We start from the raw sequence: 144,179 nt of genomic DNA, 5'->3' as shown, positions 1-144,179 counted from the left end.
GATGCTTCTGCACAAACAGAGTTGCTTCTTTCATTATTACACAGGAGGCAGAACAGTCAGATAGGTGAGAGTACAGTCCTCTAGGTTCAAATCCTGACCTTGCCACTTACAAGCTGTAACTATGAGCAAGGTTCTTCTGTGCCAAAGTTTCAGCTTCCTAATCTATAAATTGGATTATAATAGGCTTACGCTTAGGTCTTAAATTTGTCAGCTTTCTGTTGCTGTGACAAAACACTCAAGAAAGTCAACTTAAAAGAGGAAAGATTCATTTTGGCTCATAATTTCAGAAGTTTCAGGTCATAGACCCTTGGCTCCATTGCTTCTGGGCCATAGTGAGACAGAACACTATGGTGCAGAGCATATGGTGGGGCAAAGCTGCTTACCTCATGGTGGCCAGGAAGCAGAGGGGATAGGAGAAGAGTTCAGAGACAAAATATACCCATCAAGGGCACACCCCTGGTGACACATGTCTCCCAATAGGCTCTACCTCATAAAGTATCCAACACCTCCCAGTAGCACTACCAGCTGGGGGACCAAGCCTTCAACATATGAGCCTTTGGAGGATATTCCACATTCTAGATCTAAACTATAATAGGGCTCTTTGAAGTGAGAAATGGACGTGAACATAGGACATCTTTAGTAGAGTGCAGCACAGAAAATAAGTACTTGGTAATGTCACTTATTATTATCCAAAAAAGTAGCAGTCTCCTTTTGGTCACCCCCCTGCTTTCAGTCTTTGAGCAGGAACCTTCATGAGTGATGAACATTGAAGAGCCATCCACCTTCTGGTAGCACATTTGGCTAAACAATGGAGATCCAGAGTAAACTGATTGCTGGTCGGAACGGAAAAGGTACACTCTAGAAAACAGATAGGTACTTTGCATAAAAATTAAAACATGCAATTGACCCAAACAGCTGTACTCTTGAGCATTTGCTACAGAGAAATAAAAAAAAAAAAACTCTATATGATTGTTCATGGTAGCTTCATTTATAATAGAAAAAAATAGAGTCAGTTCAGATGTCTTTCAACAAATAACTGGTTAAACCAATTGCTGCATAGACATATCATGAAATCTCTTCAGCAATAAAAAGGATCAAGCTGTTCATATATGTAACAACTTGGGTGAATCTCCAGGGAATTATGCTGAGGTGGAAAAAATCTGATCTCAAACGTTAGATGCTGTATGAACTATTTACACAACATTATTGAAAAGGCAAGATTTTACAGAGAACAAGTGGTTGCTAAGTGTTGGGAATGGGGGAGGAGATAAGGGATGTGAGTGTGGTTATAAAGGGACAATATGAGGGATCATTATAGTGTTGGAACTATTCATTATCTTTACTGTGGTGTTGGACACACAACCTACACAGGTGAGAAGATTGTATATAACTTAGTTGGGCTTGATGGTGTCTACCTGTAATCCCAGTTACTCTAGAGACAGAGGCAGGAGGGTCATCAAGTTTAATGCCAGCATGGGTGACATAATGAGACTCCATTAAAAAGAAAAAAAAAAGTAAAGATGAAAATGTTTACCTCAATTCTTTCCCTGCCTCCTCAAACTAAGTGTCTTTCTCTACTTTTGTGGTCTCAACAGATTCGGGAGCAAAGAATTCTGTAATCTCTTAGAGGAAGGGAGAAAGTGTGATAATACAATTCTCCTGCTCCCTTGGTGTCTGTGGGGGACTGTTTCCAGGAACGCTCTCAGATACCAAAATCCACAGACGCTCAAGTCTCATATAAAGTGGTGTAATTCTTCTGTATTACTTACACACATCCTCTCTGAGACTTTAAGTCATTTCTATGTTATGTATAATACCTAATACAATGTAAGTGCTATGTAAATAGTTGGTATAGTGTGTTGCTTAGGAAATAAAGATGGGGGACAAAGGCTGTCCATGTTCAGTACAGACTCATTTTTTCCCAAGTATTTTTTGATCCGTGGGTGGTTGAATTCATGGATGCAGAACCCACAAACGTGAGAGCTAACTTCGTATTACATTCTAACAATCTTTCACCCCCGTGAGGTGAATAGGGGCTCTGGCAAAGGATGTTCCACCAACTGAAGGAGGAGGGAGCAAGAAGAGTCTCTGAACATATTTTGAGCTACAGAGTGATATGTTTGTGTCACAGGAAGAATTACCCTGATGAAATTGTGTTATATAAGTAGAGAAAATTGAATCAAGAAGTTTGAGATAGACTCAAAGCTTTGGATACCACTCCATGGTATGATTTGGATGGTGATAAATAGTTTCCTCAGTTTAACAGTCTCTGTCTTTGGTCTCAGAGTTTGAAATTTGCTCATCAGTCAATCCTTATATTAAGCTCTGGAATAGTGCATTTTACAAAGCACTTAATGTTATCCTGGGATTCTGACACATCTTGTTTTGAACTTCAGTTCATCTGGCTCAAGTTTATTCAGCTAGATTAAGATTGGAGAATAAAGGAATGGATAAGAGACTGAATACTAGTGGCTGAGGAGTGGCTCAGGGAATGACCAAGATATGTGAGCTGCCCAGGAGGACAGGTATGATGGGTTCTAGACCATCTGGGGAGCCACTTGAGGGCACTAGAGCACTAGGGGAGAGCTTGGGAAGTGCTCTGCATGCGCTTACTTTTTTTTTTTTTTTTTTCAAATACAAGGCCCTTTATCACTGAGCCACAACCCCAGCCCTTTTTATTTTTTATTTTGAGACAGGATCTAACTCAGTTGCTGAGGTTGGCCTGGAACTTGCACTTCTCATGCCTTAGCTTCCTGAGTCATTGGGATTATAGGTGTGCACCATGGCACTCGGCACATATTCTTTGCATATATTATTTCATTAGAATCACTCAGGGGCATTTAAAAAGCTGAGGCTTGGATAACTTAAGTAATTTATCCAATAGCACATAGTTAGAAGGTGGCAGTGCCGGATATGACTAAGGAACTTCTGAACACTAATCCAGGGCTTCCCAACCATATCATACTGGTGATCTTTTGTTGGGTAGTTTGGCTTTGCCAGAAATCTTACAGTTAGTGAAAATTAGTCCTATGGACAAATATATGCAAATCCTGCACATTTTGTAAATAGCAAAAAGTAACAAGCTGACTCCCCTCTCATGATTATTCGGTATCTCTTAGCTCCTTCTCTGCAAGGTTTTTGGAATCACCCTCATATTTGGCCACCCGTTCCCCACTTGCAGTTCACTCTTCAGCCCACTCCAATCCACTTTCAAGTGAAATCAATACTTTTCAACACTGGCCCGCACATTAGAATCACTCAGGGGCATTTAAAAAATGTTGACATCTGAGCCAAATTCTATGAAATTGTAGTTTAGTTGGTCTGGAGTGGGACTTCATCATAAGCACAGTGAGCAGTATCCTGGGGCTTTAAGTAGGAGAGGAACATTATCTGATTATAGTGACTTGAATTAGGATTATAGCATCTTAAATTAGGATTATAGCATTGGAACCCAGAGCCTCACACATGCTAGGCAAGCACTCTACCACAGAGCTATAACCCCCACTCTTTTTATATCATTTTAAGACAGTGTCTTGCTAAATTGCCTAGGCTGGCCTTGCACTTGCGACCCTCTTATCGCCAGAATAGAGAGTGTTGCCTCATGACATTCCGTGATTGATGCATCAGGGATGATTCCCATGTCTCTGGCATGTGTGATTGGGTAGTGGGTGGGTCATTTACTGATGCTGAGCTCTGGGGAGGGAACAGATAGGAGAAGAGGCAGATGGAGACCAGGAGCTCTGTGTCACCATGCTACCTGGCATGTCTGTGCCTATACTCAAGCAGAGGTTGAAGCACAGAGTTGGATATTGATTTGGAGCTCAGAAGGTGGTCAGAGTGGTCAGCATACAGATGTATATGAGGCCTTGGGTAGATGAAATAAAGAGAAGAGGGAACTGGAGCAGAGCCTGAAGGACTCCATCATGTGGCGATGAGTAGAAAAGACAAAAGGCATCCAAAGAAACCACAAAAAGAGGTGACTAGTGATTTGGAGGAGACATGGGTACATGGAAGCACAGAGACCAAGAGAAGAACCAGAGAAGCAAATGATCTGTGTAATGATTCTCAACTTGGCTGGACATAAGAATCAGATGGGCCCTTCCTTTCCCCCATCCTGGCCAACACTATTAATCCTTAGTGTCCTGGATTAAAGGCTGCCCTCTCCGAGCCTTCAATTTAACTATAGTCCTGTTTACTCTCTCATCCATCTATACTTTCTCATCTCAGTAAAACATGGGATTTATAGCAATAAATTTATATGGATGATACTTATTTAAAGACAGTTTCTCTGTTAGGCTATTAGCTCCACATGAAAGGGCAGGGACCACATTGTTTGGTTCATCTCTATATTCTCATGGCCTTACACATATCTTGTGTATAGTAGGTGCTTAATAAATACTTGTTAAATAAAGGCTTAGATGTGGCAAGCCAGCCATGGGCTGTGTGTGTGAGCTGTGAGCATTTTGAGTATACAAAGCAGACTGGATGCCACTCTGTCTGAGCTGTGCAGGTATGTGTCCCTTTTGTTTGCTCTGCCTTTGATCATCACATAGCACATGAGGTGGGCGTGACCTTCCAAGATGTCAGTCAATATGCTGACAGCAAGACATCAGGAAGCTAGACTCAACCCCTTGAAATCTGACCCTTTGTCTCTTTGAATGGCTTCTCCCCAATAAAACCTGGGTTCAAGGCATGCTTTTTCTCTTTCTTGCCTGCCTTACCCCCCTTGTGGGAGCTACGGCTGAGGAGCAGTCACTGAACCCAAATAAAAAGGTACTTTCTGTGTCTGTATCTTTATTTAGTCCCCAAATTCACTTGGAGTGACTTTGACTGGTTTAGTCATGTGTCACGACTCTTAGAAAAATTTTATTTAACTAATTCATGTATGTAATTAGAAAATTTTAGTTATGCCAAAAAATTGTAATCCAGATATCATTTAGTTTAATAATTTTTTCAAGTTTTTAAGCTTGTCTATAAGGTTTAGCATTTTTTTCTTTAGAGGAGAAAAAATATGTTTTCAAATGGCACTCCATTGTGTAGAGTGTGTGCAAAAATGTTGACATACACTGCTTATTTGCATAATTGACACTGCTTGAAGACATTTTATTAATAAAGTAAACAAATCCTGGAGGCTCAGTGTACACACTTGAGAACATCATTTTATTAGTGGAGAATCAGAGGTAGAAGATATAAATGGCATTTATTGTTCTTTACTATATACTAAGTGTCTTTCCTGTCTTATCTGGTTTATTCTTCTTGTTATGAAAGATCAGCATTATTATTCCCATTTATGGATGAGAAAACTTATGATCAAGTATGAACTAATTTTCTAAGGGCATGAGAAAAGGGTCAGGTTATCAAATTAGACTCTTATGTGCCAGCGAAGTTTGACACAGTAGCAAACTTCACTAATAGTTCCAAGGATGTTTACCCAGGAGGCACAGAGGGTACAGGGAGACGTCTGGGACCAGTATAGCTCCCCAACTCTCTTCTTGCAGTGTTAGGACCAGTTCTGGCTGAGACTAAAAATAGAGTCTCTGAATGGTGTTTTTTTAGTCCCATAATTGACATAGGAGAAAGCTGTTTCTTTCATGAAACATCCCATTCTATACTCTGCATAGATTATATGACATTGTTTAGGGAAACAAATTCAAAAAAATCCATAAATTTCAGATCTGAGTACCATAGTAATCAATCAGGTGTTTAGGTCATGAAGCCTCACTCTAATAAATGGATTAATGACAAAAAGGCAGGAGGCTGTGGAATTGGGTTCTTTCTCTTTGGCTCTTCTGCCATTTGAGGACACATTTTCTTTTTTCTTTCTTGTCCTTCTGTCTTCTGCCATGTGAGGATACAGCAAGAACTTCCTCAACAGATACCAGTGACTTAATTACAGTCTTATCTACCTCTGGAACTGTGAGAAAATACATTTTTAAAAATAAATTACCCAGTCTGTGTTATTCTGTTACAGCAGCACAAAATGTACCAAGACACACAATCATCCTTGAACTTAATTTTCAGGAAACAGCAGAAATTCAGCATACTTTATTGAGAGCACTGAGCTACAGATGGTTAGCACTAGCTTGTGAGAGCCAGTGATGTGACTCCCTTCCAATGACTTCACGCTGGCAGCTTGCAGCACAAAAGTCACCAAACACTATAGACCTGGGCCTTTTCTTCCCCGAAAGCTTGTTGTTGAATGTTTACCATTTTATCAATATTTGTAGAAAGTCTTTTCAATTCCTGTATTGAGGATTAATTTATTGCTAGAAATAAAAAGTCAAATAAAGCACCAACATAATAATTACCACAAATCATTAGAGTTTAAATGTACTGAATTTTCTGGGAGAAGTAATAAAAAAAATAATTCTCCTTTCTTCCCCTTCTGAGTTTGGAACCATCTGAATGATAGAAGATCAATAGCTACACTTAATTACTAGTAAACCTAATTAGAGGTCACAACATTGATCTGTGGCCAGATGCACTTCCTAATTCCTTGACCCTGAATGCAGTTCACACTGTGGTCATTAACAGGGCTGGACCATCACAGACTATAAATTTCCCTCATATATGTTTTTTTCCTGCATTTTGGGGGAGTGAATGTGTTTGTCCTTATGTTGGGCCATGCTGAGTGACAGAGGGACTGAAAGAAGGAGACCAAGAGACAGAGACTGCACCCTGCACCCTCAGTTCCTGCTTCATTGTCTCAATCATACTGATTGCATAGGTCATTTCTTTTTCCTGGAGCAAGGATGATAATCAAGTTGGGAGAGAGGAAGAAAGAAAGCTCATCTTCCAAACACTCAGTATAGGCAAAGTTTCTATTTTGTGGGTTAAGGTAGGAACTTAAGCTGTGGAAGTGAATGGTTTGCCCTACAATATATTGTTTTAATCTCCTTTCTTATTACTGAAAGAAGATTTTGATCATATAGTGACAGATCTTTTGCTCTATAATGTTGTAAATTAAACTGCTAAAGTGCAATGGTAGAAAAGATTTTAAATAATTTGGGAGGAAATGGTGGTGGTCGTGGTGGTTTATTTTACCTGAATAGGAATGCACAATAGGTACTAACTAGGCTATTTGGTTTCTTTTGATTCTTTTGAAAAATTTGTTCACCAAGTCTCTAACTTATACCTATCAATGTTAAAATATCAAACCCCTCTGAGCATTTTCATCAACCAGTTAATTCATTGAAAAGAGATAATCAGACCAAGCATTTAATTTAAATGACTTATTGTTTAGCTGAATTGGCTTGCTGCTTAAAAGAATTGACATCAGTTCTGTTGGGTTTGTTAATCCAGCAGCCCTGCAGAGCAGACAGCCTCTCTTTCTTTGTCCAGCCACAGCATAATAAATTTTTGTCCACATCTCCAATTTAATGTGGAAGTGTTTAGAAGTATGCACAACATATTTTTAAAAATTAACTATGACACATTATCCCTCGTACTGAGCATGGTATTTTCTTTGGGGTCTTATGATGATTTCAGGTTTTTACGTATCTCCTGGCATTTCTGTAAGGTCCAATCAGTTCAGAGTTTCCATGGAAAATCTTTATATTTCACTTATTTGAAAAACATGCCCTTCAAAGTATGGGTGTATTATTCTTTGAAAGGCTGATTTAGGGGGTCTCCAGATTATGTCAAAATCCAATCTAGGTTGGTGATGAGTCGATCAGTGACATCTATAGACTATTTTCTCGTCGACAGGAAGTGAGGTGGTCTTTCTCAGTGTTGCAGGCTTTCACAGCTGGTACCAAGTGGCACCATTGTTGGCAGACCCAGCAGGAGGCCAAGGAAAGGGTAGTCATTGCTATGCTTCCATCTCCGTGCCCGGGTGAGGAAACACTGGCATACCATTGTGAGGAGGCTTGTTGTCCTGTGCATGTGGCACCCAAGCAAACAGTACCAGGGCACCTCAGCTCTGTTGTGAACTGCCTTCCTGTTCACAGGCTCCAGCCCAGACATCACTTAGGAAGATCAGTGCATTCTGTTTTTTGTTTTTTTTGGAGAGACTTCATTTTAGGGAATGTCTCACTCCCCAATCCCATTGGAAAAGTATCATATTGATTATAAATTTGGGCAGAGATTATGATTACTATTGTTATTTTACTACAATAATCTTATTGTAGAAAGCACCTGAATAGGTTGTTTACTGGGAATAATAGTCTGTGGTCTGCATATATCTTGCACCAAATTTGCATGTCATTCATTTATGGTCCATAATCGTCAATGCCTCTTCCTACCATGATGGTTCTTCCCTTCAAAGCTCTTGAGTACTGCTTGCTGCTCTTCCTTTGGCTCTATATCTTCTGCACTTAAAAAAAAAGTCATTTGTTAAATGGGCTCTGATTGTATATTTAAAACACTGACATTTCACAGATGCTACAAAGATGAACAGACTATTTTTATTAGTCCATTTTCTGCTGTTAATATCACAATACCAAGACTGAATAAGTTATAAAGAACAAAGGTTTATTTTTGGCTCATTGTTCTGGTTCAAGTTTGAGGAGCCACATCTGGTGATAGCCTTCTTGCTGGTGGGATTCTGAGGCAGTACAGGCCATTATATGATGAGAGACAGGGAGTATGTGAGAGCCCTAGCTAAACTGGCTCTTATAGAAGTCCACTTCTATAAGTAACCCATTAGTCCATCAATCCAATAATCACACAAGTGAATTAACCCAATCATGAGGGCAGATTCCCAACTTCTATTTTTTTAAATTTTTTTTTTAGGTGTAGATTGACACAACACAATGCCTTTATTTTTATGTGGTGCTGAGGACCGAACCCGGGTCCCGCCCGTACTAGGCAAGCGCTCTACTGCTGAGCCCTGAGCCACAACCCCAGCCCAGATTCCCAACTTCTTAAAGTTCCTACCAGTTCCCACCTTTTAATATATCATAGTGGGGCTAATATTTTAGCATGAGTTTTAGAGGGAACAAGTCATAGTAAAACCATAGCACTACTGAAACCCGACATTTTGAAGAAGAGTTTCAGGTAGTATTGTTATTATTTATTGCATGTTTATTAAATAAGATTTATTTAGTTAATTGATCAGTTATTGTTCATGCTGTTGCAGATTGAATCCAGGGTTTCATACATACTAGGCAAGTGCTCTGCCACTAAGCTACATACTACCCCATTTCCCATTTTCTTTAGAAACAGGGTTTTGTTAAGTTGCCCAGCCTGGCCTGGAACTTGCCATCCTCCTGCCTCAGCCTCCCAAGTAGCTAGGACTAGAAGTATGTACCACCATGCCCAACTTATGAAGAAATTCTTAAATGGTTATTATGATTGTAAGTGAACTCTTTATCATTATCTAAATGATTGAAACTCTTATGTTATTTTGTAGATCTCTGGCACCATTTTGAATTCTCAATTGTCATTCATTCAACAAATATTTTATGGACACTTGTCATGTGCTTTGGGACCATGCTGGGTAATGAAAATACAATACTGGGTGACCAAGGGACTTGGCTTAGTCTCTTCTCTTGGAGCAGCTCACAGATGTGGAGAGAAACAAGTAAAATAGAAGCTGCAATACTGAACAGCAATGGTGGAATGGCCATTCCAAGTGGCCTGAAATTGAGGGTTGGTTGCATTTAAAGTATGAAACAAAACTATTTTCTTCTCAAGAATCTACTCTAGCCAATATAAAAGAGTGGAGAAGAACTCAGAAGTATGTTTAAAATTCAATATAGACATATTTGTATATATAGAACATCAAATGCTGGATTTTTTTATGTGTATGTGCATGTGCTACATTTGAAGTGTGTCAGGAGACATGATAGAAACCATGTTACAGGAGGTAGAATTTGGTATAATCTGCCAAATTTAGCAAAATTATAGAGGGATGAAGCAAAGTTTTATTATTTTTTATATATAAATTGGGGCAGTAGGCTCTGAATCTATTCAGTCTTTTCTAGCATCCTTGGATTTCTGTGTGTGAATGAAAATTCCTCTTTCCAGGGGAAACTGCTAAATAGTCTATGACAGAATGAAGTGCATATTCTTCACTTTTCACAAGATAGCAGAGATGTCAGAATGTGGAGAAGATGTCTAGCACCAATAGCCAGGGCAATGAGCCGTAATTTGCACCTCAATGGGGACAATGCATTGCTTGAAGTCAGGAGGGTTGTGATGTACCTGGCTTTGGTTGCTAGTAGCCAGTAGAGGTAACATTATGAAGTACCATAAAGTACCTTCTTCATGATTGCCACAGTCTGGCTGGGCACAAAATCACGAGCCACTCAAGCAGGAACAAATTTTATTTTTGAAACTGCCGCCAATGCCCCGTATGCTCCCGGGAAGATTGCTGACTGACCCACGCAGTGTTCTCCCGGACCCCAACAGGAAGTCCCTCCTCCGGAATTCCCTCCTACCGCACTTCCCCAACCAATGGGAACTCTCCAGGAGTCCTGTAGCAGGAGTCCAATATCCATATGAATGCAGATCTTAACATAATCATATCATCTCAATGGCTTGCTGGTGTCACCTTTCAACCAAAAATGCCATGCATCATATTACTTGGCTGTGGCTCCTAGCACATGATATCTCTCTAGTTTGCATCTCTGAACATTGTCTAAGATCCCTTAAAACACTTCAAAAAATGGCATCATAGAGGCCAGCCCAAACTGATCTAAGTGTGTGTAAACTAGGCGCAGTTGTACACATCTATAATCCCAGAGACTCAGAGATAGGAGGATCTTAAGTTCAAAGCCAGTCTCAACAACTTAATGAGCAATGTAGTGATATCCTGTCTAAAAAGAGAGAGAGAGAGAGAGAGAGAGAGAGAGAGAGAGAGAGAGAGAGAGAGAGAAGCATAGGGATGTGGCTCAGTGGTGTTTGTAAGACTCTCCTTGGGTACGCCAATGGCATTTTTTTTTTTTTTTGGTACTGAGGATTGAACCCAGAGGTGCACTCAATTACTGAGCCACATCCCCAGCCCGTTTTTTATATTTTATTTAGAGACAGGACCTTGCTGAGTTGCTAAGTGCCTTGTTAAGTTGCTGGGGCTGGCTTTGAACTCTCAATCCTCCTGCCTCAGCCTCTCGAGCCGCTGGGATTATGGGAACGCACGACTGCTCCTGTGGCACTTTTGCTGTTGTTGTTACTGGGTTTGGACCAAACCCGGGACCTGCACATGCTAAGTGCTTACTCTAACATTGAGCTCCACCTCCAGGGCCCCCTCCCATGGCACTTTGAGTTTCTTTATAAGTTTGTTTGGGCTTAGCACTATCAAATATGGCATGAATATTAATGAAAGGCCATTCTCAATCTACAAAGAACTCTTAAGCCTAAACCAAATCCTTGTTTTTGTTACCTTTCTTTCTCAGGTCATTCCAGATGTACCTACACGTCCTTCATACTGGATCCGTTAGTTGCTAGTTGTCTCTATTCTGTTTCACACTAGGATCCCGGATAAATAAAGCCAAGGATCATTTTCCTATAGTTCACCTATCATTGCCTGTAGAAAGCAAGGGGAAATAATGACAGTGACATTTTTAAAGGGGACCATCCTCAGCATATATCCCTGATATGAGATCAGAAGTCCTCTTCATTGTGTGAAGTAAGCACTTTTCTTTTCTAGGCTGCTTACCTCAGATAATATCTGACACATTCAATTATGGAAACAATTCCCCTGTCTAGGAACAGTACTTTGGAATTCAGTTTACTGTTAAATGAATGAATTGATCACTTAGAACAATGGGGGCAAAATAAAAGGAAAAGACTAAGATTCTAGATTTTAAAATGTTTTCTGGCTATGTGCAGTTGTGCATACCTTTAAGCAGGAGGATCATAAGTTCAAGGTCAGCCTCAGATGACCTTAGTGAGACCCTGTCTCAAAATAAATAAAAAGAGCTGAGGATGTAGCTCAGTGGTAGAGCTCCCCTAGATTTGATCCCCAGTAACAACCCCTAATTTTTTCCTCCACAATTACATGGTAGGTATTTTAATTTTAAGGATAATAAAAGGGTACCAAAGAGAAAGAAATATGCACACACCACAAATCAGTTTGTGTTTTGCCAGATATGAAGAAAACTATGAACTTAATGACACTACTTCAGTCATTTGTACACTTAATAACACTACTTCAGTAAGAGTCAATTACTCTATTTGAAAATTAGGTAAAATTTTCAAAATTGTCAGGATATTTAAAGGAATATGTTATTGCCTATTTAGATGTGTGTGTGTGTATGTGTTTTTTATTTTTATTTTTTGATACTGGGGATCAAATCCAGAGATATTTACCATTAAACTACATCCCTAGGTTTTTTTTAGTTTTTTAATTTTAAGACAGGATCTTGCTAAATTGTTTAAGTCCTCACAAAATTATTGAGGCTGGCCTTGAACTTGTGATCCTCCTGCTTCAGCTTCCCAAATTTCTTGGATTACAGTTGCACCACTGTGCCCAACTAGATGTAGGTGTGTTATTTAAAATTAAAAAAAAAAAAAGATCTAAACCAAATTTTCCTAATTCATTTTACCAACAATTATCACATGTGAGTAAATAGATGCAATGACAGTTCAGAAGTTCTCTGCCTAGTTAGGGTTACTGCTCCTTTTTCCACAATTAAACATCTACAGAGGTCTCTTTATTTAGAAGCTAAAATGCTCTGGATGAGAAAGCCCTTGCTTTTTGGTGTATGTGCCTCTATTCTTTAATCCTTTTGGCAATTTTAATCTAGGCTTTAAATTCTTTGACTTGCCTTTAATTTAGAGGGCATCTGTGTTCCCTCCTGCATCCACGGAGATTTGTGACTCCTCCACAAGCGGAGCAGCGTGTGTATAGTACTGTGTGATGTCGGTGTTAAGTCACAGTTACTAAGCAGCTTTTACCATGTCTTTTGGAGGCCTTAGCATCCATGTAAGAAGTTCCACTACCCTGTGACCACTGTGTAGGACAGGTGCCATGTAGGTGCTCTGGTAGGCAGTCCCAGCTGAGCCCAGCCTTCAAGACATTAAATGTGTAGGGTTAAATGTTGTCAAAATTGTCTTACTCATACTATACCTCTGTTACCTCATGCCTTAAACTGGCTTTGATTGGCTGTTCTGGAAACTTTATCACCAATAAGGAATCATGTGAGTTTGAGAACCTAAAAACTAACACATGAATTAATTTCTGGGGCTCAATATTTGTTAATTGGGAACTGTCTGTATTGAAATAAACAACTCCACAGGTCAGTGCTGTATTATATGAAGTGGGCATGGCTGCAGAGAGGTTGGCAAGGCAAATTCCATCAGCCCTTCTTCAGGGTTCTCACCTCCCACACCCTACTCTGTGTCAATGTGGGAGCCTCATGGGACCAGCCTCAGATGCTCAGTTTCTTCCAACGTGCTTGCCACACTTTGCCTTGAATCTTATTTGCCTTGAATCTTATTTATTTCTACTCTCTCTCTCTCTTTTTTGGTTTTTTTTTTTTTTTTGCTCTTCTACTAAATTATAAGCTCCTTGAAAGTGGGGCTTATATTTTTATTAATTTTCTGTCACTTGGCATGCTATCTTACAAGACAGAAGAATATTTGTTGACTAAAGGATGTTTCTTTTCTATCATGACTACAGTGGACAGTGGATAATGATTTGGCCCAAAATTGCCAGCCTGTGGAACTTCCCTTCTCCTTTTTCTTCAATACTTGGAATCATAGAATATTAGAGCTGGCTGGGAACTTAGAGATCATGTGCAGTTGGAAGAACTGAGAACAGGGTCTGCCTCATGAGTATGAAATCTGGGATAGGAATCAGGGTCTGCTGATGCCAGGACAGAGCTGCTTCCACCAAAATCAGTAGCTTCTTCACATCACTGATATACCTGTTACCTCCATTCCATCCAAGCCTCATTTTTTTCCACCATTGATTCTTGGAATAACTTTCAATTTATGTAGTTACAAGATTTTAACAACTCATTTCCAAATAAAGGCTTGAAGGAAGAATGCTTCCTCCAAAAAACTAGTATTTCCAAATTAAAAGAGCTTAAAAAGCTAATTTTTCTAATGTTTTTCAGTCCCATTTTATGCACATTCAGTGATTCAGAAGGTATTCATCATATGTTTAATATTAGTATTGCAAGAGATTGCTTCATGATTTTTTTTGCCATGTTAGCAATAATTTCCTTGTAATATATTTGATATTATCATTTGCTTTCATTCCTTACTTAAAACATTTACTGTTGTTTTGGATATGTCATTCATTCATTCACTCATTCAGCAAATACTTGTGGGGGCACATGTGTGTAATGTCCTAAGAGCTAGAAAGAAATAGGTGCTGAATGGGACAGGCATGGTGCTTGTCTTCACAGATAACCTTCTGTTGGTTATCTTGGTTTCACCTTTCCTTCTGCCCCATCTCTTTTCCCAACCTGAAGTTCCCTGGGATTTGGATCACTTTTTCCATTTCATCTCATTTTGCCTTAAGTCCCAGGACTCAGCCTTTGTTTCTATTTACAGTCAGTTCTTCTCCTTTCTCCTCCCATTCCCAGCACTCAGGGCTCTGCCACTCGCACACAGTGCTTGATCGTGTCCCTTTTTCTTCCTGCAAGGCCATTCCAAAACTCTGGAATTTCTCACCACTGGTTGTCAGAAAAACATCTACATAGCCCTCCAGGCCTCACCAAGATACTCCTTTCTGACAAAGCTTTCCATTCGTCAGCTACACTAGCCACCCTTCTAATGCTCAAAAGGAGTTGTCCAGAATACATGAAGGCAATTCCAATCAGAACATAAAAGGGTTATAAAAAAGAAAATTGAAAAGAGATTTTTTAAAAACAAAATGATAAATACACATGTTAGAAAATTCAGTTGTGTGAAATTCCAACTTGTTTCCCTCCATAGAGAAAATCGTGGTTGCAAGTCTGTTGTGATCTCTTTGGGTATCCATTCTGTGCTTGTATGAATAAGAATCCCATAAATTTTGTGGGAAAAAAGAGAAAAGAAAAGTAAAAGCCAAAGAGGAAAAAAAAAACCCAAACAAGAAAATCACACATAAGAATAATGAAAGGTGACACCCCTCTCCAGCCAACACTGACCTCACTTTGTGCCAGACAACTGTTCTGAACACTTTATGAAAATTAATCATTTAATCTTCGCAACAACCCCATGAGTTAAGTACTATTATTATCTCCTTTTTTTTTTTTTTTTTTTTTATAGATGAAGACATTGAAGTAACTTGACCAGGATTACAAAGTTGGTGAAATCTGATCTAAATCCTGACCTTCAGTTTCAAGAGCCCACATACTTAACCCCACTGCTGTCTGGTTTGAAATTCTTAAGACAGCCATAAAAGCTAGAGCAACAAAAAGTGTGATATCAACACAGGAATAGGTAAGTAGATCACTGGAGCAGAACAGAGTCTAGAAATGGATTCATGGCAGAAGGTGACATTGCAATTTAGGAGGAAAGCATGGGACATTTAATAAATGATGCCAGTATAACATGATAAGCCTTTAGAATAAATCAAAGTTAGATTATTTCCTGAGATCATATTTTTTAAAAATCTAGATGAATGAAAATTCTACAACCTAAAAAGAAAAAGAAAAAGAAAAGAAAATTAAGAGGAACTCCAACGTCACAAAGGAATATGGCAAGCTTATATGACAACACGAAAATGAAACAAAGTCAAAATCAAAAGAAAAATTATAGACTGAGAAAACTATTTGTATTACATGTAAGAAAAAAGAGACTTCTACAAAATGGTAAGACAAAGGTGTAAATAGGAAAATGAATAAAGTATATAAAGAGAAAATTCACAGAATAAGAATTCTAAATCCCCAATAAATATAAGAAAAGTTATTCAGCCTCCCAAGTAGCTAGGAAAAATTTAATCGTATCATTTTTCAGCCATCAGGTTTTTCACCGACTAGAGAGACAAATATATTTAATAAATAAATCTGACTAAGACATGGGTCCTCATGCAGTGGGGGTGTGTATGAATGACTAAAAGCTTTTTGAAAGAAAATTGATATCATCTATTAAGACTTAAAGTCCATTAGTGTTTGACTCAGCAAATCCATTCCATAAACACACACACACACCCACAAACAAAAGTTAGGATACACATGTATTCTATATCCTGAAATTAATGATTGTTTGTATTGGAAAGGGGGGGAAAAGAAAAGGAATGAAAACAAGCTGAATGTTTTATAACAGGGAAATGATTGAATTCAACAGTATGCAGTATTATGCAGTTATTTTAAAAATGTATCAGATCTGTATTCATTAACTAAAAGAGATAGCCTTGGGTAGATTGTTAAATAAAATTTAAAAAGAAAGTTGTAGAATAATGCAAATAGTATGTTTCCATATTTGCCAAAGTGAGGCAAACTAAAAGCAAGCAAGTAAAACTCTTGTCCCTGTGCTGTGTTTGATGGACAGCTTGTGAAAGGATACTGTTACCAAGAATACTTCCAGGAAGGGGCATGGAAGAATGAGTAGGGGAGAAGTTAATAGATACCTCAGCCTGTTTCATTAAATACTTTGGGTTGTGTAATACATTACAAGGAGGACACACTGCTTTTATAAGTTAATTTAAAAAAAAAAGCCTCTTACTTGAGCACTCCAAGCACACCATTATGTATATTCTTCATCTGACTTTCTTTTGTTATGCCTTGGAACACAACTTATGTTTTGTCATTATTCTCCTGTCTCCACTGACGACAAATATTTCCAAGTCTCCAGGCCCAGCTCAAGAGTTACCTCTTAGAAAGCTTTTTCTGACTTGCTCAGTAAGTAGTCTTTGTACCTGGATGATTTGTTGCTGTTAATATAGCACAATCAGAGTTAACTGTGTCATATGCTGACTTGTCTGCCTACCCTTTACAAGAAAGTAGACCTTTTAAGGGTAGAAACTGTTTCACCTATTTAGTAATTTCTGTGCCTGGCACAGACTCAATGCATAATAAATGTTTGGTGAGGGGAGAAGCTAAGTCTTGAAGGAGAGACTTACCTTGTATGGTGTAGTTCATGAGCCTATTTATGGTGTGTTCAGAAATATCATTGTTACAGTCAGCAACCTTTAAAAAAATATGATGATTAAGGAAATCATAAACACTTTTCTGCTGAATCTTAGTGGAAAAAAAAATCCTAGGATGGTTATATTTAAATTAGCCTTGAAAGGTTAAGTACTCATATCAAGTATTTACATTTGTAATAAAAATAAATCCCTCCCTCCCCCCAGTGCTGCATTCCCTCTTTTGCCCACCAATACATATAAACATTGCTGATCTAAAGGACAGGGATGGGGTGTGGCAGGAGATAATGTCGCACTCATCTTTTCAAGGTTTTGATTTTGCTAATGGAAGTAGCATTTTTTTGAAATGTTGTAAAAGTAATGCCTAATCATTGTAAAGAAAAACAAAGAATACAGAAATTCCTAAAAAAGAAAGTGAAAATCACTTGGAATCTTATTATCTCATAATCAACACAGTTAGCATTTGCCAAAGCATATTCTTTTAGTTTATTTTCTGTGTCCACACTCACAAATATTTTCACAATGCAGGTTCATATTAATCATGCTATTTTACAACCGGATTTTTTTCATTCAAAATAAATCTTGTGGTTTTCCACATTAATAAATCTGATAGATCTGCGTCAGAATTTGTTATGGTATTTCCTCTCAGGATGTACCATAAGTTATTAAACCAATTTTTTTTACCAATAGACATTTAAGTTACTTCTAATTTTTTGTTGGTATAAAAATGTGATGGAATTGCTATCTTGGATTTTTCATTTGACCAATTCTTTCCCCCTAGGAAAAATTCCTAATTGTGGAGTTGTTAGAAGAGCAGGATTAGAGTGCTTGGAATTAACGCAAGGGATCTTGACTATCTATGTTGGAATCCATGGTGGGCCTCTTAATAACTGTGTGATCCTGGGAAAACTTTAACTTCTCTGATCCTTGGTCCCCTGATCTATAAAAATGGGGGAAATTATAGTGCCTACTATGTGAGCCCTTTAGAGCAGTGCTGGTACACTCAGTTTTAGCTACCAGCTTAAGTAGTTGGAATAATAGTAGTAAAGAAGACAAGGTTACTAAATGAGCTGATTAGTAGCATATTCACAGATTAGAGAATTGGATCACAAAAGTCGCCATAGGAATCGATATAAAAGGATGTTTATCTGTAGTGTTCATTTGGCATAGTAGAAAAGCTCTGCCTTTGTTTTCCAGGAAACAGTTGTTCTTGGCTCCACTTTAGAGGATGCACATGGCTCAGTGCATGATGAGACTGATTTTGGCAAGTGAATGGAACACTGGAGTTTTCAGTCTTTGGGCCGATTTATGAAAAACAATGGCAGTAGGGTCATTGATTAAAACATCCTAATACAATACAAGAGAATGATTGTTGAGAGTGTTGAGTGTGATTTTTGACTCTTGAATACACTTTTTTGTTCCATTCATGAGAATAGCAAAAATTTTAACAAATATTATATAGTGTTTTCAACTTTTGAAGAGCTTAAGGTTTGCAGAATTTTATATACTGTTAAATAAACTATTAAACAGATCCACATTTGAGCCACATGTGTCTATGTATGCTACACTATTAGTGGTCCAAGGAATTTATGTAACAATGCTAACAATAATTTTGTATGCTTGTGTAATTCTTAAAATTGTTTTACCAAACTTTCAGTTTTTAGAGGAGCAGTTCTGTTTTGTTTTCCATCGTGTGCCTTGATTAATTACTTCTCTTGAGGGAAAAAAATTGTCAGAAATTGAAACATCAAACTTTTTTACATCAGGCTAAAGAAAAAAAATGTAGTTTTATTTTGGAGAAAATGTGTAGTCAGGAAAGAAATATAAAATTAATCCCTGTTGAAATATTAATTTTGCAATAACATGAGCCATAAAAGAAATCCTGGGAGCATTTGATACCATTAAAATCAGTCTGTTTTTGTAGGACACAAAGAATATGAATCTATTGCAGAAGAGGAGGGATATGATTCTTTTTAGCATGGAAAAAAAAAGTGCTGTCTGTGCATTATTTTTTATCTGTAAAACCTCTCAAGAAGACACAAATTCCTTTTCTACCACCTAAAACAAAAACCTCATAAATTTATTTACTGCACAAACCATAGGATTCCAGGTGGTGGTGCTATTTTCATGGAGGAAAACATTCTATAAATCTTTTTTTTAAGAAGTAAGTTATTATATTATAATTACTCTTTATCTGAAAATAAGCTGTTAATATGACAAAGCAATACAATACAATATCTATCAAACTTTTAAATATTGTTATTTTAAAATTTGGGATCTAAAAAAAATATTTTTTAGCAGTCAATGAACTTTATTTATTTATATGTGGTGCTGAGAATTGAACCCAGTGCTTCACACATGTTAGGCAAATTTTCTACCACTGAGCCACAACCCCAACCCTGGGGTTATTTTAATCTATAGTTATTTATCAGCAATGTAAAAAGATAGTTGTACATTTATTTATGGTGGGTAGTAATGCAAAAGTGTGCAGCACTGCCAGGAAATGTGGCATGCACCCATAATCCCAGATACACAGGAGACTGAGGCAGGAGGATCACAGGTTTGAGGCCAGCCTGGGCAATTTAATGAGAGCCTGTTTCAAAATAAAATAAAATATAATATAATTTTAAATATGGGTGGGGATGTAGCTCAGTGGTAGAGCATCCCTGGGTTCAATCCCCAGTGTAGGGGCAAAAAAAAAAAAGTGCAAGTCACCATTCTTTGTATTTGACAGCAAAATGTCCAGAGAATGCCCTTATTTTTGCAAAACACAGTGCTGTGTTTATGAAGGTATAAAAACATGTAGAAAAGGAGCAAAATTCAAAACAAACCATTACTAAGGTGGTTAAAATGGAAATACCGTTCAGATTCAAACAAGGAGCAAACCGCTAAGCCATGCCATATGTAAGCACCAGCAGATCTGCTTTTATTTTAAATAATATTTTGTTGTGGTTTTGTTTTTCTGGTTTGGTCTCCTTGGTGTGAAAGTTATAAACATAGAAAAGTAAATGCTTACATATTTTTATTCCCAGAAGTCACTTCCTAAGAGATAAAAGTTCTTTCTTTCTATAAAATTTCCTTTATAGAAATAATACCCAAATATCTACATGTGGCTCTCTGAGTACCTGTGGATGCTTAATAAGAAAATAAAATCACATATTTACTTAAATTAGATAAAAGCCACATGTTTCTGGTGAAAGGTCTGCAGTAGTCCTGTGAAGCTGGATAGGGGTTGTCTCTAATGTGGAAATATTTCCCCTGGCAGAAGCCTGCATGAAAATGATTGAATGAAACTCTCACTGTAGGAAAATCAGTCATTCCTTGTCTGAAGATTAGATACCCCATGTCATTTCTCCTCAATCAAAATGTCTGGAAAGGTTTTGAATTATCTCTTCTCAGGGGAATAGACAGCACCGTGGAATCAGAAAGAAACCCATAGACTGGGATTCTAGAATCAATCAACCACTCACTTTTGACCTTGAGCAAGGTGCTTTACTTTTCTAAGCTGTTCTTTATAAATAAACTGAAAGAGTTGAACTAGAATATAGATTACCTCTAAGGCCACATTCAAATATATAACCACAATTTTAAATCAAAGAAATTTATAAAGAGAGAAACACACACTAATGCATACATATATTTAAAGAGTAAGTATAACGCACTATCTCACAAAACAGGGGATAGCACAGTTTTGTGTTGGTTAATTAGCAGTCCAGTGACATCATTGAGGATGCTTATGTTTCAATTTCTCTGCTTTGTCATCTTCACCATCTTGAATTTTGTCCCTAGGTTTGTCCCCTTGTGGTTGCAAGATGACAGCTGCCATCTCTCATGTGACATTCTGGGTGACACATGTAGATGCAAGCACATCAAATTGAATAAAGAGGAGCCATTCCACTCTGTGGTCTCATGTTAATAAAAAAGGACATCTTTCCCTGAAGTGCTCCCACTTCTACCTCAGTAGACCCATTTTCATATATTACATATCATAAACGAGAATAAAACATCATATGACCCTGATTGTCTTAGACTAAGAAAAATTCATCCTCAGGAGTAGGAGGGATCTCTATACCCCTATCTCATTAAAATTTCAGTTCTTTTATCAAGAAAGAATGGGGGTGGGCAACTATTGAATAGGCAACCAAGAGTCTACACACTGCTAAAGAATAATTATTTGATATCATCATGCCCATAGGTTAGGATTCAAAATATATTACACAAGTGCTAACATCCTGTACTCATAATAGGTCTCATTAATCAATAATGGTTTGTCTCTGTCATGAGTCAGCTATTCAACATCACATGGGAGGAGACCTGAAGTGGTAAAGGGTGGAGAACTATATGTCGAGAACTAGCATATTTATATGTAGATGAATGTTTTTTCTTTCAGAGTAGTACTTTGCAAAAAGTAGACTCAGTAAATATTTGTTGAATAACATTGAACTTAGGGTACAACATGATGAGAAACACTTGGTAAACATCAAAGCAAAAGAAATAGAAATAGAAAAATTGTTGTAGTGGAATGACCAGCCAGATGGAATAGTAGATGTTTTTCTAAAGCAGAGTTATAAAACCAAAACTAAGGAATGATGTTACAGAAAGGATGAAGAGAATTGGGTACTTTTTTGCTTCCCTTGCTAATCAGTTTTGTCTCTTGGGAGGCTCTGAAGGTCACCCTGGACTGAATTCTGAATAACAGAAAATAATATATTTTGCTAAGGTGATATAGCAGGAACTTTATGGGAAAGAAGTTACATAGTGTCAAAGTTTTTATTACCAAATAAGAAATTGCTAAGAATTGTTACAATGCACATAAAGCTTGAAGAAAGATTTCAAAAGTTCAGAGCCCAAAATTAATCATCTAGCCAGGTGCAGTGGCTCATGCCTGTAATCCCAGTGGCTCGGGAAGCTGAGACAGGAGGATTTCCGAGTTCAAAGCCAGCCTCAGCAAAATCGAGGCACTAAGCAACTCAGTGAGACCCTGTTTCTAAGTAAAATACAAATAGGGCTGGGGATGTAGCTCAGTGGTCAAGTGCCCCTGAGTTCAATCCCTGGTAATACCTCCCCTCCAAAAAAATTAACCATCTAACATATGTCAAAAATATCTGATAAGGGGCTGGGGTTGAGGCTCAGTGGTAGAGCGCTTGCCTAGCATATATGAGGCACTGGGTTCAATTCTCAGCACCACATAAAAATAAATAAATAAAATAAAGGTCTTGTGTCCATCTACAAATTTAAAAAAAAAAATCTGATAATATGAAATGCTTTCCAGGAGTATTCAAACTTGAGTTTTACAGAAGGGTGTCAAACTGGTGCTTTATAGGAATATCAAGGCCAAATGATTGGGGTGGGTTAAGTGGAATCATCAAGTCCAGCAAAAGACATCCACAGGAGCAGGCTCCTCTCCAGCAACAGAGACTCATAGGAAAGAAGGTAACAGATAGCACACTTACGTCTCAGAGTCTAAGTGAAGTTAGATTTCACTTAGTCTATGTAGTCACAGAGTAAGATATGCACACAAAAAGAAAACTAAGTTTCTTTGAAGAGCAATACATCAGAGATGAAACCTTGATCAATTATAAGCCCTATTGGTCTGTAGAAAAGAATTAGCAAAACTTGGGCTTTAGAGTGATATCTGAGTTTGTTTCCCTCTCCCAATCCTAAAGCATTTTGACTTCTGTAGTGAGGCATTGTATAAAGAACCATGAAAACAAGGGTTGTTCCATAGTCATTACATAACTATCTTAGCAGCTTCCTCATCTTCCCAATTAAAGTGGGATGAAAACAAATAGGCCAGGCTAACTGGCGTCATGTTATCCTGGCAAAACCCAGCTGACCTCTTCCCCAATTTCCAAGTTGTTTGTGTGACAACACTTAAAATATAATCTGTAGTAGATCATAGTCCTAAATGTAAGAAAGAACCTGCTGAGGAAAGCAGCAGTCCATCTTGGGTTAGGTGATGATCTCTCACATTTGGCACCACCAGCAAAAGTGATAGAGAAGATTGATAAATTGAACTAAATTAAAAGTAAAAATGTTTGTGTTTCAAAGGACACCATTGGAATTGTGAAAAGACAATCTACAAAATGGGAGAAAATATTTGCAAATTACATATATGGTAAGACACTGGTATCATAAAGAACCCTTATAACTCAATAATTAAATAATCCAATTAAAAAGGATTTGAATAAACATTTCTCCAGAGAACATATATAAATGGCTAATAAGGACTTGGAGCAATCTCATCATCAGTCATGAGGGAAATGCAAATCAAAACTACCTTGAGATACCACTTCAAATCCATTCTTATGTAGAAAATTTGAACATAACAGCTGTTGGCTAAGACATGGAGAATTGGAACCCTCATACATCATTATTGGGAGTGTAAAAAGACACATCAACTTTGGAAAACAGTTTGCCAGTTCTTCAAATGATTAAACATAGAGTTCCCATATGAGTCAGTGGTTCCACTTCTAGGTATTATTCTCAAAGAAACAAAAGCACATGTCCTCACAAAGAATGTTGATGGCAGCATTTTCATAATTGTCCCAAAGTGGACACAATCCAAATGTCCATGCAATGTAAAATTATTTGGCTATGGAAGGAATGAAGTACTGGTGCAAGCTGTAAGATGGATGAACCTTGACAGCATCAACTTTCATTCATGCCAAGAGGAAGAAACCAGTCACAAAAGACCACACACTGTATGATAGCATTTATAGGAGATGTCCAGAATTGGCCAATTTTAAAAGACAGAATTATAAGTTGTGGTTGCTGAAGTCCAGAGAATGGGGTGGAAATTGACTGCTGATGGGTTCAAGGTTTCTTTGGGAGTTGATGAAATATTTTTAAATTAGATTATGGTAATGGTTGCACAACAACTTCACTAATTTAGTTACAATAAACACTATTTCCACTTTTGTTGTAGTTTTTCATACTTCCTTTTTTCTTTCAGAACTGTAATGGCTGCCCCATCATGCAGTTGGTTTTAATTTCCTTAAGAGAAAGGGGAAATGAGTAATGAGGGCTCTGCTACTCTTAGGTTGTCTGGAGGACTTTTGTTTTGTTTTGTAGTGCTGGGGATTGAACCCAGGACCTTAAGCATGCTAGGCAAGTGCTCTACCACTGAGTTACATCCACAGGCTTTTTAGTTTTAATTAATTTCCAATAAGTTGTTCAGGCTGACCTTGAACTTGTGATCCTTCTGCCTCATTCTCTCAAGATGCTGGAACTTCAGGTAAGCCCCACAATTCTGGCATTTTTTGTTTGTTTGTTTTAAACCATGTTTTAGGTACTCAGGGAACTATGAATCTTGAGAGGAAAAAAAGGAAAGTATGTTTAAATAAAAAATTTAGATCCTTGACTTAGTCTTTATACTACTAACTTTCGCTTCAAATGCTACTTAAAACACAGGATATGGGGCTGGTGATGTAGCTCAGGGGTAGAATGCTTAGCATGCTCAAGGGCCTGGGTCCAATCCCCAGTATGGGGGTAGGAAGGAAACTAGGATGTGAAACTAGGAAAACTAATACTGTATTCGAGTTCCAGTTCTACCACATTTTCTAGATGGTCTTTTTCATCTGAGAACCTCAATTTCTTCCCACCCACCGCCCCCCGGCCAAAAAAAAAAAGATCTAATATAGTATGAATGCTTGCCCTGTATGTTCTATAGTAATGAAGAATAACAGTATATCGAAAGTACTTGGTCAGTTAAAGAAGCACTAAGAGTTCGCTATTTATCTTAGTAATGTCTCCATCAGACCTTAGGTAGGGGGAATAAAATAGATAGCAGGAGAACATCAGAAAAGACAGAGGTGGGCTGGACATGGTGTCACATGCCTGTAATCCTTGCAAGTCCAAGGTCAGCTTCAACGGGACCCTACCTCAAAATAAAAAGGGCTGGGAATATAGTTCAATGGTAGAGCCCCACCCTGGGTTTAATCCCCAGTACCACACACACACAACTGAGGTCACCACCATGGAGAAAGAGGAGGTTGACACAAGCTCCTGTTCTAGACTTCTGTTTGAAAATCACTGCCCTCAATTCCTTAGAATTCCTAAAACCAAGATTTTTCTCCATGTCAAACTCTGCTTTGCTCTTAGTGTACAAGCTAGCCAAAAGAATCACCATGATGGTTCCCACTTTATATAATTGGTTATGGGGGCTGAGGGATGGCCATCGATTCTCAATACACAGGATTCTAAAACTATATTAATTTTCCATAGAAGTGCATCAAAGTGACAGTTTTATATGTATCTTCCCCTCTGTGTACAAGAACTTGGAGTTAATTAAATCCAAATTGAAAATATCTTCTTTGGGAGAGGGCTATGGAGTTTCTGCCCCTGCCCTCCAGTGATGAGAAACTGGATAGAATCATAAACCATTTCAAAGAATCTAAAATTCACCCAGGCTGGAGTCCTAACCAGAGTCCCCACCAGGATCACTCTCCTTAAAGGATTCTCATGCTCTTCTTTCCTCTAGGGAATAAAATTTCTCAGCCACTTCAGCCCAAGAGTGTTGTGGTTATACATGCTCACTTTGGGGCATCATGCTAAGAAGTCAAATTGTAATACCCACAAATACAGTGATAAAGAGACATTTCCTTCTGATGTGCTTTCACTTAGCTCATAACAGGTGGTCTTAGCTAAGATTAGAATTCTGTATTTTACTTCTTGGTTACAATAATTTTTTTTTTCCAAAATGATGCCTTCACACTGGTGAGATGAATCAAAACAGTGCTGCCTGCTTCCAGATTTTCTTTTCTTTTCTTTCTTTCTAATCTGGGCAATCATTGTGTTTTAGAGAGATGAGAGTATTTATTTTCCTCCTTCAGGGATTGTTCTGTTGCACAGAATTCAGCATAGTTTACCCAGCAGTCATTCACTATTCTTTGGTTCAAATAAAAGTGTTTGGTTCAGCCCTTCCTATATTTAAATGAAGGCATCTTGTGCTCGTCAGGATTTGAGAAGGGAGTGGACTTAATTAGACCAGGATAAGGGTAAGAGACTAGACACCATCTGGGACTATTTTCAGCTGGCTGAGCCAGATTGTTATTGACCTAAAGCCAATAGCTTTTCTGTGGCTGGGCAATGTGTCAGTTCTCAGCTGATAGGCTCTCATACTCTAGATGTACACCAGCAGTGGTTCCCAGATTTAGATTTCAAGAAGTATAATTAAAAATAAAAGAAGGGCTGGGGTTATAGCTCAGTGGTAGTGTGCCTACTTAGCCTGTACAAGGTCCTGGCTCCATCCCCAACATCACAGGGAAAGAAAGTATGGAGATAGATAAAAGCTTTAACAAATCTTAGAACAAAGGTCAACTTTTTTTTTTTTTAAAGAGAGAGAGAGAAAATTTTTTTTAAAGCAATTCATTCAAATCTAACCATCCATCAGTTTTTTTTAAGAGAGAGAGAAAGAGAGAGAGAGAGAGAAATTTTTAATATTTATTTTCTAGTTTTCGGCAGACACAACATCTTTGTTTGTATGTGGTGCTGAGGATTGAACCTGGGCCGCACGCAAGTCAGGCGAGCGCACTACCGCTTGAGCCACATCCCCAGCCCCCGAGAATTTTTTTAATATTTATTTTCCAGTTTTCTGGTGGACACAACATCTTTATTTTATTTTTATGTGGTGCTGAGGATCAAACCCAGGGCCCCACCCATGCCAGGAGAGCGAGCTACCGCTTGAGCCACATCCCCAGCCCAAGGTCAACTCTTTAAGTGGAATAACTTCAAATCCATGGGGGGAAAAAAACTTACTTCCATACCTTAATTTTCTCATATCCCCCCTGACAGATGAAAAGTATATTCTGGATCAGCACTAGACATAAATGTTTGAGAACTACTGTTCCCGGTCAGTGGTAGTCTGTAACTATTCAACCTTAAATCCTCATTGGACATTTATTTATTTATTTAGGGGGGGATGCAGGGGGGTGGGTTAAAAGGGATCAAACCCAGGGATGCTTTACCCCTGAACTATATCTCCAGCTCTTTTTGTTTTTTATTTTGAGACAGGGTCATATTGGTGACCAGGCTCACATTGAACTTGCAATCATCCTGTCTCAGACTTCCAAGTCCCTGAGAGGACAGGCATGTGCCACTGTAATGCCAGATTCGTGGGACCCCAATAGGCCACCAGGAGTCGAATCCGATGCAATCACACAAGAGTCTTTATTGCAGCCTCGAGCCTGGGCTCACAACCGTTTCCAATGCAGTGGTTCCAGGGAGTGAGCCCTGGTCCTTTGTTCAGAGAGATTTTATAGGTTTTGGGGGATACTCTATGTGTCACAACATCACACAGCAAATCATTTCACACCGCAGGAAAGTCAAACAATAACTCTTAACATTGATTAGCACATTCACTGGCGGGAACAAGTTGGGTAGGGGTGATTGGTTAGTACAAGAGGGGGATTTGTTTGAACTGATTGGTTTAAGCCACGAGGGGTGTACGTGCTAAACTACATGGTTTCCCAACATGTTATCAACCACCATAAACTACTGGGGGGTCATCTGGCATCCCAGGTATTTTCCCTGTCTCATGCTGATTGGTGGTTGCTAGGGGTTTGCTATGGGTCCTCACCTAGCCCAACTGAGTCAGGGACACCAGGCACCACAGATCTCTCCTATTATTTACAGACAAACAACTCAGCAGGGTGGATATGTGCCTAGGAAGGCTCTGTGGGTTTTTCCAAGGACAAGGGTCATGCCCCCTTCCTTGGACAGGCTTTGCTCTGAGGTAGAGACTGGTGTCTCAAAAATGGAGTCACATCAGTTTCTCACCACCATGCCCAGCCCCATTGGATATTTACAGAGTACCTACCATGTGGGAACACAAAAGTGAACAAAAGTTCTCTTTTTTAAATATTCTAGTATGATCAAATATTTAGAACAATTTACCTGTCTCACTTCAGTTTACTGTTCTGTCAATAATGTATGTAATTCTAATCATCCAAATAGCTATTTTTTGGTTTTTCTTTTCTCTCAAAAATCTAACCCTGTGATGAGTAAACAGGTGTCATGTAAATATCAAGAATGTTTTTGTATTTGAGCTAAATTTCCACCTGCTGAAAAATCAAGAAAGGTGAAGCATGAGAAAGAATATGTGGATCTTTGGTGTTATGTATGTGTAACTAAGAAGCCTGAATATAGATAAATGCATTGCGATCTGAGTAGCATGGTCCAGGAAAGCCAAGGCTTCCTATCCTTCCTCAGGACTGGAAGTATGCAAATTGATTGCCCAATTAAGGAAAGGTTGAAGGAAGGTGAGTAAGGTTTCAGTGTTCCTGCCATAATTGCTCAACCAGCTTGTTTAGCAGGCTAAATGGGAGCAGGGTGAGGGTGGCTGGGGGGCAAGAGACTGCTTCTCTCAAAGTATTATTGGACTGCTGCCAGGGACAGTTAAAAAAACAAAATAAAACTGCTCAGGCGTCTAACGACACGAAGAACAAGATTGACGTGTTGGAGCTCGCAGTTTTAGTTATAGCAAATTAGTTACGATATACATAATTTCTCGTTATGGTTAAGGGACCATTCATGCAGCACCTAGTACTTTTCATATTATCTCACTCCAGAATCTCTAAATTAATACAGGTAATTCATTATTATGGAGAAGGATTAAATGTGGTCATGATCTCAGGCACAGATGGAACCAGCTGCCCTGTAGCACATGTGGCTTTTCATGCTTCTTGGGGCCTGGTGTTCTTCATCTTCCACTAGTATTCATTTTTACTGGAGAGTTTTTGCCCTGTTGGCCTTGCTTATGAGGCTCAGCAGCCCACAGATCTGATGTCACGGCATAACACTTTCTGTTCTCTGCCAAAAGTCTTTGCTGTGAGTACACTTTCCTGATGAGAATCTACTGTGCTTTGACTCTTGACTGTATTCATCTCAAGCAGTTACCCATGTGAAAACAACTGCTTTTTAAAGCATGCAGTGTGTTTGGCTTTAAGATAATGGTTTAGTCACAAACTCTGTGGCGGCTCTACCTTGAGTAGCCCCTTTGGGAAGTAAGAAGAGCTAGGGTTGCATTTGGACTCTCTAACTACAACATTATTTTGGCTTTTATCCTGGCCTCAAAAAAACCTCTGGTCTAAACAAAGATTTTGTATTTGCTGAGTAGAGTTTTCTCACTACTTACTTCTATCAGCTCAAAAGAAACATGTGATATGGGTGCACAGATAAGATCACCATATGATAATAGGTGGCCTCTGTTGTAGGTTTATTATGTGACACATACTATGCTAAGCAATTTACAGTATTTTTCCTATTTAATTTATTCCTTACAAACACTCTATGGGGAGGCCATTTTTGCCATTATTTTTTTATGGTTGAGGAAACTGAGAATGAGAAAGATGAAGGAAACCTGCCCAATGTTACTTAGCTTTGTAAGTTGTAAGTGGCAGAGGCAGGATTCTAAGCAAGGTCAATCTGGGTCCAAATCCACATTTCTAACTCTTTACACTTTCTTCTAGACAAATCATTTGTCCTTTGTGCACAGGCATCACATGTGCACACACACACACACACACATACAGACCCCCATCCCTGAGTCTAGCTTTGCTCCCAATCATACTTGGGATTCATTCTTGTAGAGCCGACTGAGAAGTCTCTACCTCTCGAGGATGCCGCTCTCCAGAAGACAGTCCCTTCCTGAAGACTCACATGGTGGTGATGGGTCCTGATACATTGTTTTGTTCAGGCTGCTTGTTCACTCTGAGAATGGAGCTTTGCCTCTACCATGTCCACCCAAGGGCCACTCTTCAAAAGGGAGGCCTAAATCAGTTCACTAAAAGGCAAGGCCAGCTGGACATCTTCTTGGGCAAGCAATAAGAGCTGTTTCCCATCTTATTCCCATTTTATGTGGAGGTTTGATGAAAGGCCTGGCTTGGAGGCAGTTGCAGCACTGGTGTAAAGAGGAAACTGTCAATTAATGCTTCTACTCACTCACTTGCCATATAAGATGGACACTCCTTACCAAATTCCTTTCTGCAGAAAATAGTGTCATGAGATTCTAGAATAGATTTAATAAACTTCCAAAGTATTTTTCTCCCGCCCCCACATTGAGAAAATAGGAAAAGTAATCACTATCACAGAATTATTTTAAGAACAGAAAACTAAAAATTAATGCATAATAAATAGGAGTTCCAAAATGACAAACATTTCAGCATGCCCTTCTGAAGTGGTAGTAAAGAAACTCTTCTTTCTAAAAGCAATTGAATACTGAAGAGACGGGGTGTGTTGAAAGTTTCCTGTTGTCTTAAAGGGTTTTGGAACTGTACCTGATTTTCCAGGGGAAGAGGGGTCTCATTTAGAAAACAAGATACCTAACAGCATCAAAATGGTGTTTTGGAATTATCTTAATGTCTGCTGAATTCTTTTTAGCTTTCATGATAACGAATGAACTGGGCAAAAAGTGCCCAGAGTGTAAGTTGGAAGTCCCTTTGATAAAAACAATCATTTTATGGTGGAGAGAAGCTAGAGTGATAGAAATTTTATTTGCTAAATTTCCTCTACTGAACTTCTCTTTAAAAAATATTCTGGAATATCTTAAAGTCATCCAGTTATTTGCCATGATCAAGTTGAGTGATAACTTTTTGGAAACTTCTTTAGCTATGACTTTCTACTATATGCTGCTCAGTCAGTGGGTTTGCCTGCCAGGACAACATGGCCAAAGATTGCAGGTCATGAATGTTCTAATAATGGATGGTGTTACAGATGATCAACTGCCTAGTACAATTTGATCTTGGGTTAATTGATATTTGGAGGGGATGTTTTAGCCTGAAATTCTGCTGTTCCTAAATTTGGTGTGAAACTGTCCACTTTCTCCATAAGGCAGCTCTTAAATTAGAAGGAGTTATCATTAGAAGGAGTTATCATCCTCTATCCAGGCCCATCCAGGTAGATTCAATCTGTAATGGGGGGAAAGGGTTTTGAAATTTCAATAAAAATCTACCAGGGAGGAAAGGGTAATTTGTGTGCCTGTTTAGGACATGGACTGGTGCTTTTAATCCCCCACCTAAAAGTAAAGTGAAGTAGAACAAAATGAGTCACAGGAATTGTTGAATCAAGTACATTTCAGCTGTAATTTCCCAATCAATCCCAAACTTGGATTGTTTTCAAAATAGTCTTTGTTTTTGTGCTTTTAAAAAGTAAAATAAGGAGGATGAGACTCAATACGAAAGATAAAATAGGATAGACAAATTGAAGCAGACAAAGCCTGTCTCGTCATCTATAGCAGCAATTCTGAAACTACCATACACTACAATTTTCTAGAGATCTTTCTGAATATGCAGATTCCTCGCCCCACTGTGTGATTTAATAGGTCTGAGAAGGATCCAGGAATTTACACTTTTAAGAGACACCCACTCCTCTGATTCAGGTGATCCTCAGGCCATACTTTGAAAGGCACTGAGCTGTTCTAGAAGGGATTCAAGTCTGTAGATGCAAGTAAAACAGACTGAATTCCCTCGGGGAGTGAAACCTGATGAAGGGTTGGGAAGACAAGTTTGAACAGAGGATCTTTGGAACTTATCTTTGGTCTCGAGTTGGCATATTGTCTCATCCCCTCTGGATTATATAAGCTACATTCAGGAGAAGTGGGCACAACAGCACTCTACACACACACAAATCTGCAATTTCTGGACTCATGGGTATCTTCTGCAGATATATGTGTGGAGATGCTTATTTCATCATTAGGAAAGCCTTTCTCTAGTCATTTTAATGAATGAACTCTTGGCTTTTGTTATTGTCTTCATGTTTGACTCATGAAAACGTTAACCAACATTGACAAGGGACCTCTTGGCTGAGCTTACACTGCTGCCTTTTGGCGGGGAGCTGCTGACTTTTTCCCACTTTCCCTGAACCTATCTCTTACCTTAACTGAACTCCTCTATCCAGGCCCATCCAGGTAGATTCAATCTGTAAGTTCTGACCTGACCCTATATTCCATTTTGTCTGAGATAAGCAGGATATGAACAGATAAAGATTCCTCCCCCACAAACCAGTAGGATCTAATATTTAAATCATCTTCCATCCATTCTACAATATTTGAGTGCCTCCTCAATATTTGAGTGCCTACTATGTGTCAGGCACTGTTCTAGGTACTTAGGATCTATCATGAACACAACAGAAATATCCCTCCCCTTGTAGAGCTTATATTTCAGTAGGTCAAGGTGTGGGGGGACAAAAAGCAATATTCATAAGTAAGCCAGTAAGTTCTGTCAGAAAATGACAAAAAGTGTCCTTCCCCCCCCCCATGTGTGTGTGTGTGTGTGTGTGTGTGTGTGTGTAAACCACATTGTTATATAGAACAGTCAGCATAAACCTTCCTGGAAAAGTGAAACTTGTGAATGATTTAAAGGATGGGAGAGAGTTAGCCAGAGGACATTTGTGGGAGGATAAACTAGAGCAAAGAGGCAGGGGTGAGACTGCCATTAAAAAAAAAACAAACAGGAAGCCAATGTAGGTGGAACCATTTGAGCAAGAAGGACATGAGAAGTTAGAGTGAAGCCAGGTGTGGTGGTGCATACCTGTAATCCCAGGAGGTTGAGGCAGGAGGATTTGAGAGTTCAAAGCCAGCCTCAGCAAGTTGACAAGGCACTTAGCAACAGAGTGAGATCTTGCCTCTAAATAAAATACAAAAAAAGGCCTGGGGTGACCCAGTGGTTGAGCACCCCTGGGTTCAATCCCTAGTACCAAAAAAAAAAAAAAAGAAGAAGAAGAAGAAGAAGAAGAAGAAGAAGTAATAGTGAGGAAAGGCAAGAATATCTCCAACATTTTTGTCTCAGCTACTGTAAGATTGGAGTTGAAGGATCCAAGATGGCGGGCTAGCGGGAAGCTGCATTCTGTGTTTTTCTGTGACCCAGGATTCAAGTAGTGGGAGTACTATTTCTCTGCGAGTTATTAGAGGACCCCTGACAGATGCTCCTGTTCAGGAATCATGGCTACTGGGTGGGCACACAGGTCTCCAAGCCTCAGCGCCAGCGCAGGACTCCAGGCTGCTCATCCACACAGGACCTCCAGGTGCTCAAGAAGGACCATCGACATCAGCACTGGCTCAGGAATCCTGGCCACTGCCCACACGCAGGACCTCCAGAGGCCGCTCCCGTGTAGACCCCCATCTACCAACTTGGGGCTCCTCTGGTAGCTTCCATCTTGGGACACTGCAATCACTGCCATAGTCCCCTACGAGCAATAGCCTGCACCTGGTGACACCGCACAGGTCTGGAGACAGCCACCAGCAACAACACTGCACACCACAGAGCTGCATCTCTGAACATACCACCCAACGCCACCGCCCAGGCCCTACCAACCGGATACCCCATTGCTGAAAGCCTCCATCTTGGGATATCTTTGTCACTATATTTAGTTGGAGCTTGGGACACTGGCTGGGGCATAGAAGCAAAATCAAGGTACCTATAGTCCCCACGACCCCCTCTCCCTTGCAGCCACTAACCTGGCACAGTGCCTGCAGCTAGGTGGTCAGTCCTTAGCTCGCAAAACCTGGTCTTGAACTGCCCGATACAAAACAGCTCTCCACGACAGGTGTGCAGCACCCAGAACACGTCCCATAAGACCTCTGGAGAGAAAGTTTCCTGATTGGGAAGGAGAAAGGGAGGAGGTGAGTGAGATACAATTTAGAGACAAATTAGAGATCAGGAATTGTGAGGTCTACAGGAGATATAAGGAGATAAGACCAGGCACCCACATCAACAAGCAGGCTCCAAAGGAGATCCTTGAGGTACAGTCTCCCATCGGGACCAGCAAGGGCTATACTCCACCTCCAAGAGCTCTGCCCCCAAGACCAACCCTTCCACCCTAATAACCTTCACCACCCTGAGGGTGGAGATACCAGCAAACAACAGACAAGCCCAGCTATTGAATGAGAAGGGAAGCAGGAAAGATACTGATCTCCAACAAAAACAATCCTTGTATCTTCCTTTGAGATTTCTTTTTTCTCTTTTCTCTCTCTTCTCCCACCCAACATTTGTGAAACCAAGTACTTTTCATGAATTAGGCTATTGAGGACTGGGATGTCTGAATAGTATATTACAGTGGTGTTGTATATTCTGTCATCTCCTATATTTACATATTTTATTTCTCTTCATATTTATGTTTGTTTGTTTTTTGTACTCTCTCTATTGTCTTCCCACTTGTCTGTCCAAAATCACTTTCTCTTCTGCTACTAACCAACTTCTTTCACGCTTTCTAAGATCTAATAACTCTATATCCTCACCTCCTACCCCCTCAACATCTCATCCTATACCTCACCCCCAGTTCCTTGTCCACCATCAGAAACAGTAGACCCTTTTGCAAACCTACTGTTTATATTGTAGATAATAATTGAATTTATCATTTCTGTATATTGTAACAAAACCATGAACTTCTTCATAGAAGCTATTTGGTTTAAGGCTGTATAATGTTTTTATAAGGATCCATTAATATTGTTCTCCCCCTTAAAGGAGAGGTATTGGAATCCTACAGGGTAAAAACTGTGACACCTTGGATCTTCAGTGCTAGAAGGGAAGACACACAAACAACATGAAAAGACAAGGGAAAAAAGTGCCCCAAACAAACCAAGCTACTATATTATTAGAATCCATAGCCAGCACAACAGAAGAAATGGCAGAGAAGGAGTTCAGGATGTATATAATTAAAATGTTCTGTGAAATAAAGGATGATATAAGAGAGCAAATATAGGTAGCAAAAGATCATTTTGATAAAGAGCTACATAAGCAAATATAGGAAGCAAACGTTTAAGAGGATAATTGAAATTATTTTGAAAACTTATACTCCAATAAAATAGAAGATATTGAAGGCATCGATAAATTTCTTAAGTTATATGACTTGCCCAGATTGAATCAGGAAGATATACACAATTTAAACAAACCAATATCAAGTGATGAAATAGAAGACATCATCAGAAGCCTACCAACCAAGAAAAGCCCAAGACCAGATGGATACGCAGCTGAGTTCTATAAGACCTTTGAAGAAAAACCAATACTCCTCAAATTATTTTATGAAATAGAAAGAGAGGGAACACTTCCAAACTCATTCTATGAGGCCAATATCACCCTGATTCCAAAACCAGACAAAGACACATCAAAGAAAGAAAACTTCAGACCAATATCTCTAATGAACATAGAAGCAAAAATTCTCAATAAAATTCTGGCAAACCGAATACAAAAACATACCCAAAAGATAGTGCACCACGATCAAGTGGGGTTCATCCCAGGGATGCAAGGTTGGTTCAACATACGGAAATCAATAAATGTAATTCATCACATCAATAGATTTAAAGATAAGAATCATATGAACATCTCAATAGATGCAGAAAAAGCTTTCTACAAAATAGTGTTTTGAACATGAAGAGGTTCAAAAAAACTAGAAAAACTAGGGATAACAAGAACATATCTCAACATTGTAAAAGCTATCATCAGGCCAAAATCATTCTAAATGGAGAAAAATTGAAAACATTCCCTCTAAAAACTGGAACAAGACAGGGATGACTTCTTTTACCACTTCTATTTAACATAGTTCTTAAAACACTAGCCAGAGCAATCAGAGAGAAGAAAGAAATTAAAGGGATATGGATAAGAAAAGAAGAACTCAAACTATCATTATTTGCCGATGACATGATTCTATACCTAGAGGATCCAAGAATTCCACCAGAAAACTTCTAGAACTAATAAATGAATTCAGCAAAGTAGCAGGTTATAAAATAAACACCCATAAATCAAAGGCATTTCTGTACATCTGTGACAAATCCTCTTAAAGAGAAACTAGGAGAACTACCTAATTTACAATGGACTAAAAAACAAATTAAATTCTTGGGAATCAATTTAACGAAACAGGTGAAAGACCTGTACAATGAAAACTACAGAATGCTAACGAAAGAAAATAAAGAAGACCTTAAAAGATGAAAAGATCTCCCTTGTTCTTGGATAGGCAGAATTAATATTGCAAAAATGACCATATTACCAAAAACATTATACAGATTTATTGCAGTTCCAATCAAAATCCCAATGACATTCCTCATAGAAATAGAAAAAGCAGTCATGAAATTCTTCTGGAAAAATAAGAAACCCAGAATAGCTAAAGCAATCCTTAGTAAGAAGAGTGAAGCAGGTAGTATCACTATATCAGAGCTTAAACTATACTACAGAGCAATAGTAACAAAAAAGGCATGGCATTGGCACCAAAATAGACTTGTAAACCAGTGGTACAGAATAGAAGACACAGAGACAAACCCACATAAATACAGTTATCTCATATTAGACAAAGACACCAAAAACATATATTGGAGAAAGGATAGCTTCTTCAACAAATGGTGCTGGGAAAACTGGAAATACATATGCAGCAAAATGAAATTATACTTCCATCTCTCACCATGCACACAACTCAACTAAAAGTGACCAAGGACCTAGGAATTAGATCAGAGGCCCTGAGCCTAATAGAAGAAAAAGTAGGCCCAAATCTTCATCATGTGGGATTAGGCCCCGACTTCCTTAGCAAGACTCCTAAAGTTCAAGAAATAAAATCAAGAATCAATAAATGGATGGATTCAAACTAAAAAGTTTCTTCTCAAAGACACAATCAGTGGGATGAATAGAGAGCCTACAGAATGGGAGCAAATTTTTATCACATGAACATCAGATAGAACACTAATTTCTAGAATATATAAAGAACTCAAAAATCTTAACACCCCCCAAAAAAATACCCAAATAACCCAATCAATAAATGGGCCAAGAAACTGAATAGACACCTCTCAGAAGATGCTATACAATCAATCAATCAATTATGAAAAAAATGTTCAACATCTCTAGCAATTAGAGAAATGCAAATAAAAACTAAGATTTCATCTCTCTCCAGTCAGAATGGCAGATATCAAGAATACAAACAATAATGAGTGTTGGTGAGGATGTGGTAAAAGGTACACTCATACATTGCTGGTGGGATGGTAAATTGATAGACCAATCTGGAAAGCAGTATGGAGATTGCTTGGAAAACTTGGAATGGAACCACCATTTGACCCACCTATTTCACTCCTTGGTTTAGACCCAAAGGACTTAAAGTCAGCATACTACAGTGACACAGCCACATCAATGTTTATAGCAGCACAATTCACAATAGCTAAATTATGGAACCAACCTAGATGCCCTTCAATAGATAAATGGATAAAGAAAATGTGGTATATATACACAATGAAATATTACTCAGCAATAAAAGAGAATAAAATCATGACATTTACAGGTAAATGGATGGAGCTGGAGAATATTATACTAAGTGAAATAATCCAATCCCCCTAAAAACAAAAGCTGAGTGTTTTCTCTGATAGGTGGATGCTGATCCAAAAAGAGGGGAGCATGGGAGGAATGAAGGAGCTTTAGATAGGGCAAAGGGGAGGGAAGGGAAGGGATGGGGTATGGGGTAGGAAAGATGGTGAGATGAGATGAACATCATTACCCTAAGTACATCTGTGAAGACAAGAATGGTGCGACTCTACTTTGTGTACAACCAGAGAAATGAAAAATTGTGCTGTATATGTGTACTACGAATTGAAGTGCATTCTGCTGTCATGTATAACAAACTAGAATAAATAAATATTTTTTAAAAAATATTGGAATTGATATCAGCTAAGATAGAGAGTGATGAGGGTGAGAAAGTTTAGGAAATGAAGAGGTTTGTTTTAGAAATCTCAGACATCCAAGTAGAGTTGTTGAGGCTTTTAGGCATATGAACTTGAAGTTCAAGAAAGATGTAAATATGAATCATCAGCCTATGTGTTTTATTTCAAGACATAGGACTACTTGAGGTTATCAAAATGTAAATGATGAAGATGTTCTGAGCTCTGGCGCATCCTAACACTAAGAGGATGAGTTAAGAGAAGCAAATAGCAAAAGAAAGTGAGAAGAAGCACCCCGAGAGGTGGAACGGAAACCAAGAGAATGTGGTATGTTGGGGTGTATTAGGAAGAGGAGGTGCATCATAAGCTGCTGATAGATCAAAGTCCAAGGATTGCTCATTATAATTAGCCACCTGGTCTGGTCGTCATTGGTGACTCTGACAAAAGCAATTTCAATGGAGTTATTGGAGGTAAAACCTGACTGGAGAAGGAGTGGAAGAGAAGGGAAACAGTTGAAGACAGTAAATACAGACAACTCTTTCTAAGAATCTTGGGGCAAATGCAAAGGAAAAGAAACGGGGCAGCAACTAATAAAAGGTTGTAAGGTATTGTTATTATTGTTACTGTTAAAATGAGGGAAGTATAATCATTCCTATTGACTGATGAGAATTATCCAACAGAAGGAGTGAGAAAATTGATGCTGGAATGAGACAATGAAAAATTAATCATTTTCTCATAGAACTTACTATCTTACTTGTGAATATCATTTGTTATCTCTCTCCCGTACTAGGATGTAAGTCTGCAAGGGAAGGGATCTTTCTGTTTTGCTCACTGACATATTCCAGGTGCCTAGATCAGTGCCTGACACATAGTAGGCCCCAAACATTCCTGGAGTACAGCCTCCAAGTACAGAGAGTGACTTTCTATAGAGGACAGAAGGTTCCGCTATGGAAGAGGGAGGACAGCTAGTGGGCAGGAGATGATGCATCTGCATCTAGGGATTTCTCTTCTGAGTGCTTCAATTTTCTCAGTGAAGTAGAAAATAAAATCATATATGGAAGAGGAAGATGGGTGTGAAGTCTAGGGGATTAAGAAGAAAGAAGGTGTGAAAGAGTTATTTAAAAGAATAGAAGAAGGAATGAACTTGAAATATATGGTATCTTTGCCTGTAGGAAACAGGGACTCCGTTGTGGTTTCTGGTCATCTGTTTATGTACAATTTACCAGAAGGTTGGGGTGTTTCTGTAGCCATATGTAGATACTCAGGCACAGAGTAGTTCAGAAGTGGATTTGAACCAAGGACGAAAGAGAAGGCACTAATGAAGGGGTAATTTATGGGCAACATCAAGGGAACTAACAAGGAAGTGAAGCAGCCAGGGTTGGTTAGAGCAGGGAGCCATTACCACCCCCAGGCTGAAAGGGCAAGAGGTAAGAGGAGTCAGCAGAACCTCCTCCAGATAGGTGCAGCTGTAGGGGAGGGGTCTCTCTTTCATAGATATGACCTTGAAGAAACTCAGCCACTGCCTAACTGCAGCCTGCTAGCAGGGAGCAAGGGAAAATATCCCTATCTTTCTTTCTCTGTCCTCCTTTCTGCTGCTGCCTGTCATTGCCTCAACCCAATGGGTAGCTAATGGTTAAGGAGTTTTGATGAAGCATCTACAAAAGGCAGCCTCCTGGGGCACAGAGCAGATGGTGGATCTGGAGGGGAAAACAGGGAAGGGTATTCAGGATGACTGGTTTTGATATTACCAAATGAATACAATGAAATGAAAGGAGTCAAATGAGTACCCAAGGGAGTGATTAGAGTGATGATGGAATTTAAGATGGGTCAAGAGGGCACCCAGGGCATGAGGGACAGTGAGACTGCAAGGGAAAACTCATGTGGTGAGAGCAAAAGAGAGTTAGCATTCAGATAGCAGAGGGAGTGAGCTCTACAGATAGGAAGTGGTGGTCAGGAAGTGGGATGCATGGAATTGGGACGATGGAGGAACTCCATAATAGTGGTGATGACAAGGTCTAGGTATTACATATGAGTGAGTGGGTGGGGTGAAGGACAGCCATAGAGACAGGGGAGAACCAATAACTAAGACACCAGTCTCAGATATACTGGTGGCCCTGGGTCTCAAATTATTCCCAGACCACCACGTGATATCATCAGATGGATGCTGGTGTTGCTCTGCCTGCTGTTGCTGCCTCAAATGGTGTACTGATTTTTACCTCGGTCTTGGTTCCTAAGTTCCAACCCATCCTTCTCTGTTAAGTCGTGTTTGTCTGTGGTCCCAATGTCTTTGGAGAAGTTTCTTGACTGAAGGCTATGGCCATCCTGACTTAGGCATCTTCCTGGTTTTCTGTTTCAGAGTTCCACCACTAGGAGGAGCCTGGACACTTTCTTGGCATCTGTAGCTTTGACAGATGGGTGATCTCCACCGAAGCTGGTGTGGTTCTCACTCTCTGAGCCTCCCCCAGTTCCCCACCCTTCAAAGTCAGCCTCTGCAGCTGGGAGATCCCGCTGACAACCTGTCCTCATTCAGAACCTCTCTACCTCTCCACCTGTTCATGCTGCTGAGGCTGTTATGCCTTGAGTCTGAGTTATGAAAATACTATTGCAGGGAGTATCTATAAAGGGACACAGTAAAGTGGCAGGTATTCATCATAGGACAGTCTTTTCAACTATATTGTGTGACTATAAAGTAATCCTACATCCAAGTCCAAATCCTGCACACCTAGAGTTTCTTCTTATAAATGTTTGTTGTTGTTGTTGTTTTTGGCTCATAGATAAATTCTAGGCACTACATTGAACATTCTAGCAAGGGAAAATCATGAGTTATATATAAAACACACAATATGATGCAGAAATAGCTTTCCAAGCTTACTGTAAGTTTTTTTTTTTTTTAAGAGAGAGAGAGAGAGAAAGATAGAGCGAGAGATTTATTTAGATAATATTTATTTTTCAGTTCTCGGCGGACACAACATCTTTGTATGTGGTGCTGAGGATCGAACCCGGGCCGCACGCATGCTATGCGAGCGCGCTACTGCTTGAGCCACATCCCCAGCCCTACTGTAAGTTTTTAGAGCTAAAATAATGGTAAAACTTGACTCCAGCTGTGCAAACTTTTTGTGAACATGCAAATAGGCTCCCACAGTAGGAATTTCCTCTTAACTATTCCCTCTATGTGGAATGCTTTTCCATGAAATTCCTACATAGCTAATGTCCTCTTGTCTAACAGAGTTTGCATGATATATTCACAAACACAGTGAATAAGTATCTGTACATGGGGTCAAAAATCAGAACTATTTTCTATGAGCAATATTGCCATTAACTAATTCTGCCATCTTGGGCAAACAAATAAATATTACAGTGTTCTAGTTTACTTATTTGTTAGGGAAAATGAAGAGATATTTGGTTCATTTCTTTTCGGCTTTTAAATTCTTTGATTTTTCTGATCATCAGTCAAATATGAAACATATAAAAGTCAACATGCATTTCTGAACATCTGGATCTGTTCTACAGAGAACATGACTATGATGAAATAAAAATTCCGCATAAGATGTCTTCATAAGTATGCAATGTCATTTCTGGATGGATAATAACTACCCACATGTTTGCTTCAGTTACATGAGTTTGTTTGGAAACTGATCATTTCTATTGATGAAGAAAAACAAATGTTTATCTGGTAGAAGGAAGGTTAGCCAAATATATATTTCTTCAAATATGTCTGCAGGCTACTTGCTACTTACCTTATTCTATTTGCTATTAGTTTGTCTTTGGCAGGTTGGTTACGTTTTTTTAAATTAAATTTCTAAAAGTCTTTGGAAAATATTTAAAAAATAATAAAAATAAAATAAAATAATGGTAAAATTTTTTTAAAAAAAGAGAAACGTTGGTGATAATTTTGGTGGGAGAATCAGGCGAGGTACTTCCACCAAGTAAAATAAAATAAAAATATGGAGTCTGCTAGTTCCGAAGTGGAAATGGAAAAAAATATTCAGTTTATTGTGACAAAAACTATAAAGTTCTTAGGAATACATTTTAAAAGGAAAGTATAGGACCTATACTAAATAAACTGTAAAGTTTTTCTGAAAGACAGAAGATAATATCTGCAAAAATTAAGCCAGACATGGTGGTACATGCCTGTAAATCCCAGCTATTCAGAAGGCTGAGGCAGGAGAATTGCAAGTTTGAGGCCATCCTCAGCAACTTAGAGAGGCCTGAAGCACCTTAGCTAGATCCTGTCTCAAAATAAAAAAATAAAAAGGGCTGGGGATGTAGCTCAGGGTTAGAGCACCCTGACTTTAATCCCCGGTTTACTGCAACAGAAAGAAAAAAAAAGCAACTGAAAGATACACCGTGGTTTGTATGAGAGGAAGACTGAGTATAAGAAAAATGTCTTTTCTTCCCAAATAAATAAGATTAATGTACTTCCATCCCTATCTATGGAAAACAGTATGGAGATTCTGCAAAAGACTACAAATGGAACCATCACATGACCCAGCTCTCACACTCCTTGGTATTTATCCAAAAGAACTAAAATCAACATACTACAGTGATACACGCACATCAACGTTTATAGCAGCACAATTCACAACAGCCAAGCTGTGGAACAAGCCTAGGTGCCCATCAACAGGCTAGATGAAGTGGTTAAAAAAATGTGGTATAGATACACAATGAAGTTTTACTCAGCCATAAAGAAGAATGAAATTATGTCATTTGTTCATAAATGGATGGAACTGCAGAACATCATGCTAAGTGAAATAAGCCAGATTCAGGAAGTCAAAGGTTGAATGTTTTCTCTCATATGTGGGAGAGACAGAGGGAGGGAGGGGGAAAATGGAGGGAGATGGGGAGGGGAGAGACAGAGGAGTTTAAAAAACAAAAAAAAGATCTCATGAAAACAGAAGGGAGACCAGCAAAGTAGAGGAAGGGGATCCAGAGAAAGGGAGGAAGGGAGGGCATGGGGTCGTACTGGGGAATGAAGTCTACCAAATTATGTTATGTCTGTGTATGAGTATACCATAATGAATCACATATATATTGATACACACACACACACATAATGCACTAATTTAAATAATAATAATAATTCAAGGGAAAGATCTGTAAAGTAGAACAAGCAGATCAGGGGAGGAAAAGGGAAACTATAAAAATGAAATTGACCAAATTAAGTGCATGTAGAAATATGATATAATAAATCCCACTGTTATACATAATTATAATATACCAATAAAAATTTCTAGTCTTCCCAAATACATAAAATGAGTGTACTTTCATCCCTACCTGTAATGTACCAATTTATGAGGACATATGGTCAAGGATGTTTATTGTAATACTATATGTACTGGCAAAAACTGCAAAATATCTGTATGTTTATTGATAAAAAAATGGTTATTTAAAAATATATATCCCTGGGCTGGGGATGTGGCTCAGTGGTAGAGCGCTTGCCTAGCACATACGAAGCCCTGGGTTCAATCCTTAGCACCACATAAAAATAAATAAAATAAAGATATTGTGTCCAACTAAAACTAAAAAATAAAATATTAAAATATACATATATCCCTCATTTATCAATACCAGGGAATTCTATGTAAGAATTCATAGAATTTCTAGAGTTAAACTATAGCTACTGTCCTAGAGTGATATTCAAGATGTATTGTTAAGTGTGTGTGTGGCGGGAGGGCGGGGTGTAATTTACTTAATGCTTACAACATGACATTTTTTAGAATATTTTTTTTAGTTGTTGGTGGACCTTTGTTTAATATATCTATATATGGTGCTGAGAATCTAATCCAGTGCCTCACATGTGCTAGACAAGCGCTCTACCACTCAGCCACAACTCCAGCCCGTAACATGACATTTTTATTCTAAGTTGTGGCTGTTTTAATTAAGCCATTTAATCCTCACAGCAATTCTATTACTGTTACTACTACCATTTTACAAAGGCAAAAGCTGGCATTGAGATCCCCAAAACATGTCTGAGTTTACCAGTCCAATATGTGAAGCCAGAGAGTGTGACTTTGAGTCCATGTGTGGGACTGATGGTGTAGCTCAGTGGTAGAATGCTTGTTTAGCATGCATGAGGTCCTAGATTCCATCCCTATTACTACAACAACAAAAAAGTAGTATATGTGTGTAACCACCATGCTGAAAGTCATATTTCTGATATTTGCTATCAATCCAGTATCCTAAAAAAAAAAAAAAAAAACAGACAGGCCTACATCTATGTATATCTATATGAGCACAGGGGAGAAATGTTAATTTTGGTTATTTTAGAGGACAGAATTATAAAAGAGCAGGTTATTAATCATTTCTTAATGATTATCTGTAATATCTGACTTGTTGCAAGAAGCCTATATTTTTGGGGGGAGCAGGGGAGTACTGGGGATTGAACTCAGGGACGCTCAACCACTGAGCCATATCCCCAACTCCATTTTTTTTGTATTTTACTTAGAGACAGGGTCTCACTGAATTGCTTAGTGCCTTGAAGTTGCTGAGACTGGCTTTGAACTCATGATCCTCCTATCTCAGCCTCCTAAACTGCTGGGATTACAGACGTGAGCCACCACACCCAGCAAGAACCCTATACTTTTAAAAATACCTATAAATGTTTATATACATTTTTGTGGTACTAGGGATTGAACCCAGGATTTTACCACAGAGCTATATTCCAAGCCTGTTTTATTTTAAGATAGGGTGTCGCTAAATTGCCAAGGCTGGCCTCGAAATTACAATTCTCCTGCCTCCTGAGTCTCAGGGATTACAGGTGTGTGCCACCATCTCTGGGGCTTAAAGAAAAATATTTAAACATTAAATTATAAAATTGTTAAGGGGAGAAAATAAATCTGGGAACATGATGTTGAATACTACATCTAATTATTTCACTTTAATGAGAAAAAATGACAGTGTAACTTATTACATTCTCATCTGTTCATTCATTCAACAAAGATTTATTGAATACCATCCCTGTTCCAGGTGCTGGGGACATAGTAGGGGACATAGAGACAGACACCACCTTCAAGGAGTTTACATATAGACAGACTATAAAATAAGCAAACTAGGACATTTCAGATGGAGACAAGAGCTGACTAGAAAAATAAAACAAGATAAAGAATACAGGCAGAGTGGTATGAGTGTGATGCGTAGCTGAGTTATTTGTTGTAGAAGGGTCAGAGAAGATCTTGGTGATAAGGTACTATTTAAGAAGATACCTGAAGGCAATGAGATTAACTGCCCATGGATAAGCCATGTTGATAACTGTGGGCAGAGTAGGACAGCTGAGGGAACAATAAATCTGAAGGCCCTGAGGTCAGTGCATGCTTGGTGTGTTCAAGAAACAAGAAGGCCACTTTGGGGTGGAGGTGGCAAAGTGAAAGAGATCATGGGAAGACTATGTCGAGGAAGACTTTAGCTTTTTCTCTGAGTGATATGTGAAGCCTCTGGAGAATCTTGGACAAACAATGACATGATATGACTTAGTAAACTGGTACTGGAAATATAGATGATTTTCTTGGTCATATCAGACTCGAAGGACAAGCTCATTCCTTGTCCCCACCAATCCGAATAATGAAGACACGGTTTTTGAGAAAAAGGAACAGGAAGTTTTATTGATTTGCTAGCAAAGAAGAAAGCCAGCAGACTCATGTCCCAAAGAATGGCATGTCCCTTACAAGGAGAAATAAAAGATTTTTTAAAGGAAATACAAGAACTAGACTCCAAGTGTAATGATCAGTAAACATAATTAATGTCCAGCTGGTGGCCCTGAGAGAGCTGTTGCTCAACTTGCTGGCACCAGTTTCCAGGTCTGGTTTTCTGTAATGTGGTCAGTGAGGGGGTGAAGGACATGGTAACTTGGCCTATGATTGCAAAGTGTTCATCTTGTTTCCCCTGCTGTTAAGGAGGAGGAGACGGAGAAAAGGAAGAAAAAAGAGAGAATATAAAAGGAAACACACACACACACACACACACACACACACGTGCACATGCACACAGGATTTGCATTTCTTCTTTTTTTTTTATTCATTGTTCAAAACATTACAAAGCTCTTGACATATCATATTTCATACATTTGATTCAAGTGGGTTATGAACTCCCATTTTTACCCCAAATACAGATTGCAGAATCACATCAGTTACACATCCACATTTTTACATAATGCCATATTAGTAACTGTTGTATTCTGCTACCTTTCCTATCCTCTACTATCCCCCCTCCCCTCCCCTCCCATCTTCTCTCTCTACCCCATCTACTGTAATTCATTTCTCTCCTTGTTTATTTTCCCATTCCCCTCACAACCTCTTACATGTAATTTTGTATAACAATGAGGGTCTCCTTCCATTTCCATGCAATTTCCCTTTTCTCTCCCTTTCCCTCCCACCTCATGTCTCTGTTTAATGTTAATCTTTTCCTCCGGCTCTTCCTCCCTGTTCTGTTCTTAGTTGCTCTCATTATATCAAAAAAGACATTTGGCATTTGTTTTTTAGGGATTGGCTAGCTTCACTTAGCATAATCTGCTCTAGTGCCATCCATTTCCCTGCAAATTCCATGATTTTGTCATTTTTTAGTGCTGCGTAATATTCCATGGTGTATAAATGCACATTTTTTTTATCCATTCATCTATTGAAGGGCATCTGGGTTGGTTCCACAGTCTAGCTATTGTGAATTGTGCTGCTATGAACATCGATGTGGCAGTATCCCTGTAGTACGCTCTTTTAAGGTCTTCAGGGAATAGTCCGAGAAGGGCAATAGCTGGGTCAAATGGTGGTTCTATTCCCAGCTTTCCCAGGAATCTCCATACTGCTTTCCAAATTGGCCGCACTTAAAGCAACAAAGGAATCCCTGTTACTGTAGTATGGCATTTAAAAAAAAAATTCTTTTTTTAATATTTGAAGATTGACCTTTACTTATTTATTTATATGTGGTGCTGAGACTGAACCCAGTGCCTCACATATGCAAGGCAAGCGCACTACTGCTGAGCCATAACCCCAGCCCCTGTAGTATGGTATTGTCATTCACTCCACATGGTACCTAGGAACGCTGCAGTGAGTATCCCCTGAAAACAATATTTAAAGAGAGGAAGTGACCTGGGAGAATATTCAGAGAAGTTTGAAAGGAGAACATTGTGGGGTTCCTGAGAACAATTTGGAAATCCTGTCCAGGTCTTACCTGAATAGACCCTGAAGATAGAATGTGCTGTTCTATGAGGTTTGATGCGTCATTCAGAATCTTGGAAGATTGATAGGGACAACCTTGTTCCTCAAGGAGCAGTTTTTATTTGTTTGATTTTGAACAAAGGGAAAATGTCCATCAGACTTACACAGTCCTGTCCAAGAGTAAAAACCAAATCAGGATTTTGATTTACTGAGAAGTCTGAGGACAATAAGGAGAAAATGATCGTTTCATATATAACCTGTAGACACTGTGTGTTAGGTCAGGTTTCCCAGAAGCAAATCCGAAGACAAAATTTATGTGAAAGTGATTTATTAGGAAGTCTTCCTAAGAATTCACAGGCACTAGGAAGGGAAGGAGCCCCGCAGAAAGGATGCAGTATCAACCACCGTCCAAAGGGAAACTGGCTCCATCCCCTAGGGATCCACCTGCAGACACACAAGCACACCTCCACATTGTCTCCATCACAGGCAAGGGTGCTGTGCCATTTATACCACACACCAACCTGGTTAAGTAAGGAGAGAAATGCTAAATGCCCAAGCATGTAGATCACAGAGTAGACACCGCTGAAAATCTCTAAGGGAAAAGATCCAGGAATAAGGACATCATCTGAGTGTCAAAGGGATCTTTGAAAGCTATGAGAGGAAAGTAGATCTCTTTCCTTCATGTTATTCCAATCCACCCAAATTCCACAGGAAAATAAACCTTTACCTCAAATATAAACTTTGATGTTTGAAAAGTAAAAGCAAGCTGCAGAGAAGACTGTTGTTAGCACTTAGAAGAGCTACCCTTTCAAAAGGTGGGAAGAGCACATAATACTCTCTCTGATCCCCAGTCTTCAAGAGCCAAGCTGTCCGTTCAGGTTTGGTTTGCTTCAAAAGTCACCAACGAGCGTTTAGATGCCTAACCTGTTCTCAGACTTGTTCTATTTGGCTGGCATGGTGTGTTTAAAAATTGGAATTTCAATGTTTGTCTTCATCTAAGATATTTTTTGACCACCAAGAATCTTTCAAAAGATTAGTCTTGTGTCCAGGGTGTCCATAGTATGAATAAAAGACTAAAAACCAAAGTTAAAAAAAAAATAATAACATACCAGGGGACAGTGAGTCTGGCAACATAAAATATCAACAGAGATAGAGATAGACAAAAAATTCACATTTTTTGAATAATTTTCTTAATAAAAATAGTCAGCCAAAGGCCACACAAACTCAATCTTAACTAAGACAATAAAACTGATTCAAAAAGTATTTTGAAGAACAGCATGTTTATAGGTATTTTTAAAGGAATGATGGAATAAGATATCTAAATTACACACAAAACTCTTGAGGTTATAATTTTTCTAGTGGACAAAAATCATTTGTGTATCTACCAGAAAAAAAAATGTTAACAAATAATATGTAACATCACAAAATATGGGCTTTTAGTCAATAGCAAATATAGCACATCAAACACCAGTGCTGTAGATTTCTCCACTAATCCTTGGGGGGTGTAGTAAATAATATCCTAGTCTAATATACGTCCTTCTTCATTGTGAATTTTGGATAATTTTTAAGACATCTATATTTAAGCCAGGAGAGATTATAATTTAGTTATCTGAGGTAAATTATTTTTTAAGCTGTCCTAAATTCATAAAACCAATCTGCCGATCTTTTGGAATTAACTGTAAAGAACCAAGCCATGGTTAAACAAAGAGCTACCAATTAGTATTTTGCTTTTCTTTCTTTCTCTTTTCCCAGAATTTTGTGTATTTTTTCTTTTTTTATTGGCGAATTAAAATTATACATAATAGTGGACTTCGTTTCATGTTAGTACATGTACATAATTTGATCAATCATTCCCCAGTGCCAATTAATATTTTCTGATCATATGATCAAGTACTATCGGTTTTTGTGTGTGGTATACAGCTAAGCTCACGTGGAGCCAGAATATGGAAAATAGGGCAAGGAACTGGGGTTAATTGGGGAAAGGGTTAACAGAGGACTGTTCTAGAACTTATGAAAAAAAGGAGGAACAAAACAAACAAAAAAAAAGCAAGAGGCAGGGTTGGTGGTACATGCTTGTAATCCCAGAAGTTCAGGAGGCAGAGGCAGGAGGATAGCAAGTTCAAAGGCAGCCTCAGTAACTTGGTGAGACCCTAAACAACTCAGGGAGACTCTGTTTCACCTGTACAAAAAAAGACAAGTTATAAAAATAGATGGAAGGATAACAGAAACTGCAAAGGGACCAGAATATGAATTAAGATGAAAGGAGAGAAGAGAATATGATACTATATTGTTCATATATTCTCATAGCTTCTTGTGAGTTAGAAAATCTAGACATGGAATGCAGGGGAGGAAAGTTAGGAGTATTTACTGTATTATTAGGTACTGCTAAATTGCTCTTCAAAAACACTGTAACTATGTACACTCTCATAAACTGCTGTTTCTTTTTTTTCTTTTCAATATTTTTAGTTGTAGTTGGATACAATACCTTTTATTCTATTTATTTCTTTTTTAGGTAGTGCTGAGGATGGAACCCAGTGCCTCACATGTGCTAGGCAAGTGCTCTACCACTTAGCTACAACACCAGCCCCTAAAAATTCCTGTTTCTTATATCTTTACGAGAACTATAATAAGTACCATTTCAGTTTTTGATGTATGATAAGTAAAAAATAAGAAGGTATCATGTAGACATTCTCACACTTTAATTTACTTATGAGTTAGTGTTAAATTGACCTTCTCTTTGGGTATTTATTGAATCTTTTACCAATAGCTCCTTCTGTATTTCTGCAGTCTATTTTTCTATTGGACTTTTTTCTTAGTGATTTTTAGAAACTCTTGATTTATTAAGGAGATTATGTTATATTGTCAAGGGCAGCTTAGGCCATACTTTACTAAGTGTCTAAGTGCTTCTTTGTGAAGACAGTTACTTTTAAATAAGAAAAAGTGAATCCAATGCCCTCCCCCTTAAGATCTAAGTCAGAGCCAAGGCTCTCATCCCCCTAAAGCAAGGAGGTAAGAAGAATGTTTCTGTGGTTTAATGTGACTGCCCCAGGCTACATATCCCTTGGCATGTTGAATCAAAGATTGCTGAAACAGCCAGATAAATTTGCAGAGGCACCAGAAAGCCTCCAGGAGGTTATATTGTCACCTACCCAATTCCTTCATCTGTAGTGTGCAGTTTAAAAATATTATAAACAGAAGTCCCTCCTTTGTGCAACAGGCTGCAGGGGGTGAATTGGGAGCAAACTGGTGGCAAACTGAAGAACTATCCCTGGCTTGGGCCAGCCCTCAGAGTTGAACATGTGAAGAACCCAGGGCCAGAGTAGGCACAGGTTAACAAACTGTGCAATGCCGGTGTTCAGCAGTGACACTATGTGCCAGCAACGAAGTGACTGAAGTGGGCAAGATGCTGTGAACTGAGTAAACTCACCATTTCTCTCTTTGCCTGCAGTCAGATATCTTTTTATTTTTATTTTTTGTAGTTGTAGATGGACAGAATGCCTTTATTTTATTTGTTTATTTTTATGTGGTGCTAAGGATCGAACCCAGTGCCTCACACATGCTAGGCAAGCTCTCTACCACTGATCCTTAGCCACAGCCCCTGCAGTCAGACATCTTTAGAGTTCTTGGACAATCCGGAGTTGGGAAAGGAAGTGATATTGGGCATCCTGGTAATTTGGTCCAAGGGATTTGTTGAATAATTGGAACTTCATACTTGAGAGATACATTCCGCCAATTGCAAGATGTGTGTGGCAAAGGTTAACTTTGTCTTCCATTCTGGATTTTTTTTTTAGCACTATTGAATGTCATATAGAGTTTAAAAATATTATCTATCAATTACCTCCTTTGTTAGTTCTGTGTTTTGTAACAAGAAAGTTCTCTCTACTGCAAGACATTATATGTGTGAGACATAGATATAGATATACAGATTATAACAGAAAAACTGTGAAGGACTCTGAAGGGGATGGAGAATTACTGGGTAAACTTTCAGGGAATACTCCACAGCCTTCAAGGTTACCTGAAGGACACCTGTGGTATAATGGATGCTCAGGATGGAGTGAATAACCAAGAGCTACCGTAGTAAATTAACTACAGCCTTCCAGTCTCATTATCAAACAGGTTTCTGCTTCTTGAAACTCGCCTGAGTTTCTGTTATAAACTACAGGCCAAAATCTTGTTCTTCAGCAAAGAAAGAGGGCCCCAGAGACTCATGGAAAAGGACTGTGTGAAAGTACCTTAAAGAATCGACACTCTTGGGTACAAGCTCTGAGCTGATACTTAGATGACATTCAGTCTGTACCTGTGGAGCAAGTGTTTTTCCAGGACTGTTTTATGAAGGAGACAGTTTTATGAAAGCAGAATGCTAATCCAAGATCTAGCAGAACAAAATTATAAGGACAAAATGACCTGAGGAAGAATATTTTATTGTGACTATGTTTTAATGCTCTATTTTCTGGGTATATAAGGAAGCCATTTATCTTTCTTCTTAAACTATCTTGAGAAGATTCAACTGACTTTGCTTTTATAAAGTGAAATTAAACATTTTTTTTCTGTTTCTCACTGAACTCTCCTCCAGCCCTGAATGGAAAACTGCAACTGAGTCCCTTATTTTTACATAGCAACGTTTTTAGTTACATAAATTCAACTGCCTCTCTCCCTTTTCCTGCATATAATTGGATAAAATTGATTGTATTAACCTTGGCCTTCCTTGGAATGTCATATTTGAGAATTATGGTCATTTAACTGGTGTCAAACAACCCTAAGGAGTAAAGGCTGATCTTTACTTATAAAGCCAATGCCTACAAAACACTCCCAGAAAAACTGGCCTAGGACCAAAGTCATAACGGCATAACCAATAGCTTAGTTCCAAATGTAGGGTACCAACCTTACAGGTAGTAAGAACGGGAACTTCCTGGTAAGCCAGGGATTTAGCAAATTTGGGGGAACTCAAGTAAAGACGAATTTATTCAAATTTACAGATAGTACTGTTGAAATGTGGTAGTTTCTTGGGCTTGTTTTCCTAGACTTGAACTAGCAAAGAGTAGATTTTTAAATGTACAATTCTGTGGCTCCAGCAGCAATTCAATACTGCATAGTTTTAGATTGCAAGCAAACTCACGGAAGCCTATACAGTTAATTGACACTCACTGCTCCTATGCAAATAAGTAGGTCAAACTTAATGAGACCAGCCTTCCTATGACTAAGAATAATCATTGAGACTTTTATGGTAACAAAGGGGGAAGTTGTTAAGGAAAAAAAATAGCTTTTAAAGAGGAAAAGAAAAGATTACTGGATGTACTTTAAATGAAATATTAGGTGTCTTTTCTGGGTCACTTGATTGTACACAGGTCTCCCTCCCTCCCTCCTTCCTTTCCTCCCTCTCTTCCTTCCTTCCATCTCTCCTCTTCCTTTTCAGGCCTTTGAACTACTTTATAATCCTATACTTTATAGCAAACTGATAGAAATGGAGATTACTGTCTAGAGAAACACATGAATTCTGTCGGAGATGCAGCTGATTTTCCTCTGTGGACAACTAGTTTTGCATCTATTAGCAAATTTGTTTCAGCATTCCTGATTGCTTCTATAATATATCTGTTCTTTGAATTCTCCTTTGAACCATTTTTTAAACACCTTGTTCCTTCATTAATAATAAGCTAAATAAAAAAGCTTGACACAATTATAATTTTTCATACTTGTAAAGAGTAGATCTATTACATGTCTTGTTTAAAATCTTAAATATATTTCGAGTTCTCTTTAGGGGCAATATAGAGATCTAGTTTTATTTTCTTCAAAAACTAGGCATGTTGTCCCCATTTATTAGGTAACCTTTATTTCCCCCATTGATTTAAAAGGCCACCTTTTTAGTATTATTTGGGTCATTTATGTGCATTCTATTTTGATCTATTTATTTCTATACTAGTACAAATCTTTTTTAAGTGCTATAGCTTTACAATACATTTTGATGATTTGGCAGGTTATTTTGATGTTCTACTGAACCTCCCAAGGAAGAGTAGATTGTTCTACAATTTTAGTCTAACCCTTTTCAGATCATATTAAACCAAGCAGAACATAATTATCAATCTCAAAAATAAGCAAACAGGGCCTCTTGAATTGCAAAGGTCTCACTAAACCCATAGTTTGTTTCATAAGGAGAGGCAGAATAACCCTTACCCACCATGTATATGTTCCATGGGGCAGAATAAAGGTGTACAGTATTGGCAGGCAGTCATGAAGTGACAGTGGAAAAAGCCAGAATGATCAAAAGATATGCAGAATTCAAACAAAATGCTCAGATTCTCATCAACCTTTTCAATGTGTGATTTTTTTACCACTGCTTAGGTTTGAAAGTGATAATTACACACTTTGCCTTTGGGATTTTGATCAATTAAGAAGTAGACACAAGAGGCATGGAAGGATAAAAATATCAGCTTTATTCCCAATAAAGCTAGACTGGAGTATGTGACTTGGACTCTGTTCCTTGTTTCCACCTTGAGATGCACATGTGTGCTGATGGGCCCTGCTCCATGGGCTGTCATCATCTGAGCAGCCCAGGGAGAATCAAGGTGAGCCTCACACCCAGTTACACCAAGAAACGCCCAGCCTAGTCTTGCACTGACTGTGCTTACAAGAAGAATCTGTTCATCAGACCCTGACTGTGTTGGTCCTCTGAGAGAACTTCTCTGAGATCTTGGGATGAAACAGGTGATGGGAAGGAAAAGGCAAAACTCAGTGGTTTCTCCCCTCCTGGTTCCCAGGGAAACACAGGTGTTGGCAGAATATCCCATTTTATGGCAGCTGCAGTGTGGGTAGTGTTCCTTCTACAGCACAGGACAGAAATGGACACTCCTAAAGATGAACCTGAGTTAAAAAAGAAAACATTGTCTCCAAACTACTCTGAGTAGGAAGAATGTGACATACCTATATGTGTCAGACCAAATGGGTTTCTATCAGAACTTTTTTATTTTGATGGTGGAATGAGATGGTCATCATTTTGCAAAGTTCATGTATGAAGACACGAATTGGTATGAATATACTTTGTATACAACCACAGATATGAACAATTGTGCTCTATATGTGTAATATGAATGGTAATGCTTTCCACTGTCATATGTAAATTAAAAATTAATTAATTAATTAATTTTTTAAAAAGGTGGGAATCTTAAAATATAAGCTTCCATGATCAAAAACAATGTGTGTGCGCGCACACACACACACACACTTTTCTCCAGTGGCTCTAAATAGGGTATATAATACTCAACTGCCCCCCATTTCAGCACTGCATCCCCAAAGAACCAAGACAAGACTTCTAAGTACTTTTAGTTCACATTTTTACTGTTTAAAAACTATGTTAACAGAGCAGTTATAGAACAGAACTCCTTACATTTCTTTATTTACACCACACCCTGAAAAAGAAAACAAAACTCTCTATTTGCTTAACTGTGAATAGCAAAGTTTTGTGATTCGTGACCCAAATGACCCATCTGAAATTCATTTACAAGGTTTTTACATTAATAGAACAGTGGTGTGCTACACATACCGGACTCAGATGAAGTCTAAAATACACTGGACTCCAGAGAATGGATTACGAACCAACAATTAGGATTCAAGTGTTTTGGGGAAAAACACTTACATAAGAGACTATGTCGGCCTCAACGCTAAAATAAAAAGCAAACATGCAACTTTCAAAACTTGATAAAATAACTTTTTTTTCCCTTCAAATTTGTGCTCATAGTTAATATTCAGTCCCCCCACCCATACTCCCCACACCAAGATCCCAAAGTTTGGGAAATGTAGCAATTCAGTTTTGGGAAAAAAAAACAACAAACAAACATTCTCCTAACTCCTGTTTTCGTAAATACTGCATAGTGGCATCAATGTTAAACAGCAAAAGAATTTTATTAAGAAAAAATCTGTCATTTAGGGTTTATCTATTTTTATATGACAGTGATTGGGGTCTAAATATTCTTGTAGCTCAGAGAACTATCATTTAAACAAGTGATTTTAATACCAGCATAAAAAAAAATCAACACAGCTATTTCTCAGACATTTCTTTTTCTAAACAATTAAGTAAGGTTTTAGGTTCCAAGTTTATACTGAGAGAATTATGTTACCTGGGATAGAATGTAAAATTGTTTTAATTCTCAAACAAAACCACTAATATCTATGAAAACATTTATTCTTTATATGCAGATACTAGTGACTTCTATTTCAGTGTGGATCAACAACTGCAAAAATATACAGCCTCCTATTTATTTACAATATATTTATATACAAATGAAGCATTCCTACAATAAGCCTCAGCTGCATAGATTCTTCCTTAAAAACACAAATTTCAGCCTGTATACAAATAGGCCCAGTTTCAGGGCCTTCCTCAGAGAAAACCCCAAAGGAGGATGTCTGCATCCTTGCAAATCTTACATTGTTTTCCAAGAACTCTCTTTTGATTCTGATATTTTTCAGTTGTTAGCCACCCCACCCCCAATTTGTACCTGAAAGCCTTATATCATTATAAAAAGTTCACTCTATTTTAGAGGAAGTATGTTCTGTTGCTAACAAAGTTTGAGATCTGCCATCCTTAAGGAAAACCATTTGAGTACTGCTAAATGATGTCATCTGGATTGTTGTTTTGAAAGTTGCTGGACATTTGCTTGAGGGAGGGAATTAGTCTTAAAGCCTATGCCCTTTCTAAGCCCCAAGTCATTTAAACTGAAAAATGGAGGGAAGGTTTTTCTCCAAGGCACAAAATCAAATATCCAGTATTATCACCACCTTCTACCCACCCCAATTACTAGTGCCCTCCACTGCTGGGCTACACTGCAATGGAGCCAAATTGCTACTTTTCAGAGCAGTTTGTAGTTCCTTTAGCAGTGTAGACCTATCAGGAAAGAATTCACTTTATTTATTTTTGCCACATTGTGGATAGAACCCAGGGCCTTGTGCATGCTAGGCAAGTGCTCTACCACTGACTGCGAATTCACTTTAAAAGGAGGACAGGATTGATGGCCCCACGAAACACTCTGTGGCAAACTGACTTCTGACACAAATTCAGTATTTCCTCCAAGGTTACATTTACAAAAGGGATTTTCTTTTAATTTCCCTTAAAAAAAGAAAAAAGAAAAGAAAAAAAAAGGGAAAAAAGCGCCTTACTTTGATTTCTTCACAGCTATAAAAATGTCATCCTCACTGCGCCTTACCTGAAGTAACCCTAAATGTAGTTTTGGAGTGTGCACCTGCACTGGTAATTCTGGAGGGAGGGGGCACAGCGGGTGGCAGCAAGAGATTCCTTTGCTTTTCCTGCCATTGCAGAGTCACTGAGGCGCTTTCCTCCCCTCCCTGTCTGGGCTCCCATTTTTTTTGCCTGGAAACTATCTTCTGAAGTAGGACTCATGGAGAGAACTAATTAGTCCAGAGCGGTTCTTAAACTTGATGTGCATTAGCATCACCTGGAGGCCTTGTTCAGATTGCTGCCCCTTTCTGAGAGTGGCCAATTTCACTGTCTGAAGCCGGGCCTGGGAATGTACATTCTAACAGGTTCATGCATGATGCTGATGCTGCTGGTCTGGGGGATGCACTTTGAGAACCACTAGCTTGGAGGCTTGAGTCCAGCTCCAGGAAGAAGTCTCTCTTGGCAGTTACAGAGGTGTCCTCTAAGATGCTGAGGAATTTTACCAAGCCCTTTGCCTACCTCCACCCCCTAACTGATGTGTACCTTTCTTTTTTTTTTTCAACAGGGTGTATGTGAAAAGGAAAGTGGAGACTTTTTACCCTTCTTGTGGTTACTGGGCAATTAAACTGCAATCAAGAGTACTAAGGCTATTCCAAGTGTCATGTGCTGGCCTCCACCACACCCTGGCACATAGGAAAAGCTATGCAGCGATGTCCTTTTCTGCAGTGGGCTGGAAAGGAGGTGAATTCCCATGAGCAAAAGAAGTCCAGCCTGAGACCCCGGATGAAAGAAAAGGCACCAGCTGAGGAACACTTACAACCACCACCCCCCAGGCCCCTCATCCTGCTTCCCCTCCTCCTACCCCCAGGCTTTCTGGACTTTTTCTCCCTCATCTTTGCTGGAAACCATTATTCTGTCCAGCAGGTGATATGTGGCTGAGATGAACAGTCTAGATTCCACTAGCAACAGGCAGAGATGTTCTTGACAGCTCTGAACAAACACCCCCAGGAACCAATCGTATTTGGTGGCTTGGTTCCTTTTGCAGTCATATTAAATTATTCAATTTCAGCTAAACTATGGGTCTGATAATCATTTCTAGCTGGTCTGGGGGCCTAACCTGATTTCTAAAGGAAAATACATTCCAGGTTGCAAACAACCCACAAAGTTTCACAATATGAATTCCTTATAACTGGTGGCTACCTATGCCTAAAAAGAGTAGATTTTCTTCCTGTGCATGTTTTGCTACCCCCACTTCCAATAAGTGACATGAAGTAAATTAGGGATTTATAGTATTCTGTGTTACCATAACCAGAGAACAGTTCTAAATCCACAGTATGAAACTGACACTGTTCACTAGTATAGAGATCCTATCTACCAAAGGAAAACGTGCTGCTTCCTCTGGCTAAGATACAGTATCTTTAGTCTACTAATTTAGCAGAAAAACATCTATAGCACTTGACTTGTGCTGCTTAAGTTCTACCTAACATCTGCAATACATGTTATTTTTTGGATACCAGTGCACTATTTTGAATAAGAATAGCAGTACAATTCATAGTGAATTCCATACAAGTCATATAATCAGTTAATATTTGACAAATTACAGTAGGGTCTATTATAGTCAGTTAACAACCAACTAAACTTACAAAGAAAGGTTGAAAAATGTGAATAACAGACATCAACAATAATGTGCTTCCTCTAAATAAATATATCTTAAATAACAAATTTCTTATACTGACACACAAAATCCAGAGATCCAAAGAATATCACTACACATCCCAGAATTAATAATTTTCTGAATTCACTTTGTGAATATAAAATGAACTGAGTAATGAAGAAAATAGAAAGATGCATAGTAGTATAGCTTGCAAACTAAATTATGCATTATTTTTTTTTTTAATGTAGGGTCATCCCATTCTCTGACTATTTCATTACTTGGTGTCCAGACAACTTCCAAAAGCCAACTAAATCTTGCTTTGCTCAGTTTCTAGCATTGCTCATGTTAACATGGAAACCACTTCTGAAAAGGACAAGATGGCTGTGGACTTACTAGGTTAAGGTACTGGGATCTGGGTCAGGCGATCAAATTCAGTTGCCTGAACTCTGACTCCATACGAATGTCATTCTGTAGTATTACATTAAAAGCTATGATGGTGTAAAGCAGGAAATAACCTTTTATTCTCCTCCAAGAGGATTGTGACATGTGCTTTGATGCCTGTCTTATCTACAGACATTAGTTTGTAAAAAAAAAAAAAAAAAGGGGGGGGGGGGGAGGGACAGTTCCCTGTGACTGACTCTCAGTGACAGCAAAGCCCTTTGGGGAGTCAGGGTGGAAGGAACAGAAGCCAGAGCTAAGTGCCTGGAAACTCTGCCAACCATCTGTGGTTAGATTCTACTTATCTCCAGATAAGAAATCTGTGCTCGGTGAACTTACATGTTTAGAAAATGCAACCAGAATACATATAGATAAGGCATAAGCCCTGTTTCAAGAGACCAGCTCAGAGAGCATGCACATTTCTTACCATTCATAAGACAGGGACATGCCAATCACAAGTGATGGGATGGCCCAGCTTTGGGGGTTGCTATCTGGGTGTCCTTTGTGTCCCCCATTCCTGTTCCAGCTACCTTGTCACAAGCTCTCTCATTTCATCTCTTCATAGTTTCTTTTCACTCCCTTTAGGAGAGGGACAGAGTAAGAGTTTGGGGCAACTCTATGCTGCACAAACCACGCTGAGATGAACAGTAATGAGAAGAGAGACAGCGTGGGCACTGAGGCCCTCGTCTTCCCTGTGGGGAAAAGGAAGGTACACAGTGATTTCACCAAAGGTTCTTCACAAAGACTCTCTGAAAGCTTATTTTCAAGACTGGATGGAAAGTTAATGGAGAAGAAAGAGAAATGAGGCTTATTTGAGGTACAAAAATCTTGTATTTGTAATAACCTAGATTTATTATATAAAACAAGTCTATTAAAGACTCTCCTAAAGTACCCAATATAAAATAGGAATTACCCTAGATCGTCCTTAGTTAGGGACACATTATTCTCTATGACAAAAAGCTGGTGGACATGACTAAATAAATGCTGCTGGGCTTATAAATTCAATAAAACATTTCCCTCACTTCAATGATATAGGTGTAGAGTTAAAGGCTATCTACATCAGAGGAGTATTTTCTTAGGCATCTTGAACAATCTTTTTATGGCAGGTACCAGGGGTCTCCCCCAGTAGAAGCTCACTTAGCCTAGAGGAACTCTGACCTAAGATTCTAAAAGAAAAAAAACAAAAAATTTCATTTGCAAGATTAGATAAATGTGTAGTTTAATATATTGATGAAGGTATTATTCCAACCCCTTCCTATCTGAGGACACTCACAAGGGAATATCTTTCATGGGAGCAGTATGTTGTACCTGCTAGGCAGCTGGACGGCCCTGATCTGAGCTGCCTCAAACAATGGGCGTGCTCAGATTAGGCAATGGCACGTGCCCTGTGACTCCCATATGATTAACTTGGTGTGCTATGTCAACCAAAATAGGCAAATTATTTACGAAAAACTGGTTTTTTCCTATAAAGCAAAATAAATATATACAATTCAAGATTCTTTTCTAAAAAGATCCAGATAGTGTGAGCTGAACATCAGTAGGAAAATTATCTCAGAACCTGGATATGTAATAAGTCAACACGATTGATGATCATGTTTTCAAAGTTCTAAGAGACTACAAAGCCACAAAAACAGAGTTAGGAGAATGGAAAATAACTGACTTGAAAAGTACTTTATAATATAAGTGCATGAAATTTGGGGGATGGGGGGAAGGTCCACCATTCCTAAAGAGATCCCAAATGTTGGAGGGGCACGAACTGTTACAGAAACAGGTCTCCAATTTGCAACCAAAGTGCTGTTCCATTTTAAGTATCTTGTACTTTTCTGTTGTTTCTGTGAACTTGCAAAAGAAGTGATGAGGAATTGCTGATGTGTGGAGACTTGATGAGCAGCAGACCGGAATGCTTTCTTTTCCGGCTGGTCTCAGTGGCCTTCGTCACTACCGGATGAGCAGGCCCAGTCATAGATGACCAAGGGGATGCTGACCAAGGAGAACAGTACCCCCAGGCCCAAAAAGAGGGCCGCCTGGAGCAATAAAAAAGACATGGATTATTTTCAATGCCATTGACCTTTTCCATATGCACCTGGGAAAAAAATAGAAATTTTTTTCCCCCTCTCCCTTTGTGTCCCCTTTTAGTTGGAGTTTGTTACAACCATTGCTGAATGGTGAGACTCTACAATTGTGTGAATCTGATTCTGCAAGAATGGGAAAATAAGAAAAATAAGCTAAGCACAGCCGTCCTCTACATTCTGTTCTTTAACTTCATGGTCACCTCAAATGTATCCAGTCTACAAATGACTGGGTATCCTTAGAGCTTTTTTCTCAAAGTAAGATTATAATTTAAAAAGAAAAAAAAAAATCCAGGTCATTGTGGTACTTGTTGCCTACCAACCTAAATTATCACTGGCAGGCAGACCCTTTCTGTTTGAAAAAATGGAACAAATATAAGCAAAAGCAAAGTAGATTTGATCAAGTGAGATCAGAAACAAGTGTCAAAAACTAAATTACTTGGAGGGTTGATGAAGGCCACAGGTGGACAGGTTACTAAGTTCATCATCTGGAGAACTGGTGATTATAAGTTGTTTGGCCTTGAGAAAAGTAAGTGAGTTTTGCAGGGGAAGATGAAGCCATATGAGAGCCAAGGGCTAGCCTGGGAACTTGGAGGTAGAAGAGGTAAGGGAAGGAGATGAGGCAAATGGTGGAGCTGATCCGTCTAACTCCCAGTAGTCCCTACACGGAGCCCTTGCCTAATGCTATTTGGTAGATGCAGTTTTATCATGGGAGTGTGAATGGAGAGGCCCAGAGAATTTACAGACAACAGGCCTTCATCATTTGCACCAGTTCCATCTTAGGATATTTCATGATGGTGCCACAGTGAATTCTCCTTCCTTTCTGTCCTTGGGAAGATCCTATAGGTAAAGGCCTAAAAGGATTTGGAGTTTATGGCTTCAGGGATAAACTAGATGCTCTACCAACATCAATGATGTTTCTAAATGCATAGGGATGGTCCCTCCTGCCTCTGGGTCTGTTGACTCAGGTAACATGTGCAATTACAGTGCTTACACTATCTGGGAGGGCAGCTGAGAAGCCTTCTTCGAGGCCAAGCAAAATGGTGCTCCAGAAGGGACTCATGTAGCAGCCACTTCACCCCTGCTTCCCTCACTGTCTCCAAGTGCACCACCTTCAAGATGCCCTTGAACTTCACCAGACCTGGAAACAAGAATCCCAATATAGAAAGGTAGTTTTTGAATCCAGGTCTGCTTGCTCCAAAGCATTTCTGTCAAGTCATAAAAAGGCTCTTTAAACTAATTCAGACATTTCATTTAAGGCACTGCCTATGCCCTGGGTTGTAGGAAGGAGTTAGTTATGTGACTAGAAATCATGCAGAAACAGAAGACTGCATCCAATCTTTGAGTCTCTCCACTTCATATCTCGCTAAAGAGAGGCATCACACCCTATGGAGTCACAGGAGTAGAAACACCCATCTCCTGGCTAGCTGGATCAGAGTAAAAGCTAATGCACAATAAGAGTAAAAAATGGAAAAGATATTTTGAGGGAATGGAGAAGATATGATTTGAAATTTTACATATCCCCAAGGGGAAAACTATAGGGCTAATGCCTCCCTTCAAGGCTACTAAAAGTAGTTTAAGATGGTAGAGAGATTAACTATTTATTTGCAAATTCAAATGGAAAGCTAATCAGAAAATTAGAGTGGTTGGCAAGAGACATACCCAGATTCTTTGAGTGCCTTTATCTCCATCCTGGTTTGTGATTTTTAAATAAAGAGATGAAGGAAGAATGAAAATAAGCATATTAGCAGATGTAACTCCTGCAAAGAAAAAAAAAAAAAAGAAGGCAGGTTAGGATTGTTCTTATGCAATTTTAACTTTAAACAGCTGCAGTATGTTGTGGAATGATAGGTGGAAAGTCATAAAGCCATACCTACGACTCCAAAAATATCCTTCATGGAGGGTATGAAGATCACCAGCAAGTTGATGATAACCAAGAGTATGAAGGTAACCAAGACATGACGACATAAATTAAACTTTGTTTTCTTAGCCAGTTCAAATAAAGATGAACGAACCTGTAGGAAAAGAAAGTAAGGATTCTGTAAGGGCCTAAGCAGAACACTAAACTTCACATTTCTCAGTAGAATAACTGATTTATTGCTGCACAGGAATCTGTGGAATGTTTCATAATGCCTTGTGAATTTTGAGATAGCTTAACAGTTTTGGACGTATGGGGCTTGACTTCAACTGCCAAGTATTTGCATATATGAACAGTAAGAGTTTTCCTTTGGGGTGGGTAATTTATTTGCTTTAACTAAGATTTGAGTGTTCTCTTCTGGTCTTTCTACATATTCTCATCATGTATGCCTGACATTCAACCATTCCACCTACAGAGGGCTGGGGTTGTAGCTCAGTGGTAGAGCGCTTGCCTAGCATGTGTGAGGCACTGGGTTCGATCCTCAGCACCACATAAATCTAAATAATAAATAAAATGAAGATATTGTGTCTATCTACAACTAAAAAAAAAAAAAAAAAGATTCCATCTACAGAGGGTACACTAGCTCACAGATCCCACTTACTGTCCCAAGAGCACGGAGCCTCTCAGGCTCTTTCGATGACTAGGGAAGTCACCTAGGCAGGCTTTTTCTGGAACAGGGTTCTGAAGGCAAAAAAGAAAGGCAAGACCCCAGCTTTTTTCAGATGACACTGAGGCCTTTTACTTACTGTGAAAAATAACACCGGCACGGTGAGGATGACAGCAACAATGACAGCTAGCCGCACTGTCAGGATGAGAATGTCATCTTTGCTCTGGTACTTGTGAAGGAGGTCTGAATGCACATTGTCTACAGGGAGGGAAAAGCAAGAGGGTTTTAGAAGGAGACAAAGGGTTGTGCTGAATGAGTTCTTGGGAACTACCAAGAATTTGTAAACCAAAGGGTAAAGAAATATCTGTTAAAACCATTTATAAAGTTGAAAAAAAAAAAAAAAAAAAAAAAAACACCCCTATGTGAGAGAGACATGCTCCAGCGTTCATGTGTTCCTTTAGCTGAAAAGAATGCAAAGCAATCACTAGAAGAAGGTGCATGGAGCAGGGCTGCTTCACTGAAACTAATTAACCTGCATGGCTGAGGCACAAGCCCCTCCAAATCTACAGACTCCCCCGACTGAGAGCTACTCTCCAAGCTACAACGACTAGCTGCAGTCTTCCTAGGGGCCTGCAGACCACAAGAGCTTTTTCCCTTCACACTGCACTCTTGTAACTCAACCTCCAGTGGCCAAGGAGCAGAGATACCAACCTAACCTCACCACCCTCACGACCACTGAGAAAGAATGCTTCTCCTCCACGAATGTTTTTTTTTTTGTTAAGAGGAGGAAAAAAAAAAAAAAAAAGCATACAGTTGACGTACTACTTTGAATTTCTCTCAGCTCCAAATTCCAGAAAGTGTTATTTTAAAGACTACCAATGCTGGGAAAGCAGTCAAAGAACAGCATGGAAATGCTCATTCTTTTGATAAGAAATCATTTCCCCTCATGTCTCCTTTCAAAAGCTTCTCATTGAACCAATCTCAAGGTTCTCGGCCTGAAGTTCAAATTCTAACCTGTACCATAGAGCTTGTCTCAGTTTCTGGAAAAGGACCAAAGTTTATTTAAAAAAAAAAAAAAAAACTCATTAGTTTTCATTTTCTTGATTCAGAATTCATAATCACTTAAAAATAGCTCATCTTTTTTCTTTCTTTTAAGAGTATAAAAGGGTTCAATATTCTATTATATGTTTAAAAAATGGATTTACAAAGAAAAATCATAGCTTGAAGAAGGTTACAGTGAAACCGTTCAATTAACATTACTTCTCCCTCTCTCCCTCCCTCCACCCACCCTAGTCCTATGACTCTGTGGGAACTGCAGAAACACCATTTTTATGCAAAATTAAATGTGCTAGTTATGGAGTTGTAGATAATGCTATTCTCTATTGCTTGTGAAATGGGAATAATACAACTGTATAATCAGAGTAGCCTTTCTCTCCAAGCTAAATTAATCTTTAAATGTGTTTAAATTTTGAGGCGATTTTTTATGGAAAAAAATTCCCTAAAGAAATATCACTTAATAGAGATAATTGTGAAAATATGCCACTGAAACATGATAAACAAAGATGCAGGATAATTTGAGTAGGAGAGATTAAGTAGCAAAAGCAGGTAAACTGTTTAAAAGGATCAATACAAGTTACAAATAAAACCTTGCTTTCTTTTTCAGATTTCATTTCATTTAACTTTCTATGTCATTCCTTCTGGTCTTTGCAAGGCCCCAACTTCCGGTAAACACTTAGTGTTTTATTTTTAATTAATGTAGAGTGTCATGAGTGTGGCACTCTCCTTTTCCTCACTTCCAGCATCTGTCTCTGTCTTTTCTATTAATGGAGTCTGACCCAATTTTCAGTGTCAATTAGGAAAGTCTTCTGTGATGTAGTTTCAAACTTTCCTAAGACGGCATGCTTCTAAAATGCAATTTCTTATACTCTGGTTTCTCTTCAGATCGTATAAATCTTTCGCCTTTTACTAAAATGCAATTTCTTTTAAGGACACTATGAGAAGAAAACAACTACAGAATATTGTTTTAGTGATGATCCTATTTTGCAATCTACATAAACATGTAAAAGAAACCATCACCATTTTATGTGAAAACAGTAAAACCAATGAAAAGCTAACTTGGTTGCCCTGTTTGGTCTCCATGTCATTTTGTTATTGATTTTAACTAATTTATTTGTACATACCTGTAAATATGCATCGACAGAGATTACTTACCATAGAATGTCAAGTAGCCAAAAATGGCAGTCAAGAAGTACATAACAAACATGGCGAAAAAGGAGATATTTGAAACCATCTGCATTTTTTTCTGTGATCGACTAAAAACAAAGATAAATGAATTTGAAAAATTAAAAAAAAATGTATTACTGAACTGAAGTGCGGGGGCTAACACTGAGGAACATACTAATTTAACTTTCCTTCTATCAAGTTGGGGCAGATCTGGTCAGCTAGAAACCCCCAGCAATTATGCCAGTTTAAAATAACTTCCTTTAATACCAAATGGATGTTGTGAGGGAGTGATCCATGAACTACACTCCCTTGAGTGTTCTTCCCCATGCTTTTAAAAGAATATCAAGTTCTCATCTGAAGGCAGACAGTACTTTTTAATATTTGTGTTTATTATCTCCACACTGACTGGGCAAAGGAAAAAAAAAAAAGGCAGAAAAAATTCAAGTGCTCTTTCTCCCAGCTGCAGAGATCAGTGGCAGAGCTAGAACTTGACCTCAGGAGTTGTATCTTGAAGACTGCTGTGTGGGCTCTGGTTGGCCCATCAAATACCCCAAGAGATGCACCTGGAAGTCTGTGTATCTCCAGAGCAGGAGGTACTCAAGAGATTGCACTGGCGATGAGGGTGGGCTCTCTCTCAGGTCCAGTCTACTCTGGGGTTGGAATGACCCTTTTAAGTTTTTTAAACTGCTCAAATAATTAATCTACAAGACTGTATTCCATAACAGACCACAGATAGTCATAACATTTAGTTGTGTCCTAATACAGAATCTGGGATGTCATGAGAGCGTGGAAAATGAGGAAAATGAGCAGTACATACTTGAGAAAATGATAAACTAAAAGCAGACCATTAAATTGAAAAGATGATAAAGACATATTTAAATTCTCTAAATGTAGGATCACGAATTTATATGCAGATTTTAAATAAAAGGAAACATTTCAAAATTTGGCCATTTATCAATTAAATATGAAAGGAGAAGAATTGAGAGAGAAGTCAATGCTAAATGACATCAATATTTTTGTCTAAAAATGGAGATGAATAACTATATTGTATATCTTTTCTGAACCTAAGACTATTCCTTGATGACTATTTTTATATAGAATAATCTGATAACAGGAGGCTAAAAAGAAAACACCAGAGGAGATTTATAAGCTGGTCTTTACTCTTCTCTAAAAGGACAATCAAAAATAAATCCATAGAATCATCTTAATAATTTCAAACAACAATATTATTCTTCTGGGCTGGGGCTGTAGATCAGTGGTAGAAGGCTTGCCTAACGTGTCAGGCACTGGATTTGATCCTCAGCACCACATAAAAATAAATAAGTAAATAAAGATATTGTGTCCATAAAAATAATATATTATTCTTTCTAGTTTGTGGCCTTAATATTAATTTCCTATTGTCTGATTTACCAGCCTTTTCTACCCCAACCATCAGGGGAATCAAAGACAGTGCATTTAGCAGTTTCCAGATCAGTCTGAAGATTATCATTACTTGAAAACTAAGCACAAGGGACAAAAAGCAACACAAGTACTTGAACTCTCCTAAGTTAATACAATATTTGAAAACACAAATTAACTAAAAATCCCACAGGATTGGCCACTTTCTATATTTATGGCCAAAGAATACTGCAGATTTCTGGATTTTTAAATACAGTACTTAAGAATGGCAAATGTTAGTCAATGTTGAAACTGGATGATGAATCTGTGGTGGTTCATTATATAAGATTCTATTTATTTATTTATTTTTTTAGTTATTGATAGACCTTTATTTTATTTATTTATATGTGGTGCTGAGAATCGAACCCCACTGAGCCCCAGCCCATAAGATTTTATTTTAATACAGAACTTGTCCACTAATGAGGGGGCATAAAATGATTAAGATATAAAAATCAAATCTCTTACTCTTTAAGCTCACTGTAGATTGGCAGGACTGATGGGTGGCAGACAAATGCAAATGCAATGGTTGGTAAAGCATACACGGTCTATTTGAAAGAAAAAGAAATAAACATTAAGAAAAAGACATCTTTACCATAAAAATTATACAGCTCACTCCAGTGTTTCCAGAGCTGTTTTTTATCTGACAGCTCTTCAGAATCTCTGGATTATTTGGTAATTAGGAAAGTTTTGATCTCTAAAACAGGAGCAGCTTTTCTCAGAGGGCTTATCTAGCTCTAGCCATTAGGCATTTGTCACATAACGGCTTTAGATCTGGCCCGCCTACAGGGTGTTTATGCACTGCAAGCGCAGTAAACCCATGTTTACGTGGCATTAGTCAGTTACATGGCAATTTTCCTACATCACACTCTCACTGGATCCCCACACCAGCCCTGAACAGCAGAGAGGCCGTTGCTGTTCTTGGAATCCCTCGGACAGGTTAGGTGATGTGTTTAGGACTTCCACCTCTGTTTGACCGCTCTTTGGCTAGGTCAGGTGCATCAAAGAGTACTTAAAAGATAGCATCTAAAAAGAAAGCTAGTTCCATAGTTCACTACTTTGTATCCTTAAAGTGTGTGAGATAGAGACCTATTTATTCTCTTAGATTTTTTTAAACTCTCAAATTCAATATAATTTGTTATAGAAAAGGAAATTGATAGAGAAGGGAAGAAAACTTAGCATATCTCCTGTTCTTACTTTGTTGAAGTTCTATAGGAGACCTGGTCCCACAAAACCCTGGGAGATACAGAAAAGGATCTCATTTTGACACAAGGGACATGACTTGCCTAAGGACTGAAATCCAAGCCTGACAGACCACATAGTCCATGGTTCCCCATAATATCAACCCTATTTTACACTATAAACATTTTTTACATGCCAATATGTGGTGGTAGGTCTATATTTCAACTGTGCAAACTGAACAGATTTGAGGTATTCCTTCTGTCACCATCATATAAACGCAGTGGGCTAAGGATATCATACTTTGCTTTTAAAGCATCGCCCTGTACTCTACCTAAGAGAAAAGCTGAGATAATTACACAGAAAGAAATTTTCATAGTGAACGCTCATGGCTTGTCTTAAGCAGATAAGAAGTAAGGGGAAATATATTTCCATACATCTCAAAGGTCTCTGAATGGACTGTGGAATACCAAAGCAATGACCCCATGTGTTCTTACAAGAACTAATATACTCAAAACAGTGTAATTTTACAAGTATGAGAAATATATTGGCCTTAATCAAGATGTTCTTGTTTATCTTTAAAGGATAAGGAAACTTACCTTGGAATTGAAAGTAACATATTTTGGCGTACACATGTCAGCATTTGTTGAATTAGCATTTGCTGTTGAATTTAGCTCTCGAATACCACAGGGAATTTGAAATTTCTTGTAGATAACCTGGTATTAAAAAAACACCAGAGAAACTATATAGATTTTACTAAAGCCAAACAATGAATAATTGTTACATGGCATTGTACTATGTCAAAACCAAACCATTTCAATCAGCACTTACCACTATTAGGAAAAAGACCATACAGCTCAAGGAAAATCCACTAGTATACCCAAGATATCCTTTAAAAAGTAAAAAAAAAAAAAAATTGCTATTATTATTTCATCAATCATTTCATTTCTTTCAATTCATTATTTGAAGCCTAGCTTGGAACTCCAATAATATGCACACATGCCCATGTGAATACAAGATTTATTATTTGACAGTGCTACTTCATTTGGCAAAAAAAAAAAATTAGGGCTTTGAATAAAAGCATTATATTAGGTGTTTTGATTTCAGTGCTCCCTGGCACACTAGAAAACACAGATTCCCAGAATTCAGGGAAAAGGAGTCTCCCAATTTTGGCCCTAGGCCTGTGTGCTGATGTTCTCTAAGGCAGTCCTACAGGCAAATCCATTTACTCCTCAATCCTCTGTAGCTCTTCATCGTGCATTTACTGTGTGCACACTGAGTGTCAATTATAACAATTCTTCCCCCAGATGACAGGCACAAGATGTGAATTTCTAGGGATAAATGGCATATCTGAGGAGCTTTACTTGTTCCCCTTAGAATCCAACTGGGATTCTAAGAACTCCATCTGCCTCTCTGCACAGCCTCTAGGAAGGTGAAGTAAGTGGGCTCCTGGGAACTGCATTCTTCTCATCCCTGAGAAAGGGCCCTTCTCTGGCATCATAGAAAAGCCTATACCAACCCAGAAGGTAGAAAATTAAGTACTTAGAAGAAAACAAGTCTACTTAATAAACTTCATAGAAGCTATAGAAGTGTGACTTTTCTTTTTTTTAACAGGAGGAAAAAAACTGGTTCATAATTATTTTTGGAAGAACATTAATCCAAAATTTTGCCTTGAATTAGCCTGGATTTTAAGGAAATGCCTCTTAGAGGTTTTTGACTACACAGCAACCTGGCCTCATTACTCAATGTATGAAATCCCCTTAACAGCAGGCATACTTGTCTCCAACTCACAAGCATAGAAACAAATGTCAAAACCAAATGGATGTGACTTGGAGATCATCTGTCATTTTTGACTTTAAACTTTTTCACTCTCCTTTCAGCAAGGGAAATCACTGATATTGGCTAGACTCGAAATTTAAGAGTGATTCATAACACTTTGGGGTATAAACACAAGCAACTTTCTGTCTTGATATTAAATATGAAAATCTGTCTAAATAATCAGAGTATTTATGACCTCATAGGAAGAGAATTCCATTTTCAGGACTTTTCTTAGGGCAGCCTGTATATTGTATTATCATCCCCCAAACCTTTCCTTTGCCCACCCAGCTTAGTAGAGGGACTGCTAAGTCACATACTGATGTGTTTTCCTCACACATTAACACTGGGCCTGATTAATACTTGCAATTTATGATTCACTTAATTGTGACCCTGCAAGTGGAAGTACAAGACAATGTTGTTCATTTTTATGAGGCTTCTAAATCGTGTGGGCACTGTAGAGATTATGGGCAAGATAAAGGCAAGATAAAGATAAAGGCAAGATCTTTCCTTACCTAAATTCTTCAAGAGACACAGAGGGAGAATTATGCCAAAGGTAACCATCACCACCAGAACTCGGCCGTCCACATACCAGGCTCTGAAAGGCAGATAAGCAGCTAGGTTCTATGTTTTGTTTAGAAAGTGACACCCCTGCCCCAGGTAAAATTTCATGATATATTGTAATTCATGTTTATTAGTAATTTTACCATTGATATTTTTAATCATTATTCAGGTTTTATCCAAACACTTTAACCCAACCATTACTCCTTTACTACTGCTTCACTCCCAGGTAATGAAAGAAGGGGAATGAGCTTTGTCTCTCATTGGCTAAATGTGGCATTCCTCTGAATTATTTATGTAGTTTCAAAGCTGAATGCATACATTGCATTCTGTCAGATTACAACTTGTTCTATCAATTATTTAAAGAGAAAGTTCCTTTTTGTTTTGCTTGGCTGGTATCAGTGAGAATCGAGTCACCACAGGTAGGCAGTTCTCTCTCGCTGATCCCTTGGATTTGACCTTGAATCCTGAGGATAGAACACTAGGAACTCTGGCTCCTACAATTCTCCAAAGGAAAACAGAAACTAAGACCAATAAGAACTATTAAACAAGAAAGAGTCAAAACATAATTCCTATGCCAAAAGTGGCTGGCAACATTTTCCAGGGTTAACAACATCTTTAATGAGGTTTGTTCATATAAATTTTGCTCCCCAAATGCTATAAGCCTTTAAGTAAGAGGCTAGGGTCTTATTTTTTGTATTTTTTCATGTTCTACTTCTGTGTAAAAATATTCTATATCTGTTCTATTTCAAAGAAACTTGATATAGATTTCAGGCTCTTGGGAAAATGCAGTATCAATTGTTTGCAGCATAACAGATGATTCTACCTTTAAACGTTCATATTCAAATGGCTCTCTCTGCTTCCTTCACGTATATATCCCCAAAGAAATTTATTGTTGAACAAAGGTAAAAAAAAACAGCCTAGGAAAAACTCTGTTTCTGCAATTTTCATAAAACAAAAGCTTTGGTTAGCCTGCATTTAAATTAAAAACATTTTAGTTTTATTAACACACACACACACACACACACACACACACGGTCTATAACTTACGAAAATGCCTCTTCCTTTCCCATTAGAAATTTTATGGCAGAGGGTAGTTCATTTTTTACTATGAAGAGGTAGCTCAGCATTGCTGGAGGAAAATGAGAACATTTTTAGAAAAATAATACCAAGGATCATATTGCAAGCTATCTAGAAGAATACCAGCCTGTTCTTAGACTAACCTTCAATAAGACACAAAGGTAGCTTTAGCAGCCCTAGTGGGATATTTGTCTTTAAGTAAGAACGGCTATCTCTGCCTTACATTCCATGTATGATAACTGCTTGAATTGTGTGGACACCCCACTACCAGAATTAGAAAAGGCAATAAGTCACATACTTTATGTATGGAAAGTATGTTCTTTTTACCTCCAGTGTTCTGTAGAGAGGTGGCTCCAAAGATGACCAGCTTCCCTGTGGTGCCAAAGACTTGTTCTCCCAGCTTTTCATAAACCATGCAGCCTATTTAAGAGTCAAAATTAAGGACACAATCTTGTTGACCATTCCTCAAATTATTTTGTGTCTTTCTCAAACTCAGACAAATAGCAGCCAACTTGGCTATGCAAGGGTTAATGCATTACATTGATAAAATAACATCTTGACATTTTTAAAGGTCAGACATGATCACCATTTCTCCTTTTTCAAGCTGGCTACAGTAGCATTATAATTAAACTCTAGATCATATGGCTTATTTTAAAATATCTCTACCTTACTGGAGGGAAATTCCCACTTTCATCTTTTTCTCAGGTTTGGTATGTACTACTGAAGAATTGATTAAAAAAAGATCCTGGTGTTTGAGACAAAAAGATTCCTTTATGATTAACTACCTGAACAGATCAGGCTAACAAAGAATTATCTTCATAACATTCCATCAATCCCTCTTGTCCTAAATATAATGATAGGCTTCTAGTAGTAATCACATAAGAATTCTGATCATTCATAAAATTTAGTTCAAAGAAAGCCGCAGACAAATCTGAGCCAAGACTAATCTGGCTATAGCAAAATTCTAAAGTGATCAAAAAGCTCATATCAGTAGATACTAAAATTGTTATCCATTCATTAAAAACAACAACAAGAAAAACTGCCTGAGTAGGGTGGCACACACATGTAATCTCAGAGACTCAGAAAGCTGAGGCAACATCAAAGGCAGCCTGGGCAACTTACAAGACCCTGTCTCAAAACAAAAAAATAAGAGCTGTGTGTATGGCTCAGTTAGTAGAGTATTTGCCTAGCATGTGGGTGGTTCTGGGTTCAATCCCCAGTACCCCCAAAAGAAAAAAAGACAGAACAACAACAAAAAACAAAACACAACGACCTGTTACATTTCTTTATGACAGTTCCAAAAAGCAATATGGATCAGGCTATAATTAAACCTTTATTTAATCTCTCATAAGACTGGTGTTTAAACTAGACAATGGGTAGATCCTAAATTTATTACAAAATGTTCCAGTCATCTGTATACAATAATAGCTGGCCAATGTGGTTTTAGCTAATGTAAAAGTCAAAGTATTACAAACATAATCCAGTGTCCCAGGAATAGAAAATAAACACTTCAGGTATTACACTGCCCAGAGAACTTGAAGTCCTTGGTAGCTGGCTCCCTCCCACACTGCCTCAGGAGTAACATTTTCTCCTTGGAATATGCACCAAAGAGGATAAAAGGTCTATTTACTTTTTAAAACCTTGGAGGTTATGATATAAAACATGCAATCTTTGTTCAGGATTTATGAAGGCCTAAGGGAAAACAGAAGCCTTGAAAATGAAGTCATCTTAAAGTAGAAAAACAGATGCAACTAAGGGTTCACTTTAAATGACAATGCTATTTGCTCATTGCTCATGACAATTTAAACTTGAGTGCCTGTTTCTCTAGGCAAATAACACAATAAGTCTTCCAGTTACTGTAGGTCAAAGTAGTCTTTCTTTTTAATAATCAAATTGCTGAACAAAGAGAGCATCATTTGTTCACAATTCACCATGAACATTATTCACCCCAGCCTTAACAAAATTAGGCTTTTTCTCAGCTTACCTGTTTCCTTGGAACAGATCAATAGAAGGTTTATTGAATAGATGGACAGCAATGTTACTGAAGTCAAAAGTATCCTGAGGCAAAGAAAATAAATTCTGTTGTAATAACTAGAAAACAGCATATTCTGATCTTGCATTCTAGAAGGGCAAAGATTTATTTATATGGTTAACACTATTTGTTAATAGTATCCAAAATGTGGAAACTGTTAGTCACCCTGCTTTAGAAACCTCAATAAAAATGTCCTACCAAATAAAGAAGTGCTCATTAGAATCTGAGTAAGTCTACCAGTTCAAGTTCTTTATGTAATTCAAAGCCTAAACAGCTCTCTGGGAACATTTCAGTTGAGATGACTGTAACACCACATTGTGAAACAACACATTTTTAGTCTAGGGTATGGATAGTCTCTCTTTACATCTGGGTGAGAAACTGGTTTGGGGGTGGGGAGTGAAAGAAAAAGCTTGCAGGGAGTGACCTTCCAAGAGAGACCACGTGACTCTGGGCAACTTGCTTCGCTGCTTCCATCTGTGGATTGAAGACACAAGCCAAATGATGTGACCTTTCCCCCATGGCTATTTTCAAATCTATACATTGTACCACTTATCTAATTCCCTTGTTTTTTGCACGAGGTTCCTCTGAGATGCATACCCACCTCTTCCAGTGGGGAGATTCTGACAATCAAGCATAATGAAAAGGCTTTTTTCAATGATGAACTCATGTTTTTGTTTTAGTACATCTGGCTCATTATGAAACCCTTCTCAAGAAAATTTACAGTTAAAATGATGTGGGAGATTACATAGATTATTTCTGAATCCTTTGGTTAAAACTGACATGATACTAAAAATAAAGCCCATTTATTAAAAAGAGGGGGAAAAAAATTCCATTCCCCTAGTGAAACCACTCACTCTCTGATATAGCGAAATATAGACCTAGAACAATAAATTACTGCAATTGATTCCATGTTTGAGTAAATAAAGGCAATTATTTTCCTAGCAAGTGCTGTTGAGAGGCACTTGGCACAACATGCTGTTCTTGGCGGGGCTCCTACTCCTGATCCTCCCCCACTGCACACCTGTTGAACTCCAGGGGCTCTTGGCCCAGCTCAGAGGCCATCTCATAGGGCCATTCCTTTGCTCTGGGTGGAATGACTGTTCCTTAGTCTCTGGTCCTATAGCATTTTGCTTCTCCTGCGTGCAAAATGCTGTGAAGGAAAACACGAAGTACAGAATGGTCACCAGCTAAACAGATGGACTGACAGAAATTGGTCAGAAAACAAGAGAGTCAGAGCACTTGGGAGGAAAAATAGAAAACCCAACACTTTGTGTATAGGCCAAACTGTCCTGCCAATAAAGGGGAATTTAGATTAATTATGCTGATTGAGGAGATACCTTCAGATGCATATTTATTTAGCTTAAGATGGTAAGTGATTAAGGGGGGTGACTAAGATGGTAAGGTAAGTTCCTTACAGTCTTTGCTGGTTAAAGGACATATAAAACATTGAGAGCAAGTGTTTATTAATCAACCCAGTAGCTTTGACATATGTAATGAAACATGATTTGATATGCTCTGTGAGAGAAAAAGATACAGGATCAAATTGTAGCTTGATTTTTTTTTCCCCTATAAGATAAATAATATTTATGTTAAAAAAGTAAACTTTGAGTTTTATTCAGAGTTTTCTCAAGTTCAGGGATCCTGAACACTAAGTGGCGACTTCTACATCTGCATATGACAGACCCTGGAGGCACAGAACAGGACAGTATGGGCTTCCCAGTGAGGACAGGATGGATGCCATCTTAGGATTTTGTCATGTGCTATTCTGGGGTGATCATGTGCCCTAATCGGACTCTGCTGGGGCCTGATAAGAACAGTACAGGAGGTATTACTACAGACCAAAGGCTTTGGTATGACCTTGCAGAAAGATGTGCCTAGCAGGAAGTATTAATTACTTAGCATCTATATAATGATTTATCAAAAGCTCTAAACTTGGAAGAAACTAAATACTTAATAGCAAAAGAAATATTCTATGAAAACATTTGCAGTGTTCCCTTCACTAATAGCCCCTGGAACCACATGGTTGTCTCTTCACGCATTCAATAGTTGAATCTCTTAGTGGATGATGCTCATCAGTGGGCCTCTGGCCCTTGTCAAAGAATTGAAGAATTTCTTCATAAAATCCTGTTACACCTTTTCCTTTATCAGATGGGATAAGTGCTGATCAGAGAAGATTGGAGTGGGATGATTCCCGATTTTGTTCCCCACTTTAAAACACAGCAGGATGAAGTGCTCCCACAGCGACGGAAACAGTTCTGCTCCCATGTTTAAAGGACAGAACACTGCACCCCACAGGAAAGGACACACAGCGAGTGTCCCAGAGCCTCTGCATTTAACCATTCAATCTGTGAAGACTCTCTTTCATCCCTCAAAGAATATGAATCTTTCCTTTCATGACTGAAAACTAACATAAAACAAAACCTTTTTTTCCCCTTGTCTGGCCACTAAAAAGCAAACTGTGTATGTAAAATTCTAATAATTCTTCTAGGATACCAGAAACTAGCATTAGCAAGATTAAAATTTAGAAAAGGACACCTCTTTATTTAGATTCTTAGAAATAAGCAGTATGTTGTCTAATTGACTCTAACAGATCCCACAATGGTTTAAGAAAACCAAGTCGGAGATGCTGTGAAACACAGAAACCATGACATTTAAAGGAAAACACTGAGAGGAACAATGGGAGAGACCGTGAGGGCTTATTTAAACACTGGTGTTGAGTAGCACGATGCCCCTATTTGTCTAAATAGGTATTTGAACACATAATTATGGCTTCCTGGAAGAGAAACACTAGCTGGCATTCTTGAGTTAACAAAGGGTAACACGAGTAATTCCTTTTTTCATTTTATCTGGATTATCATTTAAGCCTCCACACTGTTAACCATTGGCCGAAAGTTTTAATACGGCTGGCACAAACACTGGTGGCTGGAAAAGGCATTTTTACATGGTACTTGGGGTTTTGAGATGTTGATATTTCATACGTGTGTCTGGCCTTGACTAGAGGGGATCTAGGGCATGTAACTACATGGCCCGTGGGGAAGGGGCGGTGGGAAGGTCAGAACTGTGAAGAATGTGATCAGGAAATTTTGTCTCCTGAGAGGATTGCTAGGGAACTCTAGAGGATTTTTAGACTTGAATCAGGGACAGACCTTCGCAGACTACCTCGGTCTAGATCTACACCCAGTACAAGAAACCGCCACACTCCACGCAAACATACAGGTACCAGATTTGCAAAATATCTTCTGAGAGGGGACCCAGTAGGCAACTTGTTCTGTTTCTGGATAGTTCTGTGCTTTGGAACTGAGGCTGAGCTGAAATCACTGCTGCTATTCTACCCTTGGTCCTCACTTTACCCTCAAGATCTGTTTGAATCTACCTGAAATCTAACCCCTCTTCTACCTAACAATCCCTCCGAAGGAGATTGGACACTTTGACTTAAACACCTCCAGACTTTTCAACAGTTCATCTTGTGAGAAAGGGTTCAGATGATTTCCTCTTCCAAGGTCTGTGTGCTGAGACAAGTACAACACTACAACTTCAGTTTCTGTCCAGATAGTGCAAAGCATGACGTGATTTTCGGTTCTCTTGAGTTGGACGTCATATTTCTTTTAAGGCAAACTATTTTGGGATTCATTTTTATGGCAGTCATGTCACACTTCTCATTCTTTTTGAGCTCTGGTATAAAATGCTCCTAGGCCAAGTCTGCCTGATTCTAGCCTATCCTGTCTACTTTTTTTAAGTGTGAAATTCTACATTTATTTTTATTACATTTTATCTCTCAAGTCTTGTGCTATCTTTTAAAATTCTTTTTTTTTTTTTTTTTTGGTTCTACCCATCTCAGCAGCTTCGTATCTTCAGTGTACCTTCATGAAGCCTCTGATCCTGACTGAATAGAACAAGACAATCTGCAAATGACTCACTGTCTAGCTGACTGCTCAAGCCAGAAGCCTGGAAGTCATTGTTGATTTCTTACCTATTCTCTCATTCCTCATACTCAATTCACAAGCAAAGCTCTTATCATTTCTACCTCCAGAATATATCCCAAATACATAAGCTGCTTTCCCTATCTCCACTGACACCAGTCCAAGGAGCTATCATCTTTAACTTCTGATAACTTTTACCCATCTCCCTTTTTGTACCTCCTTAGATCTATCCTTCACCCAGTAGCCAGAATCATTTTTTATTTTATTGCTTTTTTGTGTCTCCATCACCAGATTACAGGACAGGCCATGGTGACTGAATTCACCTACTTACCTGTTTACATTCAACACCAAACACACAAACAATAGACTCTTAGCTAAGAATCAGTGAACTTACAAATATTAGGATCTCGTTTGCAAGTTAGGTGAGTCTATATCAATACCTTGGTAAAATCAAGACTTATTTAGGATAGTCCCTGTGACCTACTAGTTTATCCAGATGTTGAAAGATGATGTTAGGCTGAGTTAGAAGGTGCACATCTGTAATCCCATCTAATTGGGGGAGTAGGGAACTGAGACAGGAGGGTCACAAGTTCAAGTCCAGTTTTGACAACTTAGTGAGACACTGTTTCAAAATTTAAAAAAATAAATAAATAAAGGGCTAGAGATATAGCTCAGGGGTAGAGCATCCCTGGGTTCAATCCTCAGTATCAAAAAAGAAAAAGTTAATTTAATGCCATTTAGGGAAGTTTTAAGTCTCTTTGGAGCAATATTTTCTGTGTTAACTGCACATAAACAAGCCATTTAGTAATTTGCTCTATAACATTGCTTGGAGTCCACTTTTTGCCACTTTTGAAAGCTGGGATGAAATCTGCCTACTTCCAATCCTCAGGGATACTCCTGCTCTCCATGAGTTCTTAAATATTTGTGACAGAGGTTTAAGATACATTTACTCTATTTGCTACTAGAAAATTTGACTCATATCAAACAATGAACTTCTACACACTTATGTTTTGAATCATATTGACAGGAATGTAATTCTTTATTCTTCCATAACTTACCCAAAGATTCTATGGATGAAGTTACAATAAATTTCATTTTAAAAATACAATATGAGAATAAGATGGAAAGCTTTGACAACAAACAGAACCAAAATATTTAAGGTGGTTGAAATGCTCTACACCATGACTGTGCGGGTGATTTCACAAGTGTAATCGGGTAAACTTATCAAATCCTCTCCTTTGAACTGGGGATTTTATTGTATATAAAGTACACCTAACAACAAAAACAAACAACCCCAGAAGACTTTAAGGGAGATGAGACTATATTTTTAAAAGCCTTGTTATACAGCAAGATTCAAGTGACATTCCCAACCCAGCATCAGAGCCCTTTCGAGGGGTGGAGGTGAAGCAGCTGTCACTGCTTTGGATCCAGAAATAGCTCAGATGGGGGTGTTGGGGCTGGTTCCCAGCTGAGTGCTTTCAACTCCTCCAGGACCCACTGTTTTCAAAAGAACAGAGAACCCATACCAGCCCTCTCTAGCATGACTCTCCCTTGCCAAAGCTGAAAGCAGCTAATTGGGCAGGTATGGGCTGGGACCTGACATTCTGCATTCTAACAAGCATTCCAAAAATGCTCATGCTTGCTGGTCCATGGACCACACGTGAAGGGCTGAGGTTTAAAGCCTCCCAGTTAGATGCTGTGGTGCATGCCTGTAATCCCAGCTACTTGGAGGAAAAATTTTAAAAATGAAACAATCTGAGACAGGAAGAAGACTACAAGTTCGAGACCAGCCTGGGCAACTTAGCAAGACCCTTTCTCAAAATTAAATTAAAAGCATTCCCCAGTCTTTTTAGCTTGATTGGTAGAGTGCCCAATTTGGCACTGGGTTCACCTGCCAGTTCCAAGAGAAAAAAATAAAATAAAAAACGGCTCAAGCTCTGGCCTCATAAATCTCAGTTGTTTCTGTTTCTCAGCAAGGTAGTCTGCCACACTGTCTAGGCCAGCGTGATAGCTCCATTGTCTGGAACATGGACCCATAGTTATCCAGGTCAGACTGCAATGAAAGGAAGCACCTAACCGCTGAATTAGTTGCACATTTTGGGGTTGATTTCTTTAAGCTCTCCTTACTTCACCAGGATATATATTTAAACATTATTTTCAAATTATTCTCCTCCATGTTGCTCTTTCTAAAAGTGATCTGAGGCTCAACACACTATATAATGCTTCCTCTTCTTTCTTTTTCGGTCAGCTGATCCTATATTGAAATATTTTTCTTTGTCCTTCTTAACTAGCTGGGCATCCCACTCATCCCACTGCTGTCATCTAGGAAGTCACTAGGGTGGTGGCCATCAGCATCTCAGCCCAGAGACTGGGCAGTCCCTGGGATCTCCTTAAGGGTTCCAGAAAGTTCTTTGACTAAATGTCGTTGCCATATCTGTTGGGCAACGTTGTTGGTCTCATAAAAAGTCATATTCCTATGTTTGAAGTTTTTCTATTTCTTTCTGTCTCTTCATGGTTCCTTGAGGCTTTGATGATCAAGGTAGAGGTAGAAGCCTCAATCCAGGCCTATCTGTCCTAAAGGTCGGCTTCACTATAATCCTCAGCCCTGTCTAGTCACCAGTTGCCTTGGCAATGTATCATCAACCTGTTTCGGAGGCTGATTCAGGGGTGCGATCTCAGGATCCAGCGTGGACGTGGCACCTGCCTTGCTGATAGCCCACCTCAGGCACAGAGTGTTGATTTCAATGGGGTCAAACCTGGGTAGCACAGTAGTAGCAGCTGGTGCTGAATGAACCTGGATCACAACAACTGAAGAAAGTTGCACCTTCGCCTCCTCCAAAGCCAAAAACCAAAGCCTAATTCTTCCTCTTCTAAATCCAGTTGGAAGCATAAAACTTCAACCATCTTCAATTAAGTGAGCAGAACAATCTGTAAAAAAAACTCCCTAAGCTAGAATTTTTAAAATGGTCTTAATACTTGTTCTGTTTTTATTTATGTCTGTCTCCCACCAACCCACAACCCTCACTTCAAAACTCAGATATACTGCTGGTTGAGCCAGAATATTTACAAGAAAAAATTAAAATCCAGTACCAAAGAACTAGATAAACCAAGGGAAGCACGTTGCTTTTTGGTTGATCATCTTCCTGCAGCCCTGACCCTCTGCTGCTGACCTCTCTCTCTCCTGCTCCTACCTCTTACCTCCCTGCTTTCCAAACTGTCCCTGCTATCCACCTGCACCTCTTCATTCATCTTTCATCTCTGTTACCTCTCATCGTCTTCTATCCCACCTCCCATTCCTCCAAGGGAAATATGTGTACGAAGATCTGAACAGAGGACAGACCTTCCTGAAAGTCATGGAGGGGCTGGGCAGCGTGGAGGACTCAACTGTTGATGGAGACCAAGAACGTGAAGTGCTGTCTGTCTGCGTGGTTGGAAAACTCAGAACCAGGACAGTGTGTTAGACAGTCAGTGGAAAAGGAAGCAGGGTACGAGCAAGTGAGGGACCTTGATATTTAATCTGGACAGAGAAAGAGGCACTGACCAGAGGTTCTCCATGAGCTTCAAGGCCAGGAACAGGTCCTGTCCTGTGGAAGCCATGCCAGGTGGGAGGCTTACATGAAGAGGCAAAGGACACAGGGAAAGAATCCTTTATTTAATGAGAGCTCAAATGGAAGGAGACGCCTGAAAGTGAAGAGAGGGACGAGGGTTTTGAGTCCCCTAGTTCATATGAATATTTTAGATATTCTGAAAAATTCAAAATTATCTTTTGCATCAAGTAAGTTTCTTGAACTTTATTTATTTTATTTTATTATTTATTTATTTATTTATTTATCTGGTACAGGGGATTGAACTCAGGAGGCACTCGACCACAGAGACACATCCCCAGCCCTATTTTGTATTTTATTTAGAGACAGGGTCTCACTGAACTTGCAATCCTCCTGCCTCAGCCTCCCAAGCCGCTGGGATTACAGGTGTGCACCACTGTGCCCAGCAGCTTTAATTTATTTTAATGGGAATTCAGTATGATTAATAAAATACTTTATTGGTTATTAGCAATGATAAATTTTAGAGTATTCATTATATGTCAGGTCTATCAAGTGCATTTTTTCTGGTGGTGGGATGTACTGGTACACTTTGGTAGTGGTACACTTTACCACTAAGCTACATCCCCAGTTCCTTTTTATTTTTTATTTTAAGACAAGGTGCTGCTAAGTTGCTGAAGCTGGCCTCAAACTTGCAACTCTCCTGCCTCAGCCTCCTGAGTTGATGGGATTACGGACATGCACCACCATGCCCAGCACACATTTTTTTTTTCATATTTCACTTATAAATAGGACTATTACATTCCTATTTTGCAGATAACTGAAGTCCAGAGAGATTAAGTATTTTTGCCTAGGGTCACACAGCTAGCTAGCATCAGAGGATTCGCACACCGGGCTTAGGTAGCATGTGATTATTTGTAGTATTTCCAAATTGGGCCAGGAAATGAAAGGGGTGATTTTAAAACGCTGGCCCAGCAGCAGGTAGGTATCAATTATTTGTACAATTCCTTCCATTTCTTTTCTTATAAGTCAGTCTAAACTCTTTGCTGCAAAACTTCTCTTAAGCTAGCCTGTCGGTTAGGTATTTTCCCTTGTCTAGAAAAAGTATCACTGATGTTCAAATCAAATAATACCTAATGTTAATATGATCCTAAAAAGAAAGAAGTATTTAAAAGAGGTATGAAGGCAGAAATAGAAGCTTACCAGTTTAGCTTTGTGGGGTTAAAAAGTTAGCAGGAAGTCTGAGCTTAAATGAGGAAGTTGTACTAGTAAGAAAGAAAGCCGTGTGCTACTACCACTTCCTGTTTTTGCCTATAGTTGGTAAAGCACTGTGGGTTTTGTGGGTGCTTCATTTATAACTGCTGACACCTCCTCCTTCCTGTTCTTGCATTCCATAAGGACATCTGCTGGTTGCTCTTCTCCTCAAACCTACATCCTTACCCTTTAAAATGATGCCCCCCTTTTCATACTCTAAAGGTGAAAAATTCCACATACCATTAAAATAGACAAATATGCAGTTCTTGGTGGGTATTTTGGACTTTTCCCCAGTAGAATTGTAGATGTGGGGTTTCATTCATACTTTGACACTCCATTTCCATGGTAATGTTGCACACTTAAGGAGATGAGGTACAACAGCAATGCCCAATGGACATGTTACCATACTCACCTTATTCCAGGAATCAGTTTGATTCACTTAACCTCTGAGAATTTTAGTTTCTTTATAAAATGGGGATGATAAATAGGGTAGTTATAGAGAGTTCATGAAACAATGTATATATTAAAACTATCTTATTCTTTTAAAAAACCTTTTAAAAAATAAAAGCTCTTCTGAGTTAGCAAGCCACACAAAAAGGGACTGTGGGTAGCTTTGGTCTATGGGCTGTCATGTGCTGACCAACCCTTGATATAGATGTAGATCTTTGATACCATGTGCCTGATATAAGGAGAAGTCTGTGGCCATAGAACAAAGCAAAACTAACCAGTCCACATAGGAGCTATTTCCTAATCTATTAAACCAACTACCACTCTGTGAGTAATAAAAGTTCAAGCTAACCTTGCCAATCTAACTCTCTGAACTATATTTAAACTACCCTACTCTGCTGGTACATACCCAGTCTCCTGCAAGCCAGAACGTGAATGGAAGAGGCATTCTACACATCATGGAGATGAATTAAGCTGTTAAAATCATGGACAGTAGAGTTGTCTTTTGCAAGCTAAGAAAAATACAGTGGACCCAAACAGAGGCCACCCTGTTGTCCTTGGGTTAGCACCAAGGTATCTGAGGTAACTGAGCCTAAAAGAAGTGAACTCTTGTGCATGGACATGTGCACACACACATACGCACACACATTCCTATCTTTCCAGGCCAAGAGAATTGAATTCTTGAAACCCCTTATCAGATGCATGATAGATGACTCATAAGCTAAGTGCTCAACTTTTAAAACAATGGATGGGACTCATCTCCTACTCATGCCAACTCTTTCTGTTTACAAAATAGACACTCATTGTTAGCATGACACTCACTTTCCCACTTCCCTATTTCTGAAAAGCTTCTAAATCCAATGAATTTCAATAGAATTCAGTGGCACTGCCACTGTCCTTTTTCACATGTATTTCAACTGCTGGCAAACCTCAATGTGCCACTTCTCCCGTTCCAGGATTATTATTTCCAAACAAGAGACCCCGATGCCAATAATTTTTGCTGCCAGCTGAGGGACAGCACTTTTCAGATCATTTCTAAGGAACCATGACTATAACTCAAAGAATTTTAAAAACAAGTAACTGATTGACAAGACAGAAGACGAATATGCCCATTATCCGAGGACCTCCTAGGATCATCCGGAAGAGTAGGGTTTCCTTACTGACTCCTTTAAATACCCCATTTTTATATCACGAGATCCTATTTGGTCTTTCCTTGGAACTGTGCAGAGAAAAAAAAGGACTTAACATTTACAAGGAATAGCTCAGAAAATGTCACAAAGACCATCTTTGTTACCACTAAATGCAAAATTATCATCTTGATAGGCGTCACTCCAACTTTTTAGAATATATATGAAGTAACCAAGCAATGGCAGTTCAAGAACAGGGAGAAAATTTGCAAAGGTACAGGGCAATCTCAACCCAATCTGGAGTTTGCTGACAGATACTGAGAGACAGAGAGCTCTGCTGAGGTAGTTGTTTAAAATGAATATAAACCTCCTAATAAAATGAGAACATTTCTATGATAGGACAACAAACTAGTTCCCACAATGTAGGAACAGGTACTTAGGGCCATGTGTTGATGAGTCTGTAGTTCCAATTTTATTTGTCTACCCTTAATGTGGGCGCAATTGTAAAATGCTGAATTTAAAGAGAAGAGAGACCTGGTAATCTAATCTCAGTTGACAAACACCCTTATTTTATCTTTACTAGGTGGCTATTTACTGGGTTGTTTGTAAACACTAGTTACAGACAACAAAATGATATATTCTTTTATTGATAAAATAATTACAAATGGCCCACCAAGGCAAATATTGGAAGAAAGCGAAGAATTCAGCTACAATGAAAGCAAACAACACACCACAAAATGAAGGTCATTGCTGTAAACTGACAATGACAATTACTGTCCTTTTTGCAAAGAGCAATTTAACAACAAATGCCCTTTTGCAATACTAACCTCATACTGTATTTCTTAACAATCTTTGAACTACTCTGAATTTTCAAATGAAGGAGACATTCTTAAGGAAAGTAAATAATAAGCAGTGAGTTCCAGAACCTTCTCATTATTATCATTTCATCTCCATGGCCAACTAAAAATCTGAGGGTAAACTAAACCTTTTGGTTGACTTTTTTTCTCCTCTGTAAGTGCAACAATGATAAGAGCCAATGTTTTGCTCTAAAGCTTTGCTTTTTGTTTTGCGAAATATAATGCTTACATAACCATTCATTCATTTCAATAGACTCTATTGAGAAATACCTATATGCAAGCACTGTTCTAGATCCTCTTGGGGGTAAGGATCACAATTTGAATGAATAAGGAAAAATTTAACATGAATCCTGTTAAGTATTACTATCCTGTTACTTATTTACTAGAAATGTAGAGATTACACTGCAAAGTAAAGGAAGAGAAATCTCCCTTCCACTTGGGAGGACCAGAGAAGCATCTCTGAAGGAGATGGCATCTGCCCTGAGTCTTACAGGACTGCCAGGATTCAGAAGCATGGAGAGATGAGGTGGGGTGAGGTGAGGTAGAGGCACCTCAGCTTCTATAGATTGGGAGATGGCCAACGTGACCAAAGCACAGGGTACGAGGTTGAAAACAGAATTTGGACCAGGCAGCACCACACTGATTTCTCATTTGAGCTCTTGTGGTCTACAGACACCAAAAATATTTTCTCAAGTTTTCTTTAGGTAAGAGGAAAAGGAGTTTTATTATATTGGTTTTAAGTTCTCTAGAGACCACTTTTTTCAACTAGTTTTTTCCTCCTAAAAGTACATTGCAAAAATAAATTCAAAGAGTATAAATTTTCCATCTCCACTCCACTCCCCAGACTCTCTCACTCTCCAGAAGTTCCCACCATCAATAGTTTTCTTGTCCAACCCCCTCAAATATTCTGGGCAATAGGTACACAATATACAGTCTCCATCCACGCTCGCTGCCATCCAATATTCAGTTTGCTTTCACATAATAATATTATAATCTACAGTAAAAGTGCTCTTGGGAAACATGTCTATTTTACTCCTTAGTAATAATCTTATATTCTATTTTATGAAACTACCATGATTATTTAACCAATTTCCTAATGATGAACTTGGTCTTATTTGTCTTTGCTACTAAGTGGTGTTCAATTTTTAATAACAGAAAAAGTTAGTTACCTCTTTGCTGGGAATTAAGTTCAAGGGCTCCTGAGGCAGTAGGAAATCCTTAAACTGCACATGAGGAAAAGCATGAAAAATACAAAGTTGCTGTTGAGCAGTTCAGCTGCTCTACTGGTTTTGTATTATACTGTATTCATATGTTCTGCTCACTGTGGCCAAGAACTTGACCACCCCTGATCTACAGTTTGGTACACTTGATACTGAAAAGCTGTTTTTATTACAATAACGAGAATGGTTCTTGGTGGAATACTAGCACGATGAGTTCAAAAGAAAAAAAAAATCCGGAATACTGATGATTTTGCAAGGTGATTTTAAAGCTGAATTATATTGGAAAGTTAAAAGTATTAACTTACAAACATCCATTGATGAGGATAAAACTTCTCTCATATTGTACATTACCCACGCAGGGCTGGCTTCTGAAGGAGAGGGCAACACTAAAAGGCAATCCCAGGCTTTTGATCTCACTGATTCTGGAGTCGAGCAAGTCTATCTCCTCTACATCCTAACTCATGATCATATGTAAGTTGTTAAGCCTCACTTAGTTCACCTGTAGAATGGGCTATATGTACCTCCTGGTGCTGTTGGGGGGGATTAAATATAACGTGGCATACATAGTTACCTACACAGTAGAAGTTCAATACATGTTAACCATTATTTAGTGTCTAATAATAACTACAGTACTTGAACAAATATTTACTGTATACCAGGTACTATTGTACCCTCTGCATCTCTTTTCTCTTACACATTAATATATGCATGCACGTGCATGCACACACATCACATACTCATTTACCCCTCACAGCAGGGATTAATACTGATTAATAAAATTCTCCTTGCCTGACACTTTTCAAAGTGTGTTTTAAATACATTTGCATTTCCACAACCAGGACCCAAATGTAGTAGAAAACAAGAGACAAAAAGGTCTGGGATTCTAATTAACCAAAATTAAAAAAAAAAAAAAAGACTATTATTTTGTATAGATCGCAATGCTATTTGACAATATTATGTATTACATCAAAGGGATTGTTTACACACTCACTGCGATTTCTTTTGTTTTTGTGTTTTGCATGTGTGTAAATGTGTGTGTGTTAATGAAGATTAAAGCCAGGTTTGCTCTACCACTGTGCTATTTCCACCCACCCACCCCTTTTTTTTTAAATTTTGAGACAAGGTCTCACTAAGTTTCCCAGGCTGGCCTCATGCACCACCCTGTCCAGTTACACATTCATTGTTTACAATAAACTCTAACATCTCAGAAGAGTCATGAATTTCACTGTCCTCATTCATGGTTGTAAACTTAAGGGATACATTATTTAAATATAAATCATGTATTGCTTTATCAGATTCTGTATAGTTTAATAAAAACCTCATTTACCTAGCATTATAAGGAGACAGTATGTTCTAAAGAGATAAATTTTCTATAAAATGCATGCCTTTAATGGAAATATTTAGAAAGCATGACAAAACATAACCCACCATTCTTTCATGTCGATACTAACTTTTAACTCCTACTTTTGTGATGATAGCATTATGGGGATACTTAGGAAAATAAAAAGTTACATGGGAGGAGATTTCTTTGGCACTTATTGCCTTTTCTTTGGATTCCCAATCGAAATGGAATCTCAATTCATAGGAACCCTTTGCCCTGAGAACTTGTGTCTCAGTATATCCCTCACTACTGCCTCCAGCTATGGCCCCATTTGTTTCTCACAGAAAATTATACCTTCGAAACAAGTGTAAATTGAGATTCTGCACAAGCTTACTTCCTGTTTATCAGAAGGCATTATAAGACCTCAGAAGCCGGGCACAGTAGTGAACATCTGTGGCTTGAGAGGCTGAGGCAGGAGGATCTCGAGTTCCAAGCCAGCTTTAGCAACTTAGCAAAGCCCTGAGCAACTTAGCAAGACCCTGTCTCTAAATTAAAAAATGACAATAGGCTGGAGATGGGGCTCAATGGTTAAGTGCCCCTGGGTTCAATTCCTGATACTGGAAAAAAAAAAAAAAAGCAACAAAATAAAACACCTCAGAATTTAGGAAAATGCAAAATCTAACAGCATTCTTACAATGTGCAGAACTCACTGAATCAAATTGAATTGAATTAGATGCGTGGGTTGAACAGGAGAAACAGCCATTACTCTAGGTTAAAAAAAAAGCTAGTCCCATACTCAGCCAAGAAACCACACCAACAAGTTTCCAGATGACCCCAGCAAAGAGTTCCACCTCAGCCCCAGTGCGACATGGAGGAGCCTTGCCGGCTATGTATCTAAAGAAGCCTGCACAGTCTTGGGCTCCGTTTCCCTGTTGGCCCATGAGCCTGGAACAGGGCCCTGTACCAGATGAAATGTCCTGAACCTGCCAAATGCTTCTTGGCTTTGAGCAGCTGTGGGAGCAGCTGGTTTTACAACGGTCACAGAGCGAGTCCTTGTTCTAAGGTGGGAGAGTCCTGTGTGGCATGAGACACTTTTTAAGTTTGACTCTTTATACTACTACCTTCAGGAGCTTTCACCCAAAGATTTGGTGTGTTGTGCTCTCAATTTCTGTGTCTTGCGAAGAACTAAATGTCGTAAAATAGTTTCATCCAGGGGAAATCTTTCAACTATAAAAGTCAAGATTATCCAATTCGTTGCTCATTCAGAAGCAAAAGAGTCATGAGATACGAGATCAATTATCCCTGAGCCAGTATAGTTAAAAATCAATTGATGTGAGGAAAGAGGGAAGTGATACTGGCCAAATTGTACTGTTGCACTGTGTGCATGTACAAATATGTAACAACAAATCCCATCAATATGTACAACTATAATGCACCAACAAAAAATGTGGAAAAAAAATTAACCGATTTCCAAGAAGGGTAGATTGGATACAAGGATTTACTCCTACTCCTTTCTAATATAAAAGTAAAGGGATTTGATTTTACTCTTTTCAAGGTATAAAGCTGCTGAGACAGTAAGAATATGAGGAAAGAATTGTTTCAGAACTTGGAAGGTAAACAGAACTGAATCCTGAAATGAGAGTGGACAGAGCCAAGACCAACCTAATTTTTACCACAGAATCCTCAAAACACTCTGGTGGCATTACTGGCAGTAAGGGGCAGTGGAGGGGAATAATTAAAATATGGTGAATATTTTGAGTGCTCTTGAAGGGGCAGCTAGAACCCCCAGAGCAGGCTTTTCCTCCATAAAGCTGAGCAGTCGCTCTTTTCCCATCTTAACAGAGTTTGAAGATACTGGACAGTTTAAAATACAGACTTCTGGGTGAGGAACTGGGCACAATTTGGGGATGGGGCACTGTGATGAGAATGGAGGACTCAGGGAACACAGGCATGCTGTGATATTCCCAACAGCCCCCTCCTCCAACTTGGTCCCCAGAAAGACAACACCCAGGCCCAGACCCTGCAGGAATTGCAAGATCTTCTCTGTGTGATCCAAAGAGCTAAAGAGGAAACATCCTAGAGAAACTGACATGGGGTAGGCACATAGCTCTGTGGTAGAGGGCTTGCCTAGCATGCATGAGGCCCTGGGTTCATGGTCTCAAGAATCAGCACTGAGAAAGAAAGAGAGAGAGAAAGAGAGACAGAGAGAGAGAGAGAGAGAGAGAGAGGGAAAGGGAGGGAGGGAGGGAGGGAGGGAGGGAGAGAGAGAGAGAGAAAGGAAGAAAGGAAGGAAGGAAGGAAGGAAGGAAGGAAGGAAGGAAGGAAGAAAGAGAGAGAGAGAAAGGAAGGAAGGAAGGAAAGAAAAGAAAAGAAAAGAAAAAGATTGATAGAGAAACTGACATTGGTGGCTCCTCAGGTAAAGGGTTATGAAGAGCACCTTGAGTGAAGTTGTTACAAACTGGCCCCATGTGCACCCACAAGGTTCCAGTTAGCCTTGCTTTTCCGCATTCTTGAATATAACAGACAAGGAAGAGCCACCTGACATCTGAGGAAAGAGTCCAAAACAATAAAACAAACATCAACTTGCACAAAAGGATACAATCCTTAGAAAATCTCTAAGACAAATGGTCCAGTTTCTTCAACAAATTACATGGAAAACAAGGAGAGAGACAGCAGACCCTGTATAGATTAAGAGACTTCAAACACATAATGACCAACAGTTGCACTGTATGAACCTTATTTGAGTACTGATTTGAAAAAATCCAACTGTTTTGGTTTGTTTAAATATAAAATCATCAGTAATTTAAATATTAGTTGGATATTCAATATTAAGGAACTGTTGTTAATTGTTGGTTTTAGGTATGACATATTATGGTTATGTTTAAGAGTTCTTATATGTTAGTTCTTATATGTTGTATGTTATATGTTAGTTCTTATATGTTATATACACGGAAATATTTATGGATGAAATGATATGATGGTTGAGATTTGCTTCAAGACAATCTAGGAGTGGATTGATTAAATAATTGTGGCCATAGGATGAGGGAACATGAAAATCTTTTATATTATTCTATGTTTGAATTTTTCCACAATGGAGAAAAACTATCATAAGAATCCTCAGAGAAGACAATGACCCTAAGACTTCTGACCCTAAGACAGAACCAAAATAACATTAAGAAAGGAAACATTCAGAGTATTTTAGAAAGCTCCTATAAATAAAAAACTAATAACAGAAATAATATAGTCACTAAAGAGCTGGGGGAAAAAAATTGACAAATCCCAAGGAGTACAGCTAAATGTTATTAGAAATGAAAATAAAGAAAATATTTTAAAAGTTGGAGGACCAGTCCAGAAGGTCCAAAATCTGAATAATGGTTCCAGGAGAGAAAAGAAAAATAAGAGGAAAGAATTCATTAACATAATAATTTAAGAAAAGTTCCCCAAACTGAAGACCATGGATTTCTAAAAGGACACATCAACTGCTCACACAAAAAATGAAAACAGGCCCACAGCACGGCTCCACAAGGTCACTGTGAAACTGCGCAACACTGCAACAAAGAGATTCAGCAAGTTTCCAGAAAAAATAAAGCTCCAAACTGGATTATATATAAAAGATTAGGAATCAGAAGTATTTGGAATCTCACAACAGAAAAATCTCAAAGGCAATGGAGCAATATCTTCAAACTTCTGAGGGAAAATTATCACCAATACAGAGTTCTATATCTAGCCAAACTGCCAATCAAAGACAAAGATAGATAAATCTTAAATTTGGTCTTTTCGTGTTATCCCATAACTCATGGTTTTTTACTATCCTCTCTGCATGATCAACTTTATTTTCAAGGTTATATATTTTGTCTTCTTTGCCTGAGGCTCTGTCTTCCAAGTGGTCTAGTCTGGTGGTAATGTTTTCCATTGAATTTTTAATTTGGTTTATTGATTTCTTCATTTCAAGGAATAGAGCTACGTTGGATTAGGTAGAGGGGAGTGAAGGAGGGGAGGGGTAGAGAGGTAGGAAGGATGGTAAAATGACTTTGACATTATTACCCTATGTACATATATGACTACACGACTGGTGATTCTTCATTATGTACAACCAGAAGAATGAAAAATTATACTCCAATTATGTGTAATGTGTCAAAATGCATTTTACTGTCATTTATAAGTAATTAGAACAAAATTTTTTTTTAAAAAAAAAGCTTCTTCATTTGATGCAACTCCACTAATCTATTTTTGATTTGTTATCTGTGTTTTTGATATCATTCCTTTGAAATCACTGCCAAGACCACAGTCATAGAGTTTCCCCTCTTGTTTTTTTTTTCCCCCCAGGACTTTTATAGCCTTGGTTCTTATTTTTTTAAGTCTTTAGTTCATTTCAAGCTTTATTTTTCTGTAAGACATAAAATCTGGGTCCAATTTCATCATTATGCATGTGAATATTCTGTTGTCCCAACTCTACTGGGAGTTGTTCGCTTGGTCTAATATTGATCCTTGGTGAAGATCAGTTGACTATATATGGGATTTAGTTCTGGGCTCGTATTCTGTTCCACCAATTTGTATGCCTTTTTTTTTTTTTATGTCAGTACCATATTATTTCAATTCCTGTAATTTTATATCTTAAAAATAAAGAAAAGAGATGCCTCCAAAAAAAAAAAAAAAACAAAAGATGAAAGTAGAATCAAAACATTTTTCAGACATGAAACTCAAAAACTTTATTCCCATTCATGTTTTCACAGCAAGGAAATAAAACTAGAAAGGGGAAGAAATGAAATACAGGAAACAAGGGTTCTACCACAGAAGAGGAGTGAAGGGAATCCCCAGAAAGGTGACAAAGAGAGATTCCTATTGCAAGTTACTCCCTATGCCTCAGTTCCCTATCTGTGAAATGGGGAACTGTCGATAGTATGATACCTACCTTGTAGAGCTGTCAGGATGCAGTATAAAGCAAGAGCTGCAAGAGTTGTTATCCCCATCAAGTAATTGACTTTTTATACTTTAACATATAACTTGAAACATTACAATGACTTTTTAAAAAGAAAGAAAGAAATCAATGTAATACACATTTATGAACTCAATGAATTTCTACCTTTGGAATGACTGAAAGAAGTCACAGAACCATAGGGCTTTGGAGATTGGCAGGGTTCTGAGATCTTATCTTGTACAATTTCCTTGTCTTAAAGAGAAAGAAAGGGAAGCTCAGAGAGGCTAAGTCATTTGCTTAAGAGTACACAGTCACTTAGAACAGGAGTTGGGACCAAATGTCTCATGTCGATGCACTGAAAATCATTAAGTGTAACTACCCAACTATGCCTGCAGCATCCTCAGAGTTTCACATATACCCAAAAAAGAAAATAATAATATGTCATATTACTCTTAATCCTGGTACTTGGCAACACAAACACACACAATCTGTAGGGTTGGTAGACACTGTAGTCTCTTTCCAAGAAAATGATGCTACTAGTAGAAAGACATGACAATGAGAACCAAACAGAGCAAGGTCTGTGAAGCCTTAGTGAAGAGCTGGGGAACAGGCAGGGCCAGGAGGACGCATGTGCTCCTTGCCTCACACAGGCAAGGTGCCCTGACACTCCCTGGAGGTGTGACGGCTCTGCAGGCTGGGGGAGACTTTTCCTGATATGAATTCTATGATCTGTCTTAATCATGTTCCAACTGACAACATTTGCAGAAAATCCCATTCAACAGTTGGAGATGAAGTTATTCAAAAAGAAAATTGCCATTTTCTTATCACTGAATCTCAGAGAAAGGGTACAACTCATTTCTCATCTCTGCTTCTTGCACATTTATTACAAACACCTCTGTAATTGCCTTTGGCGATAGTACATGCTCCATGGCACTCGAAATACCAAAGTGGTGTCTGACTGAGTTAAATATGTTAATATTTTGCCCATTTATGTGATATGAAAAGAGATAAGAAGAGTACAAGAAAAACTACTATTTTCAAATGTTTTAATCTTTTTTTTAAAAGGCTATTTCAATTTTTTTTAATTAATAAAAAGGTTTTCCTTCCTTTGGAAAGTCAGTCTGACGATAAATAAAAGTCTTATTGGTCACTTAGCCAAGTTAGACATAAATAAATATGAATTATTTAGAATTATTTCCAATTGCTTCTACGTAGTAACATAAGTATACAGAAAAGTTCTAAAAATGGAAAGTTCTGTCACGCCAATACTCACAGAAAAAGAAGGATTCCAGTGTTGGCCAAGGCAAAGGCGAGTCCCAAAATCCCACTGCCCATGATGGCGTTGCTCAGGTTAAAGACGGACATGCCCAAGGAGGTCGTTCCTGGGATCTGAACAAAGAAACACACATTCCCACTAAGTCAGTCGGTCTCCAGGAAAGCCCATCAGGCCAAAGCTTTTAAAACACTACTAGGAACCAGCATGGAAATCCTTTCTGAGTTGAGCTAGTTATTTTTTTTAAATGGGTTTCAGGAGAAATTACATAGGATATGTGAGGAATATCCTAGTGTACAGACAACTCTGTTTTTGGTACCATGCTATATGAATTAAAACAACTGTCCCAATTTATGTGATTAAAAAATAAGTACACTTTATTATAATGACACTTACATATTCATCACATTTCTTTTTTTCCAAATGGCTGTTTGTGAGACTTCTTCTACTTTCACGGTCAGAAATAAACTTGCTGTAAAGACATGCATAATATATTTAACCTTATGATAATGATTTCAAGCTTAACATCAAGACTAAAAATTTACTGCTTACCAAAACATATTACATATGAAAACTTATCAACTGGTTGCCTAAAAATGTATTGCCCTATTCGACACCCACTATTTTTTTGTTGTTTGTTTGTTTTACCAGAATTACTTGCCTACATTTTTGTTTTACCAAATAAATGCTGAGTGCTCCAAAGTAGGTACCTTGCCTCATTTATTTTTATATCTCTCACTCTACCTGGTACCAAAAAATACCTGTAACAGATGCTCATTTTGAGATGAAATGAAACACAACTCTATGTTAAAACAGCTATGTATTTTGAATCATTTTCATAATAAATGACAATATTACATACAATGTAAGTTAATTATTTATGTAGATATTCCTTTAAGTGGAAAATTAGATAACAAGAAAGACTACTATAAACCTGGCATTTTAAAGAATACTAGAGGCAACCTTTCTTCTGAGTTCATTCATACTCTAGGAGTCCAAGAGTTACTAAATAGAAATTCCCTCTCCCTTGCAGAAACGAAAACTGTTTCATAAATGGAGATTGCTCAGAAAACTTGACCATCACTTGACCCAGTTATCCCACTCCTTGGAATATACCTAAAGGACTTAAAATCAACATATTACAGTGATGCAGCCACATCAATGTTTATTAGAGCTCAATTCACAACAGCTAAGCTATGGAACCAAACTAGGTGCCCTTCAATCGATGAATAGATAATAAAAATGTGTGTATATACACAATGGAATATTACTCAGCCATAAATAAAAATGAAATTATGGCATTTGCTGGTAAATGGGTAGAACTGGAGACTATTGTGCTCAGTGAAATAAGCCAACCCCAATAAACTAAAGGCCAAGTGTTCTCTGATATGTGGGATGCTAACACACAATAAGGCAGGGGTGAGGAAGAACAGAAATACTTTGGATTATACAAAGGGAAAAGAAGGGAAGGGGGGATGGGAATAGAAAGACAGTAGAATAAATCAGACACTACTTTCCTATGTTCTTATGTGAATACATGAACAATGTAACTCCCCATCATGTACAACCATATGAATGGGAAGTTATACTCCATGTATTATATGATATGTTAAAATACATTCTACTGTCATGTATAACTAAAAAGAACAAAAATTAAAAAAAAAAAACTGTCTCACCATCAAACATTCTTCTAGAACCTGCCATATGCAAGTCACAGGAGGAGGCGATGGGGGTGATCTGGGGCTATGTAATTAGTGGTGCAGGCACTATAAAGTCTAATTCCTATAGCACTCAGAAAGTTACAGCAGGGGAGGCAGGGCTCATGGTCCACACTTTAGGGGTAAAGCTAGGGCTTTGAGAAAGCATACGGGATTCAGAACTTAAGTTCAAATCCTTACCAGGTCTGGGGGCCTGGGCATGCCCCACCCTGTCTGCTCAGGGTGAAATGGGAGTGACATGATGACACTGCCCTACAGCACTATTGGGAGAATTCACTGAGAGTGCACATATAAAACATGGGTCCAGCACCTAGCAGCGCATGAGAGGGACAGAGGTTAGTCACCCCTCTCCACAGTGTGGGAGGGGCCTGAGTTGGAATGGGATACATACAAATATATAGTAGTAAGAATTCAGGGCTGGAGGGGCTGGGGATGTGGCTCAAGCGGTGGCGCGCTTGCCTGGCATGCATGCAGTCTGGGTTCGATCCTCAGCATCACATACAAAGATGTTGTGTCCACCAAAAACTAAAAAAATATATATTAAAAAAAAAAAATTCTCTCTCTCTCTCTTAAAAAAAAAAAAAAATTCAGGGCCGGGGTTGTGGCTCAGTGGTGGAGCGCTTGCCTCACATGCGTGGGGCCCTGGGTTTGATCCTCAGCACCATATAAAAAAAAATAAACAAATAAAAAACATTGTGTCCACATACAACTAAAAAATTCAAAATGCTCTAAGAACCATTAGATTCAATGAATGCATTCAGAGTTGATATCAGAACTTGATGGCCTAAATTTCTAATTTTTAAAAAAATCTCTAGTTAAAAAAATAATTTTGTTAAAGGAGGTAAACCACTTCATGTATTCTCAAGACACATTAAGGCTGCTTTTTGGTCCTTCTAGGTGTGGAGATCAATTATCTGACCATGGCTAGAACTAATCACAGTGAATTGTTCATTAATAAGTTTGAAACCACCTAAGCTGAACTATTAAAGAAGCATGTATTTTGAAACTGTGCATTATATTTCCAAACACTTTTTGAGTCATGTTGTACTTCACAACAATAAGGCATTTTTTAAAAAATGAATCATATGTTACACTGATGTTGATTTTACTCATCTCCCTTCTTCATCTTTAATCCAAGAGATCTGGTTCTCCCTGGCATTACTTCTCCAAGTTTATACTATTTTGCCAGAACAAGCCAAAGACCAGAAAAAAATATATACTACAAACTCACTCTGAAGCCATCATGTGTATAAACTGCACAATCCGCAGACCCTGCCAGTCACTGTGAAGGACCACAGTGAAAACCTGGTCTCCAGACCAGACAAGGAGTTCATGCTCCACTTGAAATAAGACCGTAGCAGCTAACACCAGTACAGAAATGTTGGGTTGAGCAAAATGAAGATGAGATAAGGAATCCAGAGAAGGAAAAGCAAGTATTGGTGGGGGGATTAGCCAGGGGAAACTTAAAGGCATAAACCTGAGAAATAGTGTTGCTTGTTTTTAACAACAGCATGGCATCATGGCATTTTTGAACTCTGACAGCTGTATAGCATTGCTGCTAAGGACTGGTTTGGCCTTTCCTTTGTCCTTAATATTCTAAATCTTTTCACAGAATTGAGATTTACAGATCTGGCTGCAGAGGGGCAGGGAAAAGCAGCCTTCCCTTCCAGACTGGCAGCCCAAAGAAATGTGGGTTCTGGACTTTCCAAAATGGAACTGACTCATATTTAAGTCCTGTTGTTCCATAAAGACTGAATGTAATCATGCTAATTTGAATGACCAGAACTCAAGTCTACCAAATCTTTACTTAACAAGTCCCCCATCTGCCTTTCTTGGGGAAGAAACTTGTTTTCCAAAGAGAATTTCCATTATTTTCAAATTAAGGGAAAAGCCTGAGCATTTTTTTTTCAAATAAACCCATCAATGGACCATTTTGGCAGATCTCAGTACCAGGCCTGGCCAACACTCCTCAGAGTCGATGGCAGAGGACGGGTGGGCAGAGAAGAAAAGGATGTGGGCAACCTGACATGGGGGAGGGAACATTAAATAGGGTCAAACATTGTGCAACTAGAGGAGCTGAAGACTAAGGTCCCTGCCTGGCCTCCAGCAATTTCCTGTGGAACTGCAGGAGATGAAACTGATTTACAGAGCTGTTCTAAGGCACAACCATTAAGGAATACATTAAAGCCTGTTGTTTGCTGAGTGACTCCCCAGCTCTGCCTCTGTTGGTGGGTCCACTTTCTGCAGTAAGACTTAATAGATTTTCCCAAAAAATCTCCACTGGCTTCCCCACTGAATAAGCTTCAGGTACAAATTCCTCACCATGTCATTTCAAGTGCTGCTTAATTTGATTTTGCCTCAGTGTTCAGATCTTAGGTCCCCCTGCAATCAGAGTATTCTTGCAAGTGTGGGTGGAGGCAAGACAGGGCATTCCGAGGACAGAGAATGAAAAACAAGGTGGCAGCAGGAATCCCTCTCCCCAGAGGGGCCCTTAGTCCTCCCAATAAGTCCCCTCCTGCAAGTGAAAACCCTTAGCGATCACAAGTCTTCCTACACTCTGGTTTGAATTGAGTTTTCTCACTCCAATCTACTTACTGCTTTACTCATCCTGAATCCATAGTGATTATATAGTGCACCCTGTGCCTTTCAGTTCCTTCTGTATGCCTCCACCCCCACACTGGCAATTCCCAGGAATATAAACTGAGTGTGAACTGTCTACTTAGGAATTAGGAAGTAGTTTAAGCTGCAGGAAAATTTAGCTAAAGAAGAATATCTTATTCTCTTTGTGGTGTTTCAACTTTTTCTTCCCTTTAGCTTTTCATAATAGTGCTGGGGATTGACCCCAGGGCCTCATGCATACTAGGCAGGTGCTCTGCCACCCAGCTACATCCCCAGCCTTTTTTCAATTTTACTTTGAAATAGATTCTTGCTAAGTTGCCCAGGCTGGTCTTGAACTTGTGACTCTCCTGCCTCAGCCCCATCAACTAGGTAGAATTTTAAAAATATTTAAAGCTTTTAAATCTTTGTGTTCCTATAAACTTTTTTAAAAATGGATAAAAACCAACCTTTTTTTGTAGTGGAAAATTCCATTCAAAATATCTAGGTCAAGCAGCTCATCACAAGTTTCTGTTATCTTATCATTTTAAAAACACAATTGTTTGTTAAAAAAGCACTGACCTCACAATGAAATTGACTTAAAATTTTTCCTTATTAACTTAAAATGTGCCATGGGATAAAATGTCTTTGACATGTGATCTTAGGATGATGAAAGTAAAGAGTTTGCACTGGGTCAGTCTGTTCGCATAAAGCAGAATTTGATCAACCATTAGGTAGCCAATTGCTCTGTGAAAACAAAACAAAACCCTACAACGGGTGATTTGGTGACCCCTAGTTGGAAAAAAAAAAATCTTTAACCCTGCAATGGGTGATTTGGTGACCCCTAGTTTAAAAAAAAAAAAATCTTTAGAAGGATGTAAGTATAAGTAGTGAGAAGAGAAGCAAGCAACATAAAAGCACTTATGTAAAACTAAAAATAAATCAACCACCACAACAATCCAGTTAAGGATGAGTTGTACAATGGAAAGATAATCTTCCTGTTTTAATCTCCATTGCTCAGGTTCTTACTAGATTATAGTGCTTCATTTGAGGATTCAGAACACAAAAGAGACAAGAGAGAGTTGAGTGGCTCAGCTTAAATGACCTTTCCTCAAGCAAGGAAAAAGGGATCAGAAAAATGAAGAGAAAGAATTAATGAAATAGCAGAAGAGTTTAAAGAGAAGATTGAGAAGCAAGAAAGCCTTGGTTGGTGAACGAACCCCACTAAACATGGAGAAAAGAGACTTTAATTGTAACAGGAAAGACAGAAGCAAGGGAAGAATATTTTGACATGAAAACTGAATATGGGAAGAAGTTATGGAATCTTCTTCCCTTAAGTATACAAAATATATTAGGAAAAAAGAAGAGAGAACTTTTCAAGCTTTTCAAGGGTCCTCTTCGGTGACTAAAAATAAAAAAAAAAAGTCACTACATAAACTCCAAAAAATATATAAAGACCAAAAAAGGTTGATTTAGGGTGCGATGACAGGAGTTACCTCAAGTTCTTTTAAGAACAAATCTTAATGAAAGACTTTGTTAAATAACACCAGGTTCATAACAATGATTATCCACAGATAGAAATGAGAACAGTAGCAGATAAGTATGGAAATATTTGAAGAGTATTCTGGATACACTTAGGATAATCTACAAATATTTCAACAAATTTAAGAGAGCAATAACCAGCAATCATCCAAAACCTAAAGCAATATTGTTGCTCTTTGGGGTGGAGAAAAAAGGAGTCCTTGCCAAAGAAAGAGGGCTGCAGCTTTATTGAGACAGACTTTTCTCATACTAAGAGGCTTACTATTGCCAGACACAGTGCCAAGTACTTTAGGTGGATTTTCTCATCTATTTTCATTAATTACATGTGGTTGGTACTGTTTTCGTGCTATTTTAGAGAAATTAAATAACTTGACCAAAGTTACATTGCTAATTACTAAAACTGTTGTGCCAGAATTTGAACCTAAGCAGGCTGATTACAGAGCCTAAGTTCTTAACCTAAAATAGTACTCATTACACATTCCCCAACAATTCCATTATTTCTGTCTTACAGGGATGGGCCTGAGCTCAGAGTGTAAGATCACATAGATCTATGACAGAGCCAGGATTCCATATAGGTCTAATTCCACAGCCATCTACTTCACCCCTCCACCCCCACACACACACCCTTCATTCAAAAAGTAATTATTTGGAATGTCCCCGCTGTGTCTAGTATAATGATCAGTACAAGGAAGAAAGAGATGACTGAGACAGTCCCTCTCAAGAGGCTCACATCTGGAGGGAGCCTAAAGCTTGCTACTCAGAAGTACGGTCCATAGACCAGCAGTTCGGGAATCACCTGGGAGCTTGCCAGGAGTCATGATCTCAGGCCCCAACCCAGCCCTATTGAATCAGCGTCTGCGTTTTAACAAGGTTTCTAAATGTTCCATATGCACATCAAACTATCTATAGCACTGATCTAGTAGACATTTTGAAAGCTTTGTCATTACAGGTAGAGATTTCTAGGATTAAAACCCCAAAATTAGGGCATGAAATAAAATAAAATAAAATAAAAACATTGAACTGAAATAACTGTAGATATTTTAATGCTCAAATGGCTCTCTCTTGGTTTTCACTCCCCACCCCCCCCAGTACTGGGGAATCAAACCCAGGACCTCGTGTATGCCAGAGAAGCACTCTACAGTCCCAGTCCATTTTATTTTTTATTTTGAGACAGGATCTAAATTGCTCAGACTGGCCTTGAATTTGTGATCCTCCTGCTTCAGCCTCCTGAGTTGCTGAGATTATAGGTGTGCACCACCCTGCTGGGCTTCTACTACATCATCATCATCATTATCATCATCATCATCATCATCATTAATTTGGTAGCAGGGATTGAACCCTCTCTAAATTGCTGAGGCTGGTCTCAAACTTGCCATCCTTCTGCCTCAGCCTCCCAAACCTCTAGGATCATAGAGCTCTACTCTATAATAACAGAGTAGAGCATGCCTGGCTCTACTCTATTATTAACTAAACTTAAAAATAATTCTTATTGTGAATTGTAATGCATTCTGCTGTCATATATAAAGAAAAAATATAAATTAAAAAAAGAAACTGAAAAAAATAATAATAATTCTTATTGTATCCCCGTGAGGAGTTTGCAGGCAAAGCCATTAGCTAGATGCCAGCTAATCTGGGTTCAGCATTGTTTTCAACATTTTCTCTAGCATCTTAAAAAGAGTCACTATTACCTGGCAGTTCACTATTTGGGAAGGGGTAGGTTTTTTAGGTTCATATAATTGGTCCTACTTTCTTCCCACAAATGTGAGAAAGCTACAAAAGGAGTGAAAAGTATTCAGGTATAGCTTTTGCAGAAACCATAGATTACCAGAATATGCCAGCAATAAGCCAGGTCACCCATCAAGGGCCTTAAGATTGGCAGGGTTTTTTGTTTTTTTTATTATGTTTTGTTACCTTTATTAGCTTCAGTGTTATCATATGCTATTTTAAATTTAATTATCTTAGAGCCAGAAAAAAAAATAAGATTTGTGAACTATGTCAGTGAAGGAAGGGAAATAAAATGAGGAAAGAAAGAAAAGCATCAGAATGCATTGGAAACAGTGGAACCAAAGTCTACAAAACCAGTGGTCAGCACCCCACAGCTCTGAACCAGCTCACAGGCCGAGTCATAGTCTACGGGGAAGTGAGTTCATGTGGGCAAAGGGCCCAAGTCTCGGATGAGGATGGGTATTTTTTTTTTTTCACCTACTGCAAATGGAAATCACCTAAAACTTTAATAGTTTGAGTAAGTAAAACTTTAAAAAATCAAGTTCAGATTCTAAACTGAATGTTATAAATGATGTTGAGGCTATGTTGCTATGAGAATGAAGATTTTTTAAAAACCAAAATGTCCCGCTTGTGACTGTTCAGTGAAGGTCAGCAGTGACTACAGAACACTCCAGGAGTAAAGGGCACAAAATGGCACGGAATCATTAACCTAGCTTTTCAATCAACACCCAAGTACAACCAGACGCAGAGGGAAGAGCAGAAAGACACAGACCTAGACAGCTCTGTATGTGCCCATGAAAAAGTTATTTTATTTCTCTGAGCCTTGGCTTCCTTATTTGTAAACTGAATTTTAAAATTTTCCTCATTTGCAGAAGACAACTCGCCTTGCATCACAGTTGTAAGAGTATATGGTATCATGTAAAATACCTGGCATTCAAGAATTGGCACCTAGTATGACTCAAAAAAAAATGAAGGTAAGTAAACTTGAGTCCAATAGTAACAATCATCATCTAACACAATAAATAATACTTACATGATTATTAAGGAAAAGGGCCTGAGTTGAGGACTTAATATTCATTTTAGAGAGGAAAAATGAAAATTCTAAGTGTTCTAAGTGACAGCTAATTCCTTTGGTGGGCTTTCAGTTACTCACTAAATGAGAACACAGAACAGACTACCAGAAAGATTTTTATAATGATATCTGGTTAATTTACAAAATGCTCTTATCTCCCCCTACCCCAATTTCCTGCTGACCTTACCAAAGTGACTTATTGGTGTTCTAATAAATAATCTGATACATACCACTCTCTCTTCTGCTAGACTTTCAGAAGGCTAAGCCACTAACTCCCAAGCCGGACCACTTCCTGCTAAGGATCCACATAAACCAGCTAAAAAATCAGTAAGTCAGAAAATGTCTCAAATCATTTAAAAGACATACTGTTTGTTCTGCTCTTATAATTAAGAGACCCAAGCGTTGGGAGGACTCACCCAAGGGCACATCTACTGGTGGGAGCTTCCAAGCCAGCCTTCTTTCCCCTCCTGCCCCTTTATTTTTCTTTCTCTTTATGTACCATTTCTCTACAATACACTCTCATAATGGCAAATGGGCACAAGTATTTTTATTATCATTTAAAATCCACACTATAAATGGTGCTCATAATGACGACATAATTCTAGTTTTAACACAGGATCACTGGCAAATGCAACGTTGACCACTTCTTGATTCAAATGTGTACCAATGAGTGTAGTACATATTCAGATATGGGATGCAGTGAAATTCCAACAGTCTGTCTAATTCATCAGCACAAAGCTTTTGAAAGTTTGGGCTGGTTGGGGTCCAATGTATTTATACATTTTTATTAGATTCAATTGAAAGATTTGAAAAGATGAATAAATTACTTTCCTATTTGCTTCATCTGCTATTGCAGACTATGCCCAACAGATGTCACATCAGAAATTCAAATTGCATCTTCAAATGGAGAATAACTTTAGTAATGAATAATTCAAACGAATAACGGAAAACCGAAATAATTTTTAAAAGCCATTTCTTTCACTGAATTGAAAATATTAGTGGAAAAATACTCACCTATTTATTTGACCATTTTCTACTTCGGTGAAATCATTGGAATCATTGCTAATGTTATCATCCTCGGGCACTGTCATGTTTTGCAACTCAGTTAATTCGAGTCCACTTTTGAAATGCATCATGTTTAGAAGTTATTTGTAGTCAAAACAATTAGTCCAAATTTCTCGTTTTGAGTGTATGTAGTAGCAGATAGCAGCAAATATATATGTGTGATACCCCTGAAATATAGCAAAATTAAAAAAGACTTAATCATGTGAAAAACACCACTGATGAAAAATGAACTATTATAAGTAAACAGTAAATTTACTAATAATGCAACTTTTACATTTTGCTAGTAGAATGCATTAAGGCAAATCTTTGCACATCAAAACATAGAAGCCTACCTGTAAAGTTTATGCCTCTCATAAATTCCCCTTTATTTTTAACTGTAAAATGAGTCATATCCTATAACCTTTATGTTCACATTTAGAGGAATGCCTTGTCAGCTCCAGGCAATATAGATACTCTTTTATGAAATTGTGTGTTTAAAATGAAACCGAGTCAGTTATTTTAATGTGTCAGATCACAGGGCACATAATATAACTGGGGTGCAGGCTGCACAGGCACAGAGCACCCTGATGTAGCAATTCCAGTTAAATAAAAATGCAAATCCTCATTCAAGTGGCATCAACAAAGATTGACAGACAACTCAACCTGGTGGCCAACCAAGCAAAAGACAGATATTGTTTTGAAATTTAGCAAACAGTTTATCCATCAACTGCAAGAGATTAAATCAATCTCTTCAGTGAAATCACTCCAATGTCAGGGAATTAAGGAATTAAAAACTCATACTCAGGGGATTTTGGCTAGTCCACCTGCTACTCTATTTCCTCATCAGAAATGAAAGACTATCAGAACTCACATTTTATCCTACACGGATGATTGTGGATTAGATTTCTGAGAGGTCACCAATGAAATATCCAGGAGAGGAAGAAAGAGTTTTGGGGCACCGCATCACAAGTCAGAAAGAAGGTGGCCAGAGAGGTGAATACCAATAAACACTAGGGAGCCTCACTGGGATTCTCAGTGACATAATGGGGACCCACGAATGAGGCAGAATGTCAAAAGGTATTTTGGTTTTTCATACTTCCAAATGGCAAACACCTTGAACAACAAAATATTTTGTCTGATTCTGAATTCCGTAAGATGACTCTAACTTACGCCCATCTACACATCCTAGTATATCCCAGCAAGCATTTTACTCATTGATAATATTTTAAGGACCCATAAAAGTACCTTAGAATGATACTTTTCAGGTGTCCCTTCTTCTCTTTCCATATCCAGGCCAAATATTCCTTTTCCTTTACATGGCCTCCTATCTAGAACGACTTCCCTGGTTTCAGGGTCCTTTAAATTTTCACAACATACTTTCTAATCCCTCACGTTGCAGGAACCTCTTCCTTTTACAGGGCAGGGCCACTCCTGGAAGTCAGGAAGCCAGGACAGAGAAATCTGAACCCTGCTCCTCCTGGCCTGAAGCTGACTGATCTGGCTACAGTACTAGCCTGGCTCTAACTGCTTCTAGTGCCTTCACACAGCACCAATGGTCCCCACCATCTTTACTCAGCAAAAGCTGAAATTCTTTAAACCCCATTCTCACTTCTTGGCCCCCTTTGATGAAAGCTGTTCAGAAGGGCTAACCCAGGTAATTTCTAGGACTCTTGCCAAACTGATTCTGCTTGCATGACTACCTCAAAGGCCACTGAAGGGATGCTACAGGTCTAACAGAAAGCTAATGCAGGCTTGGAGTTTCCAATCTGGGTTAAGGAGTCTTTTTCTCTCTTCAAACTGGAAGGAAGTAGGACACAAGACAAAAATTTTCTGAGGTGAAGAGACGTTGATTAATAATAGATTTGGAGACTACTGTTTGAATTTAAGCTTTCTTTTTCTTCCTTCCCAGTACTGGGGATTTAACCCAGGGGCACTATACTACTAAAATACATTCCAGCTCCCTGTCCCCCACCTTTTTTTGTGGTGCTGGGGATGGAACCCAGGGCTTTGTGCATGTGAGGCAAGCGCTCTACCAACTGAGCTATATTCCCAGCCCTTGTTTTTTATTTTGAGACAGGGTCTCACTAAGTTGCCAAAGTTGGCCTTGAACTTGCGATAGTCCTGCTTCAGACCCATAAGTGAAATTACAGGCATGTGCCTCTGTGCCCAGAATTGAATTTAAACTTTCATATCAAATATATGTGTTTGTGTGTAGTATATAAACAGCACACATGTAACTAATTACTTAAAGAAATGAGCTAAAGACAAAAGACTACAGAAAACCTGGCCAATAAAATCAGGTCAATATTAGACAAATGTCAGTAGGAACTAATCATATGGAATAAATTTTGCTATAAAATAATCTATATGAAATCTAACTTGTTCTGGAATATGAAAAGAAAAACAAAGTTAGTGACACCTATCACCATGTCTGAGGCTACACTTGGGAAACACTATCCATTCAATGTATTTATTGAGTGCTAAGTGATGGAATGGTTCAAAAAATTTGAAAAGTATCATATTCAGGCATCTGGAGGAGCTTTGTGGAAAAGTAACTTTGGACTGAACATTGAAAAAAATTGTTTTCTAAGAGCAATATAGGCTCACTCGAGAATCTTTAGAACAATATCATAAAAGAAATCCTATTCCCTAAAAATGGGCCACTGTTGGATTTTAATGCATTTCCTCTCCACCTTTTCTTCCCCACTTTTTTCTCCTTCTCAATTTATCCACCTCTACAACACCCCACCATTTATTTATTCGTTTGTTTGTTTATTTATTTATTTTTGGCACCAAGGATTGAATCCTGGGGTATTTAACCATTGAGCTACATCCCCAGCATTTTTCTATTTTTTATTTTGAGACGGGAGCTTGCTAAGTTGCTTAGGGCCTTGCTAAGTTGCTGAGGCTGGCTGAACCCATGATCCTCCTACCTCAGCCTCCCAAGCAGCTGTGATTACAGGCGCCACTGCACCTCCCTCCACCCCCCTTTTAAATTTAACATTGTGGATTTTAGATTGTTTTCAATCTACTTTCTTCATGGAATGACATCTTATAAGCATTTTGATGAATAGAAGTATGTTTAAAAAAAACATTAGTTCTTGCTGGGTGCGGTGGTGCACGCCTGAAATCCTAGCGGCTCAGAAGGCTGAGGCAGGAGGATGGAAAGTTCAAAGCCAGCCTCAGCAACAGTAAGGTGGTAAGCAACTCAGTGAGACCCTGTCTCTAAATAAAATACAAAATAGGGCTGGGGATGTAGCTCAGTGGCTGAGTGCTCCTGAGTTCAATCCCCAGTACAACTACCCTCCCCACAAAAAATATATTAGTTCTTTATTAATAAACAAATAGGTCTTTGTAAAAAATGGTTTTGCAAATGAAATAAAACAGGTAAAAAGAAAAAAAGTCACCTGTTAAATCAGCAAGAAGAGATGATCACTGGATACGTACTGCTGTATGGCATTCCAAGGTTCCTCTATGCGCATAGATCCGCTGCCTGGCACACTGGAGACACTCAGTAAGTATCTGTTAAATGAAAGAATGAGTATAAATTAAAAACATATAAATTTACAAAGATGGAAATCATGTCAATCATTAATCTTTTAAAATATATATGTATTTTTTTCACTTGACAAGATACCATTTTCTATCCTGAGTTCTGTCAGTAAACCAAGTCTACACTATTACTACATATGCTTGGTTAACTGATTGACTGTGCCAGAAATGGGCATCTGACCCACTATCGCTGGACAGACTGCTTGGTGGAAAGAAGACTGACAGGTGGAGATGGGGCCTGAGCCTAGACTTCAACCCAGAGAGACAGAAAGTACAGGTTGAATTTAAAAAACAAAGAACTACATTTTCACTGAAAGATAAGAAACAATCATCAAACTATACAATTAATTAAAAGGCATGCTGGGGTCATCGTGTGAAAATCCTGGCGTTAACCTAATCATAACGACTATCTCTCAACATTTATAATAGGTTACAAATTACAATTCACTTAGCACAGAACACTTCTGATCCGTACCACAATCTTGTAAGATACTTAAGGTAAGCATGATTATCCAGGTACAGTTACTGGTACACTTTACAATGGTACTAATGTTAAATACATAAATTTACTCTCTATGTGGAATTATATACCCAAGGAAGGAACAAATACAAATTTGTCTTGCTTTAAGTCACTTAACGCCTGTTGAAGCAAGCACGGCATCCCATATAAAAGGTGGTATGCCAAAAAAATGTTTGCATGATAGAGATCAAATTACATGGCAGAACAAAGACTATGTCCACAAAGGTTTCAGAGACATACATACACACACACATGACACACATGCATGGGTGCATGAAGGAAGGAAAACAGGAAGGTAGAAAAGGAGGAAAAATAAATAGGGCCTGGAGAAGTCAGGTAAGGCTTTCTAAAGAGACAGGACTTGAACTGTGTGTAAACACAGTTAAGATTAGACTGGAGGTGGTGAAGACATCACTTACACTGGAAACAGTACTAATATACCAACTGCTGATGGTACTGTGTGGTGGGAATGTGTTGTGGGAATGGTAATATGTGGTGGGATGGACAACTCAGTTGTTTCCACCTTTTTCTAGTAGAGTTCACAACGTGTAGGAAGAAGTAAACTCCATTTCCCACACCCTCTTACAGCCAGGGATCTAGCAGTGATTAGATTTCACCATCAGAGAGTGGTGGTGGCAGGAGAAAGCATCCATTTGCTGGAACAACTCTAGCAGGTATAGCAAGTAGGTGGCACTAGAGTCAACAGCTGTAGTCCTGATTCCTCATTGTCAGATCTGGCCTGAGTGATGTGTTCCTGGAGCATGCAATGGTAACAGTGGCTTCCTAGTTTATGACTTCCTGATATAGGTACAATTAGCAGTTGACCTTAGTCAGCCAGCTGAATGGTGCAGTTATGGTAATTATTCTTAGAGATCCAGCCTAGCGCCTCCTCTGTCTGCAATTTTATAGGTTCTTAATTCCTCATAACAAACTTTTTTGGTTTATCATAGAAAAATCTCAGTTAAAACCTGACTGCGGCTAAAACCTGACTGATATCTTTAATTTTATCCTTCTTTTTATTTATTTATTTATTTATTTACTTACTTACTTACTTACTTATTTTTTGGTACTAGGGATTGGAACACAGGGTCTTATACATGCTAAGCACATACTTTACCCCTGAATTACTCTCCTAACCTCTCTTTTAAAATTTGTATGGGAAATTTTAAATATATACAAAAGTAGACTAGTATAATGAGCGACCATTTGCCAATTTCAAAATTTTCAATTCAGGGCAGTCTGGCTGCATTTTTATCCCCACCCACCATCACCTGGAATTTTTCAGCATTATCTTTAAAAGGTAAGCCTGTTATTTTCAACAATACCACCATATTACTCTCAAACCTAGAAATAACAAGCTGTGCGCAATGATACATGCCTGTAAGCCCAGTGGAGGCTGAGGCAGGAGGATCATAAGTTCAAAGCCAGCCTTAGCAACTTAGAGAGGCCTCAAGCAACTCAGCCAGACAACTGATTCTAAATAAAATATTTAAAAAGGGCTGGGGATATGGTTCAGTGGTAAAGTGCCCCTGGGTTCAATTCCTGGTACCAAAAAACAAAACCAAAAAACTCTAAAAAATAACAATTCCTTACTATTACTACATATGTAGCTATACAGACTAAAATTTAAAATATCTTAGGAGTCATTGTTGTTTTTTAAGAAGAACTAATACGACCATACCTCTCCTAGCTCAACTCCCCAAAATCAACTTTTGATAGCTTGGCCAGTGGTTTTGAGACAATAGACATTTCTCCAAACAAGACACAACAGTGACCAAGTGTGTATGAAAAGTGCCCAACGGTCACTAACAAGGGAAATGCAAATCAAAACCACAAGGAGCTATCACTTCACACCTGTTAGAATGGCTATCATCAAAACCTCCAGAGATAACCAGGGTTGGCAAGGGTGTGGAGAAAAGGAAATCCTCATATATTGTTGGTGGAAACATAATTGAGGTTCCTAAAGAAATTAAAAATAGAACTACCAAATGACCCAGAAATCCCTTTACTGGGCATGTACCCAAAGGAAATGAAATCACCACCTCTTAAAGATACCTGCGCTCACATGTTCTTTCCAGCATTACTCACAAGAGTCAAGATATGGAGGAAAAAAAAAAAAAAAGTGTCCACTGATGGACTGATGGATGGAAACATTAAGAAACTGTGATACACACACACACACACAGTGGAATGTGATCCAGCCTTAAGAAAAGAGCCGGTCATTTGCCACAAATGGATTAACCTGAAGTACACTATGCTAATTGAAATAAGCCAGGGACAGAAAGAAAAATACTGCAAGATCTTACATGTGGAAAGCAAAAAAAAAAAAAAAAAAGCTGAAAACACATACACAGAGAATTAAACAATGGTTACAGGAGCCAGTGGGGAATGGGAAAATGTAGGCCAAAGGATATAAAGTTGCAGATAGGTAAGAAGAACAAGTCTAGAGATCTAATGTGCAACAGGAGGATGAGAGTTATATTGTATTAGATTGGGGATTTTTGTTAAAAGAGACTTTAGATCTTCTTGTCACAAAAAAAAGAAGAAAATGTCATATTTTATATTTGAAATATATATATATATATATATATATATATATATATATATATATATTTTTTTTTTTTTTTTTTTAAAGAGACAGTTTTAAGCATAAAGTCCAAATGGCTCTGTTCTTCCTGGCCATCTCTTCCCATAACTGACTGAGCTTGTTCATACATGTTGGGTCCTTAGATCTCTGTACTCTTAGATGACGTTATGTAGATATAGCCATGTGCTAATATGGATATATTTCACAAAGCCTCAGAGAGGCTAAACAGGGTACCATGCCAGGTATCCTCACTTTTAGCTAGATTGTATTGGCCTGGTGTGATAATCTTAGGTTCTAATTGGCAATTTCACACATTTTGGGGGGTAATAAACCTGGGAAGTGAAATAACATATTAAGTTTATGATGAAAACTCACTAAATATGGAGCTGGGGTTGTGGCTCAGTGGTAGAGAACTTGCCTCATGTGTGTCAGGCACGGGATTGACTCTCAGCATCACATATAAATACATAAATAAAATAAAGGTCCATCAACTACTTAAAAAAAAAACTCACTAAATGTTATACCTAAGATCTGGACATTGCATTGTGCATAATTTGTACCTCAATTAAAAGCTTAAAGTTGTTAGTCAAACTCTTTGAAACCTGGGAGTTAAGTAATAATAAAAACAGCCTTTAGTGGTGAAAAGGCTGGGAGCCAGCAAACAATGTCAGAAGTGTTTTATCTCCTGTTGCCTAAGGCTCTAGGCTTGCCCTCTCTGGCTTCCCTGGCCTCTGTGCTTCATTCTCTGAGCTCCTTATCTGCAAAGTAACCTTGTCTAGAACCTTGAACCACACCTCCCCCCCTTTACTGCCAACAGCCTCAGAACTCCTTGCTTTTGTTTTCATCTGTCCTCTGAAATCATGCTTGACTGTTGTACTCTGGCTCCTCCACTACAGAGCTGTGTCATTTTGAGCAAGTAGGTTAACTTCTCTTTGTCTCAGTTTTCTCATCAGTAAAATGGAAGTATGACCCATCTTGAACAGTCACAAAGATTCCATGATTTAGTCCATGGGCAGCACTTACTTTTGTGACTATGTTTCCTACTGTTGCAACCTAACCAAGACAAGTAGCTTTTCCCAGTCCTCGGTCTCTTTGAGTCCTCACCTCTCCCACCTTGCTTCTCTCTGCATCCTTCCTGGCTACTTCCTCTGCCAACTCCCTTCCTCCTCCCACCCTTAGCATAAGGATAGCTCTTAGGCCTTCTACTCTTCCTGCTCCACACATTCCAAATTCTTTCCTTTTTAGGACTTCAAGATCCCACAAGGACATCGTTCAGATCTTTTTTCCATTTTATGCAACTAGGATTCCTTTGCATTATGATATAGGATCTCCCTCTTAAATACTCATTGAGAATGATCATACCACTTAACGTGTCCCGTGTTTTTTTCATCTGTAACATGAGAGGGCAGGAGGGAGAGACGATCTCTCAGGTTTCTTCCTGCTTAGAATAAAAAAAATTTCCACAAATTCTTTACCTTCTCAGGCTGCCTGCTGGACTCCACACGTGAAAAACTGACCTCACGCGCCAGCTTTTCTATGTCTGTTTAAGATAATGTACATTCTCCTGTCACCTAGATTTGAAACCTGGCTAACACTTTAATACAAACCTCCTATCTAATCAGTCACCAAGTCCTGCCAACTTTCCTTCATCCTGTCCCATCTCTTCCTCCCTTTCCTTGCAGTCCCACAACCCTCACGTGGTCCCAGTCACTCTCCTCCATTCCACCTCCCAATCCCTGGCCCTCTCCCATCTGTAGAAGACAAATCTTCCTGAAAATGAGTGTCTTGCACATTTTTCTTCCCAACTTGCCAAACATCACTGTTCCACACATCCACAGGGTGAAGTCTAATTACTGGAACCTAGAATGCAAAGCCCAGATTGCTCATCACTATCTCTTCCCCTTTCCTTCCCACCACATCCCATTGGAACCTAGCGCTCCCTCAGTGATTCTGTTCCCATGCAGCTTTCTACTTTACATTCCTCATCCTCCTGCTTCTGAACACATCTCCCACCTTCCCATCAAGCCTGGGCCACCGACTAAACAATGAATGACATTTCTTTCAAAGCCTAGCTTGTTGGCTTTGTCTAACAACGTCCAGTCAATCCCTGTTTATTCTTCCTGCTCCATCATGCCTTTCACCAATGAGCAATCTGTGGTTGATTGTTTACTTAGGAAACCTTGCAACACTGCTATGTAGATTACGCACTGGCTGACAGCAAGGGTTGCCATATATTTTAATAATTGTTTTATTTACCATTTCAACTCCTTGGGAACAGGGACCACAGTTTCCCTGGATCCCTAGCACATGGCGATAGTAGACATGTGTTAATAATAAAGAGAAGGATGAAATTTAAAAAGAAAGCTATGATCATCTGCCTGCAGACAATGTATTCAGCAATTCTTTCAAACACAATTTCTGTAGGAAAACAAAACAAAAACAAGAACAACGTGGATAGCCCTCGTCTCATCGTTTTTCAATAAGTCTACCACTGAATTTCCTGGGCATGTGGGATTTAGGTGAAAAAATACACTTGAAACTGTAAAGTACTATGTAAATGTAAAATACATGTCACTGATATTCAGGCCACCGAACCTTGAACGTTTGGGAATTGCTGGTATGATTTTTGAAAGTCCAGAGACAGAGTTGTATTAAAGCTGAGGTTCTCAACTGAGGAGATATTTGGCAAAGTCTAGAGGCCTTTTTACTTGTCACAAGTGAGAGGGTGCAGTAGGCATCCAGTGGAAAGAATTCAGGAATGCTGCTAAACATCCATAACAAAGAGTCATCTGGTCCAAAATGTCAGTGGCAGTGCTGAGGGTGAGAAGATGTTATGGGAAGCTCACTGGGGATGAGCACTGACCATTTCTGCCAGGGGCCTGGAGATGAGCCACTAATTTGCAGGAGCAGACTGCCCACTGTGTCCTATCTTGTCCAGTGACCCAATACCTGTTTTTCTGTTCCATAATTCCTTTTCTATTCAAGTTCCTCGGAAAAATCTGTTATGAATATGCCCATCCTATGACGTCTGGGAATTAACCTTTCTATATTGAGATGTTTTGGAACTATTCTGATTTCAAGAGAGAAAATAATTATAAACTCCAGAAATTAAGTCAACCCATAACTTTGAATGTAGGAGTACAGACCATATATTACATTGAAAAATCAATAGCATTTGAAGCTTCGTTTAAACAGGGAGCATATTAGTCTACGTACTAACAAAATTAAAAGTATTTCTCATTAACTGAAAATGGATTTCAATAATTACTAAAAACTTATGAAGTAGAAACAACATGGAATATTTCAGTCTTTGTGAAAATTTTTCTTTGTATCTATATGTTTTTGTCCTGATGACATTTCTGGTCAAGGACTGTTCTAGAACTAAAAACAATGAATAAGAGTTTTGATGGTTAGTTTTTAAGCCCTAGCTAAGCTATGACATTTACAAAATACTCTAGGAAAAATAGAAATATTGAGAAGTTTAAAGCACTATGAAGTGGTTATATATCAAGAGGATCATTTCTAAAAAGAAACCTTTAAAAATATATCCACATTGAAAAGAAAAAAAGGAACAAAAGACACTTCATAATTCAAAACCAAGTGATGGAAGTGTTTGAACAATTCCTTTCTTCTCTCCAGGTCTCAGGAAGGTTGGATTAATGGATGATGCTTTCTCAAATATCTCCCCCAGTTCTGAAGTCCTCTGATTATATAGACTCTTCCTGAATGGTTCACTTTCAAAGATAAGATGGACCTCTTTTGAATAGTTGACTTAGTAGATAAGTAGTCCTCAATTCTGAGGCAAGCCTGTGCAGACTAAACAATGAATGATGTTTCTTTCAACATCTGGAAGTTTTGCTTTGTTTTTTTAAATAGTGATAAGGGAACAACAAATACCCACAGTTTCTGACTTAATGGGTCTAGGATGAGATCCAAACATGGGTATTTTAAATGCTTTCTAGGGGATCTGAATGTGCAACCAGCCTTAAAATCTACAGATTTAATCCCAGCAACTCAGGAGGCTGAGGCAGGAGGATCACGAGTTCAAAGACAGCCTCAGAGATTTAGCAAGGCCCTAAGCAATTTAGCAAGACCCTGTCTCAAAATTTACAAAAACATAAGAAGGGCAGGAGATGTGGCTCAGTGGTTAAGTGCCCCTACCCCCATTCAATCCCCAGTATCAAAAAAAAAAAAAAAAAATCCACTCCTCAGATTTAGATTGAAAGTTAAAAAAAAAAAAAGTTAAAAACAAATTTAGCTAGTGTCCGGGCAAGCAAGATAAATAAGCAAAGCCAACTGGACATAAGAACTGAAGAACAGGTATCCCATCTCTTTCCCCCCAGCTAGCAGTAACCATGAGCCAGGTCTTTTAATTTTCTTTTTTGCAAAACATGCCAGAAATCCAGATATTAAGTGAAATTCTGATTTTTCAATGTTGGCAATGAACTCCAAACAATTTCAAAAGAAAGTGTAGGTCACACAAAACATGTCCACAGGCTTAATTTGGTCCTAAACCACCAGTTTGCAACCTAAACAAACAGTTTCAATAAACTAAACTCCACTTTTCTCCACTCTGCCCTTTCTCTTCCACCCAGTCTTTTCCTTCCAGAGCCTGGCACAACCTATCCCTTTCCTTCTCCTTTCCATTGTGTCCCTTCTTTTCTAATCCTCTTCGTCATGCCTAAGAGATGGAAACTGAGATCCACACATTAAATCTTCATGTGGCCCTGGCTGTATTACCGGACAGGCTTTTACACCTGGGAAAATTCAGGTTATAAATTGTACCCCAAGGCTATGGCTCCATGAGGTCAACAACTGGGTGGCTTGGTGAAATCAAGGGGAAAAGTTAGTCAAGCTCATAATTTTGCATTGCTAAGACTTCATCAAGCAACAGACTGAGGTCCTCATTGAATTTCTGATTTTGTTTGTTTGCTTTGTTTTAAATAGAAACCACCACATATTAGTGATTCCTCCTTCCTTCCTTCCTTTCTTTTTTTTCCCTTTTTTTCTTAAATCTGGTGTCTGGGCTTTACTCTACATGAAATCTGAATTTCTGGAGATGGAGCCTGAGTATCGGTAGGTTTTTACAAGGCCCCAAATGAGTTTGCTGTGAAGCCAGGATTGAGAATCACTAATATCTAAACCATTCCCCAAACCTGCAGATTAGCAGTGTGCTTGACCTCCAGATGACCATCATCTTGAATAGTTCTTTTAACTTGTTCAAGGATTTTCTCTGTTCAGTTCTCATTATATCTTCACAGTTCTGTGAGGCAGGTGGCTCAGATACTGTTATTACCATTGGGCAGATGGGAAAGTGAGGTATAAAAATGTTGAATGAGTTGCCCAAGACTAGGCAGCTAGTTATTAGCAAAGACACATTGTAGCCTTGCTGGACACAGTCTTTTGACTGCAGACCCAGGGCTAGTTCTCCCAAACCATGTTGCCACTCTGCTTTCCCAGTCATTGAGCTCCACTACCATTGATAACTAATTCTGATACAGAAATTATCACTAGAAAACCAATGAATATGCAATCAAATTCTACAAGTAAGCTTAACAGTGTTTTTAAAAGATTCAAGTTAGGGTCAGCCTAGCAAGATGTCTTTTTCCAAAGTCCATCATGCCGTTTTGAATGTGCCTACTTCTATGCACATACTTCCTCCATGCCCACCCCCACACGTCACAGACTGGAAAACTTCAGATAGTTCTCCATTAGGATATTATTTTCAGAAAAGCATTTTTAAAAGATTAAACAGAATCGCAAAGGTAAGGGGAACTTCACTGGTCAACTTTCCCCACTTCTCCTGAAAGATGATGAACCTGAAGTCCTTTCTAATTTAATATAAATGAAGTGGTAACACCATGCCAAACACATCACATCCATTATCTTAATTAAATCTTCAGGATAACTCAATAAGATGGGCACTACCACTACCACCATCATCAGCATCCCTATTTAACAACTGAAAAACACTGAAACTTAGAGATGCTAAGGTCCTTGGGGCTAGTAAGTTTAGACCTGGTGAGACCCCAGTAATGTACCACCTGGGTGACAGTAATGCAAATAGTAGAGGATCAACAAATCCTTAACAAAAAAAAAAGGTCAATGAAGTGACCAGCAAACATTTCTTCCAAGAGGTAGAAGAATGGCATCTGGCTAGGCTGTCACAAATGATGACTTCAGTGGGCATTCCAGTCTGGAATCCACATAGCTACTGAGGAAGAAAAGTGACAGGAAGGGTATAGTGTGAGCCTGTACTGGGAGAAAGGGAACCTCAGGGAGAGAGAGGGAAAGGGGAGGAGTCAGAACATGAAGGGTCTTGCCTGCCTCATGAAGAAATTTAGATTTTATTTGTAGGCCACTGGAGGCTTTTAGAAGCAAGGTCTTAAAAAAAAAAAAAAAAGTAAATTGAATTTTAAAAATACAAATCTCATGGGAGTATCCAGGTTGAATTACAGGAGCAGAGCTTAGTATGAAGGAGGCCAGCTGGGAAGCTCTTCCTCTTCACTTGTTGGCTCCTTCCCTCCTAACTGGGCCTAGAATTTGCATCTTACTCCCTCCACCACTGGATTCTTCAAGGTACCTCCATTCTGTTTCGTGATTCTCATAGTCCAACATTCTACTTGAATTGCTACATCTAGGTCAGGTGACAGGGACCTACACTTGGGCAGTGAGGATGCAGACAACAGGACAAGTTTGAGAGGCAGTTGCTAGGGCTTAGCCACAGCTCAAAAATGGGGAGGGTTGGTGAGAAAGAAAAGCAAAGCAGAACCACACGCGGTGGCACATGCCTGAAGTCCCACTCTCAGGAAGCTGAGGCAAGAGGGTTGAGAGTTAGAGGCCAGCCCCAGAACCCCAGAAATTTGGCGTCTGAGACCCTGGTTCAAAATACAAGAAAGAAAGAAAAAAAAAAAGCCAGGCGCTGGTGGCGCACACCTGTAATCCCAGCAGCTTGGGAGGCTGAGGCAGGAGGATTGTGAGTTCAAAGCCAGCCTCAGCAAAAAGCAAGGCACTAAGCAACTCAGTGAGACCCTGTCTCTAAACAAAATACAAAAAAATAGGACTGGGATGTGGCTCAGTAGTCTAGTGCCCCTCAGTTCAATCCCCAGGACCACGTTGGAGAGAAAGAAAGAAAAGCAGTACAAAAAACAAACAAGCAAAACCCCAATATTTCAAACTTAGGAGTAAGGAACAGATAATGGGATATGGAAAGGAAGGGATGATTAACAATATCATAAAGAGGTGGATAAAACGGCTTGACTAAGGTCTCAATCCAGCAAGTACTTATTAAGCAACTATTATGTGCTAGACATTAGGGGAACAATGAGTAAGATGGGTTTTGCCCTCAAGTATCACCCAGAGAGAGGAAAAAAGTAGGATAAACAGGTGTGCATATATATATATGCAACAGAATATGTTTAAAGAATTAAAAAAACACCTTTAAAATCTATTGACCTCATGTGCTGAATTACATTACAGCAAAGCAGAGTGTAATAAGGAAGTACTTGCTGTTCTTTCTGCTGGACTTCTCCTGATAATTCAAACAGCTGATCCTTTCTCATCACTCAGGTCTTAGGAAAAATGTCACCTTTCCACACACTAGGGCCCTTCTAGTGGGTCACTCTATCTCAAGACCTGTTTCTTCATTGCCAAACACGTTATCTATACATGCATGCATATAGTGCGCTTCCCCCATGAGAACGGAAGCATCACAGAAGCAGAAATTTGATCTTGTTAGTTGCTACCCGCTACATAGTGAGCCCTCAGGAGAAAACATATATTCATAATATATCGCATACAGTACATGGAGGGGAGGCGAATAAACCTCATCAAGATTAAGACCTCAAAATCAAAATAGGCCGGTTTCCAGTTGCTTACAGCAACATACTGAGAACTTAAGAGACTCTCAAGAGCAAAGCCATTTTGAGGCAGGGGTTGAAACAAAATCCAGGGGTCCCACACGAGATCAGTGTCTCCACTTGACTATCTTGCATAGATTACAGGAGTACCCACCCGGTGTGAGATATTTGACAATGAGGCCAGCCAGCTGCCAGGCTCAGGTTTTATTTCCGTTGTCCTTCTGACGTCAGAAAAAGCACGAGTTTGCTGCACAGTTTCTTCTATCAAGGTGACAAATTACAGCCTCGCTAGGCCCCACATTCTGCCAACCATACATTTAACGTCCCACTCCCCCTTACATTAAAAAATGGAAAAACTCATTGCAGAGATGTCAAACCCCCTTCCAAATGCAAATGAATACAGTTTCCCAGCGGCCGGGTTTTTCCACTCTTACTACGTACATCACCGTAAACTGGTATGAAAAAAGTACGTGATCCCGGCGGCAGTTAGGTTTCCACGGAAGAAACAGGCTCGTAAAAACTCCAGATCTGCGCCGCAGAGCGAGACACAAAGGACTCAATTGTTAGCACCACCTTCGCCGGCCAAAGGCAGCCTGTGAAAGGCACTGGGAACGGCGTGACGCGGTTACCGCGAAATTCCTTTTGCCGCCATATGCACTCGTGCTTTCAGTGACTACAGTTCAGAAGAAACCCAGGGCCTGGAGATTCGGCAACCAAGCGGCGCCCAGGCAGCGCGATCGCCTGCGGGGTCCCAGTGGGTGCTAAGAGCTCCGGCGCACAGAGAAGCGGATTATTTGGGGGGGAGACTAGGGCGGGGCGCACGCAAGATCGAAGGCGCGTTTTCCTCCAGGAGAGAAGCCTGAGAGTTTAACGGCCTTTTGTGGCAACATTTAGGGACCAGAGAAAGGTGATGGGGTGGGGGGAGGAGGTGAGCCTGGAGGGGCGCGCAATCCGCGAGGGGCCTGGCTCAAGCGGTGGCCTTTTGTTAGCCGGCTCCAGTGGATCTGGGTCTCGGAAAAGAACTACCTCTTCTGCCCTCTCTCTCCATTTTGAAAGAACCTCTTCTAGGCGGGAAAAGACAATGAGTCACTGCCAGCATCCTTTGATAGTCCCCCCCCCCCCAATCTTCCTACTTGTCCTCATTAGAGACCCGCAAAGCGCGAAGGAGGGGCGACCAACGTGCTCCTGTTTACTCTGCTCCGCGGCTTGGCTCTCTAAATAGTGGCCAGTACCTAGACCCTGCCAGCCGCACGCCGGACCCTTGGGGAAAACACGCGCTTCTCGGGGCCCTACCGACTCAGGAAATACCCTCCCCCCAGGGGATTCATACACTTCTCGGGCACTCAGCCCCCTCACATTGTCTGCTCTCTCCTTTCAGACCTGCGTGGTCGCTGAACCAAATGAAATGTAACCAGACCTGACGCCACACTCTGCCACCATAGAAACAGATCAAAAAAGTAAGCCACAGCCCCTTCAAAGGTGAAATCAGGGACCCTTGCGCTTCCTCGCATTGCCGCACCTCAGGGAAGAGCAGGGGACTAGGACTTTTCCTTTCCGAAAAGCAAAATCTGAAGACATCAGGCGCAGCCGCGCTCTACCTCCTTTCATGCTGGGAGAATTTCTACGTTTCAGCCTCCTCTCGCGGCTAAAACCATCACTCCTCTTCCTACCGCCGCTCCCCCAGCCCTCCCTAGGGTGAAAATAATCACCTTACCTTGGGAAATAAAGGGAAAGGTGGCAAAAGGCGATGTCAAAGTGTCCGCCCTTCCGGATATTCCCAACTGCTGTTTGATGTCCTTTGTGTCAAGGTCTGGCTCCCAGGGCTGGGAAAAAAGGTGGTCCTAAATCAGCGAGGGTTGGGCTGGGAAGCTTGGCGTGGCAGATTTCCGAGGAAGGTGAAGGGCGGAGGTTCCCAGCGACCTTCAGGCGCAATGGCGTGGCTGCCCCAGGCCGCGTTCTTTTGGCTCTCTTCCTTTTGGCTGATTGAATCCGAATCTCCTCCCGCCCCCCAGCCACCGCCACCACCAACCCTCACCCACACTCTTATCGCCAGCCTCTCACTTACATCGACACGCTCTGGCGTTCAGGGTCTCTAGCCGTAGTCATTTCCTACTGGGAGGCGCGTCGTCCTTCTGCATTCAGGGGCTTAAGATGTTTTAACCGGGAAAGTCAGGCCATTCCTCCACCGTCTCCTCCCCTTCTGCGCGCCCGCTTTCAACCAAAGCTGCGTGTCACTAAGTGGTGCTTGTCACATGGTGTCATTGCTGGCGGCCGCGCCTTTCGCCTTCCTCTAGCAGCTCTGACGTTGCAGTGACCGAGGCTGGAGGCTACTGAGCATCGGGGGAAGGGATGAGGGAGGATGCGGGGCGCGTGCGTGAGGGGCTTACTGATGAAAGCTAGGAGAGTGGAGGCTCCACGCTGCCGGGACACCTGCCCCGCGCCCTCCTGGGGACCGGCAGCGTGCTCCAAACTCGGCTGCGGTAGTGGTTGGAGAATGGGAACCTTTGGGGTTGGAGGTGGAATGGTCAACTGGGCATCCGCGGAGGAAAGGAAAGCTGGGCGCTTGGGGCGGAGGGCCACATTTTGGGGTACGCCAGAATCAACCAGGGCCTAATAAACGAGAGGAGTTGCATTGTGGGAAGAATGCAGCCTGAGGATGGCCGCAGGAGTGACTGGCGGGAATGCAGCCCAGAAAGCTGCTGGCAGCGCCTGGAGCTACCGGCAGGGATGGAGCCGTGTGTCGGCTCCTTGGGTGGCCGGTAGACTGCCCGGGTTGGCGGGAAGGGGACCGGAGTGGTTGGGGGAGCTGGGAGCGCAGAGCCTTTGGAAATCCTTTGTCCCTAGCCCGCCCCAAGAGGTTCCTTCCCTCTTCCGGATCCTACACCCGCAGACCTCGCCAGCCCTCCCTGATATCTGCGCTGTGCAGCTGTTTTGGGGACTGGGTGTGAAGCGCACCAGAAGATATGAAGGGCTGGGAGCGCGCACCTGCCTAGGCGCGAAGAGACCAGAGTGGAGTATGGAGGAGCCCGAGGACCTCATGCGATTCCGCCTACCCGCCCGGCGCCTCCCAGCGCCCAAATCGGGGATGGGTTGGGGACAGAGGGAGGCAGGCAGGGGCGACCGAGATCGTTCCCCCTTTTTTTCCTGCTTTTTCTTTGTTTCAAGCACAGCCCCTTTTAACTGGCTGGGCACTTCTTGCAGAGGGATGTGTCTCCTTAAAATGGCGACAGGAAATCCCACCTGCGCGTCAGCCAATTAGACTGTCGTTCAAGCGCGAATTTGCAGGGAGGAAATTTGAGCTTTTTATTGACAGAGATGGTTTAGTCTTCGTGTTCCATCAAAACAGGAAAGGGAAGGTGAATCATAATTCAGAAATTAATCTACCTGGAGTCGTTCATGGGGGCAGACTGAGTAGTCACTGTGTGGTAGGGGCTGTAGCTTTTTAATCCCCGGTGGAAAAGTGAGATGACACCCAGATTTTAAGTTTCTCATTATTGATTAAAATTCTCATTCTCTTCGATGGCAGGCGTTGTTCTTGGCTAGTTCGATTGGCTTCCTGAGAACCCTGTTTAGGAGACATGTTCTTGATTATACCTGTGAAAGTAAAAGGGCAGTCAAGGGGAACTGAAGGGGACCGAGGTTCAGCCTCGCTCGGCCCACCCGGGCTCAACTCTTAAGATACTTATCGCTTCCTTCGCCTGATTATCTTTTGTCCTGGTGCTGTTTTTCTAATTTGTAAGAAAAGGAGATAATAGTACACACATCACAAATAATCTGTAGGTCATCAGAAACTTGGTTCTTTCTACCCTTGTTCCTAAGGGAAGTTAATTTAGAATGAAATTAATGATTTTAGGTAGTGTGTACCTTGTCTGGAACAAATAATTGTTATAAATAAGAAACCTAAGTAGGTAAAGTAGATAAACTGTAAGCCGAGTTCAAGCCTGTTGAAATGTTAACCTTTTTAAAGTTTTAACTTAATTATTAGTTCCTACACACCAAAAGACTGCAGTTACCTTGCACTTTTGAATAGGATTCAGTGGTTATGTCCTGAGGCCCTACTGTTCGCCAGCTATTGTACTAAGCACTTTACATGTACATATTTACTCATTCAATAATTTTCACCCCTCAATTAGGTATTATCCTCATTAGATAAATAAGAAATTAGGTTCCAAGAGGTTAAATTTGTCATGTTTACAAAAGATTGTAAATAGTGAAGGGGGAAGCAAGTTCCATTTGGGTCTAATGTGAGTCCATGCCCAGTCTTAGCCACAGTGCTTCAACCATTGGACAATCAGGCAAAAATCTTCACCCAACCTCTGGATTTTAGTTGACAACCTGGAACTGGAGGAAACCGTGGCTGTAATGAAGGATTGTTGCTGTGTGGATGTTGTGGTGGAAGGGGGAAAGAGGCGGTGTTCAGGAAGAGTGCCTGGTAACACCACTGTGAGCCTTTTCTCAGAACTGCTTGTAGGTGAAACTTCCTTTTTGATACCCTTTCAGTAACTCAGCACCTGAACACAATCGCTGTGATCTCAAGTGGGGTCTTCAAAGGATGTCTTGACCATGGCTCCTCTCCTTAATGTGTTCAGAGACAAGCAGCAGGTTAAGCATCTTACACATGATCTCTAGTTTAATCCTCACAACCTTTCTATCAGGACACACTATCCTAATCCCTGATTCAGAGGTTAAAAGATTTATTTCATTTCAAATCCACACATTTTAATTGGCACATGCAAGTCCTGAATCCAGTGTTGACTCCAAAGCCAGTTTTCTATGCTGGCTCTAAAAGGTCCCTCGATTCTGGAGTAACCCTCTTTGGAGGGTGAGGAGGTGGGAAGGGCCCCAACTCACTCAGACTTCTGATAGGAAGTACTACTGTTTTCACAAAGTCCACGGAGTCAGTTTGCCCAGTTTTAGGTTTTTGAGCTCCAAGGGCATTGTTACTAGTATTGAATGTTATTTGTAAACCTTTTCCGATTGAGCAGATTTCCCTAACATCCTTAGGAGACATTAACAAGTTTTATCATAAAAGGAAAATTGGATAAATTCACCTGGGTGGTCTCCAGTAGCACCATCAGCTATTTTTTTTTATATTTATTTTTCAGTTTTCGGTGGACACAGCATCTTTATTTTATTTTTATGTGGTGCTGAGGATCGAACCCAGCGCCCCGTGCATGCCAGGCGAGCGTGTTACCGCTTGAGCCACATCCCCAGCCCTATCAGCTATTTTTTATGGCACTAGGAAAGAGAGACTTTCCAAAGTTGATTTGTGAAGGAAAATTAATTGTACCCCAAGAAAGATTGAATGTGATCTTAAGTCACATCTGCTCTCATCCCAGCTTCACCCTGTTCTCCCTGCAGTTGCACTTGCTCTCTGCCTGAATTACCCAACAGGACAGCTGCAGAAGGGGCCATGCTGGCTGCTTACAGAGAATATCTGCTTTCTTCCATGGGTTTTCAAAGTCTTTCAAATATATCTGATCTGATATTAAGTAGATTGCTTGTATAAGAATTTTGAGTAACAGGATCAAAACTATTTTTAAAAAATATTTTATGTTTTAGTTGTAGTTGGACACAATACCTTTATTTTATTTTTATGTGGTGCTGAGGATCGAACCCAGGCCTTGCACATGCTAGGTGAGCGCTCTAATGCTGAGCCACAGCCCCAGACCGGGATCAAAACTATTTTCTGAATATAGTTTTTCTTTTTAATTTGTAAAGGACTAACACAGGGCAACCTGAATTTTAACAATATATTAAAAAATAAAAAAATAGGGCTGGGTTCATTGGTGCATGCCTTAGTCCCAGGGACTCAAAAGGCAGAGGTGGGAGAGTCTAAAGTTCAAGGCCAGCCTCTGGAACTTAGAGAGGTCCTAAGCAATTTAGCAAAACCCTGTCTCAAAATAAAAAGGGCTGGGGATGTAATTTAGTGGTAAAGCGACTCTGAGTTTAATCCCCAGTACAAAAAAAAAAAAAGAAAGAAAAAAATAAGGAAGTCAATTGATGAGGTTATTTAGGAATGAGTGTCCTGCAAATTTCCTGTATGTAACAGGAGCAGTGCTGCCACCAGATGTCCAAATCCTACCTCAGTAAAAACAGGTTGTGTATTCTGAGACCACTCTTTTGTTCCTATTTATATGGTCTACCCTAGAACAACAGATGGTCTTTTACAATTCCTTGTTTTTCTTGACTGATGAAATCACATTTTTTTTTTTTTGTCTGATTAATCCTTGTTACCATCCTCAAGGTTCTTTGGATCACATCCATACATGACAATATTTTGACACTAAAATTGGTGGAATAGCCACAACACAAAATAAATTCACAATGAAAGGAAACAGCGACTGACTATCTTGGCCATCCTTCTACAGATACATGACACTGTGTGGTCTAATCCCCCTTGATGGTAGCACTGTAAGAGGTCAACAACTCTTACTGACTCCAAACTTAATTTAAACTAAAATCCTAAAGCAGAGTGAGCCTCAAAAAAAAAAAAATCTGTTATCTCTGGTTTTGGCCTAGGTTAGCTTTCTTAGATCATGTTTGTTTGTCTGTCAGGGGAAACTGAAGGTGACGTTCATTAGTTATTGCAACTGTATGGTGATACAATCTCATTCATTCAAGTTCACTAAAGAACCAAGGCCAAATGAGCAGTCCTGGGAGTTCGGTGTCTAATTTGCCTCATGTTTATGCACCATTATGCAGATCAACTGAGTGCAGCTCCCCTAGCTATTTCAAAATGGGGTAGTGATACCTATCTCATAATCAAATGATTCAAGGTCTGCAAAGTACTTAAGCAGATGTTTGGCACAAAATAAGCACTCAATAAATGGTACCTATCATTATTTGCACACTTTGCAGAGATGAGCAGGGGGCAATGAAATGTCAAAGCACAACTTCACAGACACAAGGTATTCTGTCCTGTTTACTTCTTTCTGAAGAAACTATGAAGCCCATATCTCAGCTCAAACTCTTCCCACTGTGGCAATGGGAAAGAGAAGGTATTAGAGAATAGGTGGGCCTCCATTTCCACTCACAGCCTTAACTTTAAAGTGACAAAGTAAGCTTTGGGTACACATGAAAATACATTAATTAAAAAGTAGAAATGTTTCAAACTAGAGCATAACATCTACACTTACTAATGGTACCAGTGTAAATTGACACAACATTTGTGAGGTAGCAAATTTAGTAACTGTGGGCTCTGGAGACAGATCTTTGAGTTCTAGTTTTGGTGCCACAGCATATTAGCTCTGGAACTTTAGGCAAGTTACTTAACTTCTCTGTGCCTTCAGTTTCCTCACTTAAAAAGGGAATGCTAATACCTACCTCACATGATTTTGTGAAATATACATGTTAATACATAAAATGCACTTTAAATAGTTAAGTATTTCATAAGTAGCAATTATTATTATTGGAAAACAGTTTGGCAAGTAGTAGAAGGAGGCCAGCATATGTATCATTTCTGGAAATCTGAACCTTAGAAATAATGCACAAAGGAAGCTAAGGGCACAGGCTTTGGAATGAGGCAAGTAAAGATAAGAACCATGTTTAAATACTTCATTCAAAACAAGGATAACTTACGAAAGACAGTGGAATGAGATGGACATCATTACCCTAAGTACATGTGTGTAGACACAAATGGTGTGACTCTACTTTGTGTATATGGAAAAGTGTGTTCTATATGTGTAATATGAATTATAATGCATTCTGCTGTCATATATAACAAATTAAAATTTAAAAAAAACAAGGATAACAAATTCATAAATGATAGATCACATTAAATGCTCAGAAGTCTAGTCTTGGGAGAGCTTTGAACCTTAACCTGCCATAAACCCTGAGAGGTGCTTTGAGAAACAGGATACAGGGCTGACCATTCCTTAGTTCTGATCTAATGTGATCACTCTTACTGTCTTCCCAGGTTGAACATCCAGAAGTAATGTAGCCTACATCCAAGATCAGGAACTGAAAGTGATATCAAGGGAGTGATGAATGGCTTAAGGGAAGTCAGCATATAGATAAGAAAACAGGAAAATAAACGACAAGATCAAAACCCAAGGAAATCTGAAACCCATCACATGAGATCCCAGGGCAGGATGGGACTGACTGTTTCAGGATGCGGGAGGCATGATTTCAAGTGGTGCTATTTGATACTACAATCTTGCTGAGCAGAAATAAGTTTTCATATTTTCTACTAAAAAGGTAGCTTTTGGTTGGGGAAAATGTTGTGTTTTCTTTTCTTTCTTTCTTTTTTTTTTTTACTGCTGACAGTATGTAACGGGAAGAATCCTGTTTATACCTTGAGTAGAGTAACATGCTTTACAAAAATAAACTTTCATTCTAGATGATTGTTCTTAAAATAAGAAACGTCAAATAAGTTTTAGTGCAGTTGATTTTTACATTTGCGGCATATGAAGCTATTACAAAATCACAAAGGGTAATTTTAATGACAGATTTAAAATTGATAGTCTTCTTTTGATCTATATTTATAGTTATTTATGCACACACACACTTATGTGCTTCTAAAATAAGATGTTCAAAGTTTTATTCCAATGTAATATGTCCAAAATTAAACTCATTGTTCTTTTCCCCAACTCAAACCCTCTTCTCTGATAAACCTCATCTTGGAAAATAGCACCACATGGGCACAGATGCTCAAACCAGAAATATGGGGGGATCCTGGCTCCTCTCCATTACTCTTTGCATCTAATTAATTCATTCTTCTAACATTTACTAAGTGCCAGGCATTCTGCTAGTCTTTCATGGAGCTTGGAGTTAAAGTATGAGATCGACATTACTCAGATGATATTGCCAGTGAAGGTACTAATTACAGATGGAGATTAGAGCTCTGAGGAAAGGAGGAGTCTGACTCTGGAGGAATGATGGAGGACTAGGTACCAACCTGGGATCCAGGGAAAGCTTCCCGGGAGAAGTGACCCTTGTTTGCACTCTATCATCTGCATTTATACTAAGAGTTTTAATAAAAAGTGAGCAATTGGGCTGGAGGTATAGCTCAGTGGTAGAGCACTTATTTAGTATGCACAAAGCCTTGGGTTTGATCCCCAGCACTTTGAAAACAAAAAGAAATAGGGTGAAGGGAGAGCAGGTGACAGATTCGATCCAATGTGCATTTTTAAAGGAATATCACCAATCCTATTGCCCCACCTCCTAAATATTTCTGGCATTTATTTTTCCCTTTCCTCCATGCCCATGATCATTGCTAGTGTAAATCTCCTTTAACTCATTCCCAAGCAAGCACTCCCCAGAGAGAGTTAAAAACACACCCCAGGTTAAAAACATCTTCATTATACCTGCCCAATATAATATGTCTATGCATGTACTGGCAATAATATGTATATAGTACTAAAATAGTACTATATACATATTCTTGTAAAAGAACCATTAGAAGTATTCTTAAAAATGTGAAAGTTTAAATAGGATTTTACATTTTAGATTTGTTAATAATAACTTGTTCTATCATCATATTTTTCTTAATTTTTAAATTGTTAATGTTTTGGTGAGATAAATTTGGTTTGGTATAATTTATTATTATTTTTTAAATCTTTAATGCTCTGTGATACAGCAATACACAAGTCTGGTTCCAAATTTGGCTTATTTAGATTCTTGAGTTTAACCACTATTGTAGCTGGAAAGAGACCTCACACAGACACGTAGACACATTAGAGAAAGGGCCCCATAGGGTCCAATTCCAGATCAAGCCATCTATTTCTCCATCCTATGCACTAACTAAGACATGATTTTTGTTATTTGTCTACACTTAACTGAGGGCCATTGTTAATGGAGATGAACCCAAGAATCCTTCTTCATAATCCTGAATTGGTTTTGGGTAGACTTCTTATCACATTTGAATAGATGGTCATTGTTTTACCTTACATTGTGGCCCATCTAAGAGCTCTTCCTAGGGGTAAAAGTATTGACTCTACTTTTGCTTCTTTCCTTATGCCTGTGATTGATTGATTATTGATTGATTGATTGATTGATTGATTGATGCAGTGCTGCAGATTGAACTAAGGCTTCTCCCATGTTAGGCAAGTGCTCTACCACTGAGCCTCACCCCCAATCCTATTATTTTGTATGTACAGTATATTCAGAGCAATCTTTTATATCTAATTGACCATCTTGGAAAGACAAGTGCAACTAGATAAATCAGATAATATGATTTATAAATTGACACAACTAAATACACTGAAACTGTAGTACAAAAGGTCACAGATCAACCAGGTATCACTGCCATCCCTGTGCCCATTCCTTGAGAGAGCTTAAGTGCTGTGAGTGACAGGGGCTTATCTGAAATGTGGGCTGAGGCAGGGCCATCATCAATCTGTTAATCTGAATAGGCGTTCTAATATTTTCTTCCTGAAGTCCATTTTGTGACCCTGCTTTCACAGGTCATTTGTTGTTCATTTGTGTTCTCTCTCTCTCTCTCTCTCTCTCTCTCTCTCTCTCTTTCTACCAGGGATGGAACTCAGGGGTGCTCAACCACTGAGCAACATTCCCATTCCCAGCCCCCCCCCCCTTTTTTTTAAATTTTGCAGCAGGTCTTCCTAAATTGCTGAGGTTGGCCTTGAACTTGCAATCCTCCTGCCTCAGCCTTGGCATGCATGAGTCTTTTAACTGGACTCTCTCAACCCACTCTAGACCACCTAATCCTTCCAGTACAGATTAGAAATTACTTCTTTTGGTGGCCATTTTTGTTGGTGTATTATAATTACACACATGGTAGAATCCATTGGCAGCCATTTTGAAACCCAAATTAGCTAAGGTTTCTATACAATGAAACTATTTATACAGAGACTGTCTTCCCTATCAGATTGTAAGCTTTGTAAGGGCAGATGCCAACTTCATATTGGTTTCCAAGTACATAGCACATAATAGAAGTATAATAAATACTTGTTGGATGAATAAATAGATAATATATCTTTACAGTTACATAGCTCTAATTCATTAATATTTAATTTATATTTCAAGTCCTTCAAATAAAAGAGATATGAAAAAAGTATGTGAATTATCAAAGTTACATTTCGCCAGGTTCTTAAATTTTAGTAGCCTATATATACAAATCAAATAAATAGCTATTTTTAGAACTCTAACTATTTGGGGGATCTTGTATAAATAAGTTACAATTTTAAAAAATCAATGTTAAGTGTCTATTGAATGTCATTTTTGAAAAGAAAAAAGGAATATAGCTCAGCCTATATTTAAAAAGTAATATATTTGGTTTAACATGTTCTACCTTACAAAAAGTACCTACAAATCCAGAGCCCCAACTACCTAAAAATTACCCTTCCTCAAAAGCAAGTGTGTGTTTTTTGGTTTCAGAAATATCTGGATAAGTGCCAGCATTCTCCAAGTCATATTCTCTGTGTGAAACGAACATTTGCCAATGGAGTCTAATTAAATGTTGTGCTGTAAAAGAAGAGTTACAAGTTAATTTGTTCTGTTGTTTCTACTTGCTCTTGTAACAAATAGTATTTAAGCATAATCCTGTAGTTCAGATATGAACCACTTAGAAATATTAATTTAATAATGAATACAAACAATTCTGTCTCTGTATCCAATACTGTTACTTTAATGAAAAGAGAAATGCACTAATCTTTCCTTCTTAGTGTTGAATCTTACCACTTGACATCATTCATTCATTCACTTGATGGATGTGTTCCCAGTGAATTTCTTCTGCAGCATTTTTTATTTGGTTCTCATCTCCTCAAGAAACTTAGTCCTACATTCATTTTTTTATTTCTGTATTATTATCCTTTGTGGACAGTAAAGCATTCAAACCTCTTCCGTGAATAAAAAAGAAAGAAGGGAAGAGGAGAGCAGTGGGGATGGGGATTTTACACTTCCCTCAGCAGCTCTCATCTTTTGTTTAAGAGGCAAACTTCTCTGAAGAATCGTTTAAAATGTTTCTAATTCTTTACCTTGCATTCTCTCTTTAGACACACAAATATACTTGCAAAATTGTTTTCTCACTGTAGAAAACTTGAAAAGGCAGTACAACCAAAACCATTCATAAACACTGTTGACACTCATTTTGAACCCTTTCACACCTTTTTGACATTCAGAATCATGTCCAGTTATGTATTTGCATGTGACATCAAATTATGATCATTTTACTTTATCATGAGAAATTCTTCCAAAAACAAATTTAAAAATAACTACAAGATAATCAATCATATGGTTTTACAATAGTTCTCATTAATTTCAGATTTTCATTTTTTAAAAATCTTTTCAGTTGTAGATGGACATAATGTCTTCATTGTATTTATTTATTTGTTTATGTGGTGCTGAGGATAGAATCCAATGCCTCATGCATTTGAGGCAAGTGCTCAACCAGACCCAGATTTTCTTTTTTTATATGTGTGTATGATACTTTGTCCCCATATCTGACTATTTCCATTAGATACATTTGTAGAAGTATAATTTCAGTGTTAAAAATGTAACAACATTTAATAATATTTCAGATAAATTATAAAACTACTTTCTAGAAAGAGAGTATGCATTAAAATCCTCATTTACAGTATAAAAAGATGCTTATGGAATTAATTGCATTATATTGAGTATTATAATTTTGCGCATTTTATTAATTTAGTAGGTCAAAAAGAGTTTCTGTATTTAATTTACATTTCTTTCTCATTGGTTGTGTTGAACTTTTAAAATGTGCATGTATTTTTTTATGTTCAGCAGTTCAAAGTTGTTATGTCAATGAAATGTTTTTTTCTTAAACCAGTCAATTCATTTCTTATACAGAGATAATATTCCCCAGAATTTGGTTTTAGTTTTTATGACTTAGATTTCTTTTCTCTCCATTTAATTCTTGAATCCTTCAAATTAAAGATAAGAATCTAAATTTATTTTCTCCAAATCATTAACCAATTATTCTAGTGCCAATTGTGAGAAACCCTTCGTTTTTCTCCTCACTCAGTGGTGGCACCTCCTCTAGCAGATGTTATTAATTAAGAAAAAAGAAAAAAGTTCTGCTCCTGATCAACTAGTTTGTTCACTGATCTATTCTTTATATACTAATTCATTTATTACACCTCTGTTTCGTGTTTTAACAATGAGGGTAAAAGCCTTTTCATATTTTTCTTAGTTATTCTTATCTATTTATTATTCCAGATGAATTTTAGGATCATGACTAAGCCAATAAAGCAAAAACATTGTAACTGAGCTTTTGTTATGCTTAAAAATCAATTGAAACACCCACAATAAAGTGTTTACAGAAAAAAATATTTGTATACCTAAGTAGTCTCTTTCTTTCTTTCTTAACTTTTTCTTTTCTTCTTCTTCTTCTTTTTTTTTTTTTGTGTGTGTATGTGTGTTGGTGGGGGGGAGGACAGGTTGCGGTACTGGGGATTAAACCCACGGGCACTTAACTACTGAACTACATCCCCAGCCCTTTTTATTTTTTATGTTGACACAGGGTCTTGCTAAGTTGCTGAGATTGGCTTTGAACTTGTGATCCTCCTGCTTCAGCCTCCAAGTTACTGGGATTACAGATGTGAACCATGCACCTGGCTATTTTTTTTTTTTTTTTTTTAAGTATAAAGCTTTGCTGGGGCTGGGGATGTGGCTCAAGTGGTAGCGCGCTTGCCTGGCATGCGTGCGGCCCGGGTTCGATCCTCAGCACCACATACAAACAAAGATGTTATGTCCGCCGATAACTAAAAATAAATAAATATTAAAAATTATCTCTCTCTCTCCCTCTCTCACTCTCTCTTTAAAAAAAAAGTATAAAGCTTTGCTAATACATAAATGAAAATCTGAATACATTGAAAAATGTATCATGCTACTGAACAGTTTGAAGATGTCGATTTTTACTGAATTAATTTATAGAAAAGTAATCCTATTTGTTTTAAATTTAAAAAATGAATTGTGTACATGATGCTTAGAGAAGACAACCATTTTTAGGTAAGTTATATTTCTATATTAGGCAAGCATAAATACAAACTCCTTATGTGCTTAATTTTTAACCAACTACAATTGTTGACATTTTATAGGTAGACATAAATGACAATTTTTGTTTGCTATATGGAGTAAAAGAGAATCTTGGTTTCAGCTCAAATGTTTGAAAATTAACCAATTAGGCATCTGTTATAGAACAGATTCTGAAGTCAAGATTAATAAACAGAAAATTTATTAGGGAGTGCTTTGGGGTCTGCACTTGAGAAAGAGAAGAAAAGAACGCCTTATGGGGAAGAGAGGGAAGTCAGCATGCAGTCTCATTGAAGGCCTTATCCAACCCCAAAGGGAGTGTGGGGCTGCTCAGTTGTCCTGTGTTAGAGGAAGGGGCCAAATATTTTATTCCCATCTTGCCCAGTGGCCGGTGTGGGTTGCCAAAGTGACCTTGGGCAAAGCAGTTAACTTTGGCTGATGCACTTCCCTAAGAGGGTAATTAAAAGAGGCCTTCTGCAATTCCAGCTGCTGTCCTCAAGGGGAACATGAGCCATGTCCCAGTGTCTACTAGAGAATAAACTTAAAATAGTCTTTAAGATTTCAACATCAGCATTGTGTATTTAGTATTTGTAAAAGTAGATCGCAATTATTGAGTTGTTTCTAAAAGCATACATTTTGTATTGTGAGCAGATAATAAATATATTTTAAAAAGGGGGATTCTAGGATTCTCATTTTTTTTTTTTTTAAATTTGTCCAACTCTTGGAATTGAAAAACTTGGGTAGAAGAATTTGACTCTCATTTCATTTACTCTCCATTCCATTCTTTAGTGAAGCAGCATAAAAAAAGAAGACAAGGGTTTGGAGGTGTAGCTCAGTGGTAGAGGGCTTGCCTAGCAGGCACAAATTCTGTGTTAGAGAGAGAGAGACAGAGAAGGAGAGGAAGAGGTGGGGCGGGGTGAGGGGGAGGAATCTCAAGGGACTAAGATATACCATAGATTAAGTAGAGAACAGTCATTTTGATAGTAATATTTCTATACTAAGAAAAACATCAGTTGGGCTGTGATTCTGGAGGCTGAGGCAAGAGGACTGCAAGTTTAAGGCCAACCTCATTAACTTAAGGAAACCCTTAGCAATTTAGCAACATCCTGACTCAAAATAAAAATTAAAATGGACTGAGGCTATAGCTCAGAGGTATATATAGCAATCCTCAGTGCCAAAAATAAAAAATAAAAAAACAAAACTCCATTTTCCTTTGATGATAAAGGATTCCAGGTGAAGGGCCAGAGCAGGTAGAGATAGAGGGAGGACCCAGAGGTGCAGGTGAACATGCCCCTGCTGAGGAAAGTCTCAGGGGAAGGCAGAGCAGGAAGAGTACTGAATACCTGCATGCATCCACCTCTAGGGCACGTGTTGGCGTATTTCCTGTTTCACTGTCACAGCAAACTTCGAGATAGATCTGTTATTCTCAATCTGCAGAAAGAGGATTTGAAGGGCAGAGAGGGGCTGTAACTTAGATTTCCTAGACAGTCACTAAGCTAGAATTCAGAGATTGTCTGCTCTCAATGTCTCCCTACCATATATTGTAATATGAGTGATAAAACAGGACAAAGTAATTAGAATAATTTTATTTTCATCATTCTTTGGTTTAATAAACATTCATGGAGTGATTATCAGGTACTTTACTATTTACTGGTATTAATAACAGGTAAGTAGAATACAATTTTACTCATATACAGCAATTGACTTATCTGTTCTATTCATTATTGGGGTGTTATTTTCACTATTTCATTCCTATCCAAGTGGCAAAGTAACTGAAATAGTTATCCAATTAATGTCTTTGACTATTTGTCCAGTTACAAATGTGTGTGTCAAGTTGGTATTTGGACACAAGAAAGGCATAGAGTATGCCTTGAGGTAGGTTTTTGGAAATGGAAAGCAGGATATATTGGCAAAAAAAAAAAAAAAAGGAATGAAAGGGAGTAAAAATTCTCCATAAGAGAGGCTTTCTTGAATTGTTTGTTGACTTTAACGAAGAACCTAAAATAGTAAGTTAGTTATTCTTTCCTTTGGCATAGGGTCCTGGATACAAGCATGAGCTTTGCTACTAAATATACATAAATTCTAGTTTTGCCCGTGTGCCAAATGCAAATATGGGTAAGTAAATTAACCTCCTTAGTCCTGGGTTTTTTCACTTGTGAAGTATGGATAATAATGGTACCTATCTCATTCGATTGTTTTGTGGATTACATGAGATACAGGTTTATATATCTTGTATCTAATACATAAGGTTTAAGAGAGTAGAGCTCAATTAAGAATAGGGCTTAATACTTATGACTTATCAATAAGAATTAATATTCTTTACCAGAATCCTTATGAGGGACAGTGTAGCATGGTGGTTAAGAAACTGGGCACTAGAACAGATGGCCTGGGGCCAAACCCAGGTTCTGCCCAATGCTGGCCGTGTGACTCTGGGTAAGTTGCTTAACTAAGCTGTCTCTCAATTTCCCGGTCTACAGAATGGGGATTTTTAACAGTTCCCACTCATAGTGTTGTTGAGAAAATTTAGTGTGTTAATGTATTTAAAGATTCTAAACAGGGGAAGAGCCATGTGACAATTAGCTACCACCACCACCATTACTACCACCATCTTTTCTGAGATCTGGACGCCTCCAGATCTGTTGAAGTTACAAACAACAGAAACCCTCAGATGCACATGAACACCCTGGTGTGTGCACGCATGTGCTATAAATAGTCCATGCAGAGACGCTCCCCTTCCCTGGGGAGACCAGCAATGCACTGGTGAAATCCTTTCCACTTCAGCTCTTTTCCCTGGGAAAGGGTGCCAACTTCTGTAACAGAATCTAAGGATGAGATAAGAGAGGAGGAATGCCCAGGCTGGGTTATAGCCATCTCTGCACAAAGGGTGTCCCAAAGGCCTCCTCACCTTTTGCCAGCTCCTTTCCTTCCTTCTGCCTCTTTCACCTTGCATTGCCACCCCTGGCCTCTCTTGTGTCCACTCTCTGGTTTCAGTGAATTTCAGCAATGAATCCTTGCTCAAGTGTGAACTTCAGGGCATTTACTGGTAACTTCAGGAATGAAACCTCACAGGGGTCTTCCTCTTTTTAAAGGAGAAAGGAGCAATGTCTGCTTTATTGCTTTCATTCCCCCATCCCTCCCCCTCTCCTGAGCATCTGCCTCATGGTGGTGAGCATGTGGCAGCCTGCTTGCTGCTCTCTGGAGCTGCTGAGGTTATGTGAAGGGGCATCACGGGACAGACCAATGCCAGCTGCCTGCTTCCTTACCAGAGTTTGAAGCAAAGTGGGGCTTCTTTTTTTGGTTTAGAAAATGTTATCATCAGGCATCTTGTCTGTCTTTCTTCACTCCTGTCCTATAAGACATTTTCACACTTTAGCTGGAGAAGATAGGGGGCCCCAGGACACATTAAAAAGAGGAAGGGCAAAGGGGTTTATGTGAGTGGGGAATTGAACCTCAGGAGGTTTGATGAGGTCCCTGAATGGATTGGATTAGCCAGTGACAATTCAGGCATCAGCTAAAACAGGAGTCAGCATTGCAGGGCTGGAATTTCCCCCCAGAACATACTGCTCCCCAAGAGAGTTTCCTAGCATAACTTCCTGATAAGTGGTCTCATCTCTTAAGGCTAGTTATTTCATTTCAGGTTATTTCAGTTTATCCTCACTCTGTTCTTTCCCACTTCCCTCCCTTTCTACCCAGTTCAGTCTTCTGCCACGTGACAGGCATTCCATTTTGGGAGCAGCTCCTCATGCATTCTCTCCCCGTCAATATACCCAGGCCTACCCTCAGCATAAGGACTTTCCATGCCCTAGACCATTCCCTGGGTGTTGACAAGGTGTCCTGTGCTTTAAAATTTCATATGTGGTCTGCTCACTTTGGCCATCCCATTGTCAGACCACATGTCCCAACATTTGTTTTTTGTTTAGAGATGTGGCTCTGGACTACTGCCCAACTCCCTCCAGGTGTCCAGTTCAGACTCCTAATCCTATGTCTTGTCTCCTTGTCCAAACCACCACAGCTTCCTGTAAAAGTTGCTGACTTCTGAAAACCCCAAACGTTATTCTAAAATATTGGTGACCATGGAACATATGAATGACCAGAAAGCGCTAGGAGGTTACAAGTCATAAGAGGTAGAGAGGTACAAGAGAACAGAGTAGAGTTAGGTCTAAAGAGAAGTGCATCCAGTCCAGCTGATACCTTAAATCCCTTACAATTTTGGGTCTTCCCAAAGTTGTCTCTGTACATTATTTTTGTTTTTCCTCTCTTTATTAATTAACATCTATCTATGGTCCTCAATTCTTCCATTTCTCCCTTGAGAATGTCTACTCAATCCTTGCTACTCAAAAATTAACGGTATCAGCATCACCTGTAACCTGGTTAAAAATGTAAAATCTTAGACTTTGCCCTTAGGTCCACTGAATCTGCATAGTAACAGCTTCCCAGGTGACTGCTCTGCACACCACCGAGAAGTCCTGGCCTGAACCATCATAGGCACCTCGGCCATCTGTACTGTGTTTCTTTGTCAGTGAAAAATCTTAAAATGATGTTTTGTTCCAACATTCCATCAACCTATACTAAACTAATGGCAATGTTGATGAAATGATGAAATGCGCACTGTGTGCTAGGTAAGATTCTAGAAGTGCTTTACACCGGTAATCCTCATAAGGTAGAAACTGTCATTGCCAATTGTCAGATCAGTACTGAGGGACAGAGTGGATCAATTACTTGCAGAAGTTGTCACAGGTAGAATTCAAAGGCTCAGTGTGACTTCAAAAGCCACACTCTTCATCTCCATACTATTCCACTACAGGGACTCCAATGAAGACAAGGAGATGTGTTTGGGGGAGAAACAGGGGGAAAAGGCAGAGGAAAAACCTGGCAGATATACCTGCATGTGGTCTCTGCACAATTCATAATAGCTAAGTTATGGAACCAGCCTACATGCCACATCAATAGATGAAACATAAAGAAAATGTGGTATATGTACACAAAGGTGTATTGTTCAGCCATAAAGAATGAAATCATGTCATTTGCAGGAAAATGGATGGAACTAGAGATAATCATGTTAAGCCAGAAACTCAGAAGAAAAGCTCACATATTTTCTCATACGGAATCTAGCAGGGGGTGGGGCATGACATGTTTCTTAAAGGGAAACTATTAATGAATAGGAAGGGGATTGGGGCAGAAGAGAGAGAGAAAGGGTAGGTAATGGTGGATGGACATGATCAAAGTATGATGTATGCATGCATAAATTTGCCACAAATAAAACTACTAGTCTGTATAACTAATATATATAACTGGGGGGAAAAAAACTCTAAGTAGGGAAAAACCTAAGAAGAAACTAAACATTGCTTGGTAAGAAACTAAACATTGCTTGGGAAGGATGTGGCAATATGTGAGCAGACAGCCTGGCATGCATATAAAAAAAAAAATCAACAATTTCTCTGAGCCCATGAGCAGAGCCCAGAGGACAGTGGCAGTGTTACCAAGAAGAAGGTGTGTTTTGCATTTGTCTTAACATCCTTGTCATGTTCAAGGTTCAATCAAAATCTCTTGGGTCAATTTGGAGCTATACACAATTTTTTTAGAAATAGAGGATTTCCTTTGCTCTTTGAACAAGGAATACTCGGAACTAGCCATTCACCTGCAGCCTGTGGGTCCAGTGATTAGTTCTGTACATAGGTAAGCTTTTCTCTCAAGTAGCGTGTATTTAAAGAGCATAAGTGCCTTTTTTTCACACCCCATTTAATTTACACTGGTTTTACCTTCCTGCACAGATGGCCTGCTTTTCCTCTTCCTGTGCTTAATTCTCATTGAAGCCAGAGAGTGTTAAATGCCCATGAGGATTCAGCGGAGTTAAGGAATACAGGAAGAGGAGTCAGATGGTGCTAATATTACAGCAAAACTGCTGGGGAATGGTTCCTGAAGTTATGATATCATGCATAAAACATTTAAGATATTTTTGTAGCATAGTTAATAAAGGGGAAGGTGTAAGTAATGTTAAATGAAAATAAAATAGGAACCAAATATACCAATGCTTCTCAAATAAAAGAATTTAAAAGTGCATATAAGCACATTTTGAAAAAAAAAATGTATCTCATCTTTTGAAGGCCAGAATTCTTTCTTTTTTTCAGTACTGAAGATTGAACCCAGAGGTGGTCTTACCACTGAGCACCATCCCCTTCCTTTTATATTTTTCATTTTGAGACAGGGTTTTGCTAAGTTGCCCAAATGGCCTTGAACTTGCTAGTCCCTGCCTCAGACTTTCACGTAACTGTGATTACAGGTGTGTGCCACTACACTCCCCAAAGACCAGAATTTTTTTTTTTTAATTGTTATGCCTATGTCTAGGTGAAAGATTTGGGTCAATTTTATTTTATTCTTTATTATTTTCTTAAACACATTTTAATTTTTCTTACATTAAGTGTTAATTTTATAATCGGAAAAAAATCTTGTACTTTTAAAAAAGATAAACAGTACTAAGCATGGTGGTATCTGCCTATAAACCCAGCTACTAAGGAGGCTGAGACAGGAAGATAGCAAATTCCAGGACAGTCTGGGCAATTTAGCAAGACCCTGTCTTGAAATAAAAGATAAGAAAGATGGGGGATGTAGGTCATTGGTAGAGTACCCTGATTTTAATCCCCAAGACCCAAACCAAAATGAAACAAAACCCAAAAAGCAAATGACAAGCAACATTCAGAGTTTCCATTTTCCCTAAGTGTTCTGGTCTGAATTAAAGCTGCAGTTTCTGCTGAGTGTTTTGCCCAGGGGATCAGGATTAGTCCTCAAGACTTCTGCAGTTGCTGTATTACCAGCTGGTTTGGGGGAGCCTTCAGCATAGGGAAGAAGTGAGGTGCCTCATCCTTCACTGGCTGGTAATTATTTAGCACAGTAAATAAAATAGTTCCTCCTATTAAGTAGAAAAGGGAAGTCAGCTTACAAAGACATAAAAGGGTGTTGGTGAAGGAGAAATCTTCAGAGGAGCCTTCCTGTCCAGCATTTTTCAGGGATGATTATTCCCCGGACTCAGCCAGCTGCAGTGTGCAGCTGTGTTTCCAGCTGTGCAGAGAGTGGATGGATATTGCTCTTTCCTAGGGCAGGTAGACTTGCCAGTAAATATGGTAACGATGGCGCATGGCAAAATAGTGGCCACACTGAGTCTATAGGGAACTGGCTTGCTGGGCAACTGTCAGATGGTTGAAGTTCTACCTTTTAGGCCCTGGAAAGATCAAGTGAGCCCATGTACATATAATTGAGACCTCCAAAATACAGTATTGATGAGTTTATGTGAGATTATTATTATTTCTCTGTAAGTGCTACAGCTTTAAAGCTCAATCACTATTATTTCATAAATGTCATAAATAGTATTTTCATAGCCTAGCATATTTTAAAATTGAGAAAGAAACATCACAATCACCATAAATAATGTTTTAGAGTGAGAAAAGAATACTCCATCATTTGAGAACACAATTATTCTCACTTTAGGGTTTTAAAGTGCTTAAGCTTATACTGTAGAATAATTTGAGTGGAAATTAATCCCTTTAAAATTCCACTATTCTTTTTTTAAAAAATTTTTTTAGTTGTAGATGAACCTTTATTTTATGTATCTATATGTGGTGCTAAGGATAGAACCCAGAGCCTCACGCATGCTAGGCAAATGCTCCACCACTGAGCTACAACCCCAGCCCTTAAAATTCCACTGTGCTAAGACAACGGTCATCAGTTCTGTGATTTCATTTCTGAGGGTTTTGTTGTTGTTTTGGTTTTTTTTTTTTTTTTTTAGAAGAAGTGTCTTTAAGTTTAAATTTAAATTTCAGTGGATATAAGAATTTAGTGGCCAGGTGCAGTGGCACATGCCTGTAATCCCAGCAGTTTGGGAGGCTGAGGCAGGAAGATTGCAAGTTCAAAGCCAGCTTCAGCAACAGCAAGACACTAAGCAACTCAGTAAGACCCTGTCTCTAAATAAAATATAAAATAGGGCTGGGGGTGTGGCTCAATGGTCGAGTGTCCCTGAGTTAATCCCCAGTACTGCCCCCCAAAAAAGAATTTTGTAATCTGATGCCTTTTGACTATCTGTTTAGTCTCACATTAAATGGGAGGCGGTTTAAGGTACTTGTTAAGTCAGGACGTGGAGTCATCTAGGAGCTTCTTTAAGGAAGCTATTGACTAGGAAAGTGAAGCCAACCTGGGTGGAGAATGGGCAGGGGCATTACTGTGTTTGGATCAATACCCTTCAAAGCTATATGTGTTAGAGGCTTGTTTGCCAGTCTGTGGTGCTATTGGGAAATGGTGGAGACTTTAGAAGGCAGAGCCCAGTGGAAATTATGCCATTGGAGGTGTGCCCATGAGGGGGATATTGAGGTTCTGGCCCCTTCCTCTCTTTTTGCTTTCAGTCACCACAGAGGTGAGCAACTTAGCTCCTCCATACACTCCTTGAGATGATGTTCTGCCTCACCAAAGGCCCAAATTGTGCTAGGCAGCCATGGCCTGAAACCACTGAAATGGTGAGACAAAAGAAATCTTTCTTCCTTTTAAATTGTTTATCTCAAGTATTTTGTCATAGTAATGGAAATCTGACTAACACAGGCATGAAGGAAGAACATTTTTAAGAAACTTAAATAGGGATAGTATCTTTTTTAACAAAGTTATTGTGAGACAGAAATTAAGTAATGTCCATAACATATTTAGTCTATGGGTTGGGACACAGTAAACACTCATTAAATGGTGACTAGTGTATCATATACACATCATTAAGTAGACTTTATAAGTAGTTATTTTAATATTGATATAAAATTCCATCAGAGAAATTTTCTATATTATCTTTAATCTACTGTTGACCTTTAATTTTTAAATAATTTCAGCATTATAAATAATGCAGGACATAGTTTTTGTCACATTTTAGATTTATCTATTGAGACTATATGTAATTTGATGGAATTGATATGTTAGTGAGCATTTTCATAATTCTTGGTACATTTGCTACATCACTTTTGTAATATTTTCCAAATTATCATTATCAATATTTGAAAGCAATAATTTTATTGCAGCATTGTCAAGGTTGAATATTAAAGTTAATGTGTGAGAGTGTGTATGTGTGTGTGTGTGTGTGTGTATGCGTGCAAGCTCACTAATTTGGTGGAAAACTAACGATGTAAGAATGTTTTTGCTAAATCAGAGCAAAGCATGATAGGTTGGCATGTGGAATTAGGAAGCACTGCCCCCCAGAGGTCATCTGCATAATCTGGGCAAACCAATTTTCTAACTCCCTTAAAAAGTTCCAGAAATTTAACTTCCATGGAATATTCAGGACAGTTACCTCAATATGTCTCCTGATTTACATTAATCCAGAACTCAGTCAGAATAAACTAGAATTCAGGTCAAAAATGGAGTTTCCAATGTGTAGAAAATTTTAACGGTGAAAGAACCTCCTACAAAAACAAAAAAACAAATCATTAAGTTTCAGGAGCCTTTGAGGAAAAATTCTCTTTGGGTAAAAATATATTCTGACAGTGGTTTAGGCTCAGCAGCTGGGTTCCAGGAAGGAGTTGGTATTTTTCTGGGGTCTTAGAAAGTGAAGATAGTGCTAATAGAGTAGGAGAAGACCTTTATCACGTGAAGCACATCTCTGCTGTGGCAACCTTTTGTTGGAAGAGCTGATCAGGAAAAGCGGATGTCTCCAACCAGCAGAAAAGTGAGAACCAATCTACAGTGAGTAGGACAGGCCGTGGTTTGTGGGCAGCACAGCAACAGCTACCAGTTGGACCAAGAATGACTGACACATTGAGTCAGGGAGGGCGCTGTAACAGACACCGCTCAGTATTGAGGCAGTGGCTGGTCTAATGCTGTCTGCTTTCCGTTTTTCTGAATTGCTGCTACTACGGGCTTAGAAAGCAGATACTCATTCTTGTTGGAATTGTTTGTAAAATAACAATAAAAAGAATCTGAGAGGAGAATTCTGGGAAGATGTCAGCAAAGGAAGTACTAGGAATCTGTTTCCCCACCTAGACAACAAGTGCACTGGCAGAACCTGTCTGGTAACTGTTTTGGAACTCCGGAGTCTGCTGAAGGCTTGCAATTTCCAGGACAAGGTTTGGAAAGAAAATTTCAGTCAATTTCAATCATTGCAGTTCTCAACACAATGAAGTTCCTGTCCCCCCACCCTCAGCCCCACAGCAGGCAGCTGTGCCCTTGATCTTGAAGCAGCTTGTATACAACTTGAGGGGTTCATGGAGGCAAAAACAACAATAACAAAGAAGCCCTGTGCTCCAAATATTTGGGATCTGATTGCTGAGTGATGCTTCTGTTCACGTGGGTGCAAAGAAGCAGGCAGACTTCGTTGCTGCACCTCCCTTCCTTAGTAAGTTCCCCCTCCTCCCTCCTACCTCCTGGCTTCCAGGGTATTTAAAGGGTCAGCACTTTTTCCCTCTTTATTTTTCTCTTCTTTCTGTTTTGGATCAGATACTAAAGACTAGAACTCTCAAAAGCAGCTACATATAAAGGAGAAATTAGAAAGTCACGGTGCATGCCAGGGAAAGGTGTAGGCTCAGAAAAAACCTGGGAAAACTTCGTATTTATGCCTTAGATTGATGCTCAACACAGAGATATTACAACCAACTAAACAAGCAAACCAAATTTAAAAAGTCAAATTCTAGAGGAAGGAGATCTGATTTCCAGAGTTACCACATTATTGAATTCAAATGCCAGTTTTCAAACAACAACAAATCACAAAGCATATAGGAAACAGGAATGCCTCATTCAAAATAAAAAAAAAAAAAACCTCAATAAAAACTATCCAGAAAAAACTTAATGATGGATCTACCACACAAAGACTTTAAAACATTTGTCTTCTAAATGTTCATAGAATTAAAGAAATACATGTGGAAAGTATTTGAAAGCAACAATATATGAACAAAATTAAAATATTAATAGACAGAAAAATTTAAAAGAAACCCCAAAGTGCAGCATACTGGGATGGTGCATGCCTGTAATCCCAGCTCTCTGGGAGTCTGAAACGGGAGGATCACAAGTTCAAAGCCAGCCTGGGAAATTTAGTGAGACCCTGCCTCAAAATAAAAAATAAAAGGCCTGGGGATGTAGCTCAGTGGTAGAGCACCCCTGGGTTCAATCCCCAGTAATGGGGCTGGGTGCAGGGGAGGGAGTGTAAAAGAAAAGTAAATAAAAGGAAGAGAAAAAAAGAAAAATAAGCTCTTGCGCAGAAAAGAACAATAACTAAAATGAAATGTTTACCAAAGGGACTCAAAAACAGATCTGAGCAGGCAGAAGAAAGAACCAATGATTTGAACATAAGACAAAGGAAATTGTCAAGTCTTGGGAACAGAAACAAACATGCTCAGGAAAAATGAATAGAGAGTATGGAACTTCTGGGACAAACTCAAGCAGACCAGTATGTGTACTGGGGAGTCCTGGAAAGACAAGAGGAAAAGGAACAGAGAAAACACTTGAAGAGACCAGGCGCGGTGGCGCATGCAAGGAACTCAGTGAGACCCTGTCTCTAAATAAAATGGAAAATAGGGCTGGGGATGTGGCTCAGTGGTTGAGTGCCTCTGAGTTCAATTCCCAGTACCAAAAAATTTTCAAATTTGGCTAACTTTGGATATGAATATAAGCATCCAAAAACCTAGAAATGTCAAATATGATAAACTCAAAGACACATACACCAAGATATATTATAATAAAACTGTTGAAAGACAAAGAAAAGAGAATTTGAAAGCAACAAGAGAGAATTGACTTGTCACATAGCCAGATCTTGTCACTAAGATTATTAGGAAATTTCTCATTCAAAACTGGAGGCCAGAAGTCAGTGGGCTGATAAGAAGAATTTTAAGAGAGTACTATGAGTAATTATATAGCAACTTAGTGGCTAACCTGGATGAAGTGGATAAGTAAAAAATTGATTTACCATGTGATCCCACAATTCCTCTTGTGAGGAATGCCCAAAAGAACTGAAAGTCTTGAAGAGATTGTGCACCGATATTCATTATTCACAATAGCTGAAACATGGAAGCCACCCAAGTGTCCATGGGTGGAAGAATAGATAAGCAAAATATTAGATACTTAGAAAGGAATACTCTTCATGGTATGAAGTACTGATATATTCTACAATATGGATGAACCTTGAAGATATTGTGCTAAGTGAAATTACGTCAGTCATAAAATGATAATTAATATATGATTCCACCTAAATGAGATCCTTAGTCAAAATTATAGGGACAAAAAAATAGAATGGTGGTTGCCAGGGTGGGAATAGGGAGAATGTGGAGTTATTGTTCATCAGTACAGAGTTTTGGTTTCCTAAGATGAAGAGATTTGGAGATGGTGGTCATGGCTGCACAATATAAATGTGCTCAATACCATTGAACTGAATACTTAAGTATAAATTTTATATTTTATATATTTCACAATTAAAAGAAAAATCTCCAAGTGAGAATTTGAGAAATTATACTATGAGCCATGTGTATGAATTTCAGCATATCAAGTTTAAAATCTATTTTAACTACCTATGAATTCCTTCCCCCCAACCCCAACTCTCAACTGTATTTTATGAAAAATAGTTTGCCAAATAGCTGAGTTCTAAATAGGTGGGGTCCGTTGGCAAATTGTCTTATAAGTTTCTTTGCCCTCATCTATGAATGGAGTCAGACCTAAAACTCAGAGATGTCTGGACTTGAATTTGAACTCCACAAGTGACTTTGGGAAGTTATGCATCCTCTACGTCTCAGTTTTTTTTATCTATGAAATAGAGATAGTAAGTTACCTTTGGGGGTCTCTCCTGATAATAAAATGCACAGGTAAAGAAGAACACAGTGCCTGACCCCCATAGAGAACCAGTGCCTGTTGTTATCCTTATCCTGGGAAGTCCCAGTGGGACAGGGAGAGAATTTACACTTCCTAATTCTGTCTGGTGATGAATTGACTCTATCAGTGAAATACAGCCAGGGCACTTTGCAATGTGGAGTGGGAATTTTGCCCAGAGCATTGCTTTATCGATAGAAAAGAAAATGGGAATTTGTGATGCATTTTATAAAAGAAAGAATGATTTTTCAATTAAATGTAGGAAATAGGCAAGTGGAAAATATGCTTATTTCACCTGAGTTTATCCTATAATTACAAACCAGGCCAGAGTAAGCACATGGCTATTTTGAACAAGGGTGAAATAAAGCCTTTCAAGACTGAGTTGTGCAAAACTAGTTTTCCCCAAAGGACCCAGAAGTCAGAG

General features: G+C 38.9%; 1 protein-coding gene across 3 annotated transcripts; it reads right to left on the bottom strand.

Annotated features, from left to right (window-relative positions):
- Positions 1 to 54,037: 54,037 nt before the first annotated feature.
- Positions 54,038 to 119,254, bottom strand: Slc38a1 (solute carrier family 38 member 1). Of its 3 annotated transcripts, XR_003582527.2 has the most exons (19): positions 119,061 to 119,254; positions 118,710 to 118,818; positions 105,885 to 105,999; positions 102,448 to 102,665; positions 93,178 to 93,253; positions 92,782 to 92,897; positions 72,855 to 72,928; positions 71,198 to 71,290; positions 70,841 to 70,922; positions 69,745 to 69,827; positions 68,246 to 68,304; positions 68,014 to 68,130; positions 66,704 to 66,783; positions 64,790 to 64,890; positions 62,718 to 62,836; positions 61,927 to 62,068; positions 61,716 to 61,813; positions 61,048 to 61,194; positions 59,918 to 60,008 (listed from the first exon to the last, which is right to left on the bottom strand). XR_003582527.2 is itself a non-coding variant. In XM_027934070.2 (18 exons), exons 4-18 carry the CDS (start codon positions 102,567 to 102,569, stop codon positions 59,907 to 59,909), a joined length of 1,464 nt encoding a protein of 487 aa, XP_027789871.1. In that variant the 5' UTR covers positions 102,570 to 102,665; positions 105,885 to 105,999; positions 118,710 to 118,818; positions 119,061 to 119,252; the 3' UTR covers positions 54,038 to 59,906. The 3 variants fall into 3 exon arrangements, 2 of the variants coding, with proteins under 2 accessions (XP_027789871.1, XP_027789873.1); XM_027934070.2 differs by lacking the exon at positions 61,048 to 61,194 and having other exon boundaries at positions 54,038 to 60,008; positions 119,061 to 119,252; XM_027934072.2 differs by lacking the exons at positions 61,048 to 61,194; positions 118,710 to 118,818 and having other exon boundaries at positions 54,038 to 60,008; positions 119,061 to 119,252.
- Between the last annotated feature and the right edge of the window lie 24,925 nt (positions 119,255 to 144,179).

Source organism: Marmota flaviventris, chromosome 3 (assembly GCF_047511675.1).
Source record: "Marmota flaviventris isolate mMarFla1 chromosome 3, mMarFla1.hap1, whole genome shotgun sequence".
NCBI lineage: Eukaryota > Metazoa > Chordata > Mammalia > Rodentia > Sciuridae > Marmota > Marmota flaviventris.
This window is presented reverse-complemented; position numbering and strand designations above follow the sequence as displayed.

Excerpts from the sequence above, each read along its gene's own strand:
- Slc38a1 (XM_027934070.2), bottom strand. The coding sequence starts at position 102,569 with ATGATGCATTTCAAAAGTGGACTCGAATTAACTGAGTTGCAAAACATG. Across the intron at positions 68,131-68,245 it reads TGGTCTTTTTCCTAATAGTG|GTTATCTACAAGAAATTTCA; the intron begins GTAAGTGCTGAT and ends TTTTAATACCAG. Across the intron at positions 61,814-61,926 it reads GGATATTTTTGGAGTCGTAG|GAGTTACATCTGCTAATATG; the intron begins GTATGGCTTTAT and ends TTTTCTTTGCAG.